The following is a 144,179-nucleotide window of genomic DNA, read 5'->3' as shown; positions in this document are numbered from 1 at the left end:
TTGCAACTACTCCACTTTTCTTTCTTCTTCATCAACCCCGACCATATCTCAACTTGTTTGTCAAAGTGATAATCCTATCACTCTTCATCTGTACCAGAAACTCAGCATGCCTTCTCTGTCGGTTCATTGCATATCCCTAATTTCATACACTACAGGCATTCCTTTGATTCATCGATAGAACCGATGTCAACCTTCAAACACCTTCCTTTACTTCTTCTTCCTTTTTTCACTAAACTATGATGCACACTTATGCATAATACAAGATAATCTACACTTACCGGTGGTAGTGGATCCTTGTCATCTACATCTTGCAATGTACTCATGTGGGTTCCCTAATTGTGCAACATATCTTCAAATAGGTACATGTGATCTGGTGTGGGCATGTTCATTGTCAGTCGTCTCTTCACATGGTGACTGCATCTCTATCCAATGGAAGTTCTATTTTTTCTGCATCCGCATAGCATATCGGTGACCTGTACATCCTTCTCCTCTTGTTTTGATGTGATTTAGGTAGAATTCTGCCTCTTTATCACAAACAATAGCTCAAGCACCTTTCTCATCCTATTTGTACACTGGTCATAAGCTTGGCAATTGGCAACTACTCACTGTCAACACAACTCTTAGTAGTTGACATCCTTTCCTTACTAGTGATAGACTATAACACATAGTTGACATTAAAGGCTTCATGTCAACAATACTCCCATACTAGTTGTCCTTCTATACTGATTGACATCAATGACAACTACTCAATGCCAACAATGTCCCCCTCTGGCATTGATGTCAACTCATGTAGTATTCGACATACTACAAAGTCTTTCTCCTCCTTTGTGTGATCCAAATTTCCCCTTTGTATAATCCATAGATTCTCACACATGTATTATGTGGTATACTACCAAATCTTTCTCCCCCTTTGATAAAAATGACAAAGGGCATTGCTAGGATGTCACTCCTTGTATCTATTGGGCACTGGCATAAAGTTTTCTCCCCTTTTTCTTTACTAGATGTGTCTCGCCCTTTGATACCACTTGTTACATCTTCTCAAGTCACAACACTATTGGTCAGACTACATCATAAGCACTTGAACTCCCCCTAAGTCATACATCTCAGATCCTCATCTCTGGTCAAGTCCAATACTGAGGCACCAAGGATCCCTATATTCTAGCTGAGCTATGCATATGTGATAAATTGATGATCTGTCAGCTCCATCATATTCACCATAGCCTATGACATGATCTTGGATGTACATAATGCCATACAATATCATCATCATGCTAAGAGTTATACTAGTTAGCCCAAAAACATGCATTAATGTGTGATTGACAATCGGGCCAACATATGGCATTCAGGTCTTTTCCAATATCACTTGAGACATAGTCTCCTTATTCCATGTTACTGGGGCTAATGGAATGATCTCCAACCTCATTGTCTTACATAACCTACAAGTACCTGTTAGCATTCATGTTGGTAACATCTTGTACATATTGATTTCTTGTACCTAGAATACCTTCTTGTAACTCCAAACATTTTGTCATGGTGCATTTTGTTTCAATTGATAATCTTCATCCATTGACACATGTAGTAGTGATCCAACTTTGATCAGTAGGTGTGTAGCCAAGGAAACCACTACATAATTATCTTCACATTTTCATCCTTCATATCGACAACATCTTGATATTCCAAGTGCCCATCTTTACTGAGGGGGTGAATGATCTAGTCAATATGTTACTCCCCCTAAGGTCCTGCATCTCCTTTAGGCCTTAGGAGATATGACCTATGCTTTGAGTGCACAGTGTTGGTCCATGGTCTTCTTCCTCCATACCTGCTTGGTCTCATCCTTCTTCCCATTTTCTGCCGATGGGTCCTTGTATTTTCAGATTTTGTATCACAACCAGAAGTAGTGCTATATTACCACACAACATTCATCTCAACTTCATGATTGGGGAACCTCTTAACATATCAGTTAAACTATTTTCTTTTGGTCATCCCATGGTATCCTACTATAGGATTCCCAAAGATACTGAGATGGGGGGTGAATCAGTATCTAACCGGTTTATGAATTTACTTAATTTAAAACATGCAAAGCATAACAATATTGTGTATCGGTAAACCCAAAATAATGTAGTAAATAAGAATAACAACAACCACATGAAAAGAACAACATAACATAATAGTTTAATGAGGAAACCCGGTGTGGGAGAAACCTCGGTGGGATTTGTGACCCACAATATTCACTTACTGGCCAATAAAGGAATATTACTATTTTACAAGAGGGGCCTGCACATGAAAGAAGGCCAAGTGCCTAAAGCTCACTGCTCAATTACAAAGGAAGTCACACTGACTTACAAAATGGATTATACAAATCCAATGTCTTGTACTGCTTCAAATTAGCATCTCTATGCCAGATCCAATACCGGTTTTAGCTCTGCTTCATACATAAACCCTTAACCTATAATTCTCATATTAGGTCTGCATAATTTCGCCTATCTCATTATTACTAAATATTCTACAATGATCTCATACATATATGAGTCATATTACAACTCTCCATGTTGGCCTACAATGATTTTACAATTAATTACAAAATTATTATCAACAAAATTCTTGTTGGCTAAAGTGCCACTATCCATCCTTTTACTATTGGTATTATGTGTGCCGGTGTAGAGTTTGTTGTTGTCAGTGCCAGTATATTTGTCTTGTAGGTATCATATGATTGCAAGGTTGCCATCAATGAAAAAACCTTCAATCACCTACAATTTCTCATTGGAGTGTGCATTTGCCAACAATCTCACCCTTTGGCATTGATGGCAACACTCATTGAGAAAAATCAAAAAGTGTTCAAAAATGATATCCGAAAAATGTATGCTCAAAATTGTGTGCTCCCCCTGAGAAGATGAACCATTTTAACTGTGTGCTCCCCTTAAGTAGATGAACCATTTTTCTCATTCCTCTACTCCCCCTTTGACATCAATGACAAACGTTGGCATTCACTGTCAGTGGAGTCCTCCCTGGATTCTTGTAACCAGTGGGTTACAATCTAAAAAATGTGTCAAAACTAGATTTATTCCATTGCTGAATGTTTTGGAGTCTTTTATGGCTTCTTGAGTCCTCTACACTGTACCAGTGAGTATGTGCATTTTCTCTTCGGGTGTCTTTATTTTGGGAACCAGAGCCTCAGATATTTCTTTTCTCAAAGAAATAAGATACTCTAGTCTTGGACCAAGTCTGCATTTTAAGTCTTTTGCTTTGTCCTTTATTCTTTGTTTTTCATTTTCCAGTTTCTTGATTTTCTCTTCCTGCTCTGCAATTTTCTTCTCTAATTCCAAAAATGAGTCTGATGTTCCAATTAGATTATCAACAATATTATTAGTCTTATCCTGTGCTTTTCTAATTTCTTTGTCAAGATCCTCTGTTAATACATCCATTTTGCAAGTGTCCCTAAAAAATTTCTTGAAGTCAAAAATGATTTCACTGAGTTTCGGTAAAAGAGTATTCATTTCCTCTTTGTTCTTATTCACAATTTCCATAAAGAATTTTTCTTTCTCTTTTATCATTCTTTCCTTAAATGTATCCTCATTTATTTTGTCCAGTGTTATTAGGTTGTCGGTTATATACTTAGGCAATGTGTCTAATTGGCTAAAAAAATCTTTATTCTCAACACTACACTTTGGTGCTATCATCTTCAAAATTGATAAAGTGTCATCTATAGCCTTATAGGCTTGTGCATTTCACTATTATTTTCTTTATTGAATCTAATAAGACCTCAATTACATTAGTAGGTCTGAGTTTTATCATGGTTGTACCAGATGTTTGTCCAACAATTTTTAAAATTTGTAATCCGTTGGTTGTAGTTATAGCTTTGCTTTCCTCTTTCTCTGAAGGATCTGTTTGAGTTTGCATTTCTACAAATAAAATTTTAGGATTTTCATTTTGGGCCGGTGGCACTGTCTCTGTCTGTACTTGTGAAGGAGCCTGTTGCTCTGCTATTTCTCTATGTTGTCCACTGCCATTTTTTCCTCTGTGTTGCATGTTGTTAGTGACTCAGTTGGTTTTTCAGTTTCAGTAGTTGTCAATGGCTCAATGGATGCATTAGTATGCACATCTATGGTCTTTTCCTTTCCAGTGTCTGAGGGTTCACTTGATCCTTCAGTTTGTTTTAGTTCCCCAATTTCAATGTTTTCTACTACAATATTTCCTATTAGTTGATTCCTTATCCACCACAATATTGACTTCCTGAGTGTCAATGTTCATTGTATATAACACATTAGAATTAGGATTTGTATCCTTATGTGGTGTGTCCATACTCTCAGTTGTCGGTTGATTGTCAGTAGTGTCTACCGATGGAGTTTCTAGAGGCGGTGGGGTTAAGTTGTCTGTTATCTTTATACTGGGAGGTCCACCTACCTTACCTTTTCCTTTGTCCCTTTCCTTTTGATATACCTTTAAGGTTTTAGGTTTTAGATACTCTTCCTATTTCTCTTTTTCTACCAGGAATATGTCCCATGCATCTATTATTTCCTCTGTTACCTGATTCACTCTTCCTGCCATCAGTGCTACATGGCGGTGAGCAATTGAGAATACTAACCGGTTAGCCTCAGAGATTAATTGATCTATCTCATTAGGTGAGTTAACAGGGTGCACTGCAAGTAGTTTTTCAATCTTTATTTTCTTATCTAGCTCAACAATAGCTACTGTTCTAACTTCTAGTCTATTATATAGATCTGCTGGTATTTCATCAACAACTTGCATTGGAAATTTCTAGAAAATATCTAAGTGTAAGATTACACTATTCTCTACTTTCTCTTTGTCATCAGTGGATAGTGTGTCATATAATTTGTTGATGTAATTCAACTTTCCATCCTCTATAATTTCACTGAGAAGTTTATCAATGGGAGAAATAGTTTGTTGTGTCTTCTTCTTAGGAGTCATCTTTTTTTTCTTTGGAGGTAATTTCTTTGTTGGGGGCCTCACTGCCTGTTGCTTCTATCTTGTCCTCTTTGGTGTAGGAGAAGGCATTGGTGAAGGTTTTCTTTTCCTTTCAACTCTCTTAAATACAACACGTATGTCACTTTCTGAAGAAGTTCCAAGCGGTGAAAGGTGAGTTCCAATTGAAGTGCTTCCAACTCACTTTCAGTTATACCGGTTTGTTTTAGCACATCTTCTTTAATAGTTTTTGCCTGTCAGGTTCCTTTTCTAACAGTTGCCTCAACCTTCTTAACTCTTTTCCTTGATTGAATTTGGCTTTCTATAGTTTTAGCACTACCAAATACTTTTTCTTCCAGTTCCTTAGGAGCTTCTAGGAGGGTTTTTGCATAAGTTTCTATTATGTTGTAATCGGTCTCATACCCCAATTACCCAGATGGTTCTAGGAATAACTGTCTCCATCCAAATTTCATCTTTCTTTATTACAAAATAGATTTCCTTTTAGTACTTATCCATAATAGCTTGTGATAATCTTACTCTTGTTTTCATTTGAGCCTTTAGTGCTTGAAAGTTCTCATTTATGGTTTTCTCCCTGTTCTCTTCCATATTGTTTAGCAATTCTGATATTTGTTTTCCTACCAGTATATCAAATCCAAAATCTTTAGCACCAATACCGAGTACTTGTTTGGTTATGTATAGCATCAGACAAACAAGTAGGTTTCCAAATCTGAATGTTCCTTTCTTTTCCCTCTTGATCTTTCCTAGATTGTCTATTAGCTCATCTTTAATCCATTCACATATGTCTATCCTTGCATTATCATTTACCATATCATAGGCACTTTTAATACATAGGCTAGAAACTGAGTTTAACCTATTTGCATGTGTAGCCTTGTAACCTAAGATCATACTGATAAATCTGATATTTGTATCCTTTACATCATTTACCCTTAGTGATCTTTTATCAAATGTTGCACCGGTTAGGTTTGTCACTAAGTCATTTGGGACCTTCTTATTTTTGTCAGGTCTGATGCCGGTGGAGGGTAACCCTATTACTACCCTTACCACTTCTTTTGTGATCTTGTGAATAGATTCTAACCATAAAAATTCACCATGTACCCTTCTTAACATAATTCTTATGATATCCTTGGGGAAATTCAGGCTACTAAGAATTGAGAACAATGCCTAATGCATCAGTATCTAGAGATACTTTGGTTGGAAAACTTTCATGTTTTGAACTTGAGGAATTTGGTCCTATTGCTACAATTAAGACATATTTCAATTTCAAAGCTTCGTCATCTAAAAAATATGATTGGAAAGCACTCTATGCTAGAGAACTTCAAGAAATCAGAAGAGAGAATGAAGAACTTGAAGAGCTTGAAGCACTATTTGCAAGGAAAATGCCTAAAGGTTCAGTTGGAATTAAGTGTGAAGGTAAAGCACCATTTAAATGTTTTAACTGCAGTAAAATTGGTCATATGGCATCTAGGTGTCTTGATAGACATGCAAGATTGAAAGAAGAAGCTAAAAGAACATATAAGCCTAACCCTGAATATCAAAGATGTAGATTTAAGAAGAATAGAGACAAATCATGTTACTATGTTGATGAAGGTATTACTAATGATTCTGATGAGGAACCAACAGACAATGGATGGGTTTTTGTTGCAATAACAAAAGATCAACCAACACCTACTATTCAACCTATAGAGCAGGCCCTGACAGCTAAAATTGACGAAAAGGATGAATGGATCATTGATTCCAGATGTTCACATCATATGACTGGTGATAAGAGTAAATTCTTAAATTTTCAGGAATACAATGAAGGTCTAGTAATATTTGGAGATGACAAATCTTGTTTGATCAGAGGAAAAGGCACTATATCTTTTGATGGTAAGCACAATACTGATAATGTTTACTATGTTGAAGGTTTGAATCATAATCTTTTGAGTGTTGGTCAATTAGTTGAAAAAGGATTTCAATTACAATTCAAGAATGGTAAATGCAAAATCATGAATAGAACTGGTTTGGAAATTGCAACCAGTAATCAGACTAGAGGTAATATATTTCATTTGAATAACAATGAGAAGACATGGTTGATTGCACATATTGATGAAAGTTGGTTATGGTATAAGAGACTTTGTCATGTAAATTTTGATTGCATTGTGAAAATCAGTACAACTAAGGCAGTAAGGGATTTACCTAAGATTGTTAAACCTCACAATCCGGTATGTAAGGAATGTCAATTTGGAAACCAAGTTAGAGAAACTTTTAAGAGTATTCCAGAAAAATACAATAATTTTCTTGACTTAATTCATACTGATTTATGTGGTCTAGCAAGAACTAGAAGTTTACAATGAGATAGATATTTTATGCTAATCATTGATGATTATTCTAGAATGTGTTGGGTTACTTTTCTCAGGGAGAAATTAGAAGCTTTTGGGAAATTCAAACTATTCAATGTAACGGTAGAGAATTAAATTGGTAAGAAAATCAAATGTTTGAGATTTGATCAAGGAGGTGAATTCACATCTAAGGAATTTAATACATTCTGTGAAGTGAATGAAATTAAAAGACAATTATCAGTACCTCAGACACCCCAACAAAATGGAGTTGTGAAAAGGAAGAACAAAACTATTTTTGATGAAGATAGAAGCATGATATTAGAAGCAAACCTACCTCATGTGTATAGGAGAGAAGAAGTCAATACCATTGTTTATACATTCAACATAGTTCACATCAAAGGTGAAACCGGTAAGACCCCTCATGAACTATGGTTTGGTAATACTCGTACTCTTAAATGTTTTAGAATATTTGGAAGCAAATGTTATATTAGGAGAGATGGTTATATTGGAAAATTTGATCCTAGAAGTGATGAAGGAATATTTCTTGGTTATTCATCTAAGAGCAAGACATATAGATGTTTTAATAAGAGATTGCAAAAAACCATTGAAAGTGCAAATGTGAAGATTGGTGAATAGTTTAGAAGGTCTATGGACTCTGAATCGATAGTTGAGATAATCACAAATGAACCTACAATAAATAAACTAATACAAAATGTTGATCCAGTCACATCGACATCATCTGAGAATTCCACAGTGACTGAAGAACAACAGCAAGTGAATACACCCAGGTATGTAAGATTGAGTCACACTGAAAGTTAGATAATTGGGAATAAGTATCAAGGTGTTATGACTAGAGGAAGACTGGAAAATGAAGAAGTATGTCTAATTTCTCAAATTGAACCAGCAACTATTAATGAGGCATGTGAAGATAAACATTGGATTAAGGCTATAGAAGATGAACTAGAAAAAATTGAAAAGAATAACACATGGACATTGGTTCCCCGACCTAAAAAAAAAAATGTAATTAGAACTAAACGGGGTATTCAAAAATAAACTTAATGAAGATGGTAAGGTACAAAAACAAAGAAACATTAGTGTGTAAGGGATATTCACAGAAAGAAGGAATCGATTACAATGAAACCTTTGCACCGGTAGCTAGGCTTGAGGCAGTCAGATTATTCTTAGCTTTTGCAGCACACAAGAACTATAAAGTATATCAAATGGATGTTAAATGTGCATTTCTGAATGGTGGTCTTGAAAAGGAAGTTTACATTGAACAACTTGATGGATTTTATTTGACAGATGACAAAGATATGGTTTGCAGGTTAATGAAAGCTTTATATTTATTGAAGCAAGCTCGTAGAGCTTGGTATACTAGATTGGACAAATATCTTTTGAAGCTTGGTTACACTAAAGGTAATGCTGGCAACAACTTATATTAGAAAGTGACTAATGATGACATCTTGGTTATTGAATTTTTTGTTGATGATATCATTTTTGGAGGAGAAGATGGATTGTGTTAAGACTTTTCTAATAAGATGTAGGAAGAATTTGAAATGTCTATGATTGGAGAGATAAAATTCTTTTTAAGATTGCAAATTTCATAGATTGATAAAGGTATATTCATAAATCAATCAAAGTACTTGAAGGAATTACTAAAGAAATCTGGCATGGAAAACTCTAAACCGGTAAGCACACCTATGACTACAACTGATAAACTATCATTGAAGGATGAATCAGTACCTGTTTATCTGACAAGATATAAATCTATGATAGGAGGTTTACTGTATTTGACACAAATAAGACCTGATATTATGAATGTGATATGTAGTGTTTCAAGATTTCAGAGTAATCCTAAGGAAAATCATGAATCAACAGTGAAAAGGATTTTCCAGTACCTACAAGGCACAACAAATCTTGGTTTATGGTATCCTAAAGAAGAAAATTTTGATTTATGTACATACATAGATGCAAATTGGGTTGGAGATGTAGATGATAGAAAAAGCACCACCGACAAAGCATTTTTTCTTGGTAGCAGACTAATTTCATGGTTGAGCAAGAAACAAAGTTGTACATCACTATCAACTGCAGAATCATAATATGTTGCAGCAGCAACTAATTGTACACAGGTATTATGGATTAAGAAAATGTTGAAAGACATAAAGGTAAAGTGTAAAGAACCTATAATCATTTACTGTGATAATATGGCAAAAATTGGTATATCAAAGAATCAAGTATTTCACTCTAAAATTAAACATGTTTCTATCAAAATCAATTTTCTGAAAGAGAATGTTGAAGAAAAAGAAGTGAAATTGGTTTATGTGAATACTAAAGAGTAGATTGCAGATATCTTTACTAAACCTTTTCCTAAGGACACTTTTGAATATCTAAGAGAGTAGCTCGGAGTTATACCCTCACCAGTAGTAACTTAGACAGTTGAAGCATGGCATCAGACTGATATAATTAACAAAGAAATCTTTTTTTCCCACTTTGATGAAGGAGAGCTACTTCTCAGGGGGAGTAGATTGAATAAATTTTATTATAACAATTGGTATTTATAATAAGTTCTATGAACTGATTATATTTGGTTTTGTATTGCTTTGTCATTTGATGTCAAAGAGGGAGAGATATCTATGGAAAAACATTATCTTTTGGGGAGAGATTATTCATTGGGGGAGAGATTGTTACTCTCTGTATCTGTATTTTGATTTCTAGTCAATGATCTCTTTGGGAGATTGTTGGTTTTTGGTTTTTGGCATTTCTGCTTTGGCACTTAGATGGTTTTTCTATCTTGTGTTGCCATCAATGCCAAAGGGGGAGATTGTTGGTATTATGGATGTGTTGCATTGGTTTTGTCATTGATGTCAACACTTTTCAATACTTATCCTTATGGAGATCTCTGGTTATGTTCACCGGCATGTTCAGTGACTTATGCATAGTCACCGGTATCTAGTTCACTGACAGGTTATATTGTTCACCAATATTGAGGATGATCTTTTATCATTTGGAGATTACTTGGTTATGTCGAATACATTGTTTGGACACTTGGTTTTGGTGATTTTATTATTGGTCTAACCGAGTTTGCATATTTGTTGTTACCGGCAAATAAGTCTAGGTTATGGACCAGCAAGCGTTATCTATTCGAGATCAGCATGACATGTTATGAAGATGTTTTATTGATTGGTTATTATTGTAAATGCATTAAGCTGACATCATGCATCACATCTTGATTCATTTGTAATTGATTTTATTCTAATATCTTAGTGAGTTGACCTACACATTTGGTCTCAGGTTTTGGTATATATGTAAGATCTTATTTGTGAGATTAATAGGATTGAGGAAGAGAATTGTAATAAGGTATATGCGAATATAAACAGAGCTATACACACAGACATCATTTTAAGATTCAAGGAAGTTATGAAGAAGACAATGAGAGATTAACTGGTACTGAATCTAGCATATGAAGATGCTATTTTGAGCAGTACATTATCATTGGATTTAACCATCTAATTGTAGTTATTGTGACTCCCATTTTGTGATTGAGAAGTGAGCTCTAGGCAGTTGGCCTTTCTACATGTGCATACCTCATTTATTGACACATACTATCCGTAGTAGTATCATTTGATTGTGGGTAAGGTTTCCCATATTGTTTTTTCCCCTTCATAGGGTTTCCACATACAAATATTTGTGTTATGTGTTGTGTATGTTATTTGTCTTTTATTTCATGCATTAAACTTTACCAGTATTGAATTAACTGGTAAACTCTCAATCGACATTTAGTTTGATTTACTGGTATTATGCATTAAGTTTGGTTAAGTTATATTTGGGTTGAAATTAATAGACAACTGATTCACACCCCCGCTCTCAGTTGCCTCTGGGTCCTAACAATAGCCGCACTAAAAGTCATTCCCAAGGTCACTGGAGAATGTAATAAAACTCCTGGGGAACATTTATAAGATGTGGCCACTATCTACACTGTCCATGGAATTATTGAATAGAATGTGGCCTTAAGACTTCTCGTAGCTTCTTTTAAAGGAAGAGCTTTTGTTTGGTTTAGATTGTTGGGCCCTAACACTATAGGAGATTGGGATTAGCTAGGAGACCATTTTTTCCAAAGGTTCTCTGATAAAGCAGACAAATCATCTTTAATGCAACAATTGATCATAATAAAGAGGGAACCTCAAGAAGCACTAATTGATTTCAATCTGAGGTTTCAGCAGACCTGGCAGAAGGTACCTTTGTCTGCTCGCCCCCCAACGGATATGGATTTTGTATTCTACTTAAAAGATTTCAATTTTGATATATTAGTGATGATCTAGTCCCTGGGAGGCAACATGCTTCCACAAGCATTCAACATTGCAATCCAAGTGAAAAACAACCTAATTGATGTTAGGAAGCTAGCTCCTTGCCCTATCATGCCAATTTTTCCTATGATATCTCCTCAAATCTTAGGGGAAGCCAGTCACATTACATATGTTCCATAGTATATATATTCATTTCCTGCTCCCACCTTGTCCTCTTTGGTCACCGAGGTCAGTGATATGAAGAACCTCCTGAGATCCTTCTCCAATGAGATTGTCAATCTAAAGAGAGCCTAGGTATCGCCTGCCAAGCCTCCTTTCCAACAAAGTTTCCAAGGGAATCGACCTCCATACCAACATAACTAGCATACAAATCACCATACTAAAAAACCTTCCCAGCTATATGGCCAGATAGTTCCAGTCCTGAATCCATTGCAAACTATATATCTAGCCACTAGTAAAGAGTAGACCATGGGTGAAAATAACCTAGTGGATGATACCAATTCCTGGTGCTTTTTGTGTAATAATGCTCATGCCCCTAGAAATTGCCCAAGAGGGAACTTACAACATAAGGTTGTAGAAAAAAGAAGTCTAGGAGTGATGCCAGATGAATCTGTGTATACATCTCCAGGTATGGATAATGCGGCTTTTGTCGCTCAAATGCAAGGAATATCATTACAACAAGAAGCAGAGATTGCCCTAGATCATGCACTTTTCTCGTGGATGGAGGATGAGGATGTTGTGCTCACCAACAATTCCCCCACTTCAAAAGATGGAGCTCCCTTTATGTAGTCAGAGTATAATCTCCACTCTAAAAGGCGTTTCACTAGGGAGAATGTCGACATTCTAAAAAGAACACCCTCAGACAAGTCTCTAAAATGACCGGTCATTAGTTCTGCCTATCCGAGAAAAGAGTTCATCCCTTATAAGCTAAAGGAGCCAAAGATTCCCACACCCCAAATAGTAGATGTGGTGGAACAGCTAAAGAGAGCTCTAGATCATGTCTCTCTATGGGACCTTCTAAGTATTCCTGAGCAAAAAAACCGATTGAAAGAGGCCATATCTAATGGCGAAAAGGATGGCAGCAAAAATGCTCCCAAATCTCCTCAAATCAACGAAACAAGTTTCCAACCCATAGCAAACAAGTCACACTCTTAGGTCATGCTGACTAACCATATCCTGCCCCCTAAGGTTCATCTAGAAGGTAAGCCCAAACCAAACCCATTTTACCTTACCCTTATAGTTGGGGATAAACTATTACATAATTTCATGATAGATTCTAGAGCTAACACCACTGTCATGCCTAAGAAAATCACCAAGGTATTGAACATCAGGTATGAACCTTTGAACATGGGGGTTATGCAACTTGACGGGAACAAGGTACAAAATGTAGCTCTTATTAAAAGTCTTCCTCTGACCTTATTTGCATGTCCTAGCATTACCGTGTCTCAAGAAGTGGTGGTCATCGACATCCTTCTTGTTTTCAGGATTTGTCTTTCCCGAGATTTAACTGCTAAGATAGGAGGCTATCTGTCCTTAGATTGGTTCCATCTCATCCTCCGCACATAACATGACGCCAAACTAAAAATCCTCTCAGAACCCCTCCATGCTGAGCATGTAGCTGACCATACCATGATTAATTTTGAACCTACCCACACTTCTATATCAAATGAGGAAAGAAAAGTGGTAGAGCTCTTAGAAGATGAAGAAGTAACTAAGGAAATTCCACCAAAGGAGGAAGTTTTCCTGAATGAATTCATAGATTCTGATCCCTTTTCTAACTACCATGCCACCAGATTAGGTACCTATTGCATTTTTAATGAAAAATAGACCATCCTGAAGCTTACCAAAGAGCCATTTTCTAAAGAACAGTTATCCTTAGCATTATGGACCCTGCACTTTGACGGTGCAAAATGTAGGATGGGCTTTGGAGCCTGAAATTGTCTCACAACTCCCTCAAGCAAAAAAATCTTAAAACCTTTTTTGTTACAATTCACATGTTCTAATAATGAAGCTAAATATGAGGGACTAATCCAAGGCCTAAGCCTAGCCAAAAAGATGGGCATTAAAAAATTGAAGGTCTTGGGCAACTCTAAGTTGGTTGTCCATCAAGTTTGTGGAATATCCAGTGCCAAAGATGTCCGTATGAGATCCTAACATGCTAGAACATAGTATCTAATAGAGAGTTTCAATGCTTTCAATATTGTAAGCATCCCCCCAAAATTAAATGATGTGGCTGACCAGATGGCAGCAATCGGACTGCTTTTTGACCCTACCACTGACTTACTTACTGGTTCCCAAGAAGTTTGTGTAGTCGTCCGTCCAACTATTCTTGGTAATACTCATTGGCAATTTTTTGAGAGTGATGAAAAGATCGCCTTATTCATCCAAAACTTAGGAGGATTTGCAAATCAGCTACAACACAAGGTGAAAGAATCCTATGAAGATCAGATCATCCAGCTGAAATCCAACAAGCTCCCAAATGACTTGATCACTCTGGAGAACCTATTTAACCATGATGATGCTAAGAATGACAAGTGGAAGCTCATGGTTAGCAAAGGGGATTATGTCAAAATATCAGTAGGAAGTGGGAGAGTTCTCGAAGTAGGAAAAGGTGTTTCCCCAAAAGACCGAAAGAGATTGGCCCAATACTATGACAAATATGAAGGTGTCTTGGCTTGATCTTACAATGATTTAAAAGGATATGATCATAGAATTATCCAGCATACCATTGAGCTCATAGATGGAGCCAAGTTGTTCTGACTAAAGAAAAGGCCGATCAACCCAAAAATAAAGTCTCTCATGGCCCAGGAGCTAAAGAAGCTAATCAAATCAAGGATCGTTTACCCCATAAAACATAGCACATGGGTATCGAATCTAGTGCCTATAAGGAAAAAGAATGGGGATATCTAGATCTGTGTAGATTTCTGAGATCTGAATCGAGTGTCTCTCAAAGACCACTACCCTTCGCAATCAATGGAGCAATTACTAAGCACAGTGGCGGGGTTGCAAATATTTTTGATTCTTGATGAATTCTCAGGGTACAACCAGGCACTGGTAAAACCAAAAGACTAGCACAAGACCAGAACAAGACGATGTTCACCACCAAATGGGGAACGTTCACATACTAGAAGATGCCTTTCAAGTTGTCAAATGCTAGAATGACTTTTCAAAGGGCCATGGATTTGGCTTTCAAAGAACTCATTAACAAGATCATTTTGATATACTTAGATGATCTGATTGTATTCTCCAAACACCGAGAGAATCATTTTGATCATCTCGAACTAGTGTTCCAAAAATGTCTTGAATTTGGGATTTCCTTGAATCTAAAGAAGTGCATCTTTGGTGTCCCTTAAGGCAAGTTAATTGGGAATATATTATCAAAATAGGGTGTTTCCATTGACCTGGACAGAGTCAAAGCCATAAAAGACCTCCCTCTTCTAGTCAACAAAAAAGGAGTCTAGTCTTTTTTAGGAAAAGTCAACTTTGTTAGTTATTTCATTTCAGACTTTTACAAAATTATAAGACCCATCACCCTAATGCCAAAAAAGGATATACATTTCAAATGGACCCCTGAAGCCAAAAGGGCCTTTGATAAAATCAAAGATGCTATCTGTTTAGCCCCTATGTTGTCCAACCCAATATGTGAGAGGACTTCATAATGTATGTTTTCTCTGGCCAGTATAGCATTGCCATGGTCCTAACCCAGAAAGATGCTGAAAAAGGTGGTGAACATCCCATAGCTTTCCATTCAAAGACCCTCAAAGAGTATGAGGCCAAATACAACTTTGTCAAAAAATAGGCCTTAGCTGTAGAGAACAGACTGAAGAAGTTTAGGAATTTCATCGCGTGTAATAAAACTATGGTGTATTTAGTTCATCCCGCAGTGCGGGAATACATTATGGAGGGTTACATCACTGGAAAAAGGGAAAATTGGATAACAAAGATCCTAGAATATGATGTTGACGTCAAGCCCACAAAGCTCATTTGTGGGAGGGGCCTTTGCAAATATATAGTCTAGGGATGCGAACCCTATGGAGATGAAATGATTGCAGAGGAGGCTGTCATGTTTTCACCTGAGGCCCCACAAGCTTGCTAGATTGAGGCCAGGAAGCAATTCATGAAGACTCTGATTTTTCTCGAGGATCTCCCTACCGAAAAGAGAAGGTTTTAGAGGCTCCAAAACATCAACTTTCATTTGATAGATGAAGTACTCTTCAAGACAAATTTTGACAAAATCCTGCTCCACTGTGTAAGTCAAAGCCAAGTGGATTAAATCTTGCATGAATTCCACTATGGCTCCTCTAGAGGCCATTTCTCCACAGCTACAAATGCTATCAAAATCACTTAAGCTAGATATTTTTGACCTTCTATATTCAAGGACATGCATAATTTGGTGAAGGAATGCAAAGAGTGCTAGTATTATACTGGTAGGAGTAAAAGAGTTGCAATGCCCCTCAGGCCTGTGTCAGTAGAAGAGTCTTTCACCCAGTGGGGTCTCGATTTCATCAGAATGATAAACCCCCTAGTTCGGCCGGACACAAGTGGATTCTAACTCCCACCGATTATTTCACCAGATGCTCCAAAGTCATTCCCTTGAGGAATTCATTTGAAAGTGAAGTGTTGGCTTTCCTAGAAGATCTAGCATGTCGTTACGGTTCTCCCAAAACCATCATATCAGACAATGTGCATGCATTCACCGGCTCGCAAATTACCCAATTTTCCCTTGACAAAGGTATCTATCCTAAACCTCTTCTAATTAGTATCCTCAAGGGAATGGACTTGTTGAGTCCATTAAAAGGAACTTGATCAGACATATTAAAAGAATAGGTTTTGAATATAAGAGGGAGTGGCACCATCATTTGAGAAGTGCATTATGGGCAAACCACATAACACCTAAACAAATCTTAAACAACTCCCCATATAACCTGGTATATAGAAAAGATGTATTTTTTCCCATGTCTCTAGAGATCCCAACCCTGCAGGTACTAAAGTCCATGGAGGTGGCAGAGAACGGCCCTATGGCCATGAGATTTGTTGGTATTTTGGCACTAAGTTGTCATTGATGTCAACTGGCATGATGTAGATCCACATAAGGGTGAGCATAAAGAATGAAGGTCTACCAGTAAAGCACAAACCAACCTGAAGGATGGTTTCATATTTATGATGAAGAGAAAGAATGTTAAAAGTTGTCTCACACCACTAGAGGTGAAGATGTGTAACTGGTATAGGATACTATACTGGTTAACAGAAGAACACCCTATTGGCAAAGGGTTTCACCGGTATGTGTTTTCTGGACCAACTGTGTATTGGTAGGCAATGTCTTGATCATTGTGATGCCATATCGAGCTCAGGTGGCAAGTGTGTCATGGTTGATGAAGCCTCATCAATAGGATTGATGAAAGAGATAATTGCCATTAATGAAGGAGCCACAAATCATGGGATTGCATCAAACTGATTGTGGCTTGAGGAAGAAGGAATGAAAAAGGAAGATCAGGGAGCAGTTGGCGCCTGAATCAATGCAAAGAAAATCCGATTCAAGACATTCTCATAAAGATAATTTCTAGAATACTTTATGTGTCGTCTGACTTCATGACAAAAGATCTGATTTATGATTGCCACTTTGAGGAAAACATGCATTGGATAATGGAAACTATGTGCAGAAGAAGTCTTCAAGGATAGGTGATTGATCCAAGATAGGTGGATTGGATCACATGAAGATTATGTCAGAAAAAGGAAACCCTTATCGCTCAGATTTTTGAATTGCATTTTGATGGGAAATCACTGGATAAGTGATGAGAGATCCAAACATAAATGTTGTTGATGTTGTAAAGATTGATAGGTGAAGAGAAGTGTGAGTGATAGCATAGAAAAAATTTTGAAGGTGTTTTGAGAAAGTTGTAGTGTGAATGAGTGAGCAAACCGGTGAGAGGATTCTACTGACAATATCATAGTCTGGCAGTTGAACCTAACAGGGAAGTTGTGGTAGAGAAGGAAGCATCCTAGTGTGACACATTGTGTTGAGAGACTGTGTGTGAAAGGGAGAGTAAGATAACAAAGAGTTATTTGATTCTAGAGTTGCAGAATTCATTTGCAACAAGAAGCCTAAATTGTATTCAAAAAGTATTTCAATATACATCACCAACTTGAAGCTTGGTGCAGGGGTTGGTGCTCATTGGGTTGGTGCCCAAAATCTTGTAATTCAGTGTTTTACTTGTGAGGCTGGATTGGAGCAATAGTCTCAAGTAGCGCTTCTCACCGAGGTTTTTCCCACATTGGGTTTTCCTCATAAACCTCTTGTGTGTGAATGATCTCTTTGTTTTTTTGTCTTGCATTACCAGTATGATTGTTTAGTGGTTAAGTAAATAGTTGATTGTCTGAAGTTAGATCGGTAAGAAAGAAGTTTGAGAAACCACTGATTCACCTCCCTCTAAGTGGTATTATGTGTTGAACAATTGGTATTAGAGCTTGGTTCCCAGTTATCTATAAACCTTGGGTAGATTCTAGACTTTGAGCACAATGGCAAGAAGTGAGTTTGCTTCCTCAAAGGCCCCCATGTTTGATGGATCCAACTATGCCTTCTGGAGAAGAAGAATGAAGACCTATATTTCATCTCTTGGTTTTGATGTGTGGATGTCGGTCAAGAATGGGTATGTCATTCCTAATACTCCTCTCACTGATCCAGATGCAAAAAGAGAGTATGAGAATAATGCAAAGGCGAAACATGCCATCTTGAGTGGACTATCCGATAATGAATTTGTCAAAGTCATGCATTGTGTTTCAGCAAAGAAGACATGGGACAAATTCTAGAGGTTGTTTGAGGGAGATACAAAGGTCAAGGAAGCCAAGCTGCAAACACTAAGGAGCCAATCTAAAAGCATAAAAATGAAAGATGATGAAAAGATTGCAGACTATCTTCATAGATTTGATGAAACTGTGAATACTATTAGAGGACTTGGAGAAGAGATCGCAAATGAGATTCTTGTCAAAAAGATACTTAGATCTCTCACTCCCAAATATGATACTAAGGTGTCATCAATAGAAGAAGCCAAGGATCTGAAGAATTTTACAATGCATGAACTATTTGGCTCCCTGATAGCCTATGAGATGAGAACAACAGGTTAGACTTCCACAAGAAAAGAAGAAGCATTCAACATCACCAAAAAGGGAAAAGAAGCTATCACTCATAAAGAATCCAGTGAAGACTCGGATGCTGAAGTAGGAAAATTTGTTAGGAAGCTGAAAAGAGGATCTGATCGATACAAAGGAAAGCTACTACTTAAATGTTTCAACTATGGGAAGGTAGGATACTTCACTGCAGGTTGTCCTCACAAAGAAGCTGGTGGAGATGACCGAAGAGAGTTCAAAAGATTTGCCAGCAAAGACAAAGAAAGGAATGACTAGCGGCAGGGAAGAAGAGGCTACCGAAACAAAAACAACCTATATACCATTAAGGATGACACATCAAATGATGAAGATCCATCAGAAGATGATGACCATGAGAATGACAAAAAAGTAAATCTTTTCATGGCACTTGACTGACCTACTGATGAACATGTGGAGGAAGAAGATATTGAGGCTGAAGTGGATTTGGAGAGTGAACTTATTAGTGCACTTGAAGAATCTAGTAAAACAAGAAGATAACTCAAGAAGGTTAATCTTGTTGCAATAGATGAACAAGATCTCTTGAAGCAGTCTCTGAAAGAGTCCAATCAAATCATATCTAACTTGAAGCTGCAGCTGGAAGAAACTAAGAGGATTGGTGAAGGTACAACCCTTGATCTGACAAAGAAAGAAAATGAGCATCAAGAGCTGGAAGACAAATCTCCGAAAGGAGCTTGAAGAAAGCAAGGAAGAAATAAAAATAAGAAGTAAGTATGAAGGCAACACTGAGGCTTTGGATAAGATGTTGAGCAAACAAAGGTAATCCAAAGACACTGGAGGCTTAGGCTTTGAAGTTGGTCAAGGTTCAACCCACAAAGGTAAAGAGATTATGTTCACTTCTTCAACTGAAGGTGAAGAAAAGAAGACATTCACTGTAGGCAAGGATACTGGAAAAAAGACATATGCAAATGTTGTTGGAAATTGACATCCAAACAGATATGCAGAAATGAACCAGAGGCCACATCTCATGCATAAATATGAAGACCCAAGGAGGAATTCCAGAATTGACCAAGAAGGATTCACCAAATTCAACAACATGAATGGAAGACCCCCAATGAGACACTTCCATTTAGGACCAAGACAACGCAACCGATATGTATCAGACTTTCAAACATTAAGCCTTCTATGAATTATCAAAGTAGAAATTCATTTAATTCACTCTGGAATATGAATGTTGTCTGCTATCAGTGCAATGGATATGGACATAAGAGTTTTGATTGTAGGAAGAACAAATCGGTACTAGACAATAATTTTAAGGATGTTCCCTTTAATGAAAATATAAAATGCTATAACTATCAAGAATTTGGACACATAGCAAAGTTATGCAAAAACAAGAAGATCAAGCAAATGAAGAAAAATCCAGATCATGAACCGGTAACTGAACCTGAGATGAATATAGTGGTTGACAAGAAGAGGGAAATCAAACTAGTTTGGGTTGAGAAAGAAAAGGAAAAAGCATAATCAAGTCTCATAGTGTAGACTGCCTTGCATGCTGAAAGGAAAAATCTATGGGTGGTAGATAGTGGTTTCTTGAACCATATGACTGGTAACAAAAGAAAATTCATTAAACTTGAAGATTGGAATGGTGGATCGGTAAGGTTTGGAGACAATTCCTCTATTAAAGTAAAGGGAAAGGGAACACTAAGCGTTGATGGAAAAATGAAGGCACATGATGTATACTATGTGGAAGGCCTCAAACATAATCTACTGAGTGTGAGTAAGATGTGTGACAAAGGTTACAAATTCACCTTTGACTCAACCGGTTGCTAGATAAAGAAAGACAATACTGGTAAAGTTGTGGCTGAAGGAAAGAGAATTGATGGAAATGTTTATAATCTTAAGGAATTCTATGAGTCCCAATGTATGTTAGGACAAGTAGATGAAAGTTGGTTGTGGCATAGAAGATTAGGCCACATAAATTTTGATAACTTAGTTGTAGTAAGAAAAAAGGGGTGTGTAAGGAATATTCCACTCATCATCAAACCAGTAAACACATTTTATGATGAATGTGTCAAAGGTAAGCAAACAAAAATGAGTTTCGGGACAAAGGAGCACAACACCTCAAAGCCACTTGAAATTGTGGATACAAATCTGTGTGGTCCAACTAGAACAAGAGCACTTGCCATTGAAAGATACTTTATGCTCTTCATTGATGAATACTCAAGGATGACATGGGTCACCTTTCTACAAGATAAATCACAAGCATTTGAAAGATTCAAAATCTTTCAGAAGATGGTGGAAAAGGAAAGTGGGTACAAATTAAAATGCCTAAGATCAGACAGGGGTGGAGAGTTCACATCAAATGAATTTGAAGATTATTGTGAAAAACATGGAATTAGAAGGCAATACTCTGCTCCTAGAACACCATAGAAAAATGGTGTGGTAGAAAGGAGGAGCAAGATAGTCAAGGAGATGGCCAGAACCATGTTGAATGAGGCCAGTCTGTCAGATACTTATTGGAAAGAAGATTTGCATACTGCTGCATACAATTTGAACCGGGTTCAATTAAGAACAAACAACAAGATGGCACATTATGAGTTATGGTATGAGTGGAAGCCATCGGTAAAATCTTTCAAAGTATTTGGAAGCAAGTGCTTCATCAAGAAAGATATGGATGGTTTAGAAAGTTTTGACTCTAGGAGTGATGAAGGAATCTTTCTTGGCTACTCATCTAACAACAAAGCTTACAAATGCTACAATAAAAGGCTAACAAGGGTCATTGAGACTGTGCATATCAAAGTTGATAAAGATATGCACAAAGGATCTGAATGATAGGTTAACTGACATGATGACTCCAGTGATGAATATTATGAAGCTTAGATAGAAACTGAACGAGGTAGCATCCTAGAAGGTTCCCAATTGGTACATACAACTGAATCACCCAAAAGAACAAATTTTGGGAAATAAGAGTGATGGTGTGCAGACTAGAAGAAGACTTGCTCAGAATGATGAACAAGTCAACCTATGCCTCATGCCTGAAGTTGAACCCAAAACTTTCATTGAAGCTAGCAAGAGACAAGAATGGATTGATGCCATGGAAGAAGAACTACACTAGATTGAGAAGAACAAGAATTAGGAATTAGTACATAGACCAGAAGACAAGAATATCATTGGCACAAAGTGGGTCTATCAGAACAAAATGAATGAAGAAGGTAAAATTGTAAGGCATAAAGCTAGACTAGTGTTCAAAGGGTACTCCCAAGTAGAGGGGATTGACTTTGAAGAAACATTTGCACCGGTGGCTAGATTAGAAGAAATTAGGATGTTTCTAGCTTACTCTGCCTAAAAGGGCTATAAAGTATACCAAATGGATGTGAAATCTTCTTTTCTAAATGGAAATTTAGAAGAAGTATACATGGAGCAATCAAAAGGATTTCTTCTACATGATGATGAGACATTTGTGTGTCGGTTAAAGAAGGCTCTGTATGGTTTGGAAAAATCTCCTAGAGCATGGTACTCAAGATTAGATCAGTATTTGAAGGAGAAAGGATTCAAAAAGGGAAGTGTTGATAGTAATTTGTGCTGGCTTGATGATGATTGTAATCTATTCATCACTTCTTGTCATTAATGAAACACTCTCACACACATATATGATAACATTGACTACTGGTGTAACTTCAATTGGTTTACACTACCAACCGATATGTTTAAGCTCTATCTCTAACTACTTTGTGTCAACCGGTATGTGCCTAAGAGACAAGTTGTGGTTACACTAAGTTGGCATCAAAATCAAGATGAAGATGAAGAAGAAGATCAAGTGGAAGACACTATAACAACAATTCACTAGTTTTATTCCAACTGGTATTAAACTACTCTAACCGGTATCTATTTTTGTGATGAGTTACCAACACCATTTGTTTGGTGGTCATTTTTGTGATGAGTTATGTTTAAGATGTCTAGATTCACTGCACCTAGGGAATTGTGTTCCTATGACCGACATAAGGTTTGTATGTCTATTTAAAGACATCGTAGAGAATCATTTTAATGATGACAACAAATAGAGAGTTGTTATGTGAAAAGAGTGAAAAATATTTTGTTGAAAGGTGATAAGTGTTAAGATGCAGAGCAGTGTTGAATGTACTTAGACGGATCTGATCAAGCAATTTTTGTGCTACTCAGAACAGATCAATCTATTCTTATTGTTTTCTAATCATTACAACAGATTTAAATCCCTTAACCAAGTAAGCTCTAACAAGGTGATCCATTAGTTTGGATTCTCAATCCTCCAGTGAGGTTACTCCTAAGAGGGTAGTACTCTTAACAAGGTATAAGCTTCTAATCAAGCTTGGAATCTCTAACAAGATTCACTCCTAGCAGAGCTCTTTGTAAGACCTTAACTGGTCAGTTTTCTATTACTACAGATACTTAACTTGTGAGTTCCATCTCACTATGGTTTTAACTATTTGGGTTTTCCACGTATAAACACTTTTGTTATGGTGGATGTTCTACTTTATGTGGATGTTGTTATTTCATTTTGGATAGCATGTATTTTGTTTAACTGCTTGTTTAAGTTCATCTATCAGTTAGTGTTTAAAGTAGTGTTTTTTTTGGAGTCACTGAATCACCCCCTCCCTCTTAGTGCTTTTCAAGTCCATCAATTGCTATCAGAGCCTAACTTATTTGAAGCCTAACTGCTTAGAAGGGAATCTTGAAACTACCATGGGGGACATAAGCTACTTTGAGATGGTTAGAGAACTAGAAGCTAGTAGAAATGAAGTTGAATCCCTTAGGGGCAAACTGAAAGCTTCTCAAGTCAAGAGGAGAGAGCTATCTTAAAAAATATTAGAAATATCCGACAACAATTATTCAGACGAAGCGAATATTGATGCTTTATTACAAGAAGTTGAAAAGTTGTAGGGTGAGAAACTAAATCTAAGGAGAGAACTAGAAGGTCTCACTATCTGCATGAGTCAAGAACTAGAAGCCAGAAGAGCTGCTGGAGATCTTATCAAGGTAAGAGACCAAGAGATTCAAAAAATCAAACGGGAAAGAGACATCATGCATCAGGACTTAATAGCTGAAACAAAAGAAAAGGAGAACTTAAAGCTAGACCTTGGGTTGGCATCATCTCTCAAATAGAATCTGTCTAAGCACAATGAGGATCTTATCAATAAGCTTACTGAAGCCAATGTGAAACTGGAAAAGTTTATCAAAAGTTCTACCATGCTGGAAGAACAAATTCAATCATAGAGAATGAAGGGTGATATCTCTGGACTTGGTTTTCATACAACTAAAAAAGGTGAATCCTCTGGCACAAAGAGAAACTATCCAAAGAATAAAAATTCTTCTAAAGTAAATAAGACTACCAGTAAGAAGGCTTTTAAACCTATCTTCTTTGTTTGTCATAAGCCTGGTCATACTGCAAATGTTTGTAGGAACAAACCTAGCAGAAATGCAAATTGTAATACCAATGTTAGGTATGTATCTAGAAAGTTTGAAGGTCATTGCTACACTTGTGGAATGTATGGGCATAGACATATTGAGTGAAGATATGGTGCAAACAATCCTGTACCACACATGCATCCTAGACCATATAGTGACCGGACAAGGAATTTTGATAATCAGGTAAACAAGAACTGGCAAAGATTCTATGACAACCAGTTTAGTCCATTCAAAATGGAAAAGGTAACAAATGTTGTGTGTACCTTTTTCAATAAAATCAGTCATGTGGCTATGAACTACAAAAAAAGAACAAGAAGAGGAAATGTAGGACCCTAGAGATCATCTGGTATGGTCTTTTACCACTGCGACAAATCGGGGCACTTGGCAAAGTTTTGTAGAACTAGAAACAACAAACCGGTCAACTCTACTAAGGATCAGAAAGGAAAGCATAAAATTGATGTTGAGGAAACAAGAGAAGATATGAACCAGACATGGAAGAAGAAAAGTGAACAATTTCCTATAGATGAAGTCACTCCTTCACCCAGTGAAGAGAGTCCAACACCCGTGACTTAAGCCTGTCTAAAACGGCTAAGCGGACCATAACAATAAAACATATTTCGGACCCTTTTTTGTAGAATAAGCGAGAAAGAATCTTTTTGAATTTTGAATCTTCATAACTTTGTACTAACATGTTAATCAACTAGTATTTCACTTAAGCGGCAAAATTAGGGTTTGTAACATAAACGTATGAGAATTTATTACGGCTGGTAAAAAGGATAAAAAACAAGTTTTACCTTATCATTTTTACCCTAACCCTTTCAAAAAGAAATTGAAGTGATTGTAGAAGCAGAGTAAGATTGTCTTCGTGTGAATTGGTAGATTGATTTATGACTAAGAGAAATCAAGTTGAATTGGAAGCTGTAGAGAAATGAACAGGAAAGCATTTGAACAGTTCAATTGGGAAACAGAGCAATGTGCAAGACATTAGGTATTTTTTTTTAAAACACTGCCTCGATACTTGTTTATCTAGAATGGCATCTATGTCTAAATCTATAGAGTGTTAGGTCCCGAAGGCAATTGAGAGGGGGGGGTGAATCAGTTGTCTAAAAATATTAAACCAAAAACAACTTAGTCAAATTACTACTTAATACAATGAAAAAGTTTGCTATACCGGTGGACAAATTTAATAGATAAATGCAATACCGGTAAAGATTAATGCATGAAACTAAAAGACAAAATCATCCACAACACATAACACCAATGTTTGTACGTGGAAACCCTGTAAGGGGAAAAACCACAGTGGGAAATCGTACCCACAATCAGATGATACTACTACAGATAGTAAGTGTACATAAATGGGGTGTGCACATGTAGAAAGGCCAAGCGCCTAGAGCTCACTGCTCAAACACAAATGGGAGTCACACTGACTATAGTTGGATGGTTAAATCCAATAAAATTGTACTGCTCAAAATAGCATCTTCATATACTGGATTCAGTACTGGTGTAGTTCTAATATGCTTTCACAAAAACCTAGCTTCACCTTCAAAAGATGTCTGCATGTATAGCTCTGCTTAATCTCGCATATATCTTCACACAAATCCTTTTTCACATTCCTCCATTGATCTTACAATTAAGACCTTACATTTATACCATAACCTAAGACCAATTTTAGTAGGTCCACTCTACAAGATATTACAATAAAATCATTTTACAAATAATATAATATCCGATGCAATAACCTATTGAACATGTCGGCTTGATGCATTTACAACAATAATTAATCAACTTCATAATATGTCATGCTAATCTCGAAAAGATAAACCTACCGGTGTAACCCTGGACCTATTTGCCAGTAACAACAAATATGCAATTACAAATATGCCAATAATCAATTCTCCAAAACAAGATGTCCAAACAATGTCTTTGACATTTTCAAGTGTTTTCCATGCTATTCCAAGTGTCAGTGATCATTATATCCTACTGGTGTATCATATACCGGTGACTGTGCAAAAAGTCACTTGCTTACTGGTGAATGTTGTTGGATCTCCAAAATGCTAGAGTTTTAGTAGGTGTTGACATCAATGACAAAACCATACCAAAATACAAACAATCTCCCCCTTTGGCATTGATGGCAACACAAGATGGAAAAACCATCAAAGTGCCAAAACAGAAATGCCAAGTATAAAAACCAACAATCTCCCCAAATTAACAGTGTCTCCCCTTGAGAGTCACATGTGTTTCATTATGTTTTTCTGTGCCAATCTCTTGCAAAAGATAATGTGTTTTTCCATAGATATCTCTCCCCCTTTGACATCGAATGCCAAAGTTACAACAAAATACCAATTGTTAGATTCATATACAAAATACCAACCAATTACAATATACCAACTACTCCCCCTGAGAAGTAGCTTCCTCATCAAAGCCGGAGTAAGAATATATCTCTGTTAATTCTATTGGTTGATGATAGACATCAACTTTCTAAGTAACTACCAGTGGGGGTATGACCTCAAGCTGTTCTCTAAGATATTCAAAGGTCTCCTTAGGCAAAGGTTTAGTGAAAATATCTACAAATTGTTCTTTAGTATTCACATAAACCAGTTTTATTTCTTTTGCTTCAACTTTTTCCGTTAGAAAATTTAGTTTGATTGAAACATGTTTTGTTTTAGAATGTAGTACTGGATTCTTAGATAAATCAATTTTTGTTGTGTTATCACAATAGATAGTTATATGTTCCTTGCATTTTACCTTTAAATCTTTCAACATTTGTTTAAGCCAAAGTACCTATGTACAGTTAGTTGCTACTGCAACATATTCTGATTCTGCTGCTGATAAGGATGTACAACTCTGTTTCTTACTCAACCAAGAGACTAATCTGTTTCCAAGAAAAAATGCTACGTCGATGGTGCTTTTTCTATCATCAATATCTCCTACCCAATTTGCATCTGTATATGCACATAGGTCAAAGTTTTCATCTCTAGGATACCATAATCCAAGATTTGTAGTGCCTTGTAAGTACCGGAAAATCCTTTTCACTGCTGATTCATGATTTTCTCTAGGATTACTCTGAAATCCTGAAACAATACATACTACATTCATGATATCAAGTCTGCTTTGTGTCAAATGCAGTGTTATCACTTTTTACAAAATGCACATGCTCTTTCCATTATTGGCTAGGTCTGTAATGTTTTTTGAGTCCGGTATGTTCTTATTGCTTCAAGACTATTTCAAGTCCAAATGGGTTTAGGGTTTAGGTTTTAAATCGCTTTCATGATTGATAAAAACCCTTTGGCTTCTATTTCTGCATTACTTTGTTCACTTAAGTAATGGGTCCCTTCGTCGTGAAAATGTTCCCCCCTCTTGTAATTTACCTAGGCGGTCCCTTCAAAAAGTTTTAAGTCCTGATTTCAATACACCTTTTCTAAATGTCTGTCAGGCCTTGTAAGCATCACGCAGCTTTCTGTTGATCTGACGGTCCGCGTTGATTTGCAACCAAAAAGTGCTCATAGTTTATCTATCGTGAAGTAGCGAAAGGTTAATGGGCCCAGGCAAGGAGTTTTTATAAGAAGCCTAACAGATGCGCAAGTTCCCAAGATCTAACGGCTAGCACAGTTTCATTGATTAAAGGTGCTTGAGAGTTATCTTTTGTGAAGCAACAAAATGACATGGATTTCCATGTAAGTAGTCCAGCTAGTTTAAGTGGTGAGTAAGAAGGTGACACATCATGGACCAAATGCCGGATGAATATAGATGAGTCAGAGGACCCACATCTGCCAATATTTTAAACAAGATTAAGCAATGAGCAAGTTCTTGAGATCTGACGGTTTGCGTAGTTTCGCGAAAGAAAGATGCAAGCAAGATAATCATTGCCAAGTTGCGAAAAAAGGTCAATGGGCCCGAAGGGTAGGTTAGGCATAGAGGTAAAGGCCAATTAACTTTGTTTTGATCCAATGGTTCTCATGATTTCATGGCTACAAGCTGAACGATGGTTAGTGTTCGCAAAGTCATGAAAGACAGGTGAAAGTCACACGTAGGTATGATGTGGCAAAATAGTTGTTACTTTTGTGGAGCTCGATGGAGATATGTCAAGTGACACATGGTTCTAAAAGATTGTTAAGGGCCTGGCCAGGTGTAACTGACGGTTATGTGGGATTGGTAAAAGATAGCACATGGCAGATTTGGAGTGGAACCCAAGCGAGTTGCCATGGCTAGTGGTTGATTGTCATGTGGCGTTTACCAACAAGTGAAAAGGTGAATAAGTAGTTCCCGAATATATGGCCCACTTAAAAGTCATTCATTTCCAGATTGATCCAATGGTTTTCATGATTTCATGGCTACAAGTTGAACGATGGTTAGTGTTCGTGAAGTCACGAAAGATAGGTGGAAGTCACACGTAGGTATGATGTGGCAAAATAGCCGCTGCTTTTATGGAGCTCAATGGAGATGTGTCGAGTGACATGTGGTTCTAAAAGATTGTTAAGGGCCCAGCCAAGTGTAACCGATAGTTATGTGGGATTGATAAAAGATAGCACATGGTAGATCTGGAGTGGAACCCAAGCGAGTTGCAATGGCCAATGGTTGATTGCCATGTGGCTTTTACTAACAAGTGAAAAGGTGAGGTAAGTGGTTCTCGGATATAGGGCCCACTTAAAAGGTATTCATTTCTAGATTGATCCAATGATTCTCATTGTTTCGTGGCCCAAAGATGCTCACAGATTAACCTCAACGAAATGGCAAAAGCCGCTAGCCGTCAAGGTGAGGCGGAGTTAGTAAAAATGATCGATGGTCCCGATTGGAGTTAAAGGCCGCGTGACTTGAGGTAGATCTAATGCTTGGTGCGGATTCATGGAGAGGAAGTGCTTGATTGTTAAGTATTGTGAAGTGGAAAAAAGATGGTAGGGCCCAGAACTTAAACAGAGAGATTAAGCAGAGGTAAAGACAATGCAAGTTCACGTGATCCAACGGCTAGCGTTGCTTCGTGAAAGAAAAGAGCATGGGTTTTATGCTCTGGGAAATAGTGAAAGAGTGAAATAGAGGAAAGACTTAGAGGAATCACGACCCATTGGAGCTAGTTTTGAACTCAATTTGGTGAAATCAATTATGAAAATAAAGTCAAAGCATGCAGATTTAATTCCTAAAAAACTTAAATGCCAACTTGTCTTCTCTAGTCCACATCAACCTGATTGCTAATATCGTTTCATTGAAGTTTGTTGTAGAGCGAATTGGTGCAGAGCAGTTTTCTTCAGGTGAATAATCAAGTTTTCTGTGTTTTTCTTGATAACTCTGGTTTGTTTTCAAATATTTACTGTCTGAATTACTTTGTTAGAAGTCTATGCTAGTTGCTAGTGGTGTAGTTGCTTGTCCAAAATGGCACCTAGAAGTGAATTCACCAGGATAGTGGACTACCAAGAACGAAATATATGTGATGATTTTTTAGAACAATTAACTATGTCCACCAATGTTGGGGCTAAGATCAAAGAACTAGTACCCAAACACCCTTGTCTAAAAATTAGAGATGGCTTGTATGATAAGGGTAATTGGTTGAGAGACCCTAAAATAGGAATGTCAGGCTTAGGACTTTTCAAAGTCAGATTTGGGAAAAGAAATACCCTAGTCCCTATGAATGGTATATGGGAATAGGATGTAGGAAAGCTTGTGGTCCCAGGTGTTTTTATGGATACATACCTGTTAACTTTGATTACACAGAATTATGACTCTGTGGCAAGATGCATCAAGAACATAAAGGGGTCAGTCTTGATTGAAATCAATGAAGATGAATTCAAAAAAGATTTCAAACTCAGTGAATCCTCCAATTTGTTAGAGCCTATTGATTTTGAATCATTAGCCCAGATTTACAATGTATAGAGGGATCATCTTAGGAATGGCCCATTAAGAGAGTTCTTTGTGAAGATAGGGGGGTTGACAGTTGTAGGCCCTAGCACAATGGAACCATTCTCCCTCAATTTATTCACTGTGAGAGCTAAGGGTATGTATTGGGCCTTATGCCAGATCTTTAGGGAAGATGCTGAAAAGAATATGCCAACCCATTATATGCTGATGGTTGCCCAAATTTTGAATCCTTCTTTGGCCATTAAATTTGATTATGCTTCATACCTTGTTGATACCATTCATAAAGGGTTAGTAGGAATCAAGAATGGTAAGGTTGACAAGCCATTTGGATGGTATTCTATGTTAATGCATATGTTCCTGTTCAAGGGTGTTGATTACTTTGCAAAGGAGATGGACCTGGTTAAGGTCAAGGATAATGAGGAAATGCCAGTACAATTATGGAGTACTATTTTATCATGGGATAGAGAGGACATAAGTTATCTAAAGTTTGATAGATGCTTTGCATCTAGAATAAAAATCCTCTTGTGTAGAGAAAACCCTAGAATCCCTAAAGCTCTTTTGGAGTTTATCAGACCTAAGGAGTTTGCAGAGGATATCAAGATTGCTCACAATTGGGGAGACATCTATTTGTACCCTGTGTCTACTATTTTTAGAGTGTTTGGATTTAGAGGCACCCCTTATTTACTACCCTATTAGGTCCCATTGAAAATAAGGATTGTAGAAGTGTTAAGATAGATTGGAGTGGTGCAAGAAGCCGAGTTGACTAACAAAGGTAAACGAACTATTTTCCCAACTGTTACCATAGCCCACCATTTTGTAATCACTAAAGGTGGATGGAGATTCTTTGAAGATTTCTTTAAACCATATAGGTTATCAGCTGTAGTGTCAAGATGTGCAGACCCTGAGGACTTCTTCAATGGCATGTTCAAGAAAAGAGTAGTGTGCAGAGGTAGGCCTCATCAATTTTAGTTTCCTGAGGATTTGATTAGAAATGAGTTCAGCTTAGATGAGTAGGAACTAAGGAAAGAGAAGTGGGTGGCATATAAGAAAGCCCTTGATTTTATTCATCAGTTTGACACTAGCTATGACCCTTTGTCTAGCTTTACCCCATTTGAGGAGAAAATAAAGTTTCTGATTCTTTATTTTGAAGATGTAATGCAGACCCTAAAGGAAAAAAGGGAGGCCATAATGCAAAATGATCCTAATAAGGTTAAGATGGTCTTGGCCAAGCCTGGTTTTGCTAAAGCAATCCCACTAGGTGACTATGCAATGCTCAAGAGACCAAAGTACACTATAATGATGCCAATGATAGGTGAGCCTTCCTCTTCAAAAGGGAAAAGAAAAATTGAAGATATTGTAGACATTCAAGATTCCCCTAAGAGTAAAAATGTGGGAAAAGAAATTGAAACTAATGAGACTCAATATTCCCCATCTCAGTCTCCTATCCACATTGGAAATGAACAAGCTATGGCTGAACAATTATTGCAGCTAGGGAGTCTTGGTGAGATTGCTTATACTTATGAGGAGACCCAAGAAGTGATGCCCAAAGAGCCACAAAATGCCCAAATGGATTTAACTGATGGTGAGTTAAAGGGCCAAGAATTGGACCTTATGGTTAAGCAAGCTAATGAAGAATTCCTAGCTGATAGAAACTTCATCACATCAAGAGATTTTCTACAATTTCTTTGGAAACAAAACATTGATCTATTCAAGAGAAGATGTGAAAAAAGAGGAAATGAGGAGCCTCTCAAAGATGTAGCCCAAGTAGAAGAAGAAGTTACACAAGAAATGATGGAGGAGTTCAAAGCAATCACCCCTGAGAAAGGGAGAGATATGTTGGATAAAGCTTGTGTGTTAATTCTCCCTGAATCGGACATAGCTGATGCATTGATCCTTGATGTAGTAAGAAAGGAAACAAAGCCATTGGAAGCTGTAACCTTCAACAAGGATAATGTTGCTCTTGTCCTATGGTCATTAAAGAAAGATGAGAACAGGAGGAAGAAAAATACTTTAGACTCTAGTGTCTTTGGAGGAATGATTTTCAAGAGGGTTCAGGACACATGAGTGGTGGAGGCAGCCAGTACTATTCTAGAAACTACAAAGTTTAATGTGGCAGTAGCAGAGAAAGAATCCCAAAAAAAGGCTACTCAGCAATTGAAGTTGGAAACTATTTTAAAAGCTTATAACAAGGCTAAGGAAGGAATAGCCAATAGGGACAGCATAATCACTAAACTCCAGAGCCAATTGGCAAGTCAAGATAATCAAGTCGAGTCTTCAACACTGATGATCGCTTCCTCTCCAGCAAGATCCTCACCTACTAGTCCAATTATAGGATTCCCTCCTTCTCCTATGCCTTATGGTTTCCAACCAGCTGAGACTTATCAACATGAAATGGAAAAGTTGCAACAAGCCCATGCCTTATTTGCAAACAAATATGAGGAGAAGATAAGGGCAACAATTTTAAGTTTCACTGACATTATTGATGCTGCTAGAGTGTATTTCAACATGAAAATAATTTTGGACACTCTTAGTGAGTTGAGTGAGGACAAGGCTATTTTAGAGCCTATTATGAATAAATGGTTGCCCAGGGAAGTGGACTTAGAGCTGATGTGTGCGTCATATGATGAGGTAGAGGCTGATGTCACTATCAAGTCTACATGTAAGTTGGCAAAAGAATTGACAAAGTTGGCTGAAGGAAGAGCTAATGTGGAAAGAAGAGTTAATTTTTATAGGAAAGAATATACTGAGCATAAATTTGCATTGTTTCTTGGAGGTTTTGTCAACCGAAATCAGTTAAAAGATAAACAAGAATGGTTAGATGAGTTAGGGGCTAATTTATCCTTTAGGGTAAATGAGATAATCAATAAAGATAACACCTCTTTGTTTGTTAAAACAATTGAGGAAATAGTGAAGATCAAATCTCATTATAGGTAAGGAAAGTGAGGAACGCCTAGAAAAAGTTGTTAAAATTGAGTAAAACAATTATTGACCACTCATGGCCTACTGATGATGTTTTCCAAGAATGGTCCCAAAAGTATGTGGTGGCTGACGTGGAGGTTCAAGTAGAAGGCAAACCTGAATGGTTAGAGGATATTGCGGAAGAGCTGCCAACTAAAGAAGTCGTTGAAGTAGAAAAGAACATGAAAATGCTACTTGAGTAAAGTAGTGTTTTGTAACAAACCTTTTGAATGGATGGTCCAAAGCTTGTTTGCATCCATGATTATATAAATGGATACTAGGACCAATGTAAGGGGATCACAAGGAATTGTAAAGAAATATCGCAGAAATCAATCTGAGATCTTTTTCCAAGTGTCATGAAGAACATCCAAATGTTTTTGTAATATTTTTTGAGATAATATCAATATACAGACCATCAATTTTAATCCTAGAATTTGTGTTGTCTTCAAATGTGTTTGCAAATATTTACTGTTTTTTATTTGAATAATGTAGGGTTATTCACATGAATATGGGTTGTAAGGCAATTTTAAATAGGGGAGTTTCTTAGCTTTTCTCTTCAGGGGGGAAATTAAATATGCATGAAGCACTTCTATCAATAAATTCTTTGTTGAAGACTTTGATTTGATAAATGCAATCTAGTTTTGCTAAGGGTTAATTCTTATGTATGTTAGGCATATGTGGGGTTTTATAGAAGCCAAAGTGATGAGATGTGTGGGGATATTTGATTGTGGGAGTATTGTAGAAACTTAGATGACTCTATGGCCCGGATAAGGCACTGATATCTATTGTAATTTTCTTCTGCATATCTTGTAGGTCAATACTGAACATGAATTTAAGTTTTATTTCTCGGTTTCAGTCAATTTTGAGGCAATGAAATCCACTGGTTTTTGGGACAATGGTTACTGTGGGTTTTGTTTAAAAGTGTGAAAGAATTCACCTAGGGTATACCCACCTGAACTTTTTATAAGTTCGAAGTGTAGAAGGTCATAAAACCTTGTCATATGTTGCTCTAAAGTTTTCCTTCTCTTTGATTTCTCTTCTGCAGATAGAGAGAATCAGAATTTGAGAACAACAAAAGTGGCAACTCTGCTGGGGATAGTCATATTGTGAAATCCAGCTTGTTTTTGTATTTCCCATAGATTTGTGGGTGGCGACTCTGTTTGTATAAACCAGTCCTTTTAGAAATAAGGAAATTCTGAAAAGAAAACAAGTGCAATGCAGGGATGAAAGAATACTCGATCTTTCATGAAAAAACATCCTTGTGAAACATTGCATGAAGGATTACCTGAACAGTCAAGAAGGGGCCAGAAAAGGTCAATGCTGCATGAGCCATCGAATGCTGCTTGGGTCCAGAAAAGCAGTAATATGGGTAAGATATCTAAAAGACCTGTCTATGCTAGATCAAATTCTTATTCAAGAGAATCTGAACATGATGTTTTTGGTTTCCATTCTGGTTTGTTCAGAAATGTAGAAGATGTTAATGTTTTACATCAAGGTATATCTCATACTAGTGCCTTTGGAAGAGACAGAACTAGTTCAAATATAGTCAGGAGTTCTGTACCTAGGACAATTGATGGAAACATTAGCTTGATTGATATTGATCAAGTCAATATATTAGACTCAGAAGAAGTTTTCCCCAATGAAGATAAGATATCCCAAGAGATAGAGGACCTAAATAGAAAATTCCATCATCTCATCTCTTTGAGAACCCAAAAAGAAGCCAATAAAGAGAGAGAAGTTAAAGCCAAATTGATGGAAAGAGATAGGCTTCTGATACAGATTGCAGATCTTGAGGTCCTTGCTCAAGAAAAGGCAAAGAGTGAGGATGAAGGTCCTGTGATCAGGGAAATTCTAGTCCCTAAGGCCAAACCAGCATGTAAGTCAGAAACCCAAACAAATAGGGAGGTTTTTAGTGACCCACAGCCTATCAGAAATGAGGTTGATAAAGGGAAGCAAAAATGCATGGAAGATGGGTCGAGATCTAAAACTATGGTAGAAATATCTCATAGATTATCATCACATGAAAGGGAGATGGAAAGAATGAGGAAAGAAAAAGAAGACTTACAAATGGAATTGGAGAAAGCTGAGTTAGAGGCTGCTAACCAAGAGGTTAAAAGAAAAATTAACTATCTAAAAGCTCCACCCATTATCTTTCCATCAGAAAGTCTGAATAAACCTATACCTTAGCAAGTTTCCCTCCCTCCTGTTAAAATCCAACCAACCTTGCTTGTTAATATAGCAACAATTAGTCAAGCCCCTGTTATTAATCAGAATAACTAGATCTCTCAAACTCAATCCCCCAATATAAAAATGAACATGGGTAGTAACAATGCCGTTAACCCATTCCAGAGAAGACCCATCAACTTAGAGCAATACAGGAAGTTATTTTTTGATGGAATCCCTAGATATCCTATTATGTTCCAACTGTGTTAAGAGATAGACTCCCTAAGTTTGCTGGAAATAATGCAATTAGTGCAGAGGAACATTTAAAATATTTTGGTGACCTAATAAATGATTATGAGATTGTAGATGAAGATGTCATAATGAAGCTATTTGTCCAGACCCTAATAGATGATGCAAGAGATTGGTATAGAGGTCTCCTTGTTGGTAGCATCAGGTCTTGGGAGGACTTTAAAAATTGCTTTCAAGAGTAGTATGGTGACAAAACAAATGTAATCTTCATGCATAATAAATTTAATAATATCAAAAAATCTGATAATGAAATGGTCACTGATTTTAGTGCTAGGTTTCAAAAAGCCATGCATAGGTTGTATCAGGTAATGAGGTTAGATGACTCCAAAATGGCTTATATCCTAAGGGATAAAAATCCACATAGCCTAAGAGATGCATTCAGAATTGCTATCAATGTGGAAAGCAATAGGAAAGCATCTGGAAAACTGGGAAGAAGAACTGATGGTAGGTTGTGGCAAGAAACAAAACAACAATCAAACAAAGTTGCTAAGGAGGAGGATAAGATAGAAAAGTTAGTCACTGCTATGAAGGATCGAACTACTAAGGTAAACAAAAATGATACGCCTTACTACAATTGGCAAGATAGACCTCCCAAGTTGCATGATATGCCTTATAACACCAACTAGAAGGATGGTAAGCCTCAAAATAAGAAGCCTAAGATTTCTTAGAGCCAAGACACCCCTAATCCTTTGAAAGGAAAAAATGTTCATAACATGGAGAACACTCCTTGGTGTATTGCTTGTGATGGGCCACATTCCCCTCATCAGTGTGTAGTTGCTCAAGCCTTAGAAGAGTCCATGAAACAAGAGGTTGAGCCTGATATTAACATGTTTGAGATCATTATAGAAAGTGATGAGGAGTCTTTGTAGAGTGAATTTAGTGACTATGATGTGCTGGACAGTAAAAGGTCCTACCAATGGCAACTAACACTTTATTGGCATCCTACATTGAATGTGGTGACCATTGAAGATGAAGAGGTTCATCTTAGAAGACCTAGTGAGGAAGAAGTAAAAAATCTCACTAAAGCTACTATAGCTAAGGCAAAACACAATTACAACCTAAGGAGTACCAAAAGGGACACTGATCAGGGTGAAATTGGTTCCATGTTTATAAAAGAGGCTATTCAGAAAAAAGACAACAAGTAGTGCCATTCCCCCTCAAATGGGTCAAGAAAAGAAAGATCAAATCAAAGATGTACCCAAGAGTACAGGTGACAATAATACCAATGATACACAAGGAGCTGCCACAACTAAGAAGGCAAGTCAGCCCAAGGTAGAAAGAGTTAGAGATAATACTGAATTGAGCAGTATTTCCACATTTGACATGGCTCAAGCTCTTACACAAATGAAATTTATTGTCCCATTAATAGAATTATTGAAAATAAAAGAACATAGGGAAGTAGCATTGTCTTTATTTTCTAACATATCTAGCAGTAACAAAGTTTTACCCGCCGGTTCAGTTAAAAGTAGAAAGGATCAGGAGTTCCAAACCCTAGAGGTTTATGTTGGAACAACTATTACTCAAGAACCATCACAGGTAGATCCTTTTTATGTCACTTTATTAGTGAATAACTAGTTGATTAGAAATTATATGATAGATTCAGGTGTAGCTGCTTATGTAATGCCTTATGGTGTTATGAAAGAATTAGGATTATCAGTGACTACAGTGTATGGGAAATGTTATGCTATGGATAACAGAGAAGTGTCTGTGATAGGTAAAATGAAAGATGTTGAAGTGAAAATAGCAGCATTCCCTGAAGCAACCTATAAGATGGATGTTATTGTCACTGATACTAAGCCTCATTATGGCATGTTGTTATCCATGCAGTGGGCAGCAGTAGTAGGAGGAAATGTCCAATTGGACTTATCTTATGCTACCATCCCAATCAATGGGAATCAGGTCAAGTTGTATAGAGAACCACATGCTCCTAGAGTAATTGAAAATGTAGATCCTAATATGCTCAATTGTATGATTGATGTAGATCTTGATAATTTTAGACTACAACCAATTTTACCTCAGTTAAAGAATACTGACCCCATTGTGATCGAATTAGAATCACAACAGCATGGTCTATGGCAAATGTACTCTGATGGAGCTTTCTCCAAAGAAGGATTTGGAGCAGAGGTTCTTTTTGTATCCCCATCAGGTATAACTTTAAAGTATTCTTTCTTATTGGATTTCCAGTGCACAAATAATACTGCAGAGTATGAAGCCCTATTATTGGGGCTTGAGGTTGCAAAAATGCATGGAATCCAACTGTTGAAATTTTTAGGAGATTCAGAATTGGTTGTCTCTCACGTAAGATCCAAATATGCATCAAAAAATTATAGGTTGAAAAGATATAGACATGTAGTTTGGGATGTTATTGAGCATTTTAGTGCATTTTCTATCAATTGGATAGAAAGTGTAGACATCTAAAAATGGTCAACGCTTGCAGAGTCATACTTTAACATTTGTGCATTGCCTTATTTTAGGGTTTTTTGTGTCGCATTAACATTTCTTCTATCTTACGCACTTGGTCTTTATCATTTGCGAGCATCGAGTCCTTCTTCTACATTCTTCATTCATCTTGCCTTCAAATTTGGTCTTGTCGACAACAATCTTCAGTCATGATTTTGGTCAATCTTATCCTATCGCATCAATGTGCGTGCTTATTTGTCATCATTTTGGACATCATCAATCCTAATTAGGGTTTTGACCTTTTATCAATCTTATCATCATGTGATCGATTTGTCATCGATCATCGATCGTTGTCCTCTTTTATCAATCTTATCATCACGCAATCGATTTGTCATCGATTGTCGATCGTTGCCCTCTTTTTCAATCTTGTCGTTTTGCGATCGATTTGTCATCGATCGTCGATTGTTGTCCTCTTTTTAATCTTGTCATTTTGCGATCAATTTGTCATCGATTGTGGTCATTTTAAATCTTGTCATTTTTGCAATCTATTTTGTCATCAATCATTGTCATTTTTGTCATTTTGCGATCGATTTGACCTAATTGTTGTCCTTGCATTTCTAATTTATCTTCTAGGGTTTCATGATTTATTCATTTAACCTTGTTTGTCATTTTCTCTCCATTTCTTCCTTTAGGATAAATGGATTATTTTATTTATCCTAAGTCTTCTTGTCACAATTAAATATTTATTTAATTGTCTTATTAATTCCTCCTATTTTGTAAATTAATTAATGAATGAAAAATTATTAATTAATTTACCTAATTTCATCATTTCTAATTCCTAATTTCCACCTATTTTCTAATTTCCTAATTTCAATTTCCACCTAATTAATCTCTCTCTAGTTTCTCCCTATTTTTGTGCTTCGGTGGAAGCATGAATTTCTCATGCATCATACTTTTGGCATAGCAAGGTGTCATAAGATTCTAGTTCTCTAACCTTTGCATTGGTAATATGTCATAATTCATGACATAGAAGGTGTCATAACCTTCTTCTTTCCACTCAATTGTGCCATTTTTGAAATCAATTGCCTCTAATATCTCCTTCATGCTAATCTTGTCTTTTCTCCAATTTATCTATAAATTGGATGAATTTCTTCAATCAGAGATCCCTACCTGGTCAAATCAATCACGCTTCGAGTATTCTTGCGCTACAATCTTGTCTACTTGCTTTCACATTAGGTTTATGCACTTGAAGGTGAGATCCACAAACAAAAGCTATTTGAAGAAGAAAGAAGGACAATGGAGCCACATGAAGGAGACATTCAGATTTGCATTTGGTTTGCTTAGATTTCATTTTGAATGTCTTGTTTTCATGTTTTCATTGAATGTAATTAGGATTAATCACTGCATTTTAGTTTTCGTGATTGAGCTAGACCAAATTCCCATTTTCTTTGATGATTTCCAGATTCCTAGCTACATTAATTGGTGAACCTAACGTGAACTAACCCTCTAACCATGCTTTGGAGTGCTTTTGAGATGATTTGCAGGTCAAAAACCCAAGAAACAGGGTAATGCAGGCCTTTCTGGGCACTTCTGCACCTGTGTCAAGCCTTATGTGCCTGTGTTGAAGACTTATGCGCCTATGTCAAAGGGAATTGCACCTATGTTACATCATTTTGTGCTTGTGTTGCATCATTTTGTGCCTGTGTCAAGCATTCTGCACCTGTTTAAGTCTAGAAACAGAGGTAAAAAGGCAGTGTTTTTACTTGCAAATTGGTTTGTTTTGCCTTCTATTTTTGCTTTTTGGTTTTATGGTACTAATTCTTTGTGCAGAACCTTGGCATTACACATGACAAAGACAAAAAATGAAACTACTAACACATTTTATGTAGGTTCGATAGTCAAAGAATAAGCATATCAAACTTATGACTTGGGTTTTGCAGGTTGCCTTGGATTACAACTAAACTTTGTGTTTGCAATTAATATTTAGGCACCTAGTTGATTTCTAAATAGGATGAAATGAATGTATGTTTTCTTTGATTGTTGAGTTTGACATTGGAGTAGGCGAGTATGCTCTCATCCTTCTTAGGGTGATCAGAAATCTAGATCTTTGATACCATTCTCGTGTTTTGGATTGTTTGTTACCTTTAGAGGGCCTGCCTTCCCGACCATTTGCTTTCTTTTGCAAGCAAGTGACAATCATGAGAAGGGAATGACCCAAAGTGAGTACGGCTAGAATACCTTGGCATTCTAACTTACTATAAATAAATACCTGATGAGCGAAAGCTTTGAAGGAAGGGTTACATGGGAATTGTAGTTACTTGGGAAGTGATGACCCTTGAACTCTTTCTCATATCAACATCTAAGTAGGGCCTCATGGTCTAAATCATGCTTGCGCGACTACATTTGTTTGGTATCTTGGTGGGCTTAATGTCTCAATCACGCTTGTGTGACACCAAGGAGTAATGCTTAACAGAAATCCTTACTAAACACCTTGTATTTAGAGGCCAAAAATCCTTCTAGTTGCTTGAGAAGGACAAGTTCGGATACTTAGAAGAGATACTAAGTTTGCCATGGGGAGATTTCCATGGGGACTGATGCTTGGCTGCCCTGAGAAGTGAGTGCCATGGAGGGGAGCCCGTGGGGTCAAGCATCTATGTATTCTCCTTGAATCTCATAACGAGTCTACCTCTCAAGTACCTAATGTCCTTGCCTACCATAAGAAATGTGTGAATGAGCATGATTGTCTTGAGTCTAAGTTGAAATATCTTGTCTTCTTTGCTTGTCAAAAGTTGAAATTGTATCTCATTTCAAAAGCAAGGCAAATTGATTCAAAATAAGGTTAAACATAAGAACATTTCATCCAACAAAGTTCAAAACACCTTCAAACATGGTTCTCAAACATTGTTGAAAATCTTGTCTCAACATTCATGTCACTTAGATTTAGGTTCATCCTAGGTTAGCATTTTTGCAAGTTCATTGTCAATTACCAAAGTTAAGTTTCACCTAAGTCATACTCCTTTGCATATCAATAAGAGTCATCCATTTGCATGTGTCCCCTTGCATTAGAGTAATACCATTGTCATACATTTTCAGGTGCATATCCTAGGTCCCTTCATTAAGATTAGGCCATTATCATATCATATTAGGGTCACTTGCATAGTAATTGTCCCTTAGCATATAGTGTCAAAACTAGGTTTTGTCATACTTGAGTAATCCAAATCTTTGATAAACCATAAGTCATTGTTAGGAAGTCTAGACCTTATCAAACTTTTGTCATCAATGTCATTTCATCAAACCTAGCTTAGTATCCAAGCATATAGGGGAGACATTGTCATTTTGTCCTTTTGTCACTTGGTCCTTTTGTCCTTTGAGGTCTAGGCATCATTTCAATTTCCTAGGGGTCATTCCAAAAAGTTTGTCAAAATCTTGAAAAACAAACAAAAACATAGGTTGCATTCTTGCCATAGATTGCATTTTCACCTATTTAGTTTGCATTTAGTTGCATATCATATATTATCCTTGAAAAATTCCAAAAATATTGCATTGCATAGTGACATGTTTATTGAAACAAGGTTCCAAGCACCAATGATGCAACAAAGTTTGACGTATCAACTGACAATGCAATCGAATTTTAATCCAAGGCAATCACAATTATATCCAACCCAACAACAAGGCAATATCGATCAAACTTTTTATGATGTAAATGTCCAAATACAAAAACTAGAGGAGAAACTAGCTTAAGAAGAGGAGATATTGGAACAAAGAGTGAAAAACATTGAGAAGAATAGATCACAAATGTCCAAAATGTTTCAAAAATTTCCAGGTCGAAATCCAAAGATTGAGCCAATTGATGTAAGATCTCTTCTTGAACGATCAGACATACCAGCCCTCCTCTCCCAAATAGAGATGATGAAACAATTTCAAGAAAGGAGACAACATCAATTTCAACATTATGTGCCTCCACAACAAGAACAAGAAGGTGTTTACTATCAATTAGATTTTCAACCAATACCACCAATGGTTCAACCAATTGTTCAACATATACAACCAATACAACCAATGGTCCAATTTCAACAATATGTCCAACCAACTATACAATGTCCACAAATGGTTCAACCAATGGTGGAATATCAATGTCAACAACCGCAACCAAACATTAAAAAGCAAAGGTTGCAGCACACACAAAGCCAAGTTTTAAACATGTCGGAACAATTGAACCAAGTTCAACATCAAAACATGACATCAGATCAAAACCAACTCCTTGCCAAACAAGTTCAAATTCCAGATACAACTATGTCAAAACCCCGAAAGAAAGGTGGCTTTATTTCAAGGCTCTTAAGGAACCTACCAAGTGAGTTCTTTGAGGAAGATCAAAATAATACAATTATGTCTAGCAATGCCTCATCCCCCCGCAAACAAATTGACTCTCTAGTGGCATCTATCCCTACACCTTTAGAAGTTTCACAAGAACCTTCTATATTGTCCTCATCAAACAATACACCCAAGGATGCAATTATTCAAGGGCTATCCATAATTGATTGCCAAAATAATCCAATTCATGATGCACATCCTTGTCATGTTTCAGAAATACAAGACCCAATGCCACCATGCACTTTATTGCCATTACCTGTTTTAGAGGACCCCATTCGAAGTCCCTCTTCCTCATGTTCAAGCATTGATTCCTTGCCAAAATCCATCACAAATGTTCAAAGTGCATTTCCTTCATGCCAAAACATTGATCCCTCGCCAAAATCCCCCATGCATATCCAAAGTCCAACCCCATGTCAAGAGGATAATTTAAAGCATGAAGAAACATGTCTTAAAAAAGATCAAGATCAAGATCCTGAAACCTTATCATCCCATCCAATTGTTGACTAGGACCCCATGTTCCCAGACACTCATGATGATTCCCCTATTCTTGTCCATCCTATCCAAAGTCCTATTGACACTCCATTCCCCAAGCAAGATCAAGATATCCCAGTCCATCCAATCACAAACGATCCCCTTCCATTTCACAAAAAAAATGTCCTTTCAAATCCCATTGGCATTACACTTCCTAAGAAAGATCAAGATATCCCTTCCATCCTTTCTGATGATCCCATTAAAAGTCAAGAGGAAAGCACCTTTAAAGAGGATTCCAATGATCTTCTTCCTTGTCAAGACCAAATTATTCCTTTAAATCCTCCACAAGATCCTTTTGTTCCTCCATCTCCTTGTCCTAATCCCACATATCCACTCCAAGATCATATTTCTTTTGATGATCCCATTATTTATCCCATTCCATCTCTTGAAGAGCCTGTCATTGAACCATGTCCACTACACAATCCTAGTCCCCCTCATGATCCTAATCCCCTTCATGATTCTAACGTGTTAGTGCAAGATGTTCATGAGCCCCTGACATTAATAATGGGTTCTTCCACTTTGGTGCAATCCGATCCACTTCAAGATCTCATTATTTCTCTCATATCATATCCACCTCATAATGGACTCACGTCTTCTTCCCAAAGAAAAAAGTATCCTACAAGTCAAGATATTCATAAAGGCAAAGGAGTAGACCTTCATGAGAAAGAACCCCTCCATATCAAAGAAAATGTTAAGGCTCATGTCTACACAACTCACTCTCAAGATGTTGGTATCCCTCCATCAAAATCCAAGCATACACCTTCCCCATCATGCTTTCCATCCATCTTAGGTCCTTATATCCCTTCATCCTCTATGCAAGGTTAGAAAAGGCACACATCCTTGAGTAAATTTCATCAATCCAAAATAACTCCATTTCATTCATGTCCATCCATGTATTCCTTTCCCCCTCCAAGCAATTTGGATGCCAAGTATAAAAGTCATGAGTCTAGCAATCCACATGTATTCAAGGATCAACATGTCCAATCTAATTAACATGTCAAAAGAAAGAAAAATATGATCTATAAAGAAAAAGAAAAATCCAAAAGGCCACAAAGGCCCACTGAGCAAAATCAATCAAAGTCAAAATATATATGGGTTCCTAAATCCCTTGTGCAAGCAATGCACTCCAAGGAACCACAAAAGCATGAAAAATCAAAAACCATGTGGATCCCTACGTGGCTCCTTGAAGCACAAAAGCCTAAAGAAACATCCAACTTGGCATCTACAATTGCTATTCCTCCATCCAACCCTCTCAAATTTGTTCCTCCATCACCTTCTTCATCCATTTTGGGTCCTTATGTCCACAAATCCCTAGCTATTCCTTCATCAAAATCTCCATATCCAAAACCTACTCTTCGTTCATCAGTCCATCACCCCTCAAGGTGTGTGCCAATGTTGATCTTGCCTTCATTTCCATCTAGTGAAGCCCAATTCTTCCAATACCCTATCCATTATCCAATGCATATTTTCCATCCTTCGATCCCTTTGATCCCATCCTTTCAATAAATCCTTGCCTTAATTTCATCTCTTTTTCCATGTCCTTATCCTACCAATGTCTTTGAGCATACTTTTAAAGGTCATGGTCTATTTATTTCAAGGCTACTATCCAAAAAAAAAGATGCTTGAGTCCTTCTTCCATCCCCTATCATGTGTCTATCTTCTATTGAAAAAGTCAAAATACAAAAAAAAAAAAAGTGAGAAAAGAAAAAAAAAAGACAAAAGAAAAATAGTAAAGAAAAATAATTCATCCACTGGTGAAAACCTGGCAAATAGGTGCCTTGGGAAAGTACCGTGATGAAAACCTGGCAAACAGGCGTCATGCATAGTCTATGAACTTCTTGCACACCACACTTGGGGGCAGGTTTTATCCTATCATATCCTTTTGTCCTTCATTGTTCTATTATCCTATCGAACCCATGTCATACTCCTTCATATCCTATTGCCCTTTATTATCCTATCATACCATGTCATTACCCTTCATATCCTATTGTCCCTCATGTCCAGTTTCCCTTTCCACCTTTGATCTTGACAAGGCTGAGGATCTTCATGAGCATCATGCATCTTATTTGCAGCTTTCAGTTTATCATAGCTTTTGGTCTTTATCCATTTGCTTATTATAACCTTTCATCCATATTCCCTAGCTTATTGCAACTTTCTGCCACTATCCCATATTTTATCCCGACCTTCAGTCCATGTCCCTTATCCATTCTTGGTCTTTCTTATCCTATCCATATCTCATCACTATCCATACACCCTTTTTCATTCCTTGATCTTGATCTGACATAAAAACGCAAAATTTAAACATGGTTTCAAAAACCTCTTGACATGTCCCTCATGCCATGTTCACTGCTTTACATTGTCATATCCAGTCTCTTGTCCCATCACGCAATAGCCCTTGAAAATTGCATCCGTATTGTCTCCATGATAAAAGACCTTTGTCTTCCCTCTATCCACCATCATTTCGGCAAGCCTATTTATTCACCTGTCATATTCCTTGCCTTGCTAGACACTGGGGGCAAAATCATAAAAAATTGAAAAATGTCCTGAAATAATCCAAAATCATAAAAAATTGAAAAATGTCTTGGAAAAAATCATAAAAAATTGAAAAATGTCTTGAAAAAATCCCAAAAAAAAATTGAAAAATGTCTTGAAATAATCCAAAAAAATTGAAAAATGTCCTGAAAAAAATCCCAAAAAAAATTGAAAAATGTCCTGAAATAATCGAAAAAAAATTTGAAAAAATGTCTTGAAAAAATTTGAAAAAGTGTCCTGAAATAAAACAAAAAAAAAAATCAAATACTGTCCTGAAATAATCCCTAAACATCAAGTAAAGTCCTGAAGAAATGAACACAAAAATTTTTTTAAAACTCGAAAAGCAAAACAAAAATATATCCCCTTTGTGCATCGATAGCTCGCTGAGCGTACCTCCAACGACATGCAATCACACATGGTGCTTTAATGGAATCATGCGTTAATAGATGAACTTTTTCAATCAAACTAGACATTCAAACTGATCAACATTGTCTTATCAATCAAACATCAGCATCAACATAATTTGTCCTTGTCACTACTATCATGGGTCTTAAACAGGGTGTGGTATACTCGAAACCAGACTGTGTCCTATCTTAGACGGGGTACCACATGTCCTGAATCCAGATAGCATGATCGTCCTATCAGCACTTTCAACTTTTGACAATGAAGATCAAGATGTTTGTTTGACTTGTTGGAATTTGTGAGTCTTATCATTTATTGATTTATCTTTGATCATGTTCCTATGTTGCTCGATGATGTCACTGAGTGATTTAGAGTGACCGGGATGGCTCATGGTCCCTTTCTTTTTTGTTGTGATTGTTGTTTGTCTATGATGTGTCTGTCTTTTGCAAAAAGGGTTGCATTTTAGCTCTGGCCTTCAATGCCATGATGCTATGCATCCATTTTTCTACATTAAAATAAAGGTTCTCACCTACAAAGTGCATTACTGAAAGCAAGTTTTTCTTCGTCTCTAACTGTCCTCTGTCTCATTTCTCCTTACTAACATTTCTTCCATCAGTTCAGGTAGCTAGTCTAGTCTAGTGCTCTAATTTCTCCAAACACATATGTTGCATCCTACATCCATTTGGTTAGTACATTTGCATTTATATCAAACATCATATCATGCATTACATCAAGCATTTTATCCATTTCATATTATAAATGCATCAAAAACACATAAAATATAAATATATCCATACATAAACAGTGCATAAGTCATCCATACATAGAAAAATAACTACAAATGTTTAACACGTTGCATCCCATCATATCGATGCATATCACATATCACAATAATATCGGAGTACAAAATTGGACTGTCTGTCCTAAGTATGGCCCGCAGGCTGACTATATAATGTCAAATTACATCTGTCTGTCCTAAGGAGCACGTGCCTCTATCACTGGGTGCTCCCCCTATCCTCCTCATCCCTGCCATATCTCATGGATGATGTCCCTCCTACTCCTGGTCCTAGCTGTGGTGGTCTCATCGGTCTACTCACCCCCATGCTGCTCAATGACCTCCGAGAGCATGCCCTGCTCTCTGTCTTCGATCATGCCCAATATGAAGCTGCTCTCTGCTCTGGTGGAACTACATTCTCATATAGTGTCCTCCAATGGTGTATCTCCTCTCCAGTCTCTACCAGCATCTGTTCCATCTCACGTGCACTAGCATCCCTAATCGACCCAATGTACTCAGTGACTCTCTGTTCTTCTCGTTGTGCCTGAGCTATTGTTGTATCTCAAGCTGTTGTAAGTTTGGCTATCTCTACTCTGAATTGATCATGCTCTATCCTCAAAATGGCATTCTGTCTCTCTAATGTCGCAATGTGCTCATGCTGACTCACTATGGTAGCCCTGCACATCTCCATCTCCTCTATCCTAGCTGTCTCCGACTCTATGGGTATATCCTGCAATGACTCCTGATCAACTGAGTCTAGCTCATAATCATCATCCCCCTCATCATCTCCATCCTCATCATCCCCCTCATCCTCATCACCACCCTCATCCTCCTCATCCTCATTATCTCCCTCCTCCTCTCCTACGAGTGGGAAGTCCTTCTGTCTCCTCAGTACCGAAATATCAGGATCTGTCAATGGCACTGGCCGTCATCGTGCAAACCATCACTCATACTCCTCTGTCATCCTGGTGTCCACCACATCTGATCTCCAATCCCACTATCTTTGTTGTAGCTATGTCAAGTCAGCATATGCTATGTGTGGCTGAATCATCCTCCCCCACTGACTCGTCTCTCTGTGAGATCAGGCAAAGTGTGCAGTCCCTCTAGTTACATCCTGCCTCTCTCCAAACTATCATCTGACTCTCTCTAGTAGGTACATCTCAATCACTCTCTGGCAATTCACTGGTCACCCCATCAGGTATCTCTCCTGTCTACAATACGATAGCTCATCACTATCATTTGACCATCCAGGGCAATCAAGATATGGCCTCCATGTGAACTCTCTCAATCTGTCTAGCTCATGTCACCAATATAATATGTATCCAAATGGACCCTGTCTTAGTGCTCCCCCATAGCAATACACATATGGTCGGTGTGGTAATACCTATCTCTCTACAATCAATCGACATATGGCTATGTGCTCAAATGCCCATACCTGTAACAGTGTGACTCCATAGCTCAAAGTCTGAACCTCCTGATATGCTATCTGATGCAACTGAAAATACAGCATAGCCAGTACACATGGTCCCCATGTGTACACCATCCCCTCTATCGCCATCCACTCTAGCACTCTTCCCCATCCAATAGGGAATCCATGTCCTCATCTATCCCCTGCTAGTAGGCATGCTATCACCACTGCTATCACCACATATCGCCAATCATACTCTGATGCCATGGTCTCCCAGCCAATCTCCCTCTCTACGATATCCAGATCATCTGCGTCACACTCAAATAACCTGCACAACGCATCTCTCCCTATCACTAGGTCATACTCTATCATCTCCCCATGAATCAGAATGCGGAGGATATGCCATACATCCTCTAGTGTCACAATCGCCTCTCCAGTCGCCAGATGGAAAGAGGAAGTCTCTGAATGCCATCGCTCTGCCAATGCGGTAAGTAGTCTTGTGTTTGCCCTAATCTTAGGCATGAATGTGATATAGTATATCCCAAATCCTGCTAATGTATCTCTATCTGTGCTCCTGAGCCTATGTTGTAACATGAAGCAGTCTGGTCGGTTCTCCCGCATGATCAATGGATACTGTCGACTCTGCATCACAATTGGGGCACATTTTGTCAGTTTTAGGGTTTTCTCCTACATGCTTCATTTCCTTGTTTCATGTCCAAATTAGGGTGTTTCTAATCTATTTTGACCTATCCTATACTTATCCCCCCTTTTCGGATCATTCGCATGCCATTTTTGACCAAACTAGGGTTCCCAATGCACAACTGCGCCTGTGTGATGACTCCAACGCCTGTGTAGAAACAAACTATGTCTGTGTACCCTACACAAGCACAAAATATCTCACACAAGCACAGGATTCACCCTACACAAGCATAGAAGTCAGTTTCTACATCCCTTGTGGGCCCCGCAATGTCCTGCAAGCAATCAAAATTCATCAAATTGACAATCTGGGTTTTTGAGATACATATCGCTGCTCTCACGTCATCCGATCATCTATAGGTGCATACACATTCCTCAAGGTGATCTTCCATTGGAATGTTCACCATCTCTTTGCAAGTGTCCTTTTCGAGAGCAACAACTTCTCCTCTTTGGCTAGTGCAAATGAGCAATTTTCACTCTCTTGGTCTCATTTATAGATCTTTGTTAGTGCATAGATGGACGTGCACCCTCTCCATCTTATAATGGTCATGGTCTTTTGCATCATCAATTGCTTGTCCTTTGTGCATCCGGTCTCCGATTGTCGGTCTGTTCGATCCTATCATTTTTATCGATCAATTGGCCTCTTTTCTGCATGTTTCCGGCCAATTCTTTGAGGGGGCATGCATATGTCATTGTTATTGTCTGGGGAATTTTCATTTAAGTTCTTTGAAACAACACTTAAAATCGCATTGTCTCAAAGAGGGGCAAAATGTAGACATCTAAAAATGGTCAATGCTTGCGGAGTCATACTTTAACATCTGCGCATTGCCTTATTTTAGGGTTTTTTTCATTGCATTAACATTTCTTCTATCTTGCGCACTTGGTCTTTATCATTTGTGAGCATTGAGTCCTTCTACAATCTTCATTCATCTTGCGTTCAAATTTGGTCTTGTCGACAACAATCTTTAGTCATGATTTTGGTCAATCTTATCCTATCGCATCAATGTGCGTGCTTATTTGTCATCATTTTGGACATCGTCAATCCTAATTAGGGTTTTGACCTTTTATCAATCTTATCATCATGTGATCAATTTGTCATCGATCATCGATCGTTATCCTCTTTTATCAATCTTATCATCACGCGATCGATTTGTCATCGATCGTCGATCATTGTCCTCTTTTTCAATCTTGTCGTTTTGTGATCGATTTGTCATCGATCGTCAATTGTTGTCCTCTTTTTAATCTTGTCGTTTTGCAATCGATTTGTCATCGATCGTGGTCATTTTCAATCTTGTCATTTTTGCAATCTATTTTGTCATCAATCATTGTCATTTTTGTCATTTTGCGATCGATTTGACCTAATTGTCATCCTTGCATTTCTAATTTATCTTCTAGGGTTTCATGATTTATTCATTTAACCTTGTTTGTCATTTTCTCTCCATTTCTTCCTTTAGGATAAATGGATTATTTTATTTATTCTAAGTCTTCTTGTCACAATTAAATGTTTATTTAATTGTCTTATTAATTCCTCCTATTTTGTAAATTAATTAATGAATGAAAAATTATTAATTAATTTACCTAATTTCATCATTTCTAATTCCTAATTTCCACCTATTTTCTAATTTCCTAATTTCAATTTCCACCTAATTAATTTCTCTCTAGTTTCTCCCTATTTTTGTGCTTCGGTGGAAGCATGAATTTCTCATGCGTCATACTTTTGGCATAGCAAGGTGTCATAAGATTCTAGTTCTCTAACCTTTGCATTGGCAATATGTCATAATTCATGACATAGAAGGTGTCACAACCACCTTCTTTCCACTCAATTGTGCCATTTTTGAAATCAATTGCCTCTAATATCTCCTTCATGCTAATCTTGTCTTTTCTCCAATTTATCTATAAATTGAATGAATTTCTTCAATCAAAGATCCGTACCTGGTCGAATGAATCACGCTTCGAGTATTCTTGCACTACAATCTTGTCTACTTGCTTTCACATTAGGTTTATGCACTTGAAGGTGAGATCCACAAACAAAAGTTATTTGAAGAAGAAAGAAGGACAATGGAGCCACATGAAGGAGACATTCAAATCTACATTTGGTTTTCTTAGATTTCATTTTGAATGTCTTATTTTCATGTTTTCATTGAATGTAATTAGGATTAATCACTGCATTTTAGTTTTCGTGATTGAGCTAGACCAAATTCCCATTTGCTTTGATGATTTCCAGATTCCTAGCTACAGAAAGATCAAAGACTATCATGGCATACTTCTTAGCTAATATTGCATTAAAGGATGATGATGCAACACTAACTAGTATATCCATTGTGGAAATAAAGTCTAGGCCTACCATCCCTAACAATGTGTATAATTGGCAAGTTTTTGTTGACGATGAAGATATTCTTAGGTTCATACAATGCATAGATGATTATAATGGATAGAAGATTGACTGCAATGTTAGGAATCCCACAAATACTGAGAGGGGGGGTGAATCAGTATTTAACCGTTAAGTAGAATTTCTTGAATTAAAACATGCATAACATATTATAATAGTGTACTGGTATGCAAGAAATAATGCAATAGACAGAATTAAGAACATCCACATGAAAATCACACCATAACACAAGGTTTTAATGAGGAAACCCGGTGTGGGAAAAACTTTGGTGGGATTTGTGACCCACAATATTCACTCACTAGCCAATAAGAGAATATTACTTACAATAGGGGCCTGCACATGCAGGAAGGCTAACTACCTAGAGCTCACTGCTCAATGGGAAGTCTCACTGACTTACAATGAGGATTATATAGATCCAATATCTTGTACTACTTTACAATAGCATCTATAATGCCTGATCCAATACCGGTTGTTGCTCTGCTTCTTACATAAACCCTTGTCCTATATTTCGCAGAATAGGTCTACCTAATATTTTTCCTTAATGCTCCCTCTCTCATTACCAAATGTTTACAATGATCTCTTTTATATATAAGAGTCATTTTACAATTTGCCAAGTCAGCTTACAAAGTTTTTACAATAATAAACAAAATATAATATTACAAAATCCTATCGGCCTCTGTGTCGGTATACTTCTTTTCTTTGTGTCGGTGTCGGTGTCCTGAGTGCCAGTGTAGAGTGTGATCTGCTGATGTTGGTATAATGCCTTTGTCGATGCCATGGGATTGCAAGGTTGCCATCAATGACAAAACCTTCAATCACATACAATGTCTCATTCAAGTGTGCATATGCCAACAATTTCCCCCTTTGGCATTGATGGCAACACTCATGAGAAATTTTAAAAATGTATCCAAAAATGTGAAGTCCAAAAATGTTACCAAAAATGTGTGTGCTCCTCCTGAGCATATGATTCCTGTGATATTGAATTATCTCATCCCACTACTCCCCCTTTGGCATCAATGACAAAGGTTGTCAAGATGTTAGTAGAGTTTGTAGTTTCAACCTTGTAATTGGGTAGTTACAATTTGAAAAAGATCTCCCAAAATCAAGTTTATACTATCCATAAACTTCTTGCTATCCTTTATTGTTGTCTCTGTTCTCTTCACTGTACTGGTGAGATGCTGCAAATGCTCTACCGGTGTTTTCTGTCCCTGTATTAGTGCCTCAAATACTTCCTTCCGTAGTGATGCTAGATAGTCCAATCTTGGACTTAGTTTTAATCTCAAATGTTTTGCCTTATTCAGTATTCTTTCTCTCTCTCTTTCCAATTTAAGTAAATCTTCTTCAAAATTTGTTATCTTCTCCTCAAAAACTGATAGTGTACAGGTGAGTTAACAAAATTATCTGCAAGTTTATTGATCTCATCCTGTACCTTGCTCATCTTTTTGTCTATATCTACAGTCAAAAAGTTTGTCTTACAGGTGTCTTTGTACAGAGTTTTGTACTCTTTCAATAAATTACACAATTTTGGTAGAAGTGTGTCAAAATCTCTGTTACACTTCTTTATTTGCTCATCAAAGAATTTCAGTTTTTCAATTTCTACTTTATCTTTTAATGACTCTTCCTTTATTTTCTAAATGTTTTGTGTGATATATTTACACAGTGTATCAAGTTGTCCTAAAGAATCTTTATTGTCTATATTACAGTTATGAGCAATTACCTTCAAAATTGGTATGGTATCATCAATTGCCTTGTAAGCTTGTGAGTTACAGTATGTTATCTTTTTTATTGAATGTAATAGTACCTCAGTCACATTAGTTGATTTGTAGCCTGATGGTGAACCAACAATCTGAGTACCATCAATGGAAGTAACCAAGCTTGAATTGACCTCTGGTAGGTTTGTTTGTGTCTGCATTTCTTTAAGCAATGGTTTTTCTATTTCTCTAGTTGTCGGTGGCACTGTTTCCTTATGTTCTTGTTGTTGTTGTTGTTGTTGTTCCTATTCCGGAGCCTTTTGCTCTATTTGTTGCATTGTCTCAGTCTGAGTCTCTACCTTTTTCTCTTTGTCTTCTGTCAGTTTCTCTTGTGTGTTTTCAATTTGCTTAGCTACCGAAGGCTCACTAGCCATGTCAGTCTTATCAGTTGTATCTTTGTCTACCATTATGTTGATCTTTTGAGTATCAACATCCACAGTATATAAGACTTCAGGATTAGGATTACCATCCTCTACATCCATACTCTTAGCTGTCGATTGATCTTCTGTAGCTGTTGTTTTTACCAGTGGAGTAATCAAAGGAAGTGGGGGTAAGTTGTCTCTGATCTTGATACTAGGTGGTCCACCAACTTTACCTTTACCCTTGTCTCTATCTTTCTGATAAACTTTTATGGGTTTGGGGTTCCTATATTCTTCTTGTTTTTCTTTTTCAACTAGGAATATATCCCATCCATTTTTTGTTTCCTTAGTCACCTCATTAACTCTTCCAACCATTAAAGCAATGTGTCAGTGTGCAGTGGAAAATACTGACCGATTGGCTTGAGCAATTAGGTCATCAATTTCTTTGGGTGAATTTACCAGATAAACAACAAGTAGCTTTTCAATCTTTATTTTCTTGTCTAGTTCTATTACTGTTTGTCTTCTTGCTTCCAGTCTCTTAAATAGTTCATCTGGAATTTCATTTACTACTTCCATCAAAAACTTCTTATACATATCCATATGCAATATAACACTATTTTCAACTTGTTCTTTTTCATCAGCTGTTTAAGTGTCATATATTTTCTCTATATTTTTCAATTTACCTTCCTCTGTAATTTCATTCAGCAGTATATCAAGAGGGGCCAAGTCTTTGTTTGTCCTCTTCTTCTTTTTGGGTGTCAGTTTCTTCTTCTTTGGTGGAGCCTTTCTTACTAGAGATCTCACTGCTTGTTGTTTTTGTCTTGTCCTCCTGGGTGAGGGTGTGGTTGCCGATGAGGGATCTCTTTTCCTTACAACTCTTTTGAAAGTTACAGGCATGTCACTCCCTGAAGAAGTACCTACCAATGATAGGTGAGTTTCAAGTTGTGGAGCTGCTAACTCATCCTCTGTTACTGGTTTTCTTCAACACATCTTCTTTGATGACCTTTGCTTGTCTGGAACCTTTTCTTACAACTGCCTCAACCTTTGTCACTCTTTTCTTTGATTGTATTTGGCTTTCAATAGTTTCAGCACTACCAAATATTTCTTCCTTAGGTTCTTTAGGGGCTTCTAGAAGTGCTTTAGTATATGTTTCAATTATATGATCATTTGTTTCATAGCCCATCTCGGTTACCCAAACTATCCTAGGGATGACTGCTTCCATCTAGATTTCATCCTTCTTGATTACAAAGCATATTTCATCTTTGTATTTGTCGACAATCTTTTGTGATAACCTGATTCTTTTCTTCATTTTGGCCTTTAATGCTTGAAAGAAGTCATGAATATTGTTTTCCTTGTTTTCTCCCATGTTATTGAATAGTTTTGTTAATAGTTTACCTACCAGTATATCATATCCAAGTTATTTGTAGCCTATACTAGGAGCCTGTTTGGTTATATGTAGCATTAGACATACTAACAGATTTCCAAACCTAAAATTTCCTTTCTTGTCCTTCTTAATCTTTCCAAGGTTGTCAAGTAATTCATCCTTTAACCACTCACATATATCAATTTGCATTATCTGTGACCATATCATAAGCACTCTTAATGCATAAACTTGAAATTGAATTGAGTCTATTTGCATGAGTAGCTTTATACCCTAATATCATGCTAATAAATCTCACATTAATGTTTGTTACATCATTAACTCTTAGAGACCTTTTGTTGAATGTTGCACCAGCCAGGTTTGTAACTAGGTCATTGGATACCTTCTTGGTTTTATCTAGCCTTTTACTAGTGGTCGGTAACCCTATGACGGCTTTCACAGCTTCCTTAGTGATTTTGTGGACTGCATCTAACCAAAAAAAATCACCATGTACCCTGCTTAAGACTATCCTAATCACATCCTTAGGGAATTCAGGAATATTAAGGATCTCTATAAATCCTAGGGTTTCAATGATCTTGTGTTCATCTTTTACATTGCCAGTTTTATCTCATATCACAGTTTTAAACATGGTTTTAATCTCTTCATCTGCTAGTTCCTCAATGTTGAAGTGGATGTAAATTCTGGGGTCTTCAACATAGACAACTCCCTTGGGAATTTGAGAAAAAGCACCTAAGGTATCATCTTTCTTTGCTACCTCAAGAACTAACTGAAATACGGGCCTAGGTCTTTTTATCACTTCAACAATAGTAGGGTTTGCTATATATTCAATTGTAGAGGTGGATGCCATGATAAAATACCTTTTACTACTTTTAGGATGGATGAATGCTTGGAGTGTTCTTGCCTCTTGCTCGAAATGCCTTAGCTCAGAATCTTCACGCTCTTCGTAGGTTTGAAATCTTGGTGAAATGGAATGGAGCCAAAACCTCAATTTTATAGTGTCTTTTTGCTATCTACCACATTAAATGCATGTCGGTTAAGTATTCTCTTAACATTGTCTATCGGTAAAAGGTAATTTACAACTTCTTATCTCTAACCAAGGGAATAATAGCACATGTGTCATTAGATTGCCAAACCCTCAAGGAAACTTTCTTCAATTAGATGAAAAACTTCCTGCCGGTGGAGCACTGCTCTGTCCTGCCGGTGAAGCATCACTCTATCCTTCCGATGAAGCATTGATTTGTTCTACTGGTGGAGGAGTATTCCCAATATTTAGTTCAGCTTTTCTAATCCATTGTTTTGAGAATTCTTGCTTAACCTCTTCAACTTTTTCTTTACCTTTCAAGCTAGAACTTTTGTTGTCTACCGGTGTTCCTTTACTTCTATAGAATTTTGCAATATGCCCAATCTTGTTACATGCATAACAAGCTACATTATTATTTTGAATAACTTTCCCATTACCTATGCCAGTTTGTGTTCTGCATTGACTAGATAAATGTCCAAATCTTCCACAAACATAACATCTCACATTCATTCTGCAATTTTTAGAGTTGTGACCAACTTGGTTGCATTTAGAACATTGACCAGTGGGTGTGTTGATTGTAAGGCCTTCCCCAAACCAAGCTATGATTTACTTAGTTGACCATGTTTGACCTATTAATAAATTCTTTATAATCCAATAGAATGGACTGTGTTAGACAGATAGATTGGTGAGAAAGGTAATTGAACCAAGTTATAGAGTTATTACACCTTGTGGTGTACATTTTGATATGTTATGAATTTGAAATCCTAAAATATCCATTGATTGAATAATCATGATTTAATGTATGTCAGTTGTGTCTGGATGTAGAACGTACATGATTTCATGATTTGATAACATTGATGAATGTTGATGCTTCATTTATATGCTTTATGATAAAGAACTCTATATGATTCTAGAATAGGATAAATTGGAGGGGATGTATGTCATTATTGGATTTGCAGGACTTTATTATGATGATAGAATTAAGATGTATGTTTTATGTGTGGACCAAATTATGAGAATTGTGATAATTGCTTATGTGGATTTAATTAGATATGAGAGATATTGAATTGTTCAAATGTAAATTGTATGCAAAGTGTTTGATGTGTATTCTGAATTCATGTGTTTAATATTATATGAGGTTATTGGAAATTACTAATGTGTCTTGGAGTGGCGCAGGAACAGATATTCATGTGACCATGGAAATATTACGGAGAACCAAACCTAGACCTATGTATGTTTGTAAAACTAGGGTCTATCTATTTGGAGAGACAACACCCCGTTTGTGTTGTATTTTATTCGTAACCATAAATGATGCATGTGTTTTAAGTGTCATTTAATTGATTTAAGTAAAATCCACAAGAGACACGATTTCGTGTATAAATTTGTAAGAGTATTTTCTTTGTGTCACTTGACACGTGTGGATTTATGTTTGAATTTTTAAAATTGTCTCTTGGTGGGAATTGTTTAACTATAGCTTTTCAATTAATGTGATGTGATTTCCATAAATGCCTTGGGTAAAGAATCTTTGGGATGGTCAACTTAAGTTTTACCCGAAAATTAACTTCAGAGGGGTTTAAAAGGGGTTAAATGGACACCTAGGGATAGTTTAATAGGGTTTCCTAAAGCCCATAAGGTATATCTAAGGGTTAGGGGTAATTTTAGGCAAGTTTCTACTCCCATGTGACCTTTTAGACACCCTAAAAAGTAGGTTTTCTAAGTTGTGCGAAAATTGAAATTAGAAGGCTTGAGCTAAGTGGTTAACCTTCCTTTTTGAATAAAAGTTCCCTTTTCCCATTTTACCTTACTTTCCTTTTCAGTTTTAGAAACTTGAGAGAACTCACACTAGTGTCTTCTTAAGCAAGAAAGAGAGATTTTGGGGGGTAATCACCCACTCTCCATTTTTGGAGACAAAAGAATTTTGTAAAGAAAAAGATAGAATTTGGTTTGAGAATTTTAGCTAAGGGTAGAAAGAGAAGAACCGTGGAATTGGGCTACTCATCCTCAATAAAACTAGTATACCTTTGGGCAGTTAAAGGTTGGTGGTATTCTTCTTATAATTATTTTCTTACTGCATTTGTTTTGAAAGTAATTTTTGTGTAAAAGACTAGTTTCCATGCATGTTCTCTTGGAAACTCATTTGGTATTTTGTGTTTGTACATTGTATATGTTTTGGGAGTAATCAAGACCTCCTACTCTTGGGAGAGAGGAGGATCTTGTGGGTGATAGAAGTGACAGCCTTCGAGTGAGAGACTCTCATTATGAGAGTGATCACAAGGGAATTTATGTGACCCTTGCTGCATGGCTTGTTTATGCATTTGGGGGTCATAAGGAGGGAGATAAGGCATGAATTCCTTGGGGGGCATAATGAATAAGGGGTTTATTTTGTTGTACTCGATGTATTTGGTTTTCCATGAGGTGGCTATATATGTTGGTTTGTGCCATGAGGTGGCTATTTGTTTTACCATACTTGCAGTCTTCTCAAGGTACTTGGTCCACTACCACCCTTGAAAAGACATCACCAATGTGTGGTGTAGTGTAGCCCGGGTTGGGAGTGTGTTTTGAGTTTGTGTGTATTCTGTCCTCTATGTTTGCATGTTTGTTACCTGTCTAGGGCTTGGTTCTCTGAGCTCGGGGGTGGCTACTAGTTAGCCTAGGCTGGGAGGTGAGCACTCCATGGTCATAGTCTATGTTTTATTTGTAGGTTGTTAGAAGAAAGGAAAGACAACAAGTAGAGGTTGCTAGTTTCATTTGTTATAGAAAAGATGTGGGAATGGAATATTTATGTTTTAAGTTGCAACATTGTAATAGGAAATTATGTCATATCTATTTTTCGAAAAGAATGTATCAAATGTTTTTAAGAGCCTCATTTAATAGAAATGAGAGATCCATTAGTATTGAAGGTTATTTCATAATTTAATGTACCTTAAAGAGATGAAATATTGTTTTATGCTATACTACAGAAAAGAAATGAATAAATTTGGATTTAGTTCCTAAAGTTTTTTTGAACTTTAATAATTGTAGGTTATATAATATTTTGGGAAAAGCAATGAAATTTATTTCACCCCTTTATGCATATGAAATATATTAAGGAAATAAAGAGATGATTTAATGATTGCATGCATGCTATGTTTCAAATATGAAAGTTCCAGTTTAAATCCTATTGCATGGTTAAAGTACAAGGATTCTAGATAAATAAAGTTGCCATTCGAAATTATTTTAATCAGTCATTATATTAACTTGCAGGAAATAAAAATCTAACATTCATCATAGTCATCTCTAGAGATATATTTTAGATTTATAGATTTAAAAAGATGCTGGGTTAAGTTGTTTAATGTGAATAATTACTTTAATTTTGCAGATAGAAAAAAATTCTAAAGTTGAAAGAATAGCCTAATTATAAATTTGCTGGAAAGTTGTTTAAACCTATCATTTAAATAATGGTAGAAAATAAATAGTCTATCTCTATTATGATAAATAGAATAAATAAATAAAAAAACTTATTAATTAAACTCAGATTATAATAGTATTAGAGGATAAAATTTCTTTATAAAGTTTTATTTTTGCAAATTGATTATATATATATATATATATAAAACATAAACAAAAAATAAATATAACAAAAAAAAAGGACAAACAAGGGTTTCAAGGGGCCGAATCCCACTGTGTGTGCACACAGTGGGCGGCCCGTAGGCCACCACTGTGTGGACACACAGTGGGCAGTGCCGAAGCGCCACCACTATGTGGTCACACACTGGGCGGCATCGAAGCGCCACCACTGTGTGGTCACACAGTGGGGAGGCACCCCACGCCACCACTGTGTGGGCACACAGTGGGCGACGCCTGGCTCCCCACTGGCCGCCATCTCAACCTTCGCCCGCCCATCTTCATTGTTCGCCGCTCCGTACCTTCGGCCTTCCTTCCTACCATAAGAAAAAAAAAAAAGATAAAACCCTAGCCCGGGTAGGGTTAGGGTAGCAAAAGAAAGATAAATATAAAATGAAAGTATGGAAAGGGCTTTATTTTATATTAATAAATTAATATAAAATAAAGCAAAAGAAAGATAAATATAAAATGAAAGTATGGAAAGGGCTTTATTTTATATTAATAAATTAAGGTTTTCATGGTGAGTATGTATAATGAGAAAAACATATTATGTTTATATATATATATATATGTGTGTGTGTGTGTGTGTGTGTGTGTGTGTGTGTGTGTGTGTGTGTGTGTGTGTGTGTGTGTGTGTGTGTGTGTGTGTGTGTGTGTGTGTGTTTATACATAGAGTTTTAAATACAGAAGAATAAGGCATATTCTAGATTAGATAATTTATTAAGTGTTTTTTTTTAGTATATATGTTTTAATAAATATATGGGCAAATAAATGTTTTGATAACTATAAGGATATTTGTTTTTTTTAAATGATGTTTAAAATTATATCGATATTTTTGAAAGTTTAAACTGAGATAGGTGTTCACTTTTTTTATATATATGTTTTTATAAACACATGGGTTAATTTCAAAAAATATATATATACATACTTAAATTTTTAAAAAATAAAAAATCTTTTGAAGTTTAATTTATTAGAAACTATATAATAAGTTGGGTAAGATTATTTTGGCTATGGGAAGATGTTTAAAATTATAGGTGAATATTCATTATGAATTTAACTAACCCTTTAGTCGATTTAATTTAGGCACATTTTAATTATTGATTAAAATAAATTCTAGACATTTTAAACTAGGTGCTAGTACTAATTCATTTAGCTCCTAAAAACAAATAATGATAAAAGGGGAAAGATGCTATCCTCACCAAATATATTAGAGAGAATTTTTAATTAAGTTAATTCAGTGATTGATATTGTTGAGACAATAACCATTTCATTGGAGAATTAATATTCCGCATTTAATTCAAATTATTTTGCAAAATTAATAGAAGCCATAATTAATTTTCAATTATTAAGAAAGGTTGTATTAACAGGATGAAGAGAACTTGAAATTTGTTAAATAATTGACATCGGACCAAGTAATTTTTATTAATGTCTATTTAGTATAAAGGGATCTAAATAAGTATTAATAAGTGCAACTGTAATGAAAGGGGCTTTTGAGTAAATTTAATGTTCCCTTATAAATTTTATTCATTCCACTTGATAATAGGAACTATCGTAAATTGTTATGTTAGTATTTAATATCAATAAAAAAAATTCATTTAGAGCAACATGTTAAGTTGTCAACTATTTAAGCAATGGTTGTGTGTAAATAAGTGTTTCAAAAAAAAATTGTTGTCCATGTTTTGCCCAAAAGTCTACAATGATCTCTTTTATATATAAGAGTCATTTTACAATTTACCAAGTCGGCTTACAAAGTTTTTACAATAATAAAAAAAATATAATATAACAAAATCCTGTCGGCTTTTGTGCTGGTATACTTCTTTTCTTTGTGTCGGTGTCGATGTCCTGAGTGTCGGTGTAGAGTGTGATCTGCTGATGCTGGTATAATGCCTTTGTCGGTGCCATAGGATTGCAAGGTTGCCATCAATGACAAAACCTTCAATCACATACAATGTCTCAATTGAGTGTGCATATGCCAACATGCAATGCATTGGTGGAGGTGGTTGACAACAGAGAGACAGTATTTGGAAATGACCTAGTTCAGTTGGAAACAAATGAGATACCTAAGGGGTTGGTAGAGCTTGAGGGCATGTTCAGTTATAATGACAGTCACCTGCATCAACAATCTACTACCAAGTCAGAAGACTTGGAGGAAGTAAACTTAGGGACTGAATCATCCCCTAAGTTGGTATACATTGGAAAAAACTTGCCTCCTCATGTAAGAACTAATCTCATTAATTTATTGAAAAGGTATAAGAATGTGTTTGCTTGGTCTTATGAAGACTTAAAGGCATATAGACAAGACTTGTTTCAGCATGAAGTTCCTTTACTTCCAGATGCTAAGCCTTTCAGACAAAAGCAGAGAGCTATCAATCCCTTGTTAGAAGATAAGATGCAGCAAGAATCGTCCAAGCAAAGAGAAATAGGGATTATTAAACCTATAAGACATTCTTCATGGGTCTCCAATTTGGTCCCAGTAAGAAAGAAGAATGGGGACATAAGATTGTGTGTTGATTTCAGAAATTTAAATGTTGCTTCCTTGAAGGATAATTATTCTTCTCCCAATATGGAAGCTATGCTACAGAGAGTAACTGGTTGTGATCTTTTGTCAATGAGGGATGGTTTCTCAGGGTATAATCAGGTGTTAGTGAAGGAATCTGAGCAATTCAAAACCGCTTTCACCACCCCATGGGGAACATATGTTTATGTTAGAATGCCTTTTGGATTAAAAAATGTTGGAGCCACATTTCAAAGAGCTATGGATGTAGCCTTCAAAGAATTCATTAATATCATCATGGTAGTGTACCAAGATGATTTAACATGCTTCTCCAAAAGGGATAATGATCACTATGGACACTTGGAAAAGGTGTTCAATAAGGCTTTAGAATTTGGTGTGTCATTAAACCCCAAGAAGTGTCATTTTACTGTTGTTGAAGGGAAGTTGCTGGGGCATATTGTCTCCAAGGAAGGGGTAAGAATAGACCCTAAAAGGAATGAAGCAATAAACAAAATGCTTGAACTGAAGAGTGTTAAAGGTATTCAATCCTTTTTAGGAAAAGTAAATTTTGTTAGAAGATTCATTGCCAACTTTGCAGAGATAGTTAAGCCCATTGTCAAGTTGCTCAAGAAGGATGCCAAGTTTTGTTGCGATCAAGAAGCCTTAAAGGCTTTTGCTGAAATTAAAAAGGCCATTTAGGAAGCACCTGTGTTGAAGTCCCCAGATTATAGTAAACCCTTTTCTTTGTTCTCTTTTTCTTCATATCATATAGTGGCTGCAGTGTTGTTGCAAAAGGATAATGAGGGACATGCACATCCCATAGCCTTCTATAGCAAGTCTTTACAAGTAACAGAATTAAGATATGAAATCATGGAAAAATAGGCATATGCTTTGGTTAAAGCTGTCAAGGCTTTTAGACCCTACTTGGTAAGTGCACAGGTAGTTGCCTATGTTCCACATGCTCCAGTCAAGGACATTTTATCCCAATCTGAGGTCACAAGAAAAAGGTGCAGATGGATAAATAGGATTCAAGAGTTTAATTTAGAGATAAAGATTACTAAATTGGTAAGAGGTTTAGGCCTTGCAAAGCTCATTACTGAATAAAGTATTCTTGATATCGAGGTAAATAATGCTGAGGTTGATAACACCATGGTCACCAGTATTGAAAGGCAACCTTGGTATTCAGAGATAATCCGATTTTTAAGAGATGCTACATTTTCAGAAGGAATGACACATAATCAGAGAAGAACTCTAACACTCAAGTCACAAAAATATGTTCTCATTCAAGGTGATCTATTTTGGAGAAAAAGAGATGGAGAACTTCTAATGTGTTTCAATGAATTCCAAGCTAAAAGGGTGTTGATTGAAATGCATGATGGAGTATGTGGAGGCATTACTCTGCTAAGACAACTGCTGGTAAGATAATCCGAGTCGGGTACTATTGGCCTACCTTATTCAAGGATGCTCATGAACATGTCAGGAAATGTGACCCATGTCAAAAAATTTCATCCAAATTGAAGTATGAAGGAGATTTACCCCTACATCCAGTCACAATGGAAGCCCCTTTTGTCAAGTGGGGCATTGATTTTATTAGAGAGATTGTTGAGAGATCAGGAAGAGGTCATAGATGGATCATAGTAGCCACTAATTATTTTACTAAATGGATTGAAGCTATCCCCACAAGAAGAGCTACAAGTAAAGTTGTCATTGAATTCCTAATGGATAATGTTATAACTAGATTTAGAATCCTTGTAAAATTAGTAATGGACAATACCATGAGTTTCAGGTCAGAAGAGTTTGTTGGATTTTGTATCAATCATGGAATAATCATGTCTTAATCTTCACCCTATCATCCTCAAGGAAATGGACAAGCTGAATCTAGTAATAAAAACCTCTTGAACATCATCAAGAAAATCCTAGAAGAGAACAAGAGGTCTTGGGATCAAAAGTTGAAATTAGCCTTGTGGGCTGACAGAGTAACTATCAAGAAGGCCATTGGAATGTCACCTTTTGAACTAGTTTATGGTACACAAGCTAGACTGCCAGTAAACAATCTTCTTCCAGTGTATAGGTTCCTACAAGCTAAAGATATGGAAATGTCAGAGCCCATGGAGAACTGAATGGTCCAGATAGTCAAAGTAGAAGAAATCAGGTCATTAGCCCATAAGAGGAACTTGAAGATCCAATTGCAATCTAAGTACCTTTTTGATAAAAGGACATCATTGAGAAAGTTTCAAATCGGTGATGCTATTCTTCAGTGGGATGCAAAAGGACAAGACAAGGGAAACCATAAAAGGCTTTAGTCATTATGGATTGGCCCTTCTGTGATTTGTGATCAAAATGGAAAAGACTCATATTTTTTAAAGAATATGAATGATGAAATACAGGAATTTCCAGTGCATGGACAATTCTTGAAACATTATTTCTCTTGAAGTCCATGCACAGTAGGTCCTCTATTTGTATATATTTGTTTGCTTTGTGTTGCTTGTTTTTTGGGCTTGTGTTTTGGTCTGTTTCTCCAAAGTTCTCTGAGTTTCTTGTGTTGACCTTGCGATCAACCATCCCCAGTCAGAGTCATTGTTATCACTATTTACAAAATGGACATGCTCTTTCTATTATTGGCTAGGTCTATAATGTTTTTTAAGTCTGGTATGTTCTTGTTGCTTCAAGACTGTTTCAAGTCCAAATGGGTTTAGGGTTTAGGTTTTAAATCACTTTAATGACTAATAAAAACCCTTTGGCTTCTGTTTCTGCATTACTTTATTCACTTAAGTAATGGATCCCTTTCTCGTGAAAATGTTCCCCCCCCTTGGAATTTACCTAGGTGGTCCCTTCAAAAAGTTTTAAGTTCCGCTTTTAAATATGCCTTTTCTAAATGTCTATCGGGCCTTGTAAGCATCACGTAGCTTTCTATTGATCTGACGGTCCGCGTTGATTCGCAACCAAAAAGTGCTCATAGTTTATCTATCGTGAAGTAGCGAAAGGTTAATGGGCCCAGGTGAGGAGTTTTTATAAGAAGCCTAATGGATGCACAAGTTCCCAAGATCTAACAGCTAGTGCAATTTCGTTGATTAAACGTGCTCGAAAGTTATCTTTCACTAAGCAACGAAATGACATGGCTTTCCATGTAAGTAGTCCAGCTGGTTTAAGTGGTGAGTAAGAAGGTGACACGTCATGGACCAAATGCCAGATGGATAAAGATGAGTCAGAGGACCCACATCTGTCAGTTTTTCAAACAAGATTAAGCAACGAGCAAGTTCCTAAGATCTGACGGTTTGCGTAGTTTCACGAAAGAAAGATGCAAGCAAGATAATCATTGCGAGCTTACGAAAAAGGCCAGTGGGCCTGAAGGGCAAGCTAGACATAGAGGTAAAGGGCAATTAACTCTGTTTTGATCCAACGGTTCTCATGATTTCGTGGCTGCAAGCTGAACGATGGTTAGTGTTCACGAAGTCATGAAAGATAGGTGGAAGTCACACGTAGGTATGATATGGCAAAATAGCCATTGCTTTTGTGGAGCTCAATGGAGATATGTTGAGTGACACGTGGTTCTAAAAGATTGTTAAGGGTCCACCCATGTGTAACCGGTAGTTATGTAGGATTGATAAAAGATAGCATGTGGCAGATTTGGAGTGGAACCCAAGCGAGTTGCCATGGCTAATGGTTGATTGCCATGTGGCATTTAGTAAAAAGCGAAAAGGTGAGGTAAGTGGTTCCTGGATATAGGGCCCACTTAAAAGGAATTTATTTCCAGATTGATCCAATGGTTCTCGTGATTTCATGGCTGCAAGCTGAACTATGGTTAGTGTTCACGAAGTCACGAAAGACAGGTGGAAGTCACACGTAGGTATGATGTGGCAAGATAGCTACTACTTTTGTGGAGCTCGATGGAGATATGTTGAGTGACACATGGTTCTAAAAGATTGTTAAGGGCCCACCTAGGTGTAACTGATGGTTATCTGGGATTGATAAAAGATAGCACGTGGCAGATCTGGAGTGGAACCCAAGCGAGTTGCCATGGCTAATGGTTGATTGCCATGTGGCATTTACTAAAAAGCGAAAAGGTGAGGTAAGTGGTTCCCGGATATAGGGCCCACTTAAAAGGTATTCATTTCTAGATTGATCCAACGATTCTTGTTGTTTCATGGGCCAAAGATGCTCATAAATTAACCTCAGTGAAATGGCGAAAGCCACTAGCCATCAAGGTGAGGCGTGGTTAGTAAAAAAGATTGATGGTCCTGGTTGGAGTTAAAGGCAAGGTGACTTCAGGTAGATCTAATGCTTGGCACGGCTTCGTGGAGGGGAAGTGCTCGATTGTTAAGTATTGTGAAGTGGCGAAAAGATGGTAGGGCCCAGATCTTAAACATAGAGATTAAGCGGAGGTAAAGACAATGCAAGTTCACGTGATCCAACGGCTATCAGTGCTTCGTGAAAGAAAAGAGTGTGGGTTTTATGCTCTGGGAAATAGCGAAAGAGTGAAGCAGAGGAAAGACTCAGAGGAATCATGACCCGTTGGAGCCAGTTTTGAATTTGATTTGGTGAATTCAATTATGAAAAGAAAGCTGAAGCATGCGGAGTCAATTCCTAAAAAACTTAAATGCCAACTTGTCTTCTCTAGTCCACATCAACCTGATTGCTAATATCATTTCATCGAAGTTTGTTGCAGAGCAAATTGGTGCAGAGTATTTTTCTTCAGGCAAATAATCAGGTTTTCTATGCTTTTCTTGATAACTCTGGTTTGTTTTCAAATATTTACCATGTGAATTACTTTGTTAGAAGTTTGTGCTAGTTGCTAGTGGTGTAGTTGCTCGTCCAAAATGGCACCTAGAAGATAATTCACCGGGAAGGTGGACTACCAAGAACAAAATATATGTGATGATTTTTAAGAACAATTAACTATGTCCACCAATGTTGGGGCTAAGATCAAAGAATTAGTACCCAAACACCCTCATCTAAAAATTGGAGATGGCTTGTATGATAAGGGTAATTGGTTGAGAGACCCTGAAATAAGAATGTCAGGCTTAGGACTTTTCAAAGTCGGATTTGGGCAGAGAAATTCCCCAGCTCCTATGAATGGCATATGGGAACAAGATGTAGGAAAGCTTGTGGTCCTAGGTGTTTTTATGGATACAAAACTGTTAACTTTGATTACACAGAATTATGACTCTGTGTTAAGATGCATCAAGAACATAAAGGGGTCAGTCCTGATTGAAATCAATGAAGATGAATTCAGAAAAGCTTTCAAACTTAGTGAATCCTCCAATTTTTTAGAGCCTATTGATTTTGAATCATTAGCCCAGATTTACAATGTATAGAGGGATCATCTTAGGATTGGCCCATTAAGAGAGTTCTTTGTGAAGATAGGGGGGTTGACAGTTGTACGCCCCAGCACAATGGAACCATTCTCCCTCAATTTATTCACCCTGAGAGCTAAGGGTATGTATTGGGCCTTATGCCAGATCTTTGGGGAAGATGCTGAAAAGAATATGCCAACCCATTATATGCTGATGATTGCCCAAATTTTGAATCTTTCTTTGGCCATTAAATTTGATTATGCTTCATACCTTGCTGATGCCATTCATAAAGGGTTAGTAGGAATCAAGAATGGTAAGGTTGATAGGCCATTTTGATGGTATTCTATGTTAATGCATATGTTCCTATTCAAGGGTGTTGATTACTTTGCAAAGGAGATGGACCTGGTTAAGGTCAAGGATAATGAGGAAATGCCAGTACAATTGTGGAGTACTGTTTTATCATGGGATAGAGAGGATGCAAGTTATCTAAAGTTTGATAGATGCTTTGCATCTAAAATCAGAATCCTCTTGTGTAGAGAAAACCCTAGAATCCCTAAAGCTCTTTTGGAGTTTATCAGACCTAAGGAGTTTGCAGAGGATATCAAGATTGCTCACAATTGGGGAGACATCTTTTTGTACCCTGTGTCTACTATTTTTAGAGTGTTTGGATTTAGTGGCACCCCTTATTTACTACCCTATCAGATCCCATTTAAAATAGGGATTGTAGAAGTGTTAAGACATATTGGAGGGGTGTAGGAAGTTGATTTGACTAACAGAGGTAAAGGGACTATTTTCCCAATTGTTACAATGGCCGACCATTTTGTAATCACTAAAGGTGGATGGATATTCTTTGAAGATTTCTTTAAACCATATAGGATATCAACTTTAGTGTCAAGATGTGCAGACCTTGAGGACTTCTTCAATGACATGTTCAGGAAAACAGCAGTGTGCAAAGGTAGGCCTCATCAATTTCAGTTTCTTGAGGATTTGATTAGAAACGAGTTCAACTTAGATGACCAGGAACTGAGGAAAGGGAAGTGGGTGGCATATAAGAAAGCCCTTGATTTTATTCATCAATTTGACACTAGTTATGACCCTCTGTCTAGCTTCACCCAATTTGAGGAGAAAATAAAGTTTTTGATTCTTTATTTTGAAGATGTAATGCAGACCCTAAAGGAAAAAAGGGAGGCCATAATGCAAAATGATCCTGATAAGGTTAAGATGGTCTTGGCCAAGCCTACTTTTGATAAAGCAATCCCACTAGGTGACTATGGAATGCTCAAGAGACCAAAGTACACTGTAATGATGCTAGTGATAGGTGAGCCTTCCTCTTCAAAAAGGAAAAGAAAAATTGAAGATATTGTAGACATTCAGGATTCCCCTAAGAGGCAAAAAGTGGGAAAAGAAATTGAAACTGATTAGCCTCAATATTCCCCATCTCAGTCTCCTATCCACATTGGAAATGAACAAGTTGTGGCTAAACAAATATTGCAGTTAGGGAGTCTTGGTGAGATTGCCTATACTTATGAGGAGACCCAAGAAGGGATGCCTGAAGAGCCACCAAATGCTGAAATGGATTTAACTAATGGTGACTTAAAGGGCCAAGAATTGGACCTTACAGTTAAGCAAGCTAATGAAGAATTCCTAGCTGACAGCAACTTCATCACATCAGGAGCTTTTCTACAGTTTCTTTGGAAACAAAACATTGATCTATTCAAGAGTAGATGTGAAAAAAGAGCAAATGAGCAGCCTCTCAAAGATGCAGCCCAAGTAGAAGAAGAAGTTAAGAAAGAAATGATGGAGGAGTTCAAAGCAGTCACCCCTAAGAAAGGGAGGGATATGTTGGATAAATCTAGTGTGTTAATTCTCCTTGAATGGGACATAGCTGATGCATTGATCCTTGATGGAGTAAGAAAGGAAACAAAGCCAATGGAAGGTGTAACCTTCAACAAGGATAATGCTGCTCTTGTCCTATGGTCATTAAAGAAAGATGAGAATAGGAGGAAGAAAAATACTTTAGATTCTAGCCTCTTTGGAGGAATGATTGTCAAGAGGGTTCAGGACATAGGAGTGGTGGAGGCAGCTAGTACTATTCTAGAAACTGCAAAGCTTAATGTGGTAGTAGCAGTGAAAGAAGCCCAAGAAAAGGCTACTCTCCAATTGAAGTTGGAAACTATTTTAAAAGCTTATAACAAGGCTAAGGAAGGAATACCCAATAGGGACAACATCATCACTAAACTCCAGAGCCAATTGGCAAGTCAACATAATGAAGGTGAGTCTTCAACATTGATGATTGCTTCCTCTCCAGCAAGACCCCCACCTACTAGTCCAATTATAGAATTCCCTCCTTCTCCTATGCCTTCTGGTTTCCAACCAGCTGAGACTTATCAACATGAAATGGAAAATTTGCAACAGGCCCAAGCCTTATTTGCAAACAAATATGAGGAAAAGTTAAGGGAAACAATTTTAAGTTTCACGGAAATTGTTGATGCTCCTACAGTGTATTTCAACATGAAAAGAATTTTGGACACTCTTAGTGAGTTGAGTGAGGACAAGGCTATTTTAGAGCCTATTATGAATAAATGGTTGCCCAGGGAAGTGGACTGAGAACTGATGTGTGCATCATATGATGGGGCAGAGGCTAATGTCACTATCAAGTCTACATGTAAGTTGGCAAAAGAATTGACAAAGTTGGCTGAAGGAAGAGCTAATGTGGAAAGAAGAGCTAATTTGTATAGGAAAGAATATACTGAGCATAAATTTGCATTTTTTATTGGAGGTTTTGTCAACTGGAATCAGTTAAAAGATAAACAAGCATGGTTAGATGAGTTAGGGGCTAATTTATTCTTTAGGGTAAATGAGATAATCGATAAATATAACACCTCTTTATTTGTTAAAACAATTGAGGAAATAGTGAAGATCAAATCTCATTATGGGTTTTTGGATTTGGAGGTAAGGAAAGTGAGGAACGCCTGGAAAAAGTTGTTAAAATTGAGTAAAACAATTATTGACCACTCATGGCCTGCTGATGATGTTTTCCAAGAATGGTCCCAAAAGTATACGGTGGCTGACGTGGAGGTTCAAGAAAAAGATGTTCTAGAGCAGTTAGAAGGCACTCTTGAATGGTTAGAGGATATTTTGGAAGAGCTACCAACTGAAGAAGCCATTGAAGCAGAAAAGGACATGTAACTGCTACTTGAGTAAAGTAGTGTTTTTTAACAAACCTTTTGAATGGATGGTTTGAAGCTTGTTTGCATCCATGATTATATAAATGGATATCAGGACCAATGTAAGGGGATTGCAAGGAATTGTAAAGAAATGCTGTAGAAATTAATTTGAGCTCTTTTTCCATGTATCATGAAGAACATCGAAATGTTTTTGTAATATTTTTTGAGATAATATCAATATATAGACCATCAACTTTAATCCTAGAATTTGTGTTGTCTTCAAATGTGTTTGCAAATATTTACTGTTTTTGATTTGAATAATCTAGGGTTATTCACTTGAATATGGGTTGTAAGGCAATTTTAAATAGGGGAGTTTCCTAGCTTTTCTCTTCAGGAGGGAAATTAAATATGCATGAAGAAGTTCTATCAGTAAATTCTTTGTTGAAGACTTTGAATTTGATAAATGCAATCTAGTTTTGCTAAGGGTTAATTCTCATGTATGTTAGGCATATGTGGGGTTTTATAGAAGCTAAGGTGATGAGATGTGTGGGGATATTTGATTGTGGGAGTATTGTAGAAACTTAGATGACTTTGTGGCCCAGATAAGGCACTGATATCTGTTGTAGTTTTCTTCTGCATATCTTGTAGGTCAATATTGAACATGAATTTAAGTTTTATTTCTCTGTTTCAGTCAGTTCTAAGGCGATGAAATCCACTTGTTTTTGGGAAAATGGTTACTGTGGGTTTTGTTTAAAAGTGTGAAAGAATTCACCTAGGGTATACCTGCCTAAAATTTTTATAAGTTCAAAGTGTAGAAGGTCATAAAACCTTGTCATATGTTGCTGTAAAGTTTTCCTTCTCTTTGATTTCTCTTCTATAGATAGAGTTTATCATTTTATTACCAGGGATGTTAGAGGGAATCAGAATTTGAGAACAATATACACTAGACCTCCTATCATAGATTTGTACCTTGTTGGATTAATAGATGTAGATTCATCTCTTAAAGATAATTTGTCATTTGTAGTCATGGGTGTACTTACCAATTTAGAGTTATCCATCTCAAATCTCTTAAGTAACTCTTTTAAGTATTTTGATTGACTCAAGCATATACATTTGTCAGTCTCTGAAATCTACAATCCTAAAAAGAATCTTATTTCACCAATCATAGACATTTCAAATTCTTGCTGCATCTTAATAGAAAAGTCTTTACACAATCCATCTTCTCCTCCAGATACTATATCATTAACAAAAACTTCTATAGCCAAGATATCATCATTAGTCACTTTATAGTATAGATTACTGTCAGCATTACCTTTAGAAAAACCAATCTTTAAAATATACTTATCTAGTCTTGCATACCAAGCTCTTGGGGCTTGCTTCAATCCATACAAAGATTTTCTTAACTTGCAAACCATATCTTTGTCATCTGTCAAAGAAAATCCATCAGGTTGTTCAATGTAAACTTCCTCCTCAGGATCTCCATTTAGAAATGCACATTTAATATCCATCTGATATACTTTGTAGTTTTTGTGTGCTGCAAAGGCCAAAAACAATCTAACTGCCTCAATTCTAGCTACCAGTGCAAAGGTTTCATTATAGTCAATTCCTTCCTTCTGAGAATATCCCTTACACACTAGTCTTGCTTTATTTCTGATAACCTTACCATCTTCATTAAGTTTGTTTTTTAATACCCATTTTGTTCCAATTACATTTTTATCTTTAGGCCGAGAAACTAATGTCCAAGTGTTATTTTTCTCAATTTTCTCTAATTATTCTTCCATAGCTTTAGTCCAATATTTATCTTCACATGCCTCATTAATTGATGATGGTTCAATTTGAGAAATAAGACATACCTCTTCATTTGCAAATCTTCCTCTTGTCATAACTCTTTTGTATTTGTTTCCAATTATCCAATCTTCAGAATGATTCAATCTTACATACTGAGGTGTCTTTGTTTGTTGTAGTTCTTCAGTCACAGTGGAATTTTAAGGTGATACCGGTGTAACTGGATCTTCACTCTGTACTTGTGGATTTGGTGTAGTTTCATTTGTTATAATTTCTATTGCTAGTTTAGAATCTATATACCTTGAAGTCCCTCTGAATTGTTCATCAATCTTTACATTTGTACTCTCAATAATTTTATGCAATCTCTTGTTAAAACATCTATATGCTTTACTCTTAGATGAATAACCAAGAAATATTCCTTCATCACTTTTAGGATCAAATTTCCCAATATACTCATCTCTTCTAATGTAGCATTTACTTCCAAATATTCTGAAATATTTAAGAGTAGGAGTAATACCAAACCATAGTTCATGAGGGATCTTACCGGTTTCACCTTTGATGTGAACTTTGTTGAATGTATAGACCGTTGTACTTACTACTTCTCTCCAATATACATGTGGCAAGTTTGTTTCTGATAACATACTTCTAGTTGCATCCAGGATAGTTTGGTTTTTCCTTTCAACAACTCCATTCTGCTATGGTGTCTGAGGTGTTGATAGTTTTCTTCTAATTCCATTCACTTCATAGAATGCATTAAACTCCTTAGATGTAAATTCTCCTCCTTGATCTGATCTTAAGCATTTTATTTTCTTACCGTTTTCATTTTCAACCATTGCTTTGAACAATTTAAACTTTCCAAGTGCTTCTAATTTTTCTCTGAGAAAAGTAACCCAACACATTCTAGAATAATCATCAATGATTAGCATGAAATATCTATCACCTTGTAAGATTTTAGTTCTAGTTGGACCACATAAATTAGTATGACTTAAATCAAGAGCATTATTAGATTTCTCTGGAATACTTTTGAAAGTAGCTCTAACGTATTTTCCAAATTGACATTCCTTACATACTGTGTTGTGAGGTTTGACAATTTTAGGTAAATCTCTAACTACCTTAGTAGTACTGATTTTTACCATGCAATCAAAGTTTACATGACAGAGTCTCTTATGCCATAGCCAACTTTCATCAATGTGTGCAATCAAGCATGTCTTTTCACTATTATTCAAATGAAAGATATTATCTCTAGTCTGATTACCGATTGCAATTTCTAAACCAGTTCTATTCATGATTTTACATTTTCCATTTTTGAATTGTAACTAAAATCCTTTCTAAACTAATTGACCAACACTCAAAAGATTATGCTTTAAACCTTCAACATAGTAGACATTGTTAGTGTTATGCTTACCATCAAAAGATATTGAACCCTTACCTTTGATCTGACAAGCTTTGTCATCTCCAAATCTTACTAGGCCTCCATTATATTCTTGAAAGTTCAAGAATTTACCTTTATCTCCTATCATATGATGTGAGCATCCAAAATCAATGATCCATTCATCCTTTACTTCAACTTTAGCTACCAAGGCCTGTTTTACCAATTGCACTGCAGGTGCTGGTTGATCTTCTATTATAGCAACAAAAACCCATCCATTGTCTGCTGAATCATCATCAGAATCATCAGTCACTCCTTCATCATCTACATAACGAGATTTGTCCTTATTCTTCTTAAATATGTATCTCTGATATTCAGGATTAGGCTTGTATGTCCTTCTAGCTTCTTCTCTTAGTCTAGCATGTCTATTAGGGCATCTTGAAGCCATATGACCAATCTTATTACAGTTAAAACATTTAAAGGGTGTTTTACCTTCATACTTACTTCCAATTGGACCTTTAGGAATTTTTCTTGCAAATAGTGATTTAAGCTCTTCAAGTTCTTTATTTTCTTTCCTGCTTTCCTCAAGTTTTCTTGCATAAAATGCTTTCCAATCAGATTTGTCAAATGATGATGTTGATGCTTTAAAGGCTAAATTTGTCTTTATAGTAGCAACAAGACCAAATTCCTCAATTTCAAAGGCTGAAAGTTTTCCACTCAATGTATCCCTAGTTACTGATGTATTAGGCATTGTTCTTAACTCATTTATAGCAGTAACCTTCATTTTATATGTCGGTGGCAATCCTCTTAAAAATTTTGAAACAATTTCATCTTCACTTAAGGTTCCTCCACAACATTTTATACCCAAATCAATTTCATTAACTCTTTCCATAAAAGCAAAAATTCTTTCATCTTCTTCCATTTTCAGATTTTCATACCTGACTCAGAAACTTTCAAGTTTTGCAATTTTGACTATGGAATCTCCTTCATTCAGTGTTTCCAAATGCTCCCAAATAGCTTTACCAGTTGATATATCAGATAATCCCATGATTTGTTGATCTGTTAATGTGCTCAAAAGTGCTTCTCTTGCTTTGCAATCATTTTCCTCATCTTTAGTCAAGTTAGGTGGATTTGGCTGAGTGGTAGTAGTAGCAGTATAACCATTCTTTGTAACTTCCTAGATGTCCTTACCAATGCAATTTAGATGTGTCTCCATTCTGATCTTCCATATGCCATAGTTGGTTCCATGAAGTTTAGGACTGTCCTTCCTGAAATACTTAGTAGACATTGGATCTCTTCAAGTTGTTAAACTTCTGCAAAAGAGGACTTTGCTCTGATACCAATTGTTAGGTCTCAGAGACAACTGAGAGGGGGAGGTGAATCAGTTGTCTAAAAATATTAAACCAAAAATAAATTAACCAAATTACTACTTAATACCAGTGAAACAGTCTACTATACTGGTGGAAAAATTTAACAAATAAATGCAATACTAGTAAAGATTAATGCATGAAACTAAAAGACAAAATCATCCACAACACATAACACCAATGTTTGTACGTGGAAACCCTGTAAGGGGAAAAACCACGATGGTAAACCTTACCCACAATCAGATGATACTACTGCAAATAGTAAGTGTATATAAATGGGATCTGCACATGTAGAAAGGCCAAGTGCCTAGAGCTCACTACTCAAACACAAATGGGAGTCACACTGACTACAGTTGGATGGTTAAATCCAATAAAATTGTACTGCTCAAAATAGCATCTTCATATGTTGGATTCAGTACTGGTGTAATTCTGATATACTTTCACAAAAACCTAGCTTCACCTTCAAAATATGTCTACGTGTATAGCTCTACTTAATCTAGCATATACCTTCACACAAATCCTTTTTCACATTCCTCCATCGATCTTACAATTAAGACCTTACATTTATACCATAACCTAAGACCAATTTTAGTAGGTCAGCTCTACAAGATATTACAATAAAATCATTTTACAAATAACACAATATCCGATGCAATAACTGATTGAACATGTCGGCTTGATGCATTTACATCAATAATTAATCAACTTCATAATATGTCGTGCTGATCTGGAAAAGATAAACCTGTCGGTGTAACCCTAGACCTATTTGCTGGCAACAACAAATATGCAATTATGAATATGCCAATAAGAAATTCTCCAAAATAAGATGTCCAAATAATGTCTTCGACATTTTCAAGTGTTTTCCATGCTATTCCAAGTGCCAGTGATCATTATATCCTGTCAGTGTATCATATACCAGTGAGTGTGCAAAAAGTCACTTGCTTACCGATGAATGTTGTTAGATCTCCAAACTGCTAGAGTTTTAGTAGGTGTTGACATTAATGACAAAACCATACCAAAATACCAACATAGAGAGCATATTGATCATTGTTGAGCCTGAGGAAGCTGTAAAGGCGAAGAAAATTATGTCTTATAATATGTTGCCACAAGTCCCAAGTGCAGTCATGATCAAAGAAGATTTGTCTAGCTATATAGATTGCAAAATTGAAGATTTGGGAACTCTTCAATCTATACTTAGCTGAAATCATTCTGTGATAAGGAAGGAAAGATTGAAGCTAAATATGCTAGGGTTTTTGAAAAATGATTTCATAATGTTGCCTACCCTCTTGAAGATTTTGAGGAAGATCCCATAAGAATAATCCTGAGTCGAGCCCATGGAGAAAATATGTATCTAGAAAAGATTCACACGATTACCAAGGAAGCCATTAGGGTTGTAACAGGTTATTGCTCAACCGGTAAAGTTCTTGAGTTGAGGAAAATTACAAAAGACACTATCTTCAAGCTAACCAGTTCTACCTCTAATGGACGTGCTTTCTTTGTTAACAATATTAGATATCCTACCGTGAAACTTGCAACAATGGTGATAGGCTACAAAGTATTTTACTCTAGTAGACTTACCAGTGTTCCATCTACAGCAATTCATACAACACTTAGTATGATTGTTGGAAATGAAGACTATGATATCTGTGAAGCTATTAGAGTCCAGCTATTTCTAAATTTTAAGTCCATCAAAAAGGACAATACTGAGAAGTTCAAGTTTGGTTAGCTATTGGCTAGGTTATTTTTCTACTTTCAGAATTTTCTACCTCGTATAGGTGACATTGAATGGTCCAAAGAACAACTGGTCAATGCTCAAATAAGGAAAAACATTAAGGTTGTAAAGAATACCTTTTCAGCTACCACCAACGGGTACTTTAATGAATTTCAAAAGAAAATGAGCTTGACAATGAGGTTACCTGAAGATGTGGTAAAACACTTTGAGAAATACATAATCTTCATAGTTACCACTGACTTTTTCTTGATGAAAGAAAGAGAACCAAGGGAGGAAAAGCTGGAAGATATGAGCTACAAGGTCAATCGTGACTTACTAGTTGGATATGCTAATACCCTATTAGAATCGCCTATAGACAAAAAGAAGGCAAAATTGGACATTCTAGCAATCCAAGCTACACCTGTTGAAACTCGTACTGCACCTATAGCTAAAGCTAAAGGAAAGAAAAAGAAAAGTGAGGAAATATCTCCTGTCAAGAGAACTACAAGGGTGACTTGGAGTGTCCTAAACAAGAAGGAACCTACATCTAAGTGTACCAAAGAAGAGGAACAAGAAACTGATTTTGTAACTAGAGTCTGAGGGAACAAAGTCTGATGAAGAATCTAAGAAGGAGAAGGCAACTGGCAGAACATCTAAGAAGGCAAAGGTAGTGCCAAAGGCAGCTACACCACTGGATATTGCCACCTACAAACCTGACACAATATTTGAGAGAACAATAAAGTCATTGAGAAGAAACAAGTTTGAAAATGTTAAAGAACATTATGATTCTTTTACTGTAGATGAGCAGAAGAAAATACTCCAACAGGTAATAAATTTGTTAAACACTACAGTATATTTCCACATGATTTAGAGAAAGATATTTTAGTCTCTTTGTATAATACTTTGTTAGAAAAATGGGAAGAAGCCACTCAGTTAGAGAAGAAGACTATTGATGAAGTATTTGTATAGTATTTTCCCACATTATCATCAGAAGGAATTAGTTCTTTGACCAAGGAATACAAAGTATATTTTGATTTTAAAATAAGGAGATTGAAGCTTCTTAATGGAAAAAGGGCAGTTATTGAGTCAGATACTCACCAAATAGCCTATGTAATCAAACAAAGGGTAGATAACCTTCACTCTGTCAATAAGGAAGAAACCACATATGATATTTCTCCACCACAAATGGATATAGAGGAAATTGTTCCAACTGACATAGTCTATTCAACCAACAAGAAGGATGACTCTGTTGTTCTTGTTGATGAGGATATTACTGCACTAGATATGGATCCTCCTTCAACCATAGAAGTATAGGATACAATAGGTGATCAACCAAGTACTCAACTAAAGGAGATCGGTATACCGACAATTGAACAACTAGAGAAACCCCAATCTCCACCGGTCATTGAGATCACTTGAAAGGAATCCACTGAGGATGCTGCTACTCAGCAAGAAAAAGATAAAATAGAAGAAAATATAGAAAGAGCCATCATTAAGAGTACACCCCCTAAACCGGCAAAGAAAAAACTACTTGATGATGATGATGAAGACTCTTTAAGTATTTCAGGTCCTATCGATATGAATACCTTGAGTGCATCTGAAATGATGAAGATTGTCAGTGTTATGCAATCTCGTGCACATAAGAAGAGGTTGAAAGAAAAAATAATTGAGGCAGAGACAATCCAGAATGCTATAGAAATTTTGTTTGGATTACTACCAGAAACCTCTATCGCACATCTTCCCACTCCTATTAGCAAACTTGAGGCATCTGATCAAATTAAATCACTTGAGGATGCTACTCAGATATCGGCTGAGAAGAGCCACAAGAAGGCATATGGAGATAAGTTGGCTAAGCATATTGAAAATGGCAAAATGGCTATATCTCGTAATGGCAGTCTGTTAAAGAAAGCTATTGAATCTAGAGGAAAGTATCTTGCCTCTACCTCCAATATTACTTTCTTTTATTCTAATATTACTAAGAATCAAGTTGAAACTGAGCATGAAATAGAAAGGCTATGCAAGGTATATGTTCCACTCTAGGACTCCATTCATGTATTTAACTGGTCTATAGATGAACTACACGATAGACTGATCAGGAATGATAATGACAGAGCTAAGAGATTCCAATCTCTAAGAGATCTCAAGAGTTAGCTCACCTCCCATATCGACATTCTTCAGAGAGCCTACTCCAGCGCAGAAGCTATTCTTGCTACTCCTGCAACGTTCTCACTTGACTTAATGGAAGAATTCTATTCTCAGTTGATGTCTACTTCAGAGTATACGAATCACATACAAGAATCATGGTAGAATTCTCTATCCTAGATGAAGCAAAATTTCAATAATATTTTCATGAGAATAGCTAATGCATGAATTTGTTTTAAATTATAATATATGTTGAACTCTTTGATACAGATTCTTTCTATATATGTATATATTTTAGTTTATCATTTTGGCACTATTGTTAAAGGGGGAGTAATAATATGTATGTGTGTTTTTGATAATTTTGTATTTATGTATGCATTAAGGGGGAGTATTACAACATTAAGAAGGAGTGTTACATTCAAAGGGAGTATGAGTATATATATTTAGATATGTTGTGTATTACTCAAAATTTGCTATGTGTTGCCATCAATGCCAAAAGGGGAGATTGTTGGCTTGATGATGATTGTAATGTATTCCTCACTTGTTGTCATTGATGAAACACTCTCACACACATATATGATAATATTGACTACCAATGTAACCTCAATTGGTTTACACTACCAACCGGTACTTTGTGGCAACCGATATGTGCCTAAGACACAACTTGTGGTTACACTAAGTCAGCATCAGAATCGGGATGAAGATGAAGAAGAAGATCAAGTGGAAGACACTATAACAATGATTCACTAGTTTTATTCCAACCAGTATTAAACTACTCTAACCAGTATCTATTTTTGTGATGAGTTACCAACACCGTTTGTTTGGTAGTCATTTTTGTGATGAGTTATGTTTAAGATGTTTGTTGGCAAATGCACACTCCAATGAGACATTGTAGGTGATTGAAGGTTTTGTCATCCATGGCAACCTTACAATCCTATGACACCAGCAAGGCAATCCACTGACACCAGCAAGGTCAGACTTTACACTGACACATAGACCACAGGCACTAGCAGTGAAAGGAAGCATACCGGCACAGAAGTCGATAGGAATTTTGTTTGTAATTTATTTTGTTAATTATTGTAAAATCATTGTAAGCCAACTTGGCAAGTTGTAAAATGACTCATATATATAAGAGATCATTGTAGAACATTTTGGTAAGAATGGAGGAATGTAATTAGTATCTGTGGGAATCCTAAAAATTGGTATCAGAGCTTGGTCCTCTATTTTTAGAAGCCTAATAGCTTGAGGAAGATCTTGATACCGGTAGAGATGCAAAACTTAATGAAGCAATTAGAAGCAGCTCTCTCAGACTATGATGTAGAAAAGTTGAAAAATATCTAACTTGAAGATGATCTAAAGGCTGCACAAGATATTATTCAAGAACTTCAAGAAAATCTTACCATTGCAAGAAACAAGAGAAGAGAACATTGTGAAAAGATGCAAAATGAAAATGATGAAAAGGAAACTCTTAGTGACCTAATAAACAAGATGAAACAAGAAAACATGACAACAAAGAATGAGATGCAAGATATGACTATGAAATTTTGTAAGGAAATTGAAGATAGAAAGAAGAATGAAGAAGATTTGACTAGAAGACTAAGTGATGCTACAAATGAGAACACAAGACTTAGCTATGAAAATGATTTGTTGAAAATAGACTTGATGCATACATAGAATGATTCAAATGAAATTATGAGACATAAAGAAATCTTGGTAAAAGAACTGGATACTGCAAATCAGCACAAAGAAAAATTCAAGAAAATCTCAAAAGAACTTGGTGATTTGTTGAAGAATCAAAAACCTAATGGTGACACTTGTGGATTTGGCTTTGAAGCTGGAGAAAGCTTTGGTACTGCAAACACACAGGATCATGGCAAATCAGTAAGATGAGCTACTGTTTATAAATTTAATGGCAAATGCTTTAACTATAACAAGTATGGTCATAGAGCAAATCAATGTAGATCTAGAAATTATCCAAATACCAATACACCCACCGGTCAATGTTCAAAATGCAACAAAGTTGGTCATAATTCTAAAAATTGCAAAATGAATGTAAGATGTTATGTTTGTGGAAGATTTGGACATCTATCTAATCAATGCAAAACACAAACTGGTATAGGATATGGGAAAGTTATTCAGAAAAATAATGGGACTTGTTATGCCTGTAACAAGATTGGACATATTGCTAAATTTTGTAGAAGAAAGTCCTCATTGGTAAATAACAAAGGTCCTAGTTTGAAAGGTAAAGAAAAGGTTGAAGAAGTTAAGCATGAATTCTCAAAACAATGGATCAAGAAATCAGAACTAAATGTTGATAGGAATACTCCTCCATCGACAGAACAGAGTAACACTCCACCGACAGGAGACTCTTCATCTAACTAAAGAAAATTCCTTTGAGGGTTTGGCAATCAAATGTGTAACATGCTATTATTCCCTCGGTTGATGGTAAGAAGTTGAAATTACTTCTATACCGGTAGATAAGTTAAGTGATTACTTAACCAACAAGCATTAAATGTGGTGGTTGGCAAAATTAACATTATAAATCAATGTTTTGGCTCCAATTTCATTTCACTGAGCATTCAAACATTCGAAGAGCATGAAAATTCCTGAGCAAAGGCATTTCGAGCAAAGAAGTGAAGCAATTCAACTAGCAATCATTCCTAAGGTAGATAAAGGTATTTATAATCATGGCTTCTTCATTTGTTCCTGAATTCATAGAAAACCCTACTATAGTCGAAGTAATCAAATGCCCTAGACCCATATTTCAGTTAGTTCCTATGATTGCTAAGAAGGATGATAATGTTGGTGCATTTTCTCAAATTCCCAAAGGAGTAGTTTTTGCTGAAGACCCTAGAATGTACATTCATTGTCATATAGAAGAATTAGGTGATAAGGAAATCAAGAACATGTATAAGACTGTAATTTGTGATGATTTCAATAATGTGAAACCTGAACACAAAATAGTTGAAACCCTAGGATTCACTAAAATTCTTAGTATTCTGGATTTCCCTAAGGAAGTTATAAGGATAGTTTTAAGTAGGGTACATGGTGCATTCTTCTGGTTAGACTTAGTTTACAAAATCACTAGAGAGGCAGTAAAAGTTGTGACAGGGTTACCTTCCACCAGTAACAGACCTGATAAGACAAAGAAGGTCTCAAATGACCTAGTGATCAACCTAACAGGTGCAACATCTAATAAGAGATCTTTAAGAGTAAATGTAAACCAACTAATGTAACAAAAGCTCTTTTGGATTCCATAAAGAAGATAACAGATTGTAACTCACAACCATACAAGGCAATAGATGACACCATTCCAATTTTGAAAATGATAGCACCTAAATGTAATGTAGATAATAAATATTCTTTGATTCAACTTGACACTTTGTCTAAGTATATTAATGAAAACACTGTGACAGTTGAACAAATAAAAGAGGAAGCATTCAAGGAGAGATTAGAGAAGAAAAAACACAAATTCTTTGAGGAAGAAATAAAGAAGTGTACAAGGAAATTTGACACACTTCTACCGGAACTATGTAGTACATTGAAGGAATTTAAAACTTTGTATAGGGATACATGTAAAACTAACTTTTTGACAGTAGATATAGACCAGAAGATCATCAAGATACAAGAAATAAATCAACTAGCTGAAAATTTCATTAATTCATCTGATTCATTATCAGTTTTTCAGCAGAAGATAACATGTTTTGAGGAAGAACTATTAAAGTTGGAAAGAGAAAAAGAAAGAATAAAAGGTAAGGCTAAAGATCTTAAATGGAGACTAAGTCCAAAATTGGACTATCTCGCCTCCTTAAGGAAAGAAATATCTGATGCTTCGATTCAAGGATAGAAAACACCAGCAGAGCAAATGCAACATCTCACTGGTACAGTTCAGAGAACAAAGGCCGCAATAAAAGACAACAAAAAGTTTCTTGAGAGCATGAATCTAGTTTTGGCAGATCTTTTTCAGATTGTAACCAACCGGTTACAAGGATGAAACGAGAAACCACACTCTATTGACACTTTGACAACCTTTGTCATTGATTCCAAAGGGGGAGTAGTGGAATGAGAAAAATAATTAGCAAATGACTCATTAGCTCAGGGGGAGTACACATTCTTTTGGTACACAATTTTTGGTAAGACAATTCTAGCAGATTCTTTTTGGATGACAGTTTTTGGATTTTTCTCATGAGTGTTGCCATCAATGCCAAAGGGGTAGATTGTTGGAAAATGCACACTCCAATGAGACATTGTAGGTGATTGAAGGTTTTGTCATCGAGGGAAACCTTACAATCATATGACACCAACAAGGCAATCCACCAGCAGTAGCAAGGTCAAACTTTACATAGGCACATAGACCATCGACACTGGCAGTGCAAGGAAGCATACCAGCACAGAAGCCGACAAGAATTTGTTTGTAATTTATTTTGTTAATTATTGTAAAATCATTGTAAGCCAACTTGGCAAGTTGTAAAATGACTCATATATATAAGAGATCATTGTAGAACATTTTGGTAAGAATGGAGGAATGTAATTAGGCAAAATAAGGCAGACCTATTATGTGAGTTATAGGTTAAGGGTTTATGTATGAAGCGGAGCTATAAACCAGTACTAGATTTGGCATAGTAGATGCTATTTTGAAGTAGTACAAGACATTGGATTTATATAATCCATTTTGTAAGTTAGTGAGACTTCCCATTTTGTAATTGAGCAATGATCTCTAGGCACTTGGCCTTCTTGCATGTGCAAGCCCCTATTGTAGTAGTAATACTCTTATTGGCTAGTAAGTGAATATTGTGGGTCACAAATCCCACTAAGGTTTTTCCCGCATCGGGTTTCCTCATTAAACTACTGTTTTATGGTGAGTTTTTCATGTGGTTGTTGTTATCTCTATTTATTGCATTATTTCTTGTTTATCGGTACATAGTATTAATATACTTTACATGTTTTAAGTTAAGAAAATATTTTATTTGGTTAGATACTGATTCACCCCCCCTCTTAGTATCTGTGGGAATCCTAACAATGTCTAGATTCACTGCACCTAGGGAATTGTGTTCCTATGGCCGACATAAGGTTTGTATGTCTATTTAAAAACATCATAGAGAATCATTTTAATGATGATAACAAATAGAGAGTTGTTATGTGAAAAGAGTGAAAAAGATTTTGTCGAAAGGTGATAAGTGTTAAGATGCAAAGCAGTGTTGAATGTACTTAGAAGGATCTAATCAAACAAGTTTTGTGCTACTTAGAACATATCAAACTATTCTTTTTGTTTTCTAATAATTTCAACGGATTCAAATCCCTTAACCGAGTAAGCTCTAACAAGATTCATTGTACAAATCCTCTAACAAGGTGATCCATTAGTTTGGATTCTCAATCCTCCAATGAGGTTACTCCTAATAGGGTAGTACTCTTAATAGGGTATAAGCTTCTAATCAAGCTTGAAATCTCTAACAAGATTCTCTCCTAGCAGAGCTCTTTGTAAGACCTTAACCACTCAGTTTTCTATTACTGCAGATAGTTAACTTGTAAGTTCCATCTCACCATGGTTTTTACCTATTTGGGTTTTCCACCTATAAAAACTTGTGTTATGGTAGATGTTATACTTTATGTGGATGTTTCTATTTCATTTTGGATAGCATGTATTTTGTTTAACTTCTTGGTTAAGTTCATCTACCGGTTAGTGTTTAAAGTAGTGTTTGTTTTGGAGTCACTAATTCAACCCCCCCCCCCTCTCAGTTCTTTTAAAGTCCATGAATGTGTACATAAGGAAAGATGGGAATCATGTGATTATTGTGGTTATGTATGTAGATGATATCATCTTTGGAGCCAACAAGGATACTCTTTGCAAAGAGTTTGTTGATCAGATGTAGTCAGAATTTGAGTTGTCAATGCTTTGTGAATTGACTTACTTCCTTGGCTTGTAGATACTACAAAAAGATAAAGGAATCTTTATCTCATAGGTCAAGTATGCAAAGGAGATGCTAAAGAAATTTTAGTAGGAAGATTGCAAATCGGTAAGTACTCCCATGGTGACGGGCATGAAATTGAGTAAGAATGATGAATCACCCGTAGTGGATCAGACTCTATACAGATCCATGATAGGAAGTCTACTATATCTAACTGCTTCAAGACCGGATATAGTTCAAATATTATGCATGGTAGCCAGATTCCAATCTGTACTAAAGCAGTCATACATGAATGTTGTTTGTAGAATTTTTAGGTACCTATAAGGAACTCTTAGCTATGGTTTATGGTATCCTAAATAGAGAGATTTTATCTTGGAAGCATATACTAATGTCAATTGCGTAGGATGCATTTATGATAGAAAGAGAACAAGTGGTGGTGCATTCTTTCTAGGTGATCAGTTGGTCTCTTGGCATAGCAAGAAGCAAGACTCAATCTCCTTATCCACTGGTGAAGATGAGTACATTGTCGATGCTAAATGCTTCTCTCAGGTGATTTGGATGAAGAAAACTCTCAAAGACATATAGGTAGACATTGCTGAACCTATTCTCATCAAGTGTGAGAATTTGAGTGCAATCAACATAGCAAAGAATTCAGTCATGCATTCTAGAAAAAAACAAATTGCAATCAAATATCACTTCCATAGGGAGAAGGTTGAAGGATAGGAGGTAAGAATGGATTATGTTCCTACTGGTGAACAAGTAGCAAACACTTTCACCAAACCATTACCAATCAGCACTTTTGAGTACCTCTAACACAAGTTGGGCATTGTATCATCTACCTAGGAAGGTTTTATGTGGCTCAAGTGGAGCAATGTATGGATCAAAGGGGGAGTGCACAAGTACTCTTTGTCATTGTGTCAAAGGGGGAGAAATTTTGGTATGAAGTGAATTGTTAAAGTTGACATCAATGCCAAAGAGGGAGATTGTTGGCATTTTGGCACTAAGTTGTCATTGATGTCAACCGACATTAAGGAGATCCACGTAAGGGTGAGAATAAAGAATGAAGGTCTACCGGTAAAGCACAAACTGGCCTGAAGGATGGTTGCTTGTTTATGATGAAGAGGTGGAATGTTAAAAGTTGTCTCACACCATGAGAGGTGAAGATGTGCAACCGATATAGGATACTATATCGGTTACTAGAAAAAGAACACTCTATTGGCAAAGGATTTTGCTGATATGTGTTTGCCAGACCGACTGCGTGTTGGTAGGTCGTGTCTTGATCGATGTGATGCCATATGGAGCTGAGGTGGCAAGTGTGTCGTGGCTGATGAAATAGATAATCGCCATTAATGAAGGAGCCACAAATCACGGGATTGCATCAGACTGATTGTGACTCAAGGAAGAAGGAATGACAAAGGAATATCAAGGAGCAGTTGGTGCTTGAATCAATGCAAAGGAAATTTGATTTAGGACATTCTCATAAAGAAAATTTCAGGAATACTTTATGTGTCGTCTAACTTCATGATAGAAGATCTGATTTGTGATTGCCACTTCGAGGAAAACATGCATTGGATAATGGAAACCGTGTGCGGAAGAAGTCTTCAAGGACAGGTGATTGATCCAAGATAGGTGGATTGGATCTCATGAAGATTGTGTCAGAAAAAGGAAACCCTTATCGCTCATATTTTTGAATTGCATTTTCGCAGGAAATCACTAGATAAGTGATGAGATCTCTAGACATAAATGTTGTTGATGTTGTAAAGATTGATAGGTGAAGAGAAGTGTGAGTGAGTGCATAGAAAAAAATTTCAAGGTGTTTTGAGCAAGTTGCAGTGTGAATGAGCGAGCAAACCGGTGAGAGGATTCTACCTGCAGTATCATAGTTTGGAAGTTGAACCTAACAGGAAAGGTATGGTAGAGTAGGTAGCATCCTAGTGTGACACAGTGTGTTAAAGGGAGAGTAAGATAACCGAGAGTTATTTGATTCTAGAGTTGTATAATTCATTTGCAACAAGAATCCTAAATTGTATTCAAAAAATATTTCATTATACATCACCAAGTTGAAGCTTGGTGCAGGGGTTGGTGCTCCTTGGGTTGGTGCCCAAAATCTTGTAAGTCGATGTTTACCTATGAGGCTGGATTGGAGCAGTAGTCTCTAGCAGCTCTTGTCACCGAGGCTTTTCCTACATTGCGTTTCCCTCGTAAATCTGGTGTTGTGAATCTCTTGTGTGTGAATGATCTCTTTGTTTTTCTCTCTTGCATTACCAGTATAAATGTTTAGTGGTTAAGTAAATAGTTTGAAGTTGGATTAGTAAGAAAGAAGTTTGAGAAACCATTGATTCACCCCTCTCTCAATGGCATTCTATGTTGAACAAGATTAGTGGAGATTCTGGAGCTAGAATAGGCCAGGGAGACAACCTTTGCAACTCTCCAAGACAAGTAGGAAAACATCAAAAGGTGGTTTGACAGAAAAAAGAGCTCCAATTCAATTTTTAGCCTTGGAGACCTCATGCTAAAATACAATGAAAGGGCAGCGAAGCCCGACGAGCACGCCAAGTTTGATTGCCTATGGGAAGGGCCTTTCTGCATTCTAAATTGCAAAGGTTTCAACACATTCAAACTTGAAGACATGAATGGAAGCCCCCTTTAGATCCCAGTTAACGGTTTCCACCTCAAACCATTTCACTAAAGCCTTCTTTTCTCTTTTAATGTATATATTGTATATATTGTGAATAGTTCTTTTGAGTGCCTATTTATTTCATTTATTCCCTATGCTAGTGCCAAAGCGAAGGAGTTTGTAAAGAATGCCAATTTTTAATAAAGAGAAAGAAAGTTTGTTATATTAAACATTTTGGTATTTCTGTTACAATTAGAAAGCGGGCTCTTGGCCCCCTTTTTTACAAAGAGACGAAGAAAAAGTCAAGTAGTGAAAGATCATCCCAGGTTCATTGATCTTTCGTGTCCTAGTCTTCATCCATGAAGAGGTCATATTCCTCACCACCATTAGAAGAATCCTCTCCTTCCAACCATTCAAGGTCGGAATCGCTTCTAGGCTCCCCAGATAGGAAAACAACAACTAGGTTTGGCAGTTCATCTAGTGTCAGAACCCAAGGGAAGATATAGTCCCTAATTAACATGCATAAGGAATTCTGCAGCAAGCTTGACATGATATAGATCAGAAGACAATGTCATTATTTTCAACCCACCAATAAGTGGATGCCAAGCTACTTCCTCATTATGAGTGACAAACCTTTCTAGGTCAGATGGTAGGGAGAGCCCTCAAAAAGGGCCATAATATGAAATCACATCTTCCAATCTGCCCAAGTAGTCTGGGAAAAAGAGAGCCCTATTCAATTGCATAGCTAGAGGCCTTGACTAACCACAATCCAATAGTGAAGCTATAAACTACGAGAAGATGTCTGTATTCACTTGGTACTAGTCTGTATTATCAATAAAGTCCTCCCCTAGCACCCACTTAATGGTAGCAATCATCAGAGGATTTTTTCTCTGCGTCATCAACTGCAATCACCGATCAGAGATATTCCCTAAGAAATTGACCTGCTCTTTGTTGCTGACAAGCCTAACTAAAGTATCTATGGTTGTAGAAACTCCATCATTGAAGCTTACGTTGTACATAAGGAATGTCTGAAAAGACATATTTATAACAAGATTTCAGCTAGAGATGATGAATGTTTGAGGTGCCAACCTTCCCAAACTCCAATTCTCCTATCATGTTTCCACTAATTCACTTCAAGGGAATGAGCCTGGATTCAAAGTTGGTAGTGTCCCACCAGGTACCTCAAAGAAGGAGTCGATACAAGCAGATGTCATGCGTATGTACAGGTACATCACGTTTTAAATCTCAACCAACGAGCAATGAAAGGCTAACTAAATGCAATCTTGGGAAGCGCAAATGGTGGTGTTCATTCTCCTTAGGAGTTTATTGTAGCTACAAAATGAGCTAGCATGCGTATAGGTGGGGGCTTGCCATTAATATTTTGTTTGTGCGAAAATATAGGTGCGCAGGGCATTTAAGAGTGAAGTTACTCCCTCTGTTTCATCTCACCATCTTTTCATAGCCTTAGTGTTTTTCTTCCTCCCTCAGATTGTTGAAAGGTTTGACAAAATGAAGGTCTCAGCCTACAATGGAGGTTGAAGTAACATCTTCAGGCTCAGCCCATGGATTTTTCTGTGTGGACATCTTTGGAGAACTCTCATATTCTTTGCATGTCTTTCCCCCAAAGGCAGAGTAACCGAGAATGAAGATCATGACCAAGATAACCACTCGAAATGCATTCGTTGTTATGGAATTTGGAGAATATTTTCAAGCCTGAGGTTCATAAGAAATCTAAAAGCGTCTGAGAGGTCGCATACAACAAAATGCTCAATCATAGAGTGGAGCCTCAATCCATGGCGGTTCATTTTTGGAATAGTGGCACCCCCCAATTCGTGGTGCCCATGGTCCCATATTGCCTTGAGCTCATAGCGGCTTGTGTTGATGCTTTCGACCCCACCACCTACTCTATCAACAGCTCCCACCTAAAGGTGGTGATATCTCCAGAAGTTGCTAGAGACATGATGTGCTGCCCTATTTTTAAAAGGACGAAGGTTTTCTTAGAAAGTTCAATGGAGGAATTCTAGGGCACTAGGAGAGACACACTGACTTTTTGTCAAAGCACACTCAATCGGAGTCTGTCTTCTGGACTTTTGAAGTTTCCCCTGTCATATAGTGACCTGAGGCAAGAAGACCTCAAGGACATTTCTTCTACTCTTGCCTGACTTTGTGGTTACAATAATGATCAAGATATCACAACCGAAATGATGGGATTTCTCTTTAAGTGTGTGAAACAAAGAGAGTCGTTTAATTTTGACTTCTCAATCACTATAGCCAGAGCCATAGTTAAGCAATTATTAGAATTCCAAAAATTGTGGCATTTCAGGTTTTCTTCAGTTCTAGTCCATCTGCCTCTGCACCAAAATGAGGTTTTCTTCAGCCAATTCATGCAGTTGGCTATTTGTGACGAGTCAAGAAATAGAATGTTGGTGTCTTCCTAGCCACCCCTCTTGCTAGCCTCTTATGATGCATATCAGTTTGTAGACTTGTTTTTGACTCTTGTGCTCAAAGATCTCAATTTGATCCCCAATGAACCATTAGCCTGTTTCTCCCAGTTTCAGATGAACTAGATGCAGAATGAGCATCCCTCTTGTGACTGGTTCATAGGTCATGAATTTTCCTTCGTCTGAGTGCATGGGTTCTCCAAGGAGCCTTTCTGCCTACCTACCTATGTTACCGAGAAAACCCTAGCTCTCAAAAGCATGCGGTAGTTAGTGAGAATTGAGAGGGCTAGTGGATCACGAAAGCATGATACCTCCATCACTGAAGATCACAAGGCTACTGGCCCAATCACTCTTGTACGGAGGAACATTGTAGAGGAAGTATTGATGTCTAAAATGGTACAACTCAGTTTGGTAGTTATTGATGACTCCTGGAGTTATGACCCTAATGGCTGCGTCAGCAAGAGAAATAATGTTGTAAAGCATGAACCTCAAAACTCATGGGAAGAGCGTACAAATCCCCAGGTTGATGACTTGAGTATGTATGTGGGCCCTGATGATTTTCTTATTTTAAAATGCCCCCCATGGTTGAGTTTTTATTCGGCCCTACAAAGATTCAATCCCACAAAGCCTATTCCCCGAGCGATGCTAGAAAGTATGAAAACTTTATCCTAGCCAAGGAAAAAGAGGGAGGACTTTTGGGTTTACCAACAAGAGGTGAATCAACCTAGAGCCAACATTGGAAATGCCCCTTTGGATGATCGGTTCGAGCATGAATGGTGCCAGATGAATAAATCCAATGATGAGATAAGTGACAACTCCTCACGCAGGGACTCATCCCCTGAGGTGGCCTTGCGCAGAGGGTAGAGGTTATAAATGTTGAAGGGAAAGATCTAGAGCCTCAATTTCTCCTTCCTTTAGATGTTTCAGCTCGCAGGCCCCATTCCTCGATGAGTAAAAGTTGGTTTAATAAGTAGTTGTGTGACTCCCCTCCGAAGAAAAGGCACCATTATAGTGCAGTAAGATGGAGTCCAACTTCTCAGATCCTAGAGATGACCTCATATTTCTAGCAGTCGGTGCCTTCCACGACTCAGGTACGTCCTCCTTTATCCTTGTCTCCTATTCAGTTGGTTTCTCTTGGTGTCTCCATTACCACAATGCAAGCCCTAGTTCCTACTACCCTCACCTTGGCCCCTACTGCGACACTGATTGAATTTGAAAATACATTCACGTAGGCCTGCATTCCTTTCCTGGCCTCTACTTTTATCCTCACAACTTTTCCCATGCAAATGTCTGAAGCAACCTCCATGTTGTGTAGGCTAGGTTTTGGAGAGTCCCCTCCTCCAGTTATGGGAGTAGCATCCATAAGCCCTTTTTTGTCAGGACCTCCCCCCTTCATCCCATCTAGACTACTTTCGCTAGGCCTATTTCACAGTTTCCCTTCGCGATTCCCCCTAGCGCAGCTTTTGCAGGTCAGGTTATTGACAACCCAGATGATTTCTAGAAACAAGTTGCTTATTCCATGATTGATCGCCTTGGTCAGATGGGCAAGCAAAAAGAAAAGGAAGGTGCCCATCCAGCTCATCCTCATCTACAGAGGCATTTCAGTGATGAAAAATATTGCCTTTTCTTTGCAAATCTTTTCTGCAAAGTTGACAAGCCAAAGTCTCAGATGAAACCAAACGACTACACATTTCATGCTATCGATGTTAGCCTTCAAATGCCATAGCTTCAAACAAGGTAGAGATGATGGAGGAAACCTCAAAAGTTGTATCTTCAGATTTTATCAAAATACCCACCATCTGGAAAAGATCCAAGTGGAAAATGTCAATCTCCAAGAATCCCTGACCCAACAGAGAAAAGAAGATAAGGCCCGGAGCTCAGAAATCAATCACTTACAAAGTCTCCTGGCCCAAGCCAATTTGAAAAAGGGAAGCTATAGTCGGCCTTTAATAATGTAAGATCTCAGTTAAAAGGCCAGGAGGTGATGAGAAATGTGGCTCTGAAGGAGCTACAAGAGAAGGACTCAAAGATTCAGTAGTTAAAGATAGCTTCTACAGATACTACGCAGGTGCAAGTGCAGCTGCGTGAAGAGATTCGCTTGAGGGAAGATTACACCCAGTAGCTGAATGAGGCTCAAGTGTTGTTTTCTAAAGATAAAAAAAGGTTCAAGGAAGAGCTGAAAGCAAAAGAGGAAAGCATTGGGCAATCTGAGAAGCGCCTTCTAGAGGTGGAGGCTCCCTTGCAACATGAATAAGATCAAACATTACAACTTCAACAAACAGTGCAAGATGGAAAGGCCAGAATCCTCACCTTAAAGAATCACATGATTATCGAATAGAACAAATGCAGGGAGCTTCAACAAGAAGTGATGGTAAAAGGTGATGAAGTCTTGTGACTCCTGAGTGTTTTTCCCCCAATGCAAGTGGCTCAAGACTTTTTGACAATTTTAGCGGAGTTGTATGTTTCACATTGGGAGAAAATTAAGCAATATGGCCCCTCGCTTCAACCTGTGATGAGATTCATTCAAGAAGAAAAATCCCTTTGTGTAGAAGTAGAAGCTCTAGTAAATAGCTCGATAGTTGTTTTGGCTCCCAAGATCCCTGTGGCTCAGGTTTTGATCCAAATGTTGTATGCAACTCAAGATTATGAACTGAGAGAGAAGGGTGAAGGGTATTGCCAACAAAAACAACTGATCAAAAGGACAAATATTTTCATCAAGCACCACAAAATGGTAATGTAGGTAGTAGCCGCACTGGAGCCATTACAAATCTCTATCTCGGACATCAGGTAGCATATAGAAAGGTTTGTTTCATTGGGCTTGCCTTACCCTTTCTCTGCTGATGGTTCTGTATTAGGGGTTGAATAGATGTCAAATCAAATTGAACATCTTCAGCAAGATAGATCTTTCATCCAGAACTTGAGTGACCTATCCTCAGCTGAGGATGTAGAATGTCTTTTACATCCCCTTACCCACCTCTACGCTCTTTTAAAGTTGGTCCATGATGAACCCATAGGTTTGCACTTCGGTGAGGTCATTTTCTTGGATCAACACTACTAGAGCCTAGATGGGCAAGTGTTGCCTTCTGAGGAGGATTGGTTGTTATTGCAATAGGTCTCTGACCTACTCCATCCTATCTTAACATAAATTCTTGTCTTTGAACTAGAAATTTTGGGTTCCTGTATTCCCCAGGCAGAATTTCCCCTATTAGTTGCCAAGAAATGTTCACATTAAAATCCTTGGGGCAGGTTTGCGACTAGAGTATCTTCTTTTCCCTCTTGATTTTCTAGTAGTGCATGGCATGCAAGATAGTTGTCAGCTTGGCGTGGCTCCCAATGGTTCATGTTTTGCATTTAAGTAGTGGAGAAGTGTGATGATGATAAATGGAGAAGTTTTGCTAACTGGGCCTTGTTTTCAGGACCCACCCTGTAGCTCAAGCGGGAAAGGGATACATAGCATCTTAAAGAGGGCAGATGCTTTTCTATTTGATGAGGTTTTTCTAAAGAGGCCTCCCCGCCTACAGTGTTTTCTTCTGCAGTTAGCAAAATATTTTCCATTTGGATCAGTATGAAGATCATCGCAGCAGGCAAGAACAACCTTCAGACTGTTTTGCTAGGTGTGACCTTGCGAGGTGACATAGCTTGGTTTTTCTATTCAGGGGTGGTTATGCATGTTTAGCATATTTTGGAGCTCTTAGTAGATCCGTGGACTTTATTTATGCTTGTTTTTTTCCTGTTATGGGGGTTCAAAACTTTTTTAAGAAAAATAATTAAGGATCTTAGAATTGGGAACTGTTATAGTTTTCTCAAGAGGAAAGTAAATCAAGATTGTTCCTATTGGCTTCATGATTACCTCTTTTGGATGCTTAAATAGGATTTTGTACATTTTCTTATATGCTTGATGACTTAAAAAATATCTATCTAATACTCTACCGATTAAACTATGTTCTATACTTGTTATCTGGTGGATGCATGATATATATTTCTTTATGTTTTTCAGAGGAATCTTAATTGTATCTTAATTTCTATTCTGTTTGGGCGTGTAGATTGTTGAATGGGATTTAAAACTATGTGTTTCTTGGTTCCATATGCTATTTGTTTTTTTATGAAATATTTTGGCACATCGCCTCAATAGAATAGATCATTTTATTTTAAGTTTCCTTCTCTCCCTTTTCGCTCCCCCAAAAGGAAGAGTCAGCTTCTCAATAGATAGGTTATTCAGTGAATCCCACGCAGTAGGTCCCCCATCACTGAATTTGCCATAAGGTTGTTTGTTTCCCAAAGTAAAATTTAGAGTCAATAGTTATTCCATGTGTAATAAACCAAACTATAAGTTAAAGTTTGAAAGGTGGAACATATACAATTACATATAGTATACAAAAGTATAATGTATATGTGGTAAGTTTGTTGAAAAGGAAATAGTGAAGCTACAAAATATTACATGCAAAGAACTCTAGAGGTATCTTGCTTGTGATGCACATGAGTTATTATGCTAGTATAGCATGTAGAAATGATTTATACATGGATAATTTATATCATTAGACATGGTCATATAGAGATACTAAATGAGCATTCATCGTTAGATCACATAACAATGATTTGTTAGTGCATAAGTGAAAAGTTTATGGGATGCAATGCACTATCTTTTTGTAAAATAATATGAGAGAATGTTTTTATATCACTCCCTATTGAAACATAAATGGTCTCTACTATATTCTTGTGTAGGTAAGGAAGCTACACTCGAATCATTCCTCCTTCTTTGAAGAGAAATGACATCAATTATATAGAATTGGATCCTAAACTAACATTGAAAATTATATTTTGCATATTCTTTTTTCCTTTTTATAGAGTGCGAAGTTTGTATATTCATAAATAATTAAAGTGCACAATGAGGTGTGATTGATGTTGTGCACGTCTGCTAATTAGTTTTTTAGAACTAAACTATTCAAGATATTTTCCCTATTATAGGTTATTGAACCTATGTATAACTAGAAATTAATCACTAACCATCTATTAAAAAGAAGATATCATTATTTTTGGCAGATCTATGATGTTCCTTGGTATGGTAATATTATTGTTGTTCAGTAGAGGTTCCTACTATGAATTTGTATATCTTTTTTATGAATGTATATCTTTGTATTGTATTGGTTAAAGTAAGGGTGTAGATTGACCTACACTATATTGTGAAGGAATATTTGGAGAACTTTTATATATAAGACTAGATCATGAAAACTCATGCGACTTTGAATTTGGAAAATTAGAAGAAAGTTCACAACCATTCCAATGTTGTGAACCCTAAAGTGTGGCTTGTAGAGATTCATGGATGATAACTTCAAGATAAATCAATTTAAATAGAAGATATATTTATTTGTTCACCATAACACAAATCTAGTGTTTTGTACCTGTAAAGTGGAAAATTGGATCCTAGTGACTCCCCACCTAGAAGAGAGAAAGCAAGCCACTAGGATGATTTTCATTTGGAAGGACTTTAGATTCAAAAGAGGGGCATGAATCCACTAGATCCAAATCCAAGAGAAACAAGGATGCGAATTCCGGGTGGATTACAAGGGTTGAAGTGTGATTTACCCTCTTTTGTAAATCAGAAAGTTGACTTGTTGACTATGTAGAAAAGAGAGATGAAATGAGTGAAATAAGGGTCTACCGGTTCGAGATCATGTTGTAACTTCGGATCTAGAATATCTAGACTGGTATGGATCTTCCTTGTGAAATTAAGGAAAATTTATCAGGATCATGCTAAAAGTGTCCACGGTTCTTCAAAAAATCTGCGAAATAAAAAGGGTTTCTCTGTCTCTACAAATGAAGCCCAAACCTGCAATTACAGGTGTGCACCTACAACCTACACACAGAAAAGAGGGGAAGAAGGTTTGTGGATAGGGGTTTTCCTTAGTCAAACCTCGGTTGAAGAATCAACCTTGAAAGAGAGTAATTGCAAATGCTTAAATGTAAATAATTAAAATGTATACCTTGTAGATCTACAATTTGTTGATAATGGTTGCTTTTCTTCTTGAATATAATCACAAATGTTGTATGAAATGGCATGTAACATGACAAAACCCTAACACACACATATGCTTGCAAATGAATGTTGTAAATATTGCTCTAATGGATAAATGAAGAAGACACATGGAGAAGAAGACTTGATGGATATTTAAAGACTTGAATGCTTGAACTTTGCCTATTGTGTATATTTATTCCTTTGTATCTTTTGTATTTCTGATTCATGTATATTCAAATGAGAGGATCAACTCCCTTTATACATGCCTTAGAGGATTAATTCACCAAAGGTCGACATCAGGGAAGTTCAGAATCCTGAAATGCAGATAGGACCAGAGGGACCTATCTTGGGACCACCCTAAGAGGGGGGATCGGGGTGCATCGCCCCGATCCTAGGGGGGAAAGGGGTGCCACACCCTTGTCCTACCCTATCTAGGGGTCTGGATAGGGTCCTGAGATCATCTTAGGGATTTAACAAGGAAAAGTTTAAGATGGAAATGCAAAGAGAAGTCCCAGTTCGGAAGCAAGATGTTGGCACCAAGGTGAGAACCTCAAATTGTTGACATTGATGTCAACCGATATAGGATGACCATCGGTAGAAGATGTGTATTGCAACACCTACTATGGAGAAGTATAGGATGTGATACCGTGGATATCACCTTGTGTTGTAGAACACCGGTAAGGTTAGGAGAGTATGTAAAATGGACAAGGTGTTTGAGTGTTTGGTTGTGATGAAGAGGCAAAATTTTATCAGAATCACATTAACACTGGAAGAGAAGAATGAACTAGTATGTTGTAAGGTTGTAGAACAACAGGACTCCCACCAGTTGAAGATGTGGTCATCATTTGATGCATCACCGATAGTGAGTGTTCTCCCATCAGATCTACTAGTGATCAAAGGGAATGCCTTAAGTGCATGAGATCAAGGTTACGCACTAGACCGACAGAGAAGGCATGATGAGATGCCAATATAGAAGAAGAGTGATTTCTTTGTCATTAAGACAAACTCGTTGAAATATGGTTCAAACTAATCAGGAAGAGGGTGAGGCCAAGAAGATATTGATAGAGGTAAGTGGCCTTATTGAAGATGGAATCTTGTAAAGGTTGATGACATGGTGTCATCAAGAGTGGCAATCAGTATGTAAGTTCACCAGTAATATGGACGAGGTGCAGATCCAGGAGACTCTCACTTTGTAGAATGAGCACACTTTGGATATACATGTCTGGAGACCAGTTTAGATGTTTCATCGACAGCTCAAGAAAAGTGCAAACATGAAGAGTTAACTAGTATAATGAGAGATACAGGTAGCGTTAGTAAATCGACAGAGAAAAGGAACCGGTAGGGTGTTTGGTCGATGATCCTATCTAGACTGACTTGAAGAGCCAAGTCAGTAGTTGGTTGATGTGAATGCCACATGATGTCAAAGTGGAAAGCTCACAAAGGTTTGAGATGTGTAGTGTCGAGTTAGGTATCTTGATAGGTGTGCATTAATTATGGATATCGTGATTTGTGGATTGGATCTGATGTGGGTGGCTCGAGGAAGAGCGAATGAAAGAGAAGAATCAGGGAGTTGTTGGCACCTGGATCGAAGCAAGAAGATCGGATTGAAAGAATACCTCGAGAAGGAAACATCAGAGGTATTAATAGCAGTTTGATAGATGTAGGTCAAGAAAAAGGATCGTGTTTCCTAGATCTGGAAAACATGTTTTAGAAGGTGTAGAAATGGCAAAGATGAACAAATGGACATCAAGGTGATCAGATCATGTAGGATCTGATTGGATTCAGTTTTCCTCATAGATACCCTAACCGTCCAAATTTTTGAATTGGACTTTGGTAGGAAAATGAGCCTATAAGTATGAAGGCCAAAGAGATTGTTCACTGCTGCTTGAGATAAGATCGTCGTGCTAATGCGAAGTGGGATACTTTTACAAGAAAGAGAAAATCAACCAAGTGCTCAACGAGCATCTGAGAGAAGTGAGTGAGAGAGAGGAGGAACCTGGTTGAAGCAATCAACCAGTTGGAGAGAAGAACTAGTAGTGTTCACACCGGTCAACCAAAAGTAAAGGAGGCTGCAGTAAAGGTAGACAAAGAAGAAACAGGTGAAGAGTAGCAAGAGAAGTGAGTTGGTGTAAAAGAGAAAGTATCTCACTGATAGAGTAAGATATATGACAAAGGTTTCAAGATCCATTGTAACAAGATAAATACTTTTGTAAATGAAGTTATCTTAGTGTTCACTAAGTTGTAGCATGGTACAGGGGTTGTAGCTCCTTTGGGTTGTAGCCCATAAAGTCAAGGGTTGGTGCTCCTTGGATTGGTGTCCTAAACTTTGTAACAATGTTTTTCATTGTGAGGCTGGATTGGAGTAGCAGACTCCAACAACATTGCTCATCGAGGTTTTTCCCATCTTGGGGTTTCCTTGTATATGCTAGTGTTATGAGATGTCCCTTGTATGATTGCATTTCTGTTAGTCTCCCAAGCAATTGATAAGTCTGCATTAAGTTAAATCTATCAACCAGTGTACTCATAAAGGAGAGCTCAAGGGAAATGTTTTGAGAACCATTGATTCACCCCCTCCTCCTCTTAGTGGTAGATTGTGTCTAACAATTGGTATTAGATCCTAGGTTCCCAGCTATATGAGCTTTCTCTAGCTTGGGTAGATTTCAACCTAAGGACACAATGGTCTGTTCAATGTCAATCCTTGATCCAATGTTTGATGGTTTAAACTATGTTATTTGGAGTTGTAGAATGGAAGTCTTCCTGTCTACCCTAGGTTATGATGTATGGATGGAAGTTGTAAATGGTCTCCCTAGGAATGTATGTCCCTCCACTGACACTGAAGAAGAAAGAAGATGCTTATGTAATGAATAAGCCATGAAGACTATACTTAGTGGGCTCACTGGTGATGTCTCCTCGGGGTGGAAAGATGCAAAACAACAAAGAGTCTATGGGATATAATGAAGATGCTTTATGGAAATGAGCCATGCGCGACTGAATCAGATTGTGGAAGCATCAAGAACAACAATGTTGACACATGTGGAAGTGTTGACAACATATCCATCAATTGTTGCAATTTTGATGAAGAGGTAACTCATCTCTTCATGGCATAAGAGATAGAAAGTGATGCACACACATCAAAGTGTAACAAGGCTGATAGACCCTACCACCAAGATGTGTTTGGGAGTGATGATGAATATGAAGCCAAAGTAGATCTTGAGTGTGAACTGGTATGTGCACTAGATGAGATGCAAAGTGTTAGAAAGGATTTTAAAAATTACAAAGATTCAGTTTATAATGAATACAGTCATTTAAGAATATGCCTTGAAGAATCAAATAAAAATATCTGCATATTGACATACCAACTTGAAGAGGCAAAAGGATTGATTGCTGAGTTGAAATCAGTCTTCGATGATAAGGAGAGAAGATGTGAGGATCTCCAACTAGTAGTAGAAACAAAGAACAAAGAGTGTCTAAAGTTGAAGGAAGAAATGGAGAATATCATGAAAGATCTTGAGAAATATCAAAATGAGCTCAAGATAAGGATCTAGTACTATGGTAGTTCTGAGGCCTTGGACAAAATGTTAAGCAAGCAAAAAACATTCCATGGATATTGAAGGATTGGGATGTTCTACCAGTGAATGCTCCACAAGAAAGGAGACCTCCTATAAAGATACTCCAAGAAAGAATGTTGACCTAACGCAAGCCAGTAAAGACATGAAGATGAAAATTGGTGCTGCATGGAGAAACAATGCAGATCTGAAAGGAAAAGGAAAGATGTCGGAAGACAGCATTATCGGTAGCATGAATAGGAGAAGACCTCCTACTAGTAGAAGACAAAGAAATGATAGTGGCACCAAGTCAAGACAAGCATGATAGAAGAAGAGAACAACTGAAAGATCTACAGAGAATGGACAACCCCAGATCCATTCCAGGAGAAAGACAAATGCAGATGCTAAACTAGTAAGATTACCTCATGTTTGGCAAAATAAGTTTGTAATTAATAAGCCTCCTCTCTCTGGTTATTGTTTTGGATGCAAAGGTTATGGCTAGAGGGCAGAAGAATGTAAAATGAGGTCTAGGACTTGACAAAGTGTTCTTCCTAGGAATAATATATCAAATGGCTATAGATTTTATGCATTTGAGCATAATGCATCTAGAGGTAGAAGCTTGCATACCCCCTCTTCTAGTATGGCTAATGTTGTATGTTTTAACTATAATAGATCTGGCCATAGAAGTTATGATTGCAGGAGAAAGAACTTGCAGTCCTACAATAACCGATTGAATAATCATGCTCTAAATGAAAGTAGTTACAGAAGATACAAGCAACATAGACTGGTTTGGAACAAGAGGAAAAATGCTCCTGCAAATCAAGGAATACAAAGAAGCCAATAACCTTCCAAAATGGCATGATCGAAGGAAGAAGGGCTAACCGGTATGTAAAGAGATTCCCCAAACATGAAGTTGCGATGGATGTTGTGTTCTACTATAGCACTACTTCTGGCTATGATGCAGAGTCACTAAATGGAAGGACTCATCTATAGAAGAAGGAGAGACCTTCTCCCAAGCCTGAAAATGGGAAGAAGAATGAGACCAGGCAGACATGGAGAAAGAAGAAGGTGAATAGGACCATGGACCGATATTGTGCATGCAATGCACAGGTGATATCTTCTAAGGCCAAAAGGAGATGTAGGATCTTAGGGGGAGTAGCGCATTGTAATTATCATTCACCCCCTCAGTGAAGAAGGCAACATGGAAGAACATGTTGGTGCCGATATGAAGGATGGAAATGAAAAGATAAGTGTGTGTAGAGGCTGCCTTAACTACACACCTACAGATCAATGATGGATCACTACTGCATATGTCAAGAAGTGGAGATTAACAATTGGCATCAAAAGCTAACCGGTATGTGCAAGATGTTACTAACATGAATGCAAAATAGGTTATGTAAGACAATGAAGTTGGAAATCATTCCAATAAACCTGCATGGAATGTGGAGTTCATGTCTTAGGTGGTATTGGAAAATACCTGAATGACATATATTGGCCTTGTGGTTGTTCATGAAGGAGTGCATGCTTTTGGGCTAATAGGTTTGATTTCTGGCATGATGATAACATTGTATGGCATTATGTAAATCCAGGATCATGTCATAGGCTATGGTGGATACAATGGAGTTGAAGGATCATCTGATGATCACATATACATAGCTAAACCAGTATATGGAGAAGATTGGAGTCCTGGTACTATACCTAACCAGAGAAAAGAACCTAAGATGTATGACTCAGGGGGAATTCAAGTGTTGGTGATGCAGAGCTAGCTTGATTGAACTAGTAAGGATGTTGACTGCTCAAACTACAGGAGATCGAAATTGTAGAGGTATCGCAGGCTAACCGACAGATAAACAGTATTCACTGACACATCAACAATTGGTTTCAGTTGATGGTTAAGTTCCCCATATCAAGTGTTGTGAGTTGAAAAGATGTAATAACTGGTGATAAGAAAATAAATGGTATCAAAAGGAAGTGTTACATCAAATGAAGACAAAGGGGGAGAAAGTATTCTATCAGTGACCGATGCATATAAAGAGAAATAATATACTGATAGTTCCCCTTGTGATTGTTGTCAAAGGGGGAGAAGGATTTGGTAGTATATCAGTTACTACATGTGTTGATATCAATGCCAAAGGGGGAGATTGTTGGCATTGTGTTGTCATTGATGTCAACTGGTATGGGATGACCATCGGTAGAAGATGTGTATGTGCAACACCTGCTATGGACAAGTATAGGATGTGATACCTTGGATATCACCTTGTGTTGTAGAACATCGGTAAGGTTAGGAGAGTATATCAAATGGACAAGGTGTTCAAGTGTTTGGTTGTGATGAAGAGGCAGAATGTTATCTGAATCACATCAACACTGGAAGAGAAGAATGAACCGGTATGCTATAAGGTTTCAGAACAACAAGATTCCCCCCGGTTAAAAATGCAGTCATCATGTGATGCATGAGTGACAGTGAGTGTGCTCCCATTGTATCTACTGGTGATCAAAGGGAATGTCTTAAGTGCATGAGATCGGGGTTATGCACTCGACTGATAGAGAAGGCATGATGAGATGCTAGTACAAAAGAAGAGTGTTGTGTTTGTCATTAAGACAAACTAGTTGAAATATGGTCTGAACTGATTAGGAAGAGGGTGAGGCCAAGAAGATCTAGATAGAGGTAAGTGGCCTGATTGAAGATGGAATCTTGCAAAGGTTGGTGTCATGGTGTCATCAAGAGTGGTAACCGGTATGTAAGTACACTAGTAATATGGATGAGGTGCAGATCCAGAAGACTCTCACTTTGTAGAATGAGCACACTTTGGATATACATGTCTGGAGACCAGTTTAGATGTTTCACTGATAGCTCAAGAAAAGTACAGACATGAAGAGTTAACCGATATAATGAGAGATATTGGTGGGGTTAGTAAACCGAGAAATAAAAGGAACTAGTAGGGTGTTTGGTCGGTGATCCTATCTAGACCGACTTGAAAAGCCAAGTCAGTAGCTGGTTGATGTGAATGCCACATGATGTCAAAGTGGCAAGCTCGCAAAGGTTGGAGATGTGCAGTGTTGAGTTAGTTATCTCGACAGGGGTGCATTAATTATGGATCCTATGATTTGTCAATTAGATCTGATGTGCGTAGCTCGAGGAAGAACAAATAATAGAGTAGAATAAGGGAGTTGTTGGCAACTGGATCAAAGAAAGAAGATCGGATTGAAAGAATACCTCAAGAAGGAAACAACTGAGGTATTAATAGCAGTTTGACAAATGTAGGTCGATAAAAAGGATTGTGTTTCCCAGATCTGGAAAACATGTTATAGAAGGTGCAAAAATAGCAGAGATGAACAGATGGACATCAAGGTCATCAAATCGTGCAAGATTTGATTAGATTCAGTTTGCCTCATAGATGGTGAGGAAACCCTATCCGTCCAAATTTTTGAATTGGGTTGTGGTGGGAAAATGAGCCTATAAGTATGAAGGCCAAAGAGATTGTTCCTTGCTGCTTGAGAGAAGATCATCATGCTAATGAAAAGTAGGATACTTCTGCAAGAAAGAGAAAATCAGCCAAGTGATCAACAAGCATCTGAGAGAAGTAAGTGAGAGAGAGGAAGAACCAGGATGAAGCAATCAACTAGTTGGAGAGAAGAACTAGTAGTGTTCACATCGGTCGAGCAGAAGTAAAGGAGGTTGCAGAAAAGGCAGACAAAGAAGAAATAGGTGAAGAGAAGCAAGAGAAGTGAGTCGGTGTAAAAGATAAAGTATCTCACTGACAGAGTAAGCTATATGACAAGGTTGCAAGATCCACTTGTAACAAGAAAAATACTTTTGTAATTGAAGTTATCTTAGTGTTCACTGAGTTGTAGCTCGGTGTAGGGGTTGTAGCTCCTTTGGGTTGTAGCCCATAAAGTCAAGGGTTGGTTCTCCTTGGGTTGGTGCCCTAAAGTCAGGGGTTGGTTCTCCTTGGGTTGGTGCCCTAAACTTTGTAACAATGTTTTTCATTGTGAGGCTAGATTGGAGAAGTAGACTCAAAAAACATTGCTCACTGAGGTTTTTCCCATCTTGGGTTTTCCTCATATATGCTAGTGTTATGAGATGTCCCTTGTATGATTTCATTTGTGTTAGACTCCCAACCAACTCGTAAGTTTGCATTAAGTTAAATATATCAACCAGTGTGCTCATAAAGTAGAGTTGAAGGGAAAAGTTTTGAGAACCAATGATTCACCCCCTCCCCCTCTTAGTGGTACATTGTGTCTAGCAATTGGTATCAGAGCCTAGGTTCCCGGCTAGACGAGCTTTCTCCAAGTTGGGTAGATTTTGGTCTGTCGACACAATGGTCTATTCAGTGTCAATCCCTCCTCCAATGTTTGATGGTTCAAACTATGCTATTTAGAGTTGTAGAATGGAAGTCTTCCTATCCACCCTAGGTTATGATGTCTAGATGGTAGTTGTAAATGGTCTCCCTAGGTATGTATGTCCCTCCACTGGCACTGAAGAAGAAAGAAGACACTTGTGTAATGAAGAAGTCATGAAGGCTATACTCAGTGGGCTCATCGGTGATGTCTCCTCATAGGTGAAAAGATGCAAAACAACAAAGAGTCTGTCTGGGTGATCCATGGAGAGAAGGACAAAAATATAGCCCCTAGAGTCTATCTAGGCGATCCATGTAAGGGATGGGAGTGGGAACATTATTACTTCCACCGAGCCTCAAGTGTGTGTGTGTGCAAGTGAGGTTCAAATTTCCTCATAGGATTTTGTGCCCGAGTACGCTACAACTTGTATAGAATGTATAGTACAAGTGTCAAAAAGGCATTATATCTCACTCTAAGAGTTTGTGCTCTGGTTCCAAGAATAATCACCCTACGGCATCATCTCGCTTTAAGAGTCTATGCTCTGGTTTCGATAATGACCCACTCTACAAGATAAAAAGTAGCGTCACATTGCTCTAAGAGTCTGTGCTCTGGTTTCGAGGATGACCTACTATATAAAGAAAAATAAATGTCATCTTGCTATAACAGTTTGTCCTTTAGTTCTGAGAATGACCCACTCTACAATGCATAAGAGAACTATGGTACAAAGGAACAGTGTGGGTGCCCCCCCTTTAAGATGTCAACATAGGTTGATGTTGATATCTTAAGGAAAGTAGAATGAGGATACCTACCTTCATCACAAAGAATATATCCGCTATACAACAACGTCATAAATCCAAGCAAGAGGGAATACTTCTTCAAGCAAGGATAAGATAGTTGAAAAGAGATATCTTGTTTTAAGTGTAAAGGAAATCCTTGGAGGAGAAGAGATCTTTGTTCAAAAGACATCTACCCCCAAGAGGATTTTTCTTAGACAAATATAACATCTTCTAGAATGAAGCGCATAAGAGAACAAGAATGCAATTCTTCCTCCTATTTCTAGGTGAAAGGAATCCTTGATGAAGGATGACTCACTTTTTAACCCAACTGGGGACAGGTGAATTTATTATAGATGTATATTACGAAGTGTGAAAGAGATTGTAGTCAAGGACTTACACCTCTATTATAAGAGATAACCCTTGAGTAAACAATGACAATTCCATATAAGTAATAACGTCAAGTAATAAAACTCAAACTATCCACAACATAGGAAAGAGTGGATCTTGAGAGAGAGAGAGAGAGAAAGATAAATCATTGCCCCCCAAGTGTATGGACAATGAGAAGAGCTTACACAATCTTCTAGAGAGATATTAAACATGCACAATGTACTTTCATGAATGCATGGAAGGAAAGACATTAGTATATGTAAAATACATGTCTCAAGAAGTGGTAATCTTTGAAAGAAAGAGAGAAAATATTCACATATTCCCCAAGGGGGATTAATCATAAAAACATACCATTGTAAGAAATGATAATCACATATGAAAAATCCAGCCCCTTAAGGAAATAGTGATACATCAGAAAAAGGAGGGAAAATCCTTGCCCCCCAAGTGAGGAAAACAAAGAGAAACATTACACATCTTTTAATGGTGAGTATTGGCAAATGATATTCCTTCCTAGTGGAACAAATCCTTGCAAGGAAGGGATACATACTTCTTAAGAGATCATTCCATGCCAAGGGGCATATCCTGCTTGCTAATAATTAAGACTGTAGAAGAGGTAAGTTTCCAAGATACTGAAGGAAAAATAAAAAGAGCACTACTCATTAAAGAAAATGCTCTTCAGCAAAGATATAAACCCAAGAACAATTATATTCTCACATAGGAATGATTCTTATTCTATAAAAGAGATCTAATAATGTATAATGCACCAAGAAAGAATGAGGAAAAATGAATTTCATGTTGCTCCCCCGAAGTATGTAAAGTTGAAACAACACCACCACAAATGATAAAAATCCACCAACTAAGTTGAATATTTATGTGATAAGGGTGAGGAGCAACATGAAGAGAAAAGAAGTGCTAAGGTACTATTTTGATGTCAAGGAAGACAACTAGATCTATTATAAGAGAAATTCATGCAAGGTAATATTGCTTTTGAACAAATTTCCCAAATGCATAACATTTCCCAAGAGAATGTGAATGCGAATCATAAAAAATGCAATACTCTATACCTTTCACTGGTTTAAGATTTTAATTTTTATTTTGACGAGGAAAGGAAATGTTCCTATCATATTTCAATTTTCAATAGATTCGTGTAGCTACTCTTTCAGGATGATAGATATCATCTTGACATAAAGGAGAAGAATGAGTAGAAGAAGGAGGTTTATCATCAATAATTCTAAATTTGCCACTGTTTATTCCATCCTAAATGGATTTTTGAAAATCAAGGCATTCATCAACATTATGGTCATGGGTTTGATGAAATGAACAAAAAGGGTGTTTTGAAGAAGAAGCATTCTTGCGGGCTCTTTTGATTTGTTGTTTTTTAAGATAATTTTCAAAATTTTGGAGCCTAAGGAGTTCATCTGTAGAAAGAGGAGCATCATTTCCTAGGCCTTTTGTAGTAGTGTGTGTAGGAATATTTATAGGGACACGAATTCCTTGCTCAAATTTCCCAATTCCTCGTCTTGTAAAACCATGTTTTGTGATGATATCAAAGCCATGACTATAAGAATGTTGTAATTGACTGGATGGAGGAACAAGATCATGAATTTATTTGAAATCTGATGTGTAAGGGGGAAGAAAAGCATTTGTGGATGAAGAAGGAGTATCATGTGAAATGACAATCTCCTTTCCTTTATCAAGTTTATCCTTTATGGGGGATTGTGGATAAACATCTTCATCATCTAGAAGCTCATCTTTAGTTATTTCTATGCGAGGGGAAATATCATGAATAAAATGCATGACATCATCCTCCCTACATATACTTTGATGTTGAAGATAGGTCTTAGGATAATAAGGAGGATCTAAAGATGTAAGAATGTTAAAGTTTTTATTTTGCCCCCCTTTTTCAAGGGTATGTGTAGAAGAAGATGGGTCCATGTCACTTTCCAATGCTTGAAGTTGTTTAAAGAGAGCATTGGTTAAAGCATTAGGTCTCATCTCATCCACATAAGATACCCTAGGAGAGGTACAAGGGTTAGGATCTTTAGGTTTAGGATCTACAAAAGCCTTAAGGTGATTAACATAGGAAATGCATTTTGTTAACAACATTACCATAATGCAACATAAATGATACATGAAATCTTGGAGATCCAATTGTAAATAAAATAATTTGGAAATCCTAACAACACAATATGACCAAGTGCTATAAATAAAGAGAAGCAATAGGAAATGAAATAAACTCTTATCTGACACATGATTGTAATAAATATATGCAAAAAACATTGTGATCATATGCAAATGAGCAAGTAAATCCAATTTATTAATTTCCATTGAAAGTCTCTTATTTAAAATCTTAATTTGTTGGAAAAGAAGATCTTAAATTAGGACCTTTTATGAAAAGTAATAAAAATTTTGAATTTGATGAAATTTAAATTTGTGTTCAACATTAGGAGGTGTTAAAATTGATAAAGTATGCCAATTTTTGGGATTGAAGTATAAAAATATAGTCAATTTCATCTCCCAAAATTTTGGGAAAAAAGCTAGGGACAGTGTTGAAAGTCCACACATCCGACCAACTTTTTTCAGAATTTTTAGGGATGATAGATATTATGATTTTACTGCAGAATCCAAAAAAATAATTGATTTGGAGATGTCTCGATTAGTCAAATTGGCAGTCAAAGGTAAAAAATAAAAGGATTTTAAAAATTTGGGTTTTGTTGTTTAACCACTGAATTTCTAGAATAACAAGGCCAATTTGAATTGCAATTTTGAACTAAAAACCAGATCTGAAATATATTTTTCATCAGAACAAGCCCTGCATGAAACATTCTCTGCCTCTCCTTTGTTAGTCGTTGGCAGAGGGTTCTAGGAAGGGCCTCATGGAGGAACGGGAGTAGAACAAGGTTGGGGAGGAGGAAATAGCCAGTCGTCTTTGCAATGGAATGGAAGCTACAACCCCTTCCCTTCATTTTATGTTCCTCTGGGAGTCCCTTTTCGCACTTTCTTTGATCCTGTGCATGAAGGTAGGAGCTCCTCATCTAGTTTAGGGGAGACTTTACTTCTAGTTGGGATCTAAACCCTCTTCTAGAAGGGAAATTCTCTATAGAGCACCAAGGTGCATCTCATGGTCCATCTAGAAGCATCAGGGGTGATAGTGGCACAACTTAAAATGTTTGGTTTCTACCAAAATTCAGTTAGGAATTTTGGCTCTACCTCATCATGAAGTGTTGGTATGGACAATTTTTTGGAGATTGTGAAGAATAACAGGAGGCCTTGTAGGCTTTTGATAGGTGTCTCCTCTGGCTCGAAGCTTGTTTTCTCCCTTGAATCTATAAAAAGGAATTCAAGGTCATGAGACGGGGTCGAGAGATTTGGTCAAAAAAGTTTGGGTTTGAATCCTTGGTCATGTATAGTAAGTCTAGGCGAATTGAGTAAGCTATAAAAGTCATTTAGAGAGCAAATAAAATGGTTCTTGTGTCATATTTTATGTAGGTTCTTGAAGGAGTTATATGTAAGATGATTTGTAACAGAAACTAGCTTATTAAATGAATGAAAACATATTTCAAATCCATTTCTCCAGCGTGTAACTCTGTTATGTTTTGAATGAGTAGGATCAAGTATTTTTCTCGTTCGTTGCATTGTTGTGGTGTATGTATTCTCTGCTTTCTGCTCTGACCTAAGGGGTCAGTTAAATTTCTTAAATAGAATTGCAAACTAATAGGGCTTATGCATGGATTCAGATAAGTATTTTGGGTTTGGATATGTAGACAAGAGATATTGTAAGGCAGTGTTATCTTAGATTTTTAGCTATTAGATTAAATTTTTGTTATATTTTTACCATATATCTTGCAATTTTAGTTGCCCAGATGGATAAGACACTGGCCATGGCTAGTAATAGACTCCAATGACAGTTTTGTGCTCACAACTCACCAATAGCTTACTGTGAATTGTGAATATCAGAACATCTTTTCATTTGTCTGCATTTTGTTGTTGGTCAAAAATATCTCATGCTCCAAAGAAGGTTGAGGATCACTGAGAGCCAGCCACTCTGTAGCATTCTCCCTCTTTGTCGAGGCTTCCAAAGAATGAGATCTTATGCTTTGTTGTAATGCCATTTGCATGCGTGGTGTGGAGATTGCGAGTGCATTAAGGGATCACCCTCCCGGGTTTCGCAGAGCCCAAAGCAAAGAAGGGTTTGCTGACCCTTATCAGTTGGTCCAAGTTCCTGATTATTCTAACAATTGGAGTTGGCCTCTCCATGGATGATTTGAGGACTCGACTTGGTTTTTGTCCCTGTTGCAATGTAAACCCCACTGTTTTCTGGGGAACCAAACTATATTTTATTGTAAGAAAGACATACTTTCTTTTGAATTATGCTCTTAGGGCTCATTATTTTTTATATTTTTAGTTTTCTTAGACAAATATAACATCTTCTAGAATGAAGCACATAAGAGAACAAGAATGCAATCCTTAATCCTATTTCTAGGTGAAAGGAATTCTTGATGAAGGATGACTCACTTTTTAACCCAACTAGGGACATGTGAATTTATTATAGATGTATATTACAAAGTGTGAAAGAGAATGTAGTCAAGGACTTACACCTCTATTATAAGAGATAGCCCTTGAGTAAACAATGACAATTCCATATAAGTAATAACGTCAAGTAATAAAACTCAAACTATCCACAACATAGGAAAGAGTGGTTCTTTAGAGAGAGAGAGAGAGAGAGAGAGAGAGAGAGAGAAATCATTGCCCCTCAAGTGTATGGACAATGAGAAGAGCTTACACAATCTTCTAGAGAGATATTAAACATGCACAATGTACTTTCATGAATGCATGGAAGGAAAGACATTAGTATATGTAAAATACATGTCTCAAGAAGTGGTAATCTTTGAAAGAAAGAGAGAAAATATTCACATATTCCCCAAGGGGGATTACTCATAAAAACATACCATTGTAAGAAATGATAATCACATATGAAAAATTCAGCCCCTTAAGGAAATAGTGATACATGAGAAAAAAGGAGGGAAAATCCTTGCCCCCCAAGTGAGGAAGACAAAGAGAAACATTACACATCTTTTAATGGTGAGTATTGGAAAATGATATTCCTTCCTAGTGGAACAAATCCTCGCAAGGAAGGGATACATACTTCTCAAGAGATCATTCCATGCCAAGGGGCATATCCTGCTTACTAATAATCGAGACTGTAGAAGAGGTAAGTTTCCAAGAGATTGAAGGAAAAATAAAAAAGAGCACTACTCATTAAAGAAAATGCTCTTCAACAAAGATAAAAACCCAAGAACAATTATATTCTCACATAGGAATGATTCTTATTCTATAAAAGAGATCTAGTAATGTATAATGCACCAAGAAAGAATGAGGAAAAATGAACTTCATGTTTCCCCCCTGAAGTATGTAAAGTTGAAACAACACCACCACAAATGATAAAAATCCCCCAACTAAGTTGAATATTTATGTGATAAGGGTGAGGAGCAACATGAAGAGAGAAGAAGTGCTAAGGTACTATTTTGATGTCAAGGAAGACAACTAGATCTATTGTAAGAGAAATTCATGCAAGGTAATATTGCTTTTGAACAAATTTCTTAAATGCATAACATTTCCCAAGAGAATGCGAATGCGAATCATAAAAAATTCAATACTCTATACCTTTCACTGGTTTAAGATTTTAATTTTTATTTTGAGGAGAAAAGGAAATGTTCCTATCAAATTTCAATTTTCAATAGATTCATGCAGCTACTCTTTCAGGATGATAGATATCATCTTGACATAAAGGAGAAGAATGAGTAGAAGAAGGAGGTTATCATCAATAATTCTAAATTTTCCACTGTCTATTCCATCCTGAATGGATTTTTGAAAATCAAGGCATTCATCAACATTATGGTCATGGGTTTGATGAAATGAACAAAAAGGGTGTTTTGAAGAAGAATCATTCTTGCGGGCTCTTTTGATTTGTTGTTTTTTAAGATAATTTTCAAAATATTGGAGCCTAAGGAGTTCATCAATAGAAAGAGGAGCATCATTTCCTAGGCCTTTTGTAGTAGTGTGTGTAGGAATATTTATAGGGACACGAATTCCTCGCTCAAATTTCCCAATTCCTTGTCTTGTAAAACCATGTTTTGTGATGATATCAAAGCCACGACTATAAGAATGTTGTAATTGACTAGATGGAGAAACAAGATCATGAATTTATTTGAAATCTGATGTGTAAGGGGGAAGAGAAGCATTTGTGGATGAAGGAGTATCATGTGAAATGACAATCTCCTTTCCTTTATGAAGTTTATCCTTTATGGGGGATTGTGGATGAACATCTTCATTATCTAGAAGCTCATCTTTAGTTATTTCTATGCGAGGGGAAAGATCATGAATAAAATGCATGACATCATCCTCCCTACATATACTTTGATGTTGAAGATAGGTCTTAGGATAATAAGGAGGATCTAAAGATGTAAGAATGTTAAATTTTTTGTTTTGCCCCCCTTTTTCAAGGGTATGTGTAGAAGAAGATGGGTCCTTGTCACTTTCCAATGCTTGAAGTTGTTTAAAGAGAGCATTGGTTAAAGCATTAGGTCTCATCTCATCCACATAAGATACCCTAGGAGAGGTACAAGGGTTAGGATCTTTAGGTTTAGGATCTACAAAATCCTTAAGGTGATTAACATAGGAAATGCATTTTGTTAACAACATTACCATAATGCAACATAAATGATACATGAAATCTTGGAGATCCAATTGTAAAGAAAATAATTTGGAAATCCTAACAACACAATATGACCAAGTGCTATAAATAAAGAGAAGCAATAGGAAACAAAATAAACTCTTATCTGACACATGATTGTAGTAAATATATGCAAAAAACATTGTGATCATATGCGAACGAGCAAGTAAATCCAATTTATTAATTTCCATTGAAAGTCTCTTATTTAAAATCTTAATTTGCTAGAAAAGAAGATCTTAAATTAGGACCTTTTTATGAAAAGTAATTAAAATTTTGAATTTGATGAAATTTAAATTTGTGTTCAACATTAGGAGGTGTTAAAATTGATAAAGTATGCCAATTTTTTGGATTTAAGCAGAAAAATATAGTCAATTTCATCTCCCAAAATTTTGGGAAAAAAGCCAGGGACTGTGTTGAAAGTCCACACGGTCCGACCAACTTTTTTCATAATTTTTAGGGATGATAGATATTATGATTTTACCGCAGAATCCAAAAAAAAATTGATTTGGAGATGTCTAGATCAGTCAAATTGGCAGTCAAAGGTAAAAAATAAAAGGATTTTAAAAATTTGGGTTTTGTTGTTTAACCATTGAATTTCTAGAATAACAAGGCAGATTTGAATTGCAATTTTGAACTAAAAACCAGATCTGAATCACTTCACAAGCTTAATGTTCACAAAATGAAAAATTGGGGTTTCAATGCAATTAACCTCTAAAATTTGCAAATAGATCAAACATAGAAATGAAAATTTTAAATTCAAATTGCACTTAATCAGATCTAATAATAAGAATTCAGAATTAATGTGTAAGACATCGGGTTAACCAAAATGTAAAGTGTAAAATTGGATCCTAGTGACTCCCCACCTAGGAGAGAGAAAGGAAGCCACTAGGATGATTTTCACTTGGAAGGACATTACATTCAAAAGATGGGCTTGAATCCACTAGATCCAAATCCAAGGGAAACAAGGATGTGAATTCCAAGTGGATTGCAAGGTTTGAAGTGTGATTTACCCTCTTTTGTAAATGAGCAAGTTGACTTGTTGACTATGTAGAAAATAGAGATGAAATGAGTGAAATGAGGGGCTATCGGTTCAGGATCGTGTTGTAACTTCAGATCTAGGATATCTAGACTGGTACGGACCTACCCTGCGAATTTGAGGAAAAGTTGTTCGAACCGTGCTAAAAGTGTCCATGATCCTCCAAAAATCTGCGAAAGGAAAAGGGTTTGTCCATCTCTGCAAATGAAGCCCAAAATTGCAATTACAACTGTGCACCTACAACCTACACACGAAAAAGAGGGGAATAAGGGTTGTGGATAGGGGTTTGCCTTAGTCAAACCCCCGTTGAGGAATCAACCTTGAAAGAAAGTAATTGCAAATGCTTGAATGTAAACAACGGAAATGTATACCTTGTAGATCTGCAATTTTTTGATAATGGTTGCTTTGCTTCTTGAATGTAATCATAAATGTTGTATGCAATGGGATGTAACATGACAAAACCCTAACTCACACATATGCTTGCAAATGAATGTTGTAAATGTTACTCCAATAGATAAATGAAAAAGACCCATGGAGAAGAAGACTTGATGGATTCTTGAAGACTCGAATGCTTGAACTTCGCCTATTGTGTATATTTCTTCCTTTGTCTCTTTTGTATTTCCCATTCATGTATATGGAAATGAGAGGACCAAATTCATTTTATACATGCCTTAGAGGGTTAATTCACCAAAGGATGACATCGGGGAAGTTCAGAATCCTGAAATGTAGATAGGACCGGAGGGACCTATCTTGGGACCACCCTAAGAGGGGTGTATAGGGGCACCATGCCCTTGTGCTGCCCTATCTTGGGGTCTGGATAGGGTCCTGAGGTCATCTTAGGGCTTTAACAAGGAGAGGTTCAAGGTGGAAATGTAGAGAGAAGACCCAGTTGGGAAGGGAGATGTTTTCGCCAAGGTAAGGACCTCAAATGTGGTTAAAATTGCTAGGGTCAACACTACAGTACCAATAATACAACCTTATCATAATGAACATGATGCACTTCTTTTACTCTATTTCTAAGAAGAAGTCCATACATTAAGATGTGTCTGTAAATGAGAATTTCTATGACTATGAAGTCACGAAAATGATGACACATTATAGATTCTATAAGATGTGTTAGTATCTTGTTGGGACTTACAATAAAGGATGATAACCTAATGTAATGTTCTACAAAGAAAGTAGGTTTCCTCTTTCTAGCTAGGTTATTTCACCCATATTTTTATTTCAATGTGTGTACAAGCTTTATGTCTATCTATCTAATAATTAACTAGTGGTTTGACAATGATTACATTATTGACAAGAAGTATTAGAGTTAGTAGTTTTGCCAACCTCATTTTCATAGCTAATGCAAATGATCAATGATAGTCCTGAAAATGACTATGCAAGAAATTTAATATCCCCATCAAATTTCAATCATTTTGAATTAATGTTGCTCTCTTTTCTTACCCTCAAGGTTCATGGTTTTAGGTTTATGTATTTTTTGGGTAAGTCTTTTGTTTAAAACCTAAAGTCTGTTATATTTCTTCATTTCCTTTTTCACTTAAACATGAGGTTCATCTTCATCGTTGAGGGGACCATGTTCCTTTTCCTAAGCGTTATTTCTTCTGGTGGCTTTTTAAATTTTCCTAAGTCCATGTCTTTTTCACTATGGTCGGGCCCCCTTTAATATTTTAGTGGGTGTTATTTTCCTCAAATCAAGCCTTAATATTCTGGTTAATGTATCTATGATTAATTATTGAGAAACTAAAAGCCCTGTAATTTTGCACATGAATCAGGTGGACAACAATGTTTTAACCCAAGCAAAAATATACACAAAGGTTAGCAACAAATGTTAGGTGATCATTGTAACCAGCTCATAAAGAGAGAACAAATCTGACAATCCACGCAGTCCCGCGAAGGAAGATGAAACGAAGTTAAGGATCGCAGCATCGCAAGATGATGCCATATGTCCCAGGTAGGCTAAGAGAGTCTAACGGTGGGGCTACTAACAGAGTTGAGATTCAAAGGTGATTTGGCAATGCTTTGTCATATTTTTGACAGACCTACTTGCCACATCGAAGGGTCAATGCTATTTTGACTAATGGTGATTGTGTGATGTGTCGTGTTGGATAAAATCACGATTGAAGCAGAGCATATTTCAAAAGGTGATTTTGACTGTTTCGTTGTCATTCACATGGGAAAATAAAGACAGAAGGGAGTGAGATTTTTGATGTGGCATGAATAGAGACAAGTCGAGATACATGGACGTTGATTGAATCTCAAAAAGACTGATTTTAGAGGTTGTTCGTTGGGTCGATTCACGATTAGCAGACAAAGTTGGCAATTCCAAAGGGAGCAATCTCAACAAGTTTCCATTGTCACCATGACGAGAAGTTGATATTTTTAGAGGGATGAGAGGATAAGGATGATTGCTGAGCAAGAAATGAAGTGATCAGGGACCTGTAAATAAGATCATAGGATGTGTATTGTCAAAGATTCTCACTATGAGGCAAAAAATCAAGAAACTGTTTCCAAGAAACTTTCAAAAGATAAGGACTTAGTATCCAAAAGGGGATTTTGAAGCAAAAATTTTGCAGTCAAGCAAATAATGTGATCAGAATAAAATCATTCACTTAAGATGAGCTCTATCAGAGGGCAACAAATTGAAAGTTTGAATCTGATGGTGTCCAAGATTTGAAGGATATGATTTCTTAAGTCCATTTGCTGGCAGGATGAGTAAAAAGCAATGAAGTGATAATTTTTCATGCATGAGCACTGCCAAGTGAGATAGTTTTGATTATAAATATAGCTAGGTGGTGTTCTCAGTTGGTAGAAAGAAAAATAATCTTATTATCTTCTAGGAAGGTTTTGAAATGATGAAGATAATTTTTTAGCAATATCATGCAAGGAGTTGCAATGAGCTCTGTGATACCGGATGGAAATTCTTTTTGAGCAAGTATGCTTATAGTCAGTGGAGCCTTGAAAGCTAGGAGTATAGTCAATGGAGGCTTGAAATATATTTTTCATCAGAACAAGCCCTGCATGAAACATTCTCTGCCTCTCCTTTGTTAGTCGTTGGCAGAGGGTTTTAGGAAGGGCCTCACGGAGGAACGGGAGCAAAACAAGGTTGGGGAATGGAAGCTGCAACCCCTTCCCTTCATTTTATGTTCCTCTGGGAGTCCCTTTTCCCACTTTCTTTGATCCTGGGCATGAAGGTTGGAGCTCCTCGTCTAGTTTAGGGGAGACTTTACTTCTAGTTGGGATCTAAACCCTCTTCTAGAAGGGAAATTCTCTATAGAGCACCAAGGTGCATCTCATGGTCCATCTAGAAGCATTAGGGGTGATAGTGGCACAACTTAAAATGTTTTGTTTATACCAAAATTCAGTTAGGAATTTTGGCTCTACCTCATCATGAAGTGTTGGTATGGACAATTTTTTGGAGATTGTGAAGAATAACATGAGGTCTTGTAGGCTTGTGACAGGTGTCTCCTCTCGCTCAAAGCTTGTTTTCTCCCTTGAATCTATAAAAAGGAATTCAAGGCCATGAGACGGGGTCGAGAGATTTGGTCCAAAAAGTTTGGGTTTGAATCCTTGGTCATGTATAGTAAGTCTAGGCGAATTGAGTAAGCTATAAAAGTCATTTAGAGAGCAAATAAAATGGTTCTTGTGTCATATTTTATGCAGGTTCTTGAAGGAGTTATATGTAAGATGATTTGTAACAGAAACTAGCTTATTAAATGAATGAAAACATATTTCAAATTCATTTCTCCAACGTGTAACTCTGCTATGTTTTGAATGAGTAGGATCAAGTATTTTTCTCATTCGTTGCATTGTTGTGGTGTATGTATTCTCTGTTTTCTGCTCTGACCTAAGGGGTCAGTTAAATTTCTTAAATAGAATTGCAAACTAATAGGGCTTATGCATGGATTCAGATAAGTATTTTGGGTTTGGATATGTAGACAAGAGATATTGTAAGGTAGTGTTATCTTAGATTTTTAGCTATTAGATTAAATTTTTACCTTATATCTTGCAATTTTAGTTGCCCAGATGGATAAGGCACTGGCCATGGCTAGTAATAGACTCCAATGACAGTTTTGTGCTCACAACTCACCAATAGCTTACTATGAATTGTGAATATCAGAACATCTTTTCATTTGTCTGCATTTTGTTGTTTGTCAAAAACATCTCATGCTCCAAAGAAGGTTGAGGATCACTGAGAGCCAACCACTCTGTAGCATTCTCCCTCTTTATCGAGGCTTCCAAAGAATGAGATCTTATGCTTTGTTGTAATGCCATTTGCATGCATGGTGCGGAGATTGCGAGTGCATTAAGGGATCACCCTCCCAGGTTTCGCAGAGCCCAAAGCGAAGAAGGGTTTGCTGACCCTTATCAATTGGTCCAAGTTCCTGATTATTCTAACAATTGGAGTTGGCCTCTCCATGGATGATTTGAGGACTCGACTTGGTTTTTGTCCCTGTTGCAATGTAAACCCCACTGTTTTCTGGGGAACCAAACTATATTTTATTGTAAGAAAGACATACTTTCTTTTGAATTATGCTCTTAGGGCTCATTATTTTTTATATTTGAATTTGTCTAGAAGAGTGTTCTTATGTAGGTTGGCTTCATAGTGGTTGTTTAAAAGAAAATTGAATATGATGTTAAGACATTGCTTACATAATATCTTATAGTTTGAAAGACAAATAGAAGATAAAACTAACATTTTTTTAATTGAGTGAAGAAATATTCAACAATATAATTATGACATATCTACTATGAAACCAAAATTAATTTAAAATAATATATTGCAATCACTATCTCCAACATATTTTAGAATAAAAATTAAATTACTCTTACAATTCACTTCAGAATAAGACAACTAATAGAAATTAAACTTTATACAAACTACTTAAACTAATTAATAAAAAGGAAAACTAAAATAAAAGAAATTATATAACATTAACCTAAATAGCTAAATAAGACAACTAGAAGAGACGAAAACAATAAATACAAGCCTAGTTGTAGAAAAGCACAATAGTTTTCAACTTTTTATTCTTGTCGTGAACGCCTAGTTTCTAAAACAGGCTCAAAACATAAGGAAAAAACTCATCTCAATGCTACTTTCTATCATAAATTTAGTCAGATAACAATGATCGTATTGATAGACTCAAACTCATTTGTTATTCACGAGATAAATTAATAATTTCAAAAGGCTGTGACGACAGACTGAAAGGACCCTCCCTCCATGGAATTAGCATTTGTTTAAGTCAACTTGTGGTTTGGATGAAATATTCTGAATATATTAATCTTGCTGGGCCTTCTTCCAAGGGCTTATGCTTGAAATGCATTATTGGAATTTGGATTTTTCTCAAAAAAAATCTTCAGTGTAATGAAAACGAAAGTAAGAAAATATAAAACAAAAATACCAAGTACAAATCGATCATGTTGCTTTTGAACATTAGCTCACTGAAAGGATTGATTGGAAGACAGAAATCCAGTTAGAACTTTATAACTTCAACAAATATCAAGGAAAACAAAAAAAATACAGTTAAAACTTAGTAATTTCTCTAAGTGTCATGAAGAAATGAGTGAGTGGTGCATTATTTTATTTGTATGTTCTGCATGGTAGAGTGACCCATTCCTTACAGTATGGGTCTATGCTTTTCATTTTACTTAAATATGTAGTAACATCAAATCCCTGACATCTGTAGCAGAGAGTAAGAGATAGCATCTTTTATATATGGACAAGGCTGACTAAATTGTAACAAGAAATCTTGTCACAGTACTGATGTGGGCCTTGCATTAACTGCAAGTCATAAGAAGCAGAATATGAAGACAAAAAGTAAATAGTGATTTTACTCATTTTTAGGGTTTTGGGTCATCAACAGAGCTCAGTCCAGTCACATGATAAACTGATGGGTATTGCAGCTGCTACTTGTTTCTGTACACAGATATAAATATGCTTGTGTAACGTGTAGAACTAGAGATACTGAAGAACGAAAAAATGGGTCCTTTTCTTTTTCCTTTTTTTTTCAAGTGGGGCAAATGAGACAAAATGTGGATTATTAAGTTTCTTCTCCGGAACAAGAAAAGTGGAATAAGAGATCTTTTATAGGTGATGGAATGGAATTAGTTGATGATTATGAAGGTTGTGTTGATTCATTAAAAAGGCAAGTGGGTTTTGTTCTTGAGAATGCATGAATGAATGTCCAATAAATGAAGGTCCACAAGGAAGGAGAAAGAGACACAGAACAGCTGTTATGCGCTGTTAAATGGCACTGTAACTGAAAAGATATGACCTAAGATGGATGATTTGATCCACACATGGAAGGCTATAATGGCGCACTACCCACAAAACACCGAAATGGTATTCAGCATCCTTGCCTGTTTCTTGTACTTTCAAGAATAAAAAAGAAACATCCTCTAAATTTGGGAAGGATCCTTCACTTATTCTGATATAATTAGAATACAGCATCTTCTGCTGTACGAAGCTCTTCTTTCCCCACATAAAGTTAAAGGAAATGAAAAAAGATAATTAAGGTCAAGGTGTCAGGTCCCCACATGTCTGTAACAGGACATTCCTACTCTTTTCCAACCTATGTTCTACCAAAGAATTGATACTGATTTAACTTGCTGCTGTGGCCTGGAATGGACGTTAACGTTGTCTAGGATGTCAAACAGAAGTTATAATGACGGTTAAATCTATAATTGCCCTTTGTTTTATAAGGTACACCACCTATGTCTGTCTAGTAGATATTTTATCACAGTTTGATCCTCTGAGTGCTTTTGGGTTTACGGCCAGACATCCATGGGCCGACTCTCATGGCCGTCTAGCTGTATTTAGACAATTTTTAATATAATACAGTTAGACTTCTATGAAAATTGAGTCACGTGAAAGGGGAGATTTATATAGAAATATTGTTAAAATATATATGTATGGATGCATCTATATGATGAAATTTGTATATTTATGTTTTGATTAGATAAAGTAGGATAGGGTTAGAACCCATTTACATAACAGTCAAAAATGTGAAAAAATGTGAAAAAGAGGGATCTCGCAAGTGGTGAGACTACTAGCAACCAAAAAAGATCAAATGCACCAAAAGAAGACCAGCACATAACAACAAAATAGGGGGCATTAGGAGAAGACCCAGAAGATGAAAACCCTTCACAGCCTGCCATTCCTTATGAGGATTTAAAGCTTGTCCAAGAAGGACAGCTCCTTGTCAGCAGTAACCTCTTGGGAGGGAATGAATTGGGAATGAAATTCAGAGTAGCTTTCTATTTCCTGTTTTTAGAAGACCTGGTAAGCAAACCTATAGGAACAATATCCATCTTAACCCTTTTACTCTTCTTTTTCTCCATCTCCTATTTCCAGACTTATGTTGAGATGACCATGTTTTTCACCATCTCCTTACTATGCACCATAAATCATTTTGTCCTATTTGTCCTATTTGTCTTGGATGCTACTAGTAGTCTGTTCACAATTCCTCTTATCCTCCACCAAAATAGTAGTATCTTTAATGTACTCAACTTCCTACTCCAAAGTAGCCAACTTATCAAATTTTTCTATAAGCCCCTTCACAAAAAGCCCAAACAAGTTCATCAAAAAAATCTTCATAGGTCAATCCACTAACTTAGATAAGGCTAAACCCTCCAATCTTGTGATCCTCATCTTTTCACATGGATGTTAGCTAGCTACTATTTAAAAATCTCATTTTCGTTGTTTTAAGCATGACACAGATCATTCACTTTAGAACTAAGATCCTCATATAGATTTCAAAAAGGAGAGTGAATGAACACCCAAATTCATTAGCAAATTCGTCAAGGAGAGGAATAAGACAGGTTTTTAGGGGCAATTCTAGTGGGAGGAGGCACCTCAAGGGATCCTTTGAAGGAAGGCAACTATATAGAACTAAAGTCATCATCAAAAATCACCTCCAATTGTTCCTTGAAGGCCATATTTTTTCAATTATGGGTATCACAGGGAACAACATCCCTACCCTTAGATTCAACTATGTGTGAGTCATTAATCTGGAAAACCTTCTCTTTGGTGGGTAGGAGTTTATAACATAGAATAGAAGGCACTGAGGTATTTTGTCGAGGGGCTAGGGTTCAAATCCACAATTAAGAAAGGATTGATAATGTAGGCGAAAGAGGCCAGTGATGGGGCAAGGTTAAGAATACAACAACACAATTGATTAATTAGACCCTAATGAAGAGGAAGACCACTAGATTTGGATTGGACCACATTAACTAGCTAGACAAGAGAATAATGTATCTTGAAAGAAAAATTTATTTTCAGATTGTGCCTAAAATGGTTTATCATGGGAAATAGTTGAGAATGAAACATATGTTCAAATCTTCCATTTAATGTGACATACCTCATGAGAATCCCCGCAATGAATTTTCAAACCCCTAATAGGTTATCACTATTGAACACATTCTACAAATGAGTAATCTTATTGCACCTTTCTTGAAAAACTTTTTGAAATCCACATTATAGTTACCTTTATGTTTCGTAGGGATGGAGACCCTTTCCATGGGGAGACTAGTAGTAACCAAAATTAACTCCATTCTAACACTGAAGTAAAGGCTTCTAATTGTAGCATCATAAATTGTACACCCTTAATTAGGGTTGTCCAATTTCATGCTTAGGTTAGCACCCACCTTAGTGTGTTGCATTTTGCATTTTAAAAATTTGTTTAAGCATTTAATTAATTAATTAAATTAAATCTAAAATCCTCTTATCATTCCACACATTATAAAATTGGGCCCTTAACCCTAAGTGTGCCCCATTTTTTATTTTATCTTCTTTAATTAATTAATTAATTAAATCCTAATAAAGTCCTATTTTGACCTTCAAGGCTCATTTTCACATCTCTAAACACCTTGGATTGATGCATCGAGCTAGATTTGACTTTGTAATCACAATACCTTGCATCCCTAAAAATTTGGGGAAAAGTCGACCAAACCAGTGTGACCAACACACTGGTCTCAAATTTTTCTCCCTGAATTTCAAGATCTTAATTTGGTAGCATTATAATGTCCAAATCCCACTTTGTGTGAAATTTCATCAATTCTAGGTCATCCTATGATCAAAATTAATGTTGGGGTTTCATATATATAAACTTTTCTTTCCTCATTTGAAGGATCCATTCACAAGCAATTGAAGGAGACTCTTAAGAGCTGAAAGTGTAGGTTTTATGCGAAGTCTACAATTAGAAAATTTATAATTCATCAATTCTTTATCAAAATTTTTCAACATTCATGGAAGCTTAGGAGATATTAAAGAATAATAAGGAGATCATCGACTATTGATTGACTTGTACCTCTCCCTTAGGGTTTGGTATGGTTTAATGTTATTTTCATATTTCTATTTGATTTTTTAGATCTACACATCATTCATTTTTAAATTTCAATTAACACTTTAGATCCATATTGCATTTGTGATTTGAAGCATTTACATTATGTTCATTTAGGGTTTTTACTCCAAACATAGGGTAAAACTCTTCTTTTGCATTTTAGCTCATAGGAATCTTACAATACATGAGATTCTAGGGAACACACACTTTTCAATATCACATTGGTTGTTTATAAAGGTGGACATCACCAAAACAATGGTTTTGACTAAGGCAAAACCCTATATAGCCACAAAATCACCATTTTTCAGCTCATAGGTGCAGTTATAGGTTTCTGTCAAAGCGGGCAACTTTTGGGAGATCTCAGCAAGTAGGCATAGGTTCATTTTCATAATTTGGCCTCAAACCCATGGAACTAGAGTGCCCATCACCTTGGTCCTAGGACCATAGCGCCCAATGCCCCAGTCCTCCATAGTTGGTTGCAGATTTTGGCGGCTCTGATCCTGAGTACTTCAAGTTGCAGATTCCAAGTTTCTAGCTCGATACAATCACTGGGACCATAGAGATTAGTGCCCTAGTCCTGCTCAATCAGGCTCATATTTCAGCATCAAGTGCACATCAAAATCCCCTTTTCAACTCTGTACTTTGTATCTTAGTTCTAGTTTTGTATTTGTCTATGTTATTTACTGTTATCTTGGTTGTTCTCATACTTTCACTAGCTTAGTTTGTTTGCATCCTTCATTTGACTCATTCCCTTTCATATCGATCAAGGAATATAGAAACCCTAAAATTATTCCTTGACTCTCTTTTACAAGAGTTAGTCAAAGTGAATCACTTCCTTAGGATCTTTCATATTCCAATATATGAATGAGAGTGGGATTAGGTCCTAGTTTACCCAATCCCATTTTTCGTCCATCACACTAACTTTCACCCTCTCATCGTTCTGGGAGAACAAGGGGTCATGACTCATCATGTCTTCTGTGTAGGATGCTAAATTCCCATTCCCAAGAATAGGCCAAATTTCCTAATCATTTCTTTTAGAGAAATATAGTTATTAGGATCCACATGGATTAAACCACCACCAATGGTTTGCTAGAAATGAGAAGAAAACACCCTACAAACCAAATGAGATAATGTAGGTAGAATAAAAGAAAACACTAAACCAAGAAGCCAACCATAAATGTCATTAAAATTAGCAATTAAATTTTTGGAATGGAAGGTCCCATAAAACCCTTGCAATGATGATGATGATGATGAGAGATATTAAGAGTAACAATAAGTTAAACAAAGAGAAATATTGAATCATCCACTAAAATTAGGGGTAATAGAAAATTTATGATCATTGAAGAACAATACATACACTTATTCTAGGATATTGTGCACATTTATCCATAACCTTAAAAGGTACGCATTAGATAAAATTGCTCAAGGCTCATTATTCTATGGCTAGAATTAGATATGAGGTCAATTATGGACCATCCAAGAGTATCTTGTCCTTTTAGCATCATGATAGCATTCTTTGAGTAACCTTCTATCATGACCTTATTCAAAGTCTTTATCTTTAGCCAATAAAATTTTGTGAAGTGGAGATGCCATTTAGCAAAATTAGAGGTATGGACCCCTAAATTCACCACATAAGCGAAGATCATTGTGCCTTTCTCATCACTAAGGATGTATCCCCCACCTGCCCAACCTAGGTTCCTATTATATGAGCTATTAAAAAAATTGTATATTTATGTTGTTTTTATTTAGTTTTGGGTTTGTCCTCACAAAATGTTTTAGGTTATATATTGTTATGTGGTATATAAAGTTTAGTTTTTTTGGGGATTCCTAACCACCGTCATTAGCTCTTCTACATATAATTTTGAGTATATTTGATGTTACCCCTACTATATTTGTATTTTTTCATGCATACAACTTATCATTAGTCCAAATTTATACATTATGATTCACTGCCTTGATATATTCATTTTAGCTTCATGTTTCATTTTCTAATATTAGGGAGAAATCCTGCATATTGCAAATCTATTCCAAAACTCAATTTTGTAGGATTTTAAATGATAGGCTCTAACCATTTTTTAATAGTTATTGGGAGCGAACTTAGAACACATTTGTTTGATGATCCATTATGTCTTAGTATTTAGATCTATATTCATTTATACATTAACTCATATTTAAAGATATTCATTTAAGGAGGATATATTGTATAGATATTTCAATTTAAATCCCTAAAATAACAATACTTATATCAAAATTCTCATCTAGGGGATTGTTTTTCTTTCATTTTTTTCCAATTTTGTCTCAATTTTAAAGTCAATCTAATCAAATGGGGTCAACATAGGAGAACTTGATCCTTACAACTAATTGTTTTTCTAGGGCCTTTTGAAATTATATCAAACCTTAATAGTCAACAAATACAAGAGATTGTAGTTGAATAGATGGTACTATTTGTAACTAGGAAAATAGATTCTAGAACAAGAAAGAATTATAGTGTGAACCTACACTGCACTAGATCAAGACCGAATGCCAAAGATACAATATTCATGACATGAAACTTTTCACTCTAACAAAATTAACCCATGTGAAATATCCATATCTATGTAAAGTTCCTTGTTATTAGTTATATGCCTTTGTTTTAACTAAGAAAACTAGTTTCTACACAACATAAACATATAAGCTTCATTTTGGCTCCAAGGTCTTGGTACACATATTTCATTCATGTTTTCGTTTCCTAAATTATCAATTTTTACTAAACTTTTCAAAGCTTGTTGTAATATTCTAATCTAGGTTAAATAATGATTAGGTGAGTGCAAGATCATGAGGGGCCAAAAAGTGGTGATATTCTGACTAAAGTCCTAATTGATAGGTTGATTGAAAAATATCTATGGCTTTCAAATAGTATCACATTTTTTGAATCTGAAACATGTGCTACATTCTATGCTTTGTATACTATAGGATAAAAAAAAAAATTCATAAATTTTTGACCAAGCTATGGTGGTCAGACATACAAATTTTTATATTTTTAAAAAGTTGTAGTTAAAAAATCATTTATTAGTTATTTATTTCAAAAAAAACAAAATAATATGTGTCACATCTAGACATGAGTCTTCTACTTATATCTATAATCTTATAAAAAAACATTATGATTTGATTGTGGTTAGGGTGGCCAAATAGGCGCTTGCTTCTTATCTTTTTCCTAAAATTTGAATACTGCTACATTGAAATTTCAATTTTTCGTCAAATAAATTTTATTTTTTTCAGAAAACAACTAGTAGCTTAAAAACTAAGCTACAAATTATATTCTTACATATTTTTGGAATAATGTTGGTAACTTATTCAAATTTTTATGTCAAGTTGCCTAACTTAGTTTTTCAAATTTTCATTGTCACTTAAGGGCCCATTTGGCCCACCATGATCCTACACATACCCTATTATGAGAATGAATATTTTTAATTATCCATGATTAACATTAGGAAATATAATGTATCCATGATGAGGATCCCCTCCTCCATATTGGAAGATATATATTTGATGAGGATCTCTTCCTTTTGTTAGAGGCGTGTATCCATAATGAGGATCCTATGTCACTTGTTCGAAGAAGTACCCCTGATGTGGATCTCTTCCTTGTTTAAATGATTGTATCCTTGATGAGGATTCCCTTATTTTACCTTAATATATCATTGTAGTAATATGCTCACAATTTAAGGAGAGGCATAAGTAATATGCTTAAAATATAATTTGCTAGCTAGTAGTACTCATATGATTCACCTTGATCATCTACAATAGCATGGGTTTCTATACTCTCATTATTTTGTTGTTAGTTTATAAATCACCTAGCATAAGAAAACTTCTTGGCTAGTGGAATCCATTGATGTCTTTTGGCATTTGTGGTCATCTTGCATAACACAACTTGCTAGACCCATGTGGGCTTTGCATTATGAGTGACCCCTAGTCATAAAGAAAGCTAGTGCCAGATCCATGTACCTATCATTGTGGTTGGATAAATTATACTCATACATTGTATTTGTTGGAGCTCTTTCATATATTTTCTTATGTGTGTTTAAAGTATATTTATAAATTTATTTTTTATATTCTATAGATGATGCTTGGAACTAAGACAACTTTTCATACCAAGGTCTCCTTACCTCACTAACTTAGAATCTTAAATTTTCTTGTGTATTTACTTAATTTATTGCATGTCTCCCATGTTTTTTCCATGTCTTCCATGTTCTTTGTGTGCTTTCTATTTGTTGGTTTTGTATGCTTTACATATATGATTTCTTCTCTACATGTTTCATATTTTCTATGTGATTGGTTCATGTTTTCTTCATGTATGCTTAATGATATATGTATGTTTGATAAGTGTCTTATCCTTGACTGATCTATACTTTAATCGTGTTTGGGTGTAAGTTGATAACCCCACTAAAGTGGGGGCTAAATATAACATCATAAATTTTATTTTATTTTACAATTTATGTTGTTATAGCATCATAAATTATAACCTTGTAGAATTCACACCTCATATTTGTACTCCTACATTAGTGTGTCTTATCTTCATTCCCCCTAGGCTTGTTTTGGCCCCTTTTTACTCCTAATATGACGTCACCTTGTAATGGTGGTGAAAATTTAGGTCTTCCACCACAAGAGGGATGAAAACTGCTATTTTTTCTTGGGGACCATTACATTAGGGAAACATAGGAAGTTGATAGATCTAAAATTAAGATGTATAAATACTAATCAAATTCTAGGGGTTTAAGTGTGCCTCTTCTTTCCCTTGAGTTGAATTGATTTATTTAATATGTTGAAATTAAGGTAAATTTGCTCGAATTGATGTAAAAATGTGTAAATAGTGAGTTATAGTCATTAGATCGAGCCAAAATGAGGATTCTAAGAGGATTCAAACCTATTCCTAGAAGGACCTCTCAATTTGTCTAGACTGATGTTATGTTCTCTCTAGACCTCCACACTTTTTGCGCTCCAATGGGGGATTTATTTATCACTATAAATAAAGCTTATTCTAAAGATTTTAGCTCTGTACTTGCTTCCTACACACATAAAGAAGGGGAATTGGATTGGAAATAGGGGTTTTCCTTATTAGGAATTAACCTTGAATGAAATTGTAGTGTCTAAAATTGCATACCCCTTTGTAATTCGACCTACATATTTTGTAACCACTTTGGTGTACATTCCCCTAGAACCTGAGTAGGCTCACTTTAGCCCTTGCATCAGCTTATTCCCTCTCAGGATTCTCAAGATCCCCCTTTCTGGTAGCTCCCTCATGGCATCAATCTTGTTATCCATGTGTATTCCTTTTCTCTTGTCATTTTTGAGCGTGATTTGTCTGGACACTAGCACACTACACAAACATTTGTGCATCGTGCATTTGTCCAGTGACATCGAAATGTTCGAATGTCAGTTCTGAGAACGCCTTTCCACTTATCACATGTGCATGTCGGTGGAAACAACTTGGAATCTTCTAGATGACTCGCAACCCCCTCTTTTCCCTCCTATTCTCTCTTCTAAATCTATCTTTTCTCTCCATTCAAGCTCTCTTGGTTATTCAACTGCTCTCTTACACTCTAGCCTCTCTCTTTGCTCTCACATCTTTTCTTCTTGCTCTTGCTACAACAGTTTCTAGTTTGCTTCAACAATCTCAAGCTCTCACAGTATTATTTTGCAACTCTCTTGGCTTTCTCAAGCCTCTTTGGTAATATCTATCTATTTATCCTATCTTTCAGCATCTTGGGATTTATCACATCCCTCTTCTATCATTTATTGTTTATCATTTATCATTTATCATTTATCTTATCTTGCATTTATCTTTTATTCTATCAATCTATCTAGGTTGTCCGTGGAGGTGGAAACACCAAAATGGGGGTCTGACTAAGGTAGACTCCAAAACACAACCCCCAACATTTTCCTTCTTTCTTGTGTGTAGGTTTATAATCATAGGAAGAAGATCATTTAGCTGGAGGCTTCATATCATGGACCGATTGTGAGCTTCCTTCTTTTCCCTCTTCTCAAGTCATTGTAATATTTCTTATTCTATATTATTAGTTTATCTTATTGTTTTTCCATATTCATTTAATATTATAATTGTATTTTCTACCCTTATACGATTTTTGTGTTTTGTCCATACTAGATGACAGTGCATCGCGCTGGTGTCCCAGATCTGCGCTGGTGTCCCAGATCTCCATTGGTGTCCTAGATCTTCTCTGGTGTCTCGGATCCACACTAATGTCCCAGATTCTCTTTGCTATCCCATATCTACACATTCGTCCCGAGGACAAGGACTCAACAGAATTGTCTAGGAGTCTCGTTCGTAATCTATTAGCTTGGATTCTCATTTGTATCCCTATCTCACCTTAGTGCCAGTTTGAGTGATGTACCAGTGGATCGATTTGTCCTCTAAGATTCATCATCTTGGAGGTGACAAATCCCCTCCTCTACATTTTGGTGAACCCGATGTGAACTCTTCTTAATTTATTAATTTTAAAATGCATATGTTATCTTCTTTTATTAACTTAGATTCTAGTTTTACTCAAAGTGATAATGATGTTCCTTTTCATACTTGTGATGGTACCTTGGCTCTACCTATGTCACTCTATTCCTTTGATCCCTCTCATGATGTATCTTCTGTTTCAGAGGATATTTTGTTACAAGAGGATGAAATCATTGACACCTCTCTCAAAGTTAACCCTATCCACCTTAATATTTCAAAAGTACCATTCAAAGCCACTACCAAAGATAATTATTCTTCTATAGCGCAAGATCATTTGAACACCACTAGCTACATCATTAAAGGTGATCCTCCCCCTTTGGAGGAGTTGCAATCACATTATGGTCCAAGATTCAATATTGCTTCCAAGTATGGATACAAAGGAAATGGTCTTGGGCGCATGGGTCAGGGAGTTAAAGTCTCTTTGGAATCAAAATTACACTCTTTTATAGTTGGTTTATGTTACAAAGCTTCTCCTTTGTCTTCATCCCCTTAATTCTCTAATGTTCCTATGTCTTCTTCTTCTTGTGAGAAGTTAAAATCTTCTCCTTAAGTGAAAGGGTTACTTCGTGCCCCTCATCATTTATCTGATCAAGAGATTATTTTATTGTGACTTCCTAATGCTCGCTTGATTGCTCTTCCTCCTGCTACACATAATAAGTTTCCTAATAATGATTATTTGTTTGTGTATCATCAAGTGCTTGTCCATTCCACTAGTGAATGTAAGGCCTTGAATGACAAGATACAACAACTTCATCAATCGAGTGTCATTGATTTTTCATGTATTGATACGCCTCCTTGTTCTTCTTTGCATAGAATTTGACATCGAGGTATATCTCTACCTTAGTCTCTATCATATTTCAACCTACTTGGAATTCTTATCATGTCTCTATCTCTCACCTATCATAGTGAGTATTCTTTTATTAGTCTATCATGTTTTCCTAGGTGGGGGCCAAACCACTTGATCTTTTTCTTTATCATTTTATTTGTCTATATGGGGGCCAAACCATTTGATCTATCACTTTTGCTCACCTTTGTAGGGGCCAATCTACTACTTACAAAATCTATCTTAGGTGCAGTCACTGATTAGGAGGGACCTCCAGGAGATTAGTCTGGACAAGTCAGCAAGAGTAAACACAACGGAAACACAAGGATATGATGGAGGCAATGCAGAACAGATTGAATTATACCATGAAAACTGATTACAACCAACTGGGTTACAGAAACCGGCTCAAAGGCCTGCTAAAACATGCTCAAAATATAGAACAGGTCACAACCAGGATCTCAAACTTAATATTCTAGCTTCTATGTTATGTCTAACTTCTTGGATTGAATTCTAATGCTCTATTACAATGATTTATACAATCCAAGGGGATCCAGTCGACCTAGAAAGGGATCAAAACCCAAAGAACAAGACCTAACATGTAAAACCAACAAGGTCAGCCTCTGCCAATGAAATTCCTCTAGAAAGTCCAAAGAACAAATTGAGAATTGAAGGGAAGGTCGGCCACACGCCAAGGAACAACGGAATCAATGCTCAGGGCTCCACAAGCTACAAAAAAGATCAAGTAGATCACCAATGCAAATAGGTACAGGCAACCAGTAACAGAAAGTTGTCTTTGAAACCGATAGTGATAAAAAGTCCTGAAAAATTATCCACATGCTCCGCGGTTTGGGAATAAGTAAAATGATCAAGTCTTCAAGTAAAATCCAACTCCACAAGTTCTGGTGAGCCAAATCTAGGAAATATAGGAAGAACTGTTGAAACTGTAAATAGAAAAGAAAATAGAAAGAATCATTTTTTTGGTTGATACAAGATTGCCAAGAATCAGGGATGCTCCTACATCAATCTATGATCACCCAATCGCATGGCTATCTAGCGTATTGCTACCCATGCCGACAATTCTATCTTTTGATCATCCTTTTGCATGCCCATCTAGCACATTGCTATCCATGCTGGAAAATATCTTTCCCTATCGTATGGTTGTCCATACTGACATATCATATTTCCCTATTGTATGGTTATCTATATCGGCATATCCTATCGCCCTATCGTATAGATATCCATATTGGCATATCTAATCACCCTATTGTATGGCTATCTAGCATAATGCACTTTTCTATCCATACTCATGTATCTCATACCAATGGCAGTTGTGTATCTTGTATCTTCTCATAACAAGGGGCTTTCGTCCAAAGCGAGGCTCATTCTTGTTATGCTATCTTATTTATCATTTATCTTTATCTTATTATATGACATGTTATTTTGTAGCTAGTGTGTTTGTGATGTATCAAGAAACAATATCTATTCCAAATATCAACTTCATTTAGCTGGGGCAATCTCATTTGATCAACAAAAATTTGCCTCCCTATTGCAACTATCATCTTTATCTTATCTTTTAGTAGTGGCCTTCCTTCAAAGAGAGGTTGGTGCTACCTATCTTCGATCATCTGGCATAACACAACTTTCTAGATATATATTTTTTATCATCATCATGACCACTAGTGATGCATCAAGCTAGTTTCTAGGTCATGTACTATCTCTTCAACATTGATTTCTTCTCTAACTTATCAGTTCATTCTTCCTTGACGTGATCAATCCTTAATTTCTTCTCTTCCTTTAGAATTCCTCTATCTATTATTTCTTGTTATTTTGGGGACGACGCATGGTACTGTGACAACCTTTTACATCAAGGTCTTTTTCACTTTACTGACTCAAGATCGTAGTTTCTTTGTTTTGTGCTTTCATGTTCTAACCCTATTGTCTTGGGATTCCCTTATTCTCTAACCCTGTTCTCTCATGCAGGTTTTTATATCTAATGCATCTATTTTGTAGGTCTTCAGCTTGGGGGCATGCTTCCCTGGCTTGGAGATTTATCATCTTCCTCTAGAGCATCCTTTTGGCATCATGATGTTATTTTATGTTTAGTAGATTTCCTTTAGTATGCATATTCATGTAGATTCATAAGCCTGCTAATGTAGGGGGAAAATGTAGTGTCAAAAATTGCATACCCCTTTGTAATTTGAGCTACATATTTTGTAACAACTTTGGTATCCATTCTCCTAGCACCTGAGTAGGCTCACTTCAGCCCTTGCATCGGCCTTTTCCCTCTCGGGATTCTCAAGATCCCCCTTTTTGGCAACTCCCTCATGGTGTCAGTCTTGTTACCCACGTGTCTTCCTTGTCTCTTGTCATTTTTGAGCATGATTTGTCTGGACAATAGCACGTCATGAGGACATCTGCATGTCATGCATTTTTTCTGCGACATCTTAACATTCGAATGTCGATTCTGAGCACACCTTTTCACTTGTCACATGCACATGTTAGTGAAACTGGCTTGGAATCTTCTAGACGACACATGACCCTCTCTTTTCCCTCCTCTTCTCTCTTTTAAATCCATTGTTTCTCTCCATTCAAGCTCTCTTGGTTATTCAACCTCTCTCTTACACTCTCTTGGTCTCTCTCTTGTCTCTCACAGCTTTGGTTCTTTCTCTTGCTAAAATAGTTTCTAGTTTGCTACAACACTCTCAATCTCTCATAGTATTCTTTTGCAACTCTCTTGGCTTTCTAAAGCCTCTTTGGTAATATCTATCTATTTATATTATCTTTGACCATCTTGGGATTTATCACATCCCTCTTCTATCATTTATCGTTTATCATTTATCATTTATCTTATCTTACATTTATCTTTTATTCTATCAATATATCTAGGTTGTCTATGGAGGTGGAAACACCAAAATAGGGGTCTGACTAAGGTAGACTTGAAAACACAACCCCCAACATTTTCCTTCTTTCTTATCTACAAGTTTATAATCATCGAAAGAAGATCGTTTAGCTAGATGCTTCATATCATGGACCGGTTGGGAGCTTCCTTCTTTTGCCTCTTCTCAAGTCATTCTAATATTTCTCATTCTACATTATTAGTTTATTATCTTTCCATGTTCATTTAATATTATAATTGTATTTTCTACCCCTATACGATTTATGTGTTTTGTCCATACTAGATGGTAGTGCACCGCACTGGTGTCCCAGATTTGTGATGGGGTCCCAGATCCGCGCTGGTGTCCCAGATCTGCGTTGGTGTCCCAAATCTGCACTGGTGTCCTAGATCTGTTCTAGTGTCCTAGATCCACTCTAGTGTCCCAGATCCACACTAGTGTCGTAGATCCACTCTAGTCTCCTAGATCTACACATTCATCCCAAGGACAAGGACTCAATAGAGTTTTATGGGAGTCTCATATGTGGTATATTAGCTTAGCTTCTCATTTTTATCCCCTGGCTCACCTTAGTGCTAGTTTGAGTGAGGTAGTAGCAAATCGATTTGTCCTCTGAGATTCATCATCTTGGAGGTGACAAATCTCCTCCTCTATAGAAATATTGCAAATATTGAAATAAATAATGGAAAGGTATACCTCATATTTGAAATGACTGATAATGGTGCTTTGCTTCTTAAATGCAATCACATATATGAAATGGGATGGACATGACAAAACCCTAATCACACACGCATTCTTGCATATGAATGTTGTAACTTGCTCCACAATGATTGAATGAATAATATGCAGCCTTGAAGACCTCTGGAAATGCTTTATGATGATGCTTCAATGCTTGAATGTGTGATTGCTTGAATGTGAAGACTTTGAATGCTTGCTAGGATGAAATTAAGTTGATCAAATATCTATATATATGAGGATCTAGGTCAATTTATCGATTAGGTTGACCTCCAACAGTCATATTGAGCCGCCAAATTCAATTCCCACTAGAGAGATAGGTCACACTTCTCCCTTGAAAAATGAGCCCCATTGAGGTTGACTAGGGTGCTAGCACCCTAGTCCTCCTTAATCAAGGACAAAAATTAGGGTCAAGGAGGAGGACATAGCCGCAAGGGATCATTTGGTAGGTGTATGTGTCATAAAAGTTGGAATTAAGACACTAAATGAACTCGGATAGGAGATGAGGAGGAGGCACACTAAAGTAGGGGCACAAAGATGAGGTGTAAATTGGCTTGGTGATAATTTACGATGATATGTTTAGTACCACTTTAGTAGGAGTATGAGTCTATGCAAATACTCACAATAAAGTAAATGAACAAAAGATGAAGGAGAGGAGAAATGGAGCATGATTACAAGGAGTATAAGACATCTCTAATTTCAAAGAACTAAGCCTCCAATCTTATGACCTTAACTCACTCAAACACATGCAAGGGCACATAAAAACAAGACAAAGGAAAAAAAAAAAGGAGAAGAAAGACAAAAAGGAAAATGACACACAATACAACACAAAAGATAAAGACCAAAAACAAGACCTCAAGTCAACTAGCTGAAGAGACCTCGATATCAAAATATCTCAACCACTAATATCCTTCTTGGAAAATATCATTTCAAAAACACAAGTGATCACATGAAAGAGAAAAGAACGCATCATCCATTAACCACTAATAGAAAAGCTATGAGTTCATAAGAAGAAGGAAAGAGATAACATGGATACACGCTAGATGTGTTTCTCTAAGTGATCCATGAGATAAATAATGAGATACATGATAGATACATGCCTAGTTTCAAGGATATCCTGTATAAGAGCTTGTTCACTTTGGTTTTGAGAATGTGCACCCTGTCTAAGACATATATCAAATTTTACATCTGGTTTTGGGCATAATACATCTCATATAAGAGTTTTTTTTCTAGTTCTGAGTCTCAACACCTAGTTTAAGACATGAAAAAAAGATTTACAAAAATATGGTACAATATGGTACAAAGAGGGCAATATAGGTGCCCCCCCTTTAAGATGTCAACATAGCCCTATCTTGATATCTTAAGGAAGCTATGAACAAGGATACCCACCTTCAACACCAAGAAGATATCCTTTTAGGAAACAATTTCATAAATCCAAACTAAAGAGGGAATACTCTTCAAGTAAAGATAAGATAGTTGAAAAAAAGATATCTTGCAACAAGTGTGAAGAGGATCCTTGGAGGAGAATAGATTTTTTCTCAAAATAAATCTACCTCCAAGAGGAGTTCTTGAAAGAACATAACATCTTCTACCAAAAGAAGGGGAGGAGAACAAGAATGCACACCTTCCCCCTATTTCTAGGTGAAAGGGATTCTTGATGAAGGATGACACACTTCTGAACCAATGTGAGGGGTGAGTTAATAATAGATATACATTTCCAAGTAAAAAAGAGGTTACAGTAGTAAATGATACATACCTCTTGCATAAGAGAGAATCCTTGAGAAAAGAACTTCACACAAGGAATAACATCAAATCATAAACATCGATCAACAAAGAAAAAGTGGATCCTTAGAGAAAAGAAAGAGAAAGAAATCATTACCCCCCAAGTGCAAGGACAATCAGAATAATTACACAACCTCTAAGGAGAGATGGGAATGGATTATGTGTTGCATTGATGTTTTTTCATTGATGCCAACACTAGTTGTTTGGATGCTTTACCAACACTCTTATGGTCCCAATAGGTTGAGTGGTTTTTGGTTAACTTGGACCCGGCATGATCTAGTAGGCTCTGGTATAGTCTGATGATGGAATTGACCTGTTCATGATACTTATACTCATATTTGGTCAGTTGGTTTTTGGTCTGGTGATTGGATGCTATCCTGCTTGCTTAGAAGATTGGTTTTTGGTTCCAGTGAGGGTTTCACCAGCAGAGCTTTTGATGGAGACCTTTTGATGAATTGCATAAGTGGTGCTGGTGTAGCTTCTGATGGAGTTTCAGGATGTTGTTGGTGATCGTGTTCAAGACTTGGCAGTTGGAGATTATTGTTGAAGCGTATGGACCTATACTTGGTCTCGGTTGATCTAGGTTATAGACCGGCTTTAATTTAACGTGTGGATAGGACCTATTGATGTATTTCTAGGATGTCTTATGTGTTTATATTATTTGTTTGGTCTAAGGTTGACATGGTGTGTAATTATATAATCAGTTTATTGTTTGGTGTCCGACCCGATTGTTTATGGTCAAGGGTTTGTATATATAGATGTAAGATCTCATTGTAGATCATCATGGTTAATGTAAGAGGTCATGGTCAAGGAATGTAATATGCGAATAATGTAATATCATTTAGGCAGAGGAGTTGGTCGATCATTGGAGATCGAATTGGGTTTATGTAAGAGGATTTAGTCCGATGGTATTGAGCTTAACTGAAGCTATACTCAAGCATAGGAGATGCTATCTTTTGTTGTTCAACACTTCTCTGTATTGTAGTCTAGATTTATATGTAGTCAGTGAGGCTCCTTTTGTGATGAGTAGTGCGTTCTAGGATATTGGCCTTCCTGCAAGTGTAGGCCCCTTCATTGTAATTTACATACTTACTATAAAAGTATTATCTAACTATGGGCAGGCTTCTCACTGTGGTTTTTCCCTTTACCGGATTTTCCACGTACAAATCTTGGTGTTGTGTGTATGTCTTTCATTCTGTGATTATTATTTATACTTAATTGATTAATTGCTATTCTGGTATTAATGTTTTGGGTTCCAGTTTTTAAGTTTAAATTGCTAATGGTTCCTGTAATCTATGACAACTGATTCACCCCCCTTCTTAGGTGTCTTTTGGTTAGCTAAATTGTCTAACAGAGAAAGAGAAAGAAATCATTATGGCCCAGGCACAAGGACAATGAGAAGAATTACACAACCTCTAAGGAGAGATTAGACATAAGAAAATGAACATTGTACTCACATGAATAAACATCCAATGTAAGAAAATAAATTAATATATCTTAAATGAAACTATAAAGAAGATGTAATCTTCAAAGGAAAAGAGAGATAATATGAGAAGGAAGGATCACAATTCCACTAAAGAGAAAGATTAATCATAAAAGACATACCACAAGAAAGGATATGAAAACATGAAAAATGCAATCCCTAAATGGAATAGTGACACTTTAGATAGAAAGAGAGAAAAGGATAAGATTATTGCCCCCCAAGTATAGAAGCAAGAATGAACCATGTTGCTACCCAATGTGTTTGATATTGAAAAAGAATCACCTCTTATAACAAAGAGCCCCCAATGATGTGGATGAGTATGTATGTGTATAGTGTTGTGTAAAATTAAGTACCTATTAACTCTATTGTTGTATATGGATGTTAGAAATATATTATTTGGCATAAAAGTCTTAAGATTATTGTGTTTATTGTTGGCATATGATGAAGTGGTGACAATGTATGTTTTCATTGATGTCAATAAGTGCTCAAGCAAGTGTACCAGTATGCATCGGTATGAAGATTGGAAGTGGTTATGGTCAACCAGGATGGAGTGGACCGGTGTCGGGGTTCACTAAGTGTGACTACCGGTCGGTAGTCTCAGTTCATCTCTAGGGTTTCCGATGTGGCTTGTGTGGTGCAACCGATGATGTTTTGTGAACAATGAGGATAAGGATCGAGGTGCCAAGTCAGCTGTGTGCACGTGAAGGATTTCTTTGAGGATCTTGTGCATGAAGATCGAATGCATTGAATGTCTACCTCAGGAATGTGTGATTTTCTGAGCGGTGTGTGAAGAGCATGTGATGGGTTACTATTTTTTAGATGAGGTGAAGATTGGATGATGCAGAATGTCTTGAGTTTTGTTTTAGATTGTTTCATTCTATGTAATGTGATTGGACGGTCAGGATTGGACCCCTTGTAATTGTAAACCTAAAATATTTAGGGTTTAGGGTTTATGCTACCGACCTAATTTTTTTCTATAAGGTCGATGAGTTTTGTTATTGTAGGGGTTGGTAAAAGTTGTATTTGTGTCTGCGTGTTGGAGATTTGATACTTGCCAAACTAGAGTGAGGAATCTGCAGAGTATGATTGCAGAAGAGAGGAACTGAAAAGGATCTACTTTAGCAAGCAGTGTTGTTATCATATCAGAGTGTTTTACCTGTTCTCTTCTAACCATTTCAATAGCAGGTAAATCCCTTGACCGGGTAGCTTTAACATGGTTTGTTGTAAATCCTCTAACCAGGTGGCTCAAGTTCATTGAGTTATTTAAATCCTCTAGCAAGGTAACTCTTAACAGGGTTTCAACCTTTAATAGGGTATATAACTGTGAGGCCTCACCTCGACTCAGTCTGACATTTTAGTGATTTTTATATATTGACTATCACGGATACTTTATTTTGATGCATATTGAAACTTAGTACTGATATGGTTTCAAGATTTGGATAACATTGCTATATTTTGATGATTTACTTATATGCTTTATGAGATAGAACACTACATGATTATTAGATAAGATGATATTGCAATGATAGATGTCGTTATTGAATTTGCAAGACTTTACTATGATAATAGAACTATGATGTATGGTTAAGTTTATGTGAGTTAGGATGAAATTGCTTATGTCATATTGCTTGATAAGAGATGTATTTAATCTGTGCAGATGTAAATTGTATGCAAGTAATGATGTGTATTGTTATTCTTTTGAAATTATATTATATGTGGATATTTGAAAATACTAATGTGTAAATTGAGATGCGCAGGAAGTTGACCATGTGACCATGGAAAATTATGGAGAACCAAACCTAGACTTATGTATGTTCGTAAGCCAGGGGTTGTCTATTTGGAGAGACAACACCCCGTTTGTGTTGTAATTTATTCGTAACAGTATATCCTGCATGTGTGTTAAGTGTTATTTAAAGTTAGTGTGTAAAATCCACAAGAGACGATTTCATGTTTTAAATTGTAAAAGTGTTTTATTTGTGTCACTTGACACATGTGTGGATCTAAGTTTAAATGTTTTATTTTTGTCTCTTGGTGGGAAAGTGTTCAACTATAGCTTTTTCAATTAATGTAACGTGATGTCATAAATACCTTGGGAAAAGAATCTTTGGAGAGGTCAACATATGTTTGACCCGAAAATAAACTTTAGAGGGGTTTAAAATGGGTTAAATGAACACCTAGGGGTAGTTTAATAGGGTTTCCTAAAGCCCATAAGGTATACCTAAGGGTTAGGGGTAATTTTAGGCAAGTTTCTACTCCTAAGTGACCTTTTTGACATTCTAAAATTTGGCTTTTCTGAGTTGTGCGAAAATTGAAATTAGAAGTTTGAACCAAGTTGTAAACTTTCCTATTCAAATGAGAGTTCCCTTTCCCATTCTGTCTTACTTTCCTCTTTAGTTTTTAGAAACTTGTGAGAACTGAGAGAAGGAGCTTCTTAAGAAAGAATTTGAAAATTTGAGGGTAATCAGCCACTCTCCATTTTTGGAGACAAGAGAATTTTCTTGAAAAAGAATAGAATAGGATTGGAAAGAAAAATTTGGCTAAGGGTAGAAGCAAAAGATCCGTGGAATTGGGCAGCTCTTCCTCAAATACTATCCTACCTTTGGGCAGATTAAGGTTGGTTTCATTATTCTTAAAATGACTTCTTTTTGCATGTGTTTGAAAGTATGCTAGTGTAAGAAATCTGTTTTCTTGTATGTTTTTTTTTTGGAAATTCCACTTGGTATTTTTATATATTGTTTGTATGTGTTTTTTGGGAGCTTTTCAAGACCTCTTACTCTTGGGAGAGAGGAGGATCTTGTGGGTGGTAGCAGTGACAACCCTCGAGTGAGAGACTCTCGTTTTGAGAGCGATCACAAGGGATTTTTGTGTGACCCTTGCTGCATGGCCTGTTTGTCCAATGGGGGTCATAAGGAGGGATATAAGGCTAGAATACCTTGGGGGGCATAAGGAATAAGGGGTTGAAATTCTTGATGTATTTGTTGTGCCATGAGGTGGCTACTGGTTTTCTATACTTGCAGTTCTCCTCAGGGTATTGGTCCACTACCACCCTTGAAAAATCATCACCAAAGTGTGGTGCAGTGTAGCCAAGTTGGGAGTGTGTTTGAAGTTTGTGTGCTTCCTGCCTTCTATGTGTTTGCATGTTTGTTACCTGTCTAGGGCTTGGTTCTCTGAGCTCGGGGGTGGCTACCAGTTAGCCTAGGCTAGGAGGTGAGCACTCCATGGTCATATTTGTGAATTATTATGCAGGATGTCAGGAGTAAAGAATAGGACAAGTGAAAGTTGCAGAAATTATTGTTACAGAAATTTATGTGCAGTTGTAATTATTAGTTTTAAAAAGGAAAAATATACCCTCATTTGTTGAAATGAGAGGCAAGTTGTAAATTTGAAATATAGACATGAGATTTGTTATTGTGTTTAAATAAAGAAACATCTTGTAAATTTTGCAGAATATCTTTAGTGTTGTAAAAAGCCAGATATATTCCTATTTTCTGTTTGAAAAGAATTACTTTTAAATTTCACGCAATAGTCTTTGTAATACGAAAATCAGTTTTATTTAATTCTGTTTTTTTTCTTTTTATCTGAGAATTTATCTTCATTTTAATTATAGAAGAATATGAGTTGTATTTGTTGTTAGCTATTAAATTAAAAAGAAAAAGGTTATTTAGTTCCTGTAATAATAGTAGAATCAGTAAATGTATTTATTGCAGAGAAGAATAATGTATTCCTAAATTAGTATTTCTTAAGTTTCAAAAAAAAATTTATATCCGATGTGTTATGATAAATAGTTTAGCGAGAAATTTATTCCATTTTTAGGCACTTAAAAAAAATTTAAAAAAAATAGGAGAGGCATTAACTAGATTTGCATGCATATTGTAGACTTAAAAATAATTGTATAATTCTGTTTTCTGTAAAAGAAAAAAACAAAAACAAGGAATATAGTACAATATTTTTCTGGAAAAAAAATATCCTTACATTAAATAGATTTAATACTATACTTCCATCCTACGATTGAAAAAATCAGAATCTTCCATGATTTCGGGTTATTTTAAGAAATGAAACAATAATATAAATTATTTATAAATATATATAATTATATACATGTAGATTTCATGTATATATTTATATATACTTATATATAAAATATACCATAGAAATTACCTACAAAACAAATGATGATGTAAACCTAAGAATATATATACCATTATATATATATATATATATATATATATATATATATATATATATATATATATATATATATATATATATATATATGAATATATACATATGAAACTGTATATACACATTTATATATATATATATATATATATATAAATATCTATGTAGATTTATTTAACTTATTGAATTACCTTTGTTTTTTGTTTTTTTTAAATTTTGCATGTAAAATATATTTGAAAATATATATATATATATATTAAAAAAAAAAATTAAAAAAAAAAGAAAGCGGTTTTTTTTTTGGGCCGCGCAGGGCACGTGGACCCTGTGCGGGCCACGACTAACACAGAGGCTGCAGCCTCTGTGCGGTCCGCAGAACGCACAGGGCCTGTGCTCCCTGTGTGGGCCGCGGGTCACACCAGTGGCCGCAGCCACTGTGCGGGCCGCTGTGTGGACCACGACCCACACAATGGGTCGTCCCACTAGCGGCGCCGCTTACTATCCCCCACCTCCACCTTTTCGGCCGTTCATCTCCAATCTGCCGAACTTCAAAAATGGTTGCCGCACCACCATGGTAACTCGGCCCTGCATCAAGTGTAAATATATATATATATATATATATTAAACCCTAGCCCGAGGTAGGGCTAGGGTAATAAAGTAATAAAATAAAAAGAGGTAACTTAGGGCCATTTTATAATATAAAAAAATCCCTAATTAGTGTTTTAAGGGCTTATTTGCTATTAAGTTGGGAAACTTTTTAAAAGGCTAATATATATATATATATATATATATATATATATATATTTGGGTAGTATTTAAATGTAGATACAAATATTTAAATTCCCATTTGTGATATTCAATAAGAAGTTTGGGAAGAATTTATTGACTAAAGCCTAACCTTATATTTAAAAATTTATTTAGTGTGGTAGATACTTAATTTTGTCTTAGTTAATTTAATTAGAGTATTTACTTTTAAGTTGGGTTTTAAAAGGGAATAATTTAAGCACCTTTCTTTTGAGGTTAGAATGGGTGCTAGAAAAATAACTTCGCATTAGCATTCTAAAAATCGATTAATAGCTACCCGTAATTAATATTGCCCGTGTAAATTAATTATCTAAATTAATTGACACTTTAGTCGATTATTTTAATTATTGTTTTAAAAAAAAAAAAAATGAATTTTAGACAATATAGTCTTTTTAGAGATTAATTTTATCTTCATCTACTACTTTTATTGAATTTGATTTAATTAAACTATTGACTATGTTTGATGAGAAAATAAATAAAAACATTTAGTTTTCCACAAAATAAATTTTAATTAATATCGTTACTTGGTTTAGTAACAGAGTTAGCTCGAATATTGATATGGCAAACATGTTAATCCATGTCGGGTTAGCGAAACTTTGTTAATTAATTTGTATTTAAAAAAAAAAATCATTCCGTTTTTGCCCTAAATTTTGGGCATGACATTTTGGTATCAGAGCAAAGTTTCCACACTAGGAACCTTACTCCACTTACGTTTCGCTTTAGATTATTTAAATTATTTTGTTAAATTGATTTTATAATACATTAAAATTTAATTGAATTAGTATTATTCTAAAAGAAATTAATTAATTATTTTGCCTTATTTTCCTCTTAGGATGCCTCTAACAACATGACAAGCTCGCAAGCGCGGACGGGGTCCTAGACGTGTGCGCATAGCATGCAAAGAGGTAGTGAGGGAGGCATCGGTTCTAGAGGAGAACCCAGGAGCACCTCCCGAACAGCCAAATGAACCTAACCGAGACCTCTTAGCAGCAATACAGAATCTTATTGGCATAGTTCAGGAAAGGATCCCAGCAGAGAACCCTTAGGTTAGAAGTCATGACTCTGGGAGTCATAGATCTATTGATAGAGAATGAAGCAGGAGCCCAGCTCCTATTCCTGTAGAGAGTCAAGGTGGAAATGAGCCAGAGTCTGTGCATATGCCAGGACCACCTCCAGCGGTGGAACCAGTTTATTTTGAGAGAGCTCATCGAGATCCAGGGGATCTTATCAAGGAGGTCATGCGCCTCCAGCCACCGTCCTTTGGAGGTTCTACCGATGGGGTAGAGGCTGAGGCATGGCTTTTGAGTTTGAGAGGTGATTTGCATTGCATTCTTATGAGAGCAACCTGAAAGCACGTGTTGCAGTTCATCTACTAAGAGGGTCGGCCTCCACTTGGTGGAGACAGGAAGAGTACAAATGCGGATTAGTTCCTGATACTCTCACTTGGGATATATTCACAAAGAGATTCCATGAGAGGTACCTATCAGAACACTTTAGACAGCATCGTATAGACGAATTTCACGATCTCCAACAAAAAGGCTTGTCAGTAACCCAATATGAAAGCAAATTCTTTGAGTTGTTGCCTTATGTAGATTATTTAAAGGATGAGAAACTTCTTGTAAACCACTTCATCAGAGGGTTAAATGTCGGTATAGCTGGGCCTGTTAGGATGTCCGCTCCAGAGAGCCTTCGGGTTGCTGTGGAGAAGGCACTGATTGCCGAGGAAATTCAGGTCAGACCACAGGACAATAGGGATCAGTTTCAGAACTGAAATCCCGCACCTCAGACTTATGGATTCCAGAAACCACATTGGAAAGGAAACAACTAAAACTCTCAGGGGTTCTCCAAACCCCCTCCTCCACAACAGACACCACAGAACAAGAGGCAGAAGCCTCCACAGTATCAGCATTTCTCCAAGCCCAAATAGTGGCAGACTCAGGGATAGAGACGTGACCAGAGAGCACAGGGGCAGTACACATAACCGGTGAGGACTCAGTAGTCCTCCAGGGGTGGGTACAACGGATCCAGTAGGGCAGGAGGTCAGGCTTTCTCTAGACCTCAGGGAGCCCAGTTCCAGACACGGGGTGCTTGCTTTACATGTGGAGCCATGGGGCATATGGCGAGGGATTGCCCTCAGGGTCAGGTGGCAGGGAATCAGTGGATGGCTTCTTCAGAGCTGACAGTTGGTGATATGGGCAGGTCCCATAGAGTATTTGCAGTGGTTGACAACCGCCAGGCTGAGCATCAGGCCACGGTTATCGAATCTACAGGTATGATCAAAGGTAACAATGTATCTATTTTGTTTGATTCGGGAGCTACTGACTCCTTTATATCTCCATTGGTTGTGGAGTGTCACGGGCTAGTGGTAACTAGACAGGGTGTCTGTTGGGAAGTGGAATTAGCTTCAGGGGCTAGAGTGTCAGTGGAATCAAAGGTTAGGGCATGTCAACTATAGATTGGCAAGACCACCACTTTAGTAGACCTTAGAGTGACTCCACTTGGATCTTACGGGATCGTACTTGGCATGGATTGGCTTTATGCCCACAGAGCCAAGATGGATTGCTGACTGAAAAGGATCGAGTGTGAGGATGATCATGGTTTGCCCATAATTATTACCAAGATTCAAAGGCCTATGTCTCTTCGTATGATCTCTGCAATGTAGCTTAAGCGGAGCATGCGAAAGGGATGTCAGCTTTTTGCTATCACTATCAGTGATAGAGGAGAAGAGGAAGAAAAAGAAACATTGCTTGATGACCATCCTATCCTTAAGGGATATTCAGATGTATTTCCTTCAGAGTTACCGGGAATGCCGCCCCGTAGAGAGATTGATTTTCATATAGACCTGGTACCAGGAGCCGAGCCAGTTTCCAGATCACCTTATAGGATGACCACAAATGAGCTAAATGAACTCAAAATACAGCTTGAGGAACTCCTTGAGAAGGGTCATATTCATCCTAGAGTATCCCCTTGGGGTGCACCAGTCATCTTCATTAAGAAGAAGGATGGATCTCTCCGATTATGTATGGATTATCGGCAGCTAAATAAAGTAACCATCAAGAACCGATATCCTTTGCCCAGAATTGATGATTTATTCAACCAGCTTCAAGGTGCCAAAGTCTTTTCCAAAATAGATATGAAGTTAGGATACCATTAGCTGAGAATAGTGGAGAGTTATATCCACAAGACCGTATTTCGCACTAGATATGGTCACTATGAGTTCATCGTAGTCCCATTCGGACTTACGAATGCCCCAACAGTTTTTATGAGCCTCATAAATGGGGTGTTCCGTACATTTTTGGACCATTTTGTTATTGTGTTTCTCGATGATATATTGATATATTCACAGAATGAGAAGGAGCATGAGGAGCACCTGAAAACAGGTATTGCAGTGTTTGCGGGATAACCAATTGTTTGGCAGCTTGTCGAAGTGTGCTTTCTTTCGGTCAAAGGTCAAGTACCTTGGGCACATTATTTCTGGTGATGGGATCTCAGTTGACCCATCAAAGATTAGGGCTATTATGG

This window comes from Cryptomeria japonica, chromosome 4, assembly GCF_030272615.1.
Source record: "Cryptomeria japonica chromosome 4, Sugi_1.0, whole genome shotgun sequence".
Classification (NCBI taxonomy): domain Eukaryota; kingdom Viridiplantae; phylum Streptophyta; class Pinopsida; order Cupressales; family Cupressaceae; genus Cryptomeria; species Cryptomeria japonica.
Note: the sequence above shows the minus strand (reverse complement) of the source record.